Raw genomic sequence first — 107,529 nt, 5'->3', positions numbered from 1 at the left:
AAGCTTCTAAACATTCTTTAAATTAAACTGTTTTAAGGCTATAGCCCACCGGGCGTATACTTAACAAGCCAACTAGTCACAAAATAATTACGTATGCGACCCGTAGCCAAATGTAATAATAACTCATACGACCCGTTGGCAATTTACTTACCTGAAGGCTAGAATAACTAGTTAAGTTGTTTTATTTATTTCTTCAGAAATTTCCATAAATTGGCAAATCTCTCAAAAACATCTCCAGCCCCTCCTCCCCCCCTCTCTTTCTCTCTCTCGTGAACCAAAAACACCCATTTTAATACAATAAAAAAGTTGTGATATCCATTTAAGCTGTTGTTATACTTTAATTGCTTACTTCCCAACACCTTAAAGTTTGTTTGTATTTTTGTATACTTTTTCTGCTCGAATCTCTGGGGATTATACGCATATATTTTTTGGGGTTGAGCTTTAAGGTTTTTGTGGAGAATATTGAAAGATTTAAGCAACCAGAGCCACTTGAGGGTGTGGTTGAGGGTTGGTGGGTGGGTGCATGTGTGTGGTGTGGTGGTGTTTCCATAAAGCTGAGGAACTGCCACAGTTGTAAAAAGAAATTAGTTATTGCTGCAGGCTGTCTAGCGATGGGACTTGGCCGAATGGGGATTATAGCACGCAAGCTATAATGGTATCCTTGTCATCGCTAATACCGCAAGCTGTTCTTGTTGTTTTCTTGTTGTTTTTATAATTGAGAGCAGACAATATGCTACCAGAATATAGCGTATACCGTATATGGAGTAGGGCAGGCAGGGCTTGAGGGCGCGGGCGTGGCACTTGAAAACCGCAGAGCCGACATAACGTAACGTTACCGTTAATGGCCAAGAGAAGTACATCCATATATAGATACATGTATGTATATATGCGTGTGTAAGTATATCATATCGCCATTGGAACGAAGGAAGGAAGCGGACTGACTGCGAAAATGAGTTAATAAAATGCGTATGCGTAATCAAATTATATGTCAAGTGTGTTGACAACGTAGCAGTCAACGTTAATGTTGAAGCTGAGCTAAAGATGGAGACTGAGACGGTAGACCGCGACACAATCATCATCATCATCATCATCATCTTTTTTGAGAAAAACAGAAGCTGAGCTGGAGTCACATCATCGTCAGATGAGTGGGTTCCTTCTTTTCTGCCAAATGCGATTTTAATGACTCGAACAAAGGAGAACATTTAAGCGAAATTTATTACCCATTCCCCCCCTCTATTGTGTGTACTCTAAAGATAGGACAGGATCTAACCATTTTGATATCAAGGACTGCATCAATTTCGCAAACTGATCCATGATTTCACCTTCCGAATGACAAAATTTAATTTAATGTCATTCCATTTGTGCAAATTGAGGTAATTCAGTGACGTCGGCCAAACATTGAAAGGTATTAGTAGTGAAAGCATTAAAAACAAACAATTCCAATGTGTCGATACAGTGAGTTTCACAATTATAAGTATAACTTTGTTTATAAGGTTTGTGCTCTACAAGGTACAACCTCAACTCGTTGCTTCATACACCCTTTCTAGAACCTTTAAATGATTCATATTTACTTTAATGGTACGCACTGTTCGTGCATTTGGGCATTGGCTTGATAAATTTGGAGAACATTCGAGCACATTACACATCATTTGATGGGCTAATGCTTTTCCACTTGACATTTCGTCTATGGATTCAACAAACACTACTTCTGTCTCTTTGCCCAGCCAGGCAGTGGCCAAAGACGGAAGGATATGCGTTGGCAGGATATGGGAATATTTGTCAGAAGTAAATTAAATTGATGTGGCAAAAAGCTGGACACTCGGACACTCGGACACACCCATCTGGCATGCCATTTGAGCTGGATGCTGGACACCTGAGTTCTCAATTCGGTTCGGTTCGGTACGATTCGGTTCGACTCTTGATTAAGTGAAATTCCATTCCAGAGTTGTCATAAAATGCACACACAGATGAGAGAGAGAGATATGGGATATAAAGATATACACACAGAAACGCAAATTGATTGCGAAGCTGTTTGCTATAAATTATTAACACTAATTAAATGATTAAATAATTCAAAAAAACCAAACAGAGTGCAAGTGCGAGTGTGGAGCGAACAAAAACAAAAAAAATGTGGAAAGAGGCTGTGCCATGGTCGGAAGGTAGAGATATTTTTTTTATTGGTCAGATATCGCTCTGTTTTCATTTCGTTTCGCAATTTGTTGTTGTTGTTGTTTTTTATCTTTATCTTTATCAATTAACGCACAAATTGATTTTGTGCAAATTTAATTTAAATTTAAGATATTCGCATTCCACTCACTTTCCTGCCGCTTCAATGAGTGCACTCATTTTTGCCTCATCGATTCTCTTTGATGATTTTCGGAATCTGTTGCGGGGCAAAGGATTTTTTCCATTTTGGAGAACATAATGAACTTTATTTTGAACACTGTCAAGCAAACGACAAATCAAAGGTCAATCGAGGAGTTTTAAGTTCAGGATAAGCAGGATATTGTTTGGTTTATTTTGAAATAGTTTGAAAAAATATCTTAAAACTTCTCAGAGAGCTATCCGCGAAGTACCGGGTATCTAGACCTAAAAGATTGATATCCTTTTAAAGATACTTACCTTTTCTTCAAAAACCATCTTTAAATTACTGAAAAAGTGCTTTCCATCCTTAACCTTTCATACTTACCATTCCCCCCCTAAATATGTTCATTTAATTTGGCCAATTATTCTCAACTCTTTTGACCCTTAACCCTAAATCTTTTATTTTTTTTTTTGCTGCCACAATTTCCATTACGGACTCCGCAAATAGGCAACTTTTTGGACATCAAAGTGCGGCAATGGCAGTGGTAGTAAGTTTACCTTTTTGAGACTCTCGCCATATGGAACATGTTGGAACACCTAGATGTTACAGCCGGGAAAGTGAGAAAAATAAACAAGGTCTTGTTGATTTTTGACTAAATTGTTCATGATGTATTTATTCTCTTTTTTTTTTGGCTTTTTTTTTGTGTTGTATATATACCATTTATATATATAGAGATGTATGTATACATTTATATGATGCAAACTGCGGTATTTCTTACATATTTATTTGCCATTTTTTTTCTGTCCCAATGCTAGATTAGTTTTCGTTTTGTGTACGGCTACATATGTATCTGAATCTGTATCGGTATCTGTCTATATATATGTATGTATGCTGCATCAGTATCTGTATCTAGTGGACTAAGAGTACATGAATTAGAGTAATTTATACCTAAACTCTGCGGTTGTTAGCCTAAAAGTTCAACTTACCGTGCTAGGAATTTGACAAAAAAAAAAAAGATCATTACATTTAAGTTACTCTCATTTACTTGATGGTATTAATTTGTCTGCGGTTATTTCAGTGTCCAGTGTCCTGTGACCTATTCCAGTGTCCTTTTGTCCTGCCTGTGTGTGTGTGTGTGTTTGGTTTTGAATGCGTGTTAAAGTGGACTTAATTTAATTACATTGGCTTAATTTCAATATTTGTTTTATCGCTTTTGTTTCTGCACCGACGACCTGCCAGAATCATGGTAGTTTGCTTTTGTTTTTTTTTAGTTATTAACTACATAGACATATATCTGAATTGGCTTAGACTATGACACAAGTTGTAGCTTTGCAATTAGTTACTGCCTGATCTCATTATTTTTTATTTTTGGTTTTTTTTTTTTTTTCTGGTTTTTTTTTTGGCAGGGCCACAACCCATATATTTAAAGCCATGTCTCCTGCATGTATTTTTTGTATACACATGTACATATATATTCATATATATTTTCGTGTGAGTGTCTTTACGAGTAATGACTATCCTATCTGGTTTAATTTCACTATTTTAATTGAATGCCACAAATTGAATATGGCAAAAATTAACAAATGCCACTAACAAACCATGCCCACTCTGTGGGCGTTCGGTTGTTAAATTGAATTTATACATATATATATCTTATTTTGTTTTTTATATGTTAAATTTTGTTGATAAAACATATGAAGTTTACAGGGACGAAAGGGAAAAATAATGGCAAATACTTGAAATGAGCTCGGCTCGCTTGACAGGCATCCAATTTCGAATGTCGCAAAGCAGGAAAAAAAAACAAAAACAATCAACAAATAACAATCAACAAATAGGATAAAACACAACAAATGCCAAACAACAAACAAAATGACCATTCACGCGCTCAATTACCTACAATCAAAATGCATTTAAAAAGTATTTAAGCCTAATTGCCTAGGGCGGAGAGGGTTTTGGGCCAAAAACCAGCAGGGAGAAGGCTCTAAAACGACGGGTTTTCGGTTTTCTGCTTCTGGATATCTTGCTCTGATTACTCTGGGTAGACTGGCTTATTTGTTTAAAATTTGAATATCAACTGGATCGGTGGAAGCTATGGCTCACAAATTAATAATTACTTACTGTACTGCCTTAGTTTATTAGGTTTTGTGGTAAATATTTTCATTTTTATTTTCAGATTTTTCTGTTTTTGGTTAGTTTGTATTATTATTTTTGTTTGGCTTTTGTTTTGGCACATTCATATACATTTATACACTTAACATTTTGAGCTTGAAACATACACAGAGTTGAGCAATATTTTATAAAAATTGTTTCACATTTATCTTATTTGATTATAAAAAAAAAAAAAAAAATTGTTTAGCAACTGCTATGCATTATTCTATCAAAAACAATTTCAATTTAAAACCCTCAAGCGTAGCTATACAACAACAGAAAAAAAAAAATGAAGAGGGTGTCTATGTAGTATGACATTGGGAAACTAACTAACAAATCGCTTAAATAAACTTTGTCCTTTGCTGTTTATACAATTTGTCATTTTCATTTGCATTTTGTTTGCACTAACCACGCCCCTGCCTTTAATGCCACGCCCCCTATTTATTATTCATAGTTCAGTGTGTGCTTGTAGTATGGATGTATAGATGTTTGTTTGTTTGTTTGTCATTGTATTTATTAATTTTGTGAATTTCTGAATATCTGAATTCATGTTTCACGACCGCCGAAATGCTTTCAATTATTTATGCATTTATCATTACGAATTTTAATTTTAATTCACTCGCTTTTACGCTCTTACTTACTCAACTTTAGTTGTTATTCTTTGTGGTTTTCACATTATTTTTTCTGTCATTCTTATTTACATTCATAATAGTATTAATAACTACATACATATTTGCTTTTTAGTCTCTTACTGACAAAAAAAAAACCCTCCAGCTGAGATTAAGTTATTAGATTTGTGTGCAAGATATTTTTACAGTGTAGGCTTTAGTATCATTTCCATTTAGATTTTATGACTTAGACACGTATCACTTCACCTGGCGCCGGGCCCGTTTTCGGGCAAAGGGCATCATCGATGCTGTCCCGCAATCGCATGGCCGCATTGAGATCGGCGGCCTCGTCCCCGTTGCCGGCTCCCGGTCACATGAAGATATCACCCGACTTCCGCGGCGTGGTCGGCACACCGTGGGGACAGGTGACAGAGACGGGTGTCACCGTGGCGCCCGAGCCACTGGCCGAGTTCTGCTTGGATTCGTCCTCGAAGGTGACCATCTTTTCGCTGCGCGGCTTCAGCGTCATTATCTGGAGCTGTGCGGGCGGCGGTGGTGGTACCTGGGCCTGTGCCTGGCCCGGAGCAGCCGCCGAACAGAGCAGCGTCTGGGGCGGACCCAGCTGGAGGCCGTGCGGCAAGCCCAGGCCCATGTTCATGCCCATATTCATGCCCAGACCGCCGCCGCCCATGTTCATGTTGTAGCCGCCACCAGTGGCTCCGCCACCCATGTTGGGTGAGAATCGTCGTGGCGGCGGCAGGGCCAGATCCCCCACTCCGGAGAGATTAAACTCGCTGATGCTACGCGGCACAAAGTACTCGAGATGGTGCTCCGGTATGCCAGTCGATCGACGAATGGGTGTATTCCGCTGGAAGGCTCCACCTCCGCCATTCAAGCCACCAGCCCCCATGCCCATTCCCATGCCCATGCCCAGGCCGGATCCGGCCAGATGACTGCGCCGGGGCAGGGAACTGTACTGGGTGAGCGTGTGGGCCGGTCCAAAGAACATGGTCTGATGTTGGGCCAAGCTATTGGGCTGCATGCCCAGCGGTCCTGCTCCAGGATCCGCACTGGGTCGCTGTCAGGAGGACTTTGGCGTGACGGTCACGGAAACGAGAGCCACCTCCTCGGCCTTGGGCATCACATGATCCTGGACACTGAAGCGACGCAGCCACACGACAATCTCGGTCTGGATTAGGCTGAAGCACATGGCCACCACGGCCATGCCCACCAGGATGTAGGCGGAGGCGGTGTACAGAGCCAGGGTACCCTTGGGGGCCAGTTCGCCAAAGCCAATGGTGCCCAGCGACGTGAAGCAGAAGTACAAGGACTCCAGGACACTCCAGTTCTGCAGCTTGTGAAACAGGATCGCTCCACTGCTCACATAGCACAGCAGCACACACACGCATATCGAGATGGGTACACTGGGAGAATTCCTTCGTTCGTTCGACTTTTTGTCCTGCGCCTGCTGCTGCTGCGCCGCCGCCGCCTGTTGCTGTTGGTAGATGTACTTCTGGTGGCCGTAGTGTCCCTGCCCATGTCCTTGTCCCTGTTTTGCCTTGTCCTGCTTCCGTCCACTTCCGCCGCCGCCACCGCCGCTGCCGCCATTGATGCCGCTGGATGAGCCGGAGGCGCCTCCGGATCCGCCGACACCGCCGCCACTGCCCCCCGGCCCGCCCTTGACCTTTTGGCGTCGGAACAGGCAGCGCATTCCGGCCGACAGCGCCTCGCCCATGGCGGACAAATAGAGCAGGACAATCGGTATTCCAAACAGGGCGTAGACCAGGGCGGCCACACGACCCCACTGGGTGCGCGGAGAGACGCCGCCAAAGCCTGCAACGAAAAATGTCATTGATTTAGTTTTAAAATGTTTATTAATAAAATAAATACCCAAAAAATATAATATGGACTTTTTTTTTAAATTTAAGGTACTCGCTATTCCTTCGAATTCGTTTCGAATGAGGAAAGTAGCTTTTGAGTTCCCTGATTACTAAATGGTACTTTGTTTCCTGATCGGATACAAATTGGAAGAGAAATGGCCATCGGAAGGAGAAAAAGTGTCAAAATCGCGAAAACCCACAATTTTGCAGGGGTACCCCTAGGAAAAATTCGAAAAATTTAAAAACGACATTAGGGCAATGTTTTTAATGAGGAAAGTGGGTTTTGAGTTCCCTGATTACTAAATGGTACTTTGTTTCCTGATCGGATACAAATTGGAAGAGAAATGGCCATCGGAAGGAGAAAAAGTGTCAAAATCGCGAAAACCCACAATTTTGCAGGGGTACCCCTAGGAAAAAATTCGAAAAATTTAAAAACGATATTTCCGCAATGTTTTGAATGAGGAAAGTGGGTTTTGAGTTCCCTGATTACTAAATGGTACTTTGTTTCCTGATCGGATACAAATTGGAAGAGAAATGGCCATCGGAAGGAGAAAAAGTGTCAAAATCGCGAAAACCCACAATTTTGCAGGGGTACCCCTAGGAAAAATTCGAAAAATTTAAAAACGACATTAGGGCAATGTTTTTAATGAGGAAAGTGGGTTTTGAGTTCCCTGATTACTAAATGGTACTTTGTTTCCTGATCGGATACAAATTGGAAGAGAAATGGCCATCGGAAGGAGAAAAAGTGTCAAAATCGCGAAAACCCACAATTTTGCAGGGGTACCCCTAGGAAAAAATTCGAAAAATTTAAAAACGATATTTCCGCAATGTTTTGAATGAGGAAAGTAGCTTTTGAGTTCCCTGATTACTAAATGGTACTTTGTTTCCTGATCGGATACAAATTGGAAGAGAAATGGCCATCGGAAGGAGAAAAAGTGTCAAAATCGCGAAAACCCACAATTTTGCAGGGGTACCCCTAGGAAAAATTCGAAAAATTTAAAAACGACATTAGGGCAATGTTTTTAATGAGGAAAGTGGGTTTTGAGTTCCCTGATTACTAAATGGTACTTTGTTTCCTGATCGGATACAAATTGGAAGAGAAATGGCCATCGGAAGGAGAAAAAGTGTCAAAATCGCGAAAACCCACAATTTTGCAGGGGTACCCCTAGGAAAAAATTCGAAAAATTTAAAAACGATATTAGGGCAATGTTTTGAATAAGGAAAGTAGCTTTTGAGTTCCCTGAGAAAAAGTGTCAAAATCGCGAAAACCCACAATTTTGCAGGGGTACCCCTAGGAAAAAATTCGAAAATTTTAAAAACGACATTAGGGCAATGTTTTTAATAAGGAAAGTAGCTTTTGAGTTCCCTGATTACTAAATGGTACTTTGTTTCCTGATCGGATACAAATTGGAAGAGAAATGGCCATCGGAAGGAGAAAAAGTGTCAAAATCGCGAAAACCCACAATTTTGCAGGGGTACCCCTAGGAAAAAATTCGAAAAATTTAAAAACGATATTAGGGCAATGTTTTGAATAAGGAAAGTAGCTTTTGAGTTCTCTGATTACTAAATGGTACTTTGTTTCCTGATCGGATACAAATTGGAAGAGAAATGGCCATCGGAAGGAGAAAAAGTGTCAAAATCGCGAAAACCCACAATTTTGCAGGGGTACCCCTAGGAAAAAATTCGAAAAATTTAAAAACGATATTTCCGCAATGTTTTGAATGAGGAAAGTAGCTTTTGAGTTCCCTGATTACTAAATGGTACTTTGTTTCCTGATGGGATACAAATTGGAAGAGAAATGGCCATCGGAAGGAGAAAAAGTGTCAACATCGCGAAAACCCACAATTTTGCAGGGGTACCCCTAGGAAAATTCGAAAAATTTAAAAACGACATTAGGGCAATGTTTTTAATGAGGAAAGTGGGTTTTGAGTTCCCTGATTACTAAATGGTACTTTGTTTCCTGATCGGATACAAATTGGAAGAGAAATGGCCATCGGAAGGAGAAAAAGTGTCAAAATCGCGAAAACCCACAATTTTGCAGGGGTACCCCTAGGAAAAAATTCGAAAAATTTAAAAACGATATTTCCGCAATGTTTTGAATGAGGAAAGTAGTTTTTGAGTTCCCTGATTACTAAATGGTACTTTGTTTCCTGATGGGATACAAATTGGAAGAGAAATGGCCATCGGAAGGAGAAAAAGTGTCAACATCGCGAAAACCCACAATTTTGCAGGGGTACCCCTAGGAAAAATTCGAAAAATTTAAAAACGACATTAGGGCAATGTTTTTAATGAGGAAAGTGGGTTTTGAGTTCCCTGATTACTAAATGGTACTTTGTTTCCTGATCGGATACAAATTGGAAGAGAAATGGCCATCGGAAGGAGAAAAAGTGTCAAAATCGCGAAAACCCACAATTTTGCAGGGGTACCCCAAGGAAAAAATTCGAAAAATTTAAAAACGATATTTCCGCAATGTTTTGAATGAGGAAAGTAGTTTTTGAGTTCCCTGATTACTAAATGGTACTTTGTTTCCTGATCGGATACAAATTGGAAGAGAAATGGCCATCGGAAGGAGAATAAGTGTCAAAATCGCGAAAACCCACAATTTTGCAGGGGTACCCCTAGGAAAAAATTCGAAAAATTTAAAAACGATATTTCCGCAATGTTTTGAATGAGGAAAGTAGCTTTTGAGTGCCCTGATTACTAAATGGTACTTTGTTTCCTGATCGGATACAAATTGGAAGAGAAATGGCCATCGGAAGGAGAAAAAGTGTCAAAATCGCGAAAACCCACAATTTTGCAGGGGTACCCCTAGGAAAAAATTCGAAAAATTTAAAAACGATATTAGGGCAATGTTTTGAATAAGGAAAGTAGCTTTTGAGTTCCCTGAGAAAAAGTGTCAAAATCGCGAAAACCCACAATTTTGCAGGGGTACCCCTAGGAAAAAATTCGAAAAATTTAAAAACGATATTTCCGCAATGTTTTGAATGAGGAAAGTAGCTTTTGAGTTCCCTGATTACTAAATGGTACTTTGTTTCCTGATCGGATACAAATTGGAAGAGAAATGGCCATCGGAAGGAGAAAAAGTGTCAAAATCGCGAAAACCCACAATTTTGCAGGGGTACCCCTAGGAAAAAATTCGAAAAATTTAAAAACGATATTTCCGCAATGTTTTGAATGAGGAAAGTAGCTTTTGAGTTCCCTGATTACTAAATGGTACTTTGTTTCCTGATCGGATACAAATTGGAAGAGAAATGGCCATCGGAAGGAGAAAAAGTGTCAAAATCGCGAAAACCCACAATTTTGCAGGGGTACCCCTAGGAAAAAATTCGAAAATTTTAAAAACGACATTAGGGCAATGTTTTTAATAAGGAAAGTAGCTTTTGAGTTCCCTGATTACTAAATGGTACTTTGTTTCCTGATCGGATACAAATTGGAAGAGAAATGGCCATCGGAAGGAGAAAAAGTGTCAAAATCGCGAAAACCCACAATTTTGCAGGGGTACCCCTAGGAAAAAATTCGAAAAATTTAAAAACGATATTAGGGCAATGTTTTGAATAAGGAAAGTAGCTTTTGAGTTCCCTGATTACTAAATGGTACTTTGTTTCCTGATCGGATACAAATTGGAAGAGCCTTGGCCATCGGAAGGAGAAAAAGTGTCAAAATCGCGAAAACCCACAATTTTGCAGGGGTACCCCTAGGAAAAAATTCGAAAAATTTAAAAACGATATTAGGGCAATGTTTTGAATAAGGAAAGTAGCTTTTGAGTTCTCTGATTACTAAATGGTACTTTGTTTCCTGATCGGATACAAATTGGAAGAGAAATGGCCATCGGAAGGAGAAAAAGTGTCAAAATCGCGAAAACCCACAATTTTGCAGGGGTACCCCTAGGAAAAAATTCGAAAAATTTAAAAACGATATTTCCGCAATGTTTTGAATGAGGAAAGTAGCTTTTGAGTTCCCTGATTACTAAATGGTACTTTGTTTCCTGATGGGATACAAATTGGAAGAGAAATGGCCATCGGAAGGAGAAAAAGTGTCAAAATCGCGAAAACCCACAATTTTGCAGGGGTACCCCTAGGAAAAATTCGAAAAATTTAAAAACGACATTAGGGCAATGTTTTTAATGAGGAAAGTGGGTTTTGAGTTCCCTGATTACTAAATGGTACTTTGTTTCCTGATCGGATACAAATTGGAAGAGAAATGGCCATCGGAAGGAGAAAAAGTGTCAAAATCGCGAAAACCCACAATTTTGCAGGGGTACCCCTAGGAAAAAATTCGAAAAATTTAAAAACGATATTTCCGCAATGTTTTGAATGAGGAAAGTAGTTTTTGAGTTCCCTGATTACTAAATGGTACTTTGTTTCCTGATCGGATACAAATTGGAAGAGAAATGGCCATCGGAAGGAGAAAAAGTGTCAAAATCGCGAAAACCCACAATTTTGCAGGGGTACCCCTAGGAAAAAATTCGAAAAATTTAAAAACGATATTAGGGCAATGTTTTGAATAAGGAAAGTAGCTTTTGAGTGCCCTGATTACTAAATGGTACTTTGTTTCCTGATCGGATACAAATTGGAAGAGAAATGGCCATCGGAAGGAGAAAAAGTGTCAAAATCGCGAAAACCCACAATTTTGCAGGGGTACCCCTAGGAAAAAATTCGAAAAATTTAAAAACGATATTAGGGCAATGTTTTGAATAAGGAAAGTAGCTTTTGAGTTCTCTGATTACTAAATGGTACTTTGTTTCCTGATCGGATACAAATTGGAAGAGAAATGGCCATCGGAAGGAGAAAAAGTGTCAAAATCGCGAAAACCCACAATTTTGCAGGGGTACCCCTAGGAAAAAATTCGAAAAATTTAAAAACGATATTAGGGCAATGTTTTGAATAAGGAAAGTAGCTTTTGAGTTCCCTGATTACTAAATGGTACTTTGTTTCCTGATCGGATACAAATTGGAAGAGCCTTGGCCATCGGAAGGAGAAAAAGTGTCAAAATCGCGAAAACCCACAATTTTGCAGGGGTACCCCTAGGAAAAAATTCGAAAAATTTAAAAACGATATTTCCGCAATGTTTTGAATGAGGAAAGTAGCTTTTGAGTGCCCTGATTACTAAATGGTACTTTGTTTCCTGATCGGATACAAATTGGAAGAGAAATGGCCATCGGAAGGAGAAAAAGTGTCAAAATCGCGAAAACCCACAATTTTGCAGGGGTACCCCTAGGAAAAAATTCGAAAAATTTAAAAACGATATTTCCGCAATGTTTTGAATGAGGAAAGTAGCTTTTGAGTTCCCTGATTACTAAATGGTACTTTGTTTCCTGATCGGATACAAATTGGAAGAGAAATGGCCATCGGAAGGAGAAAAAGTGTCAAAATCGCGAAAACCCACAATTTTGCAGGGGTACCCCTAGGAAAAAATTCGAAAAATTTAAAAACGATATTTCCGCAATGTTTTGAATGAGGAAAGTAGCTTTTGAGTTCCCTGATTACTAAATGGTACTTTGTTTCCTGATCGGATACAAATTGGAAGAGAAATGGCCATCGGAAGGAGAAAAAGTGTCAAAATCGCGAAAACCCACAATTTTGCAGGGGTACCCCTAGGAAAAAATTCGAAAATTTTAAAAACGACATTAGGGCAATGTTTTTAATGAGGAAAGTGGGTTTTGAGTTCCCTGATTACTAAATGGTACTTTGTTTCCTGATGGGATACAAATTGGAAGAGAAATGGCCATCGGAAGGAGAAAAAGTGTCAAAATCGCGAAAACCCACAATTTTGCAGGGGTACCCCTAGGAAAAAATTCGAAAAATTTAAAAACGATATTAGGGCAATGTTTTGAATAAGGAAAGTAGCTTTTGAGTTCTCTGATTACTAAATGGTACTTTGTTTCCTGATCGGATACAAATTGGAAGAGAAATGGCCATCGGAAGGAGAAAAAGTGTCAACATCGCGAAAACCCACAATTTTGCAGGGGTACCCCTAGGAAAAATTCGAAAAATTTAAAAACGACATTAGGGCAATGTTTTTAATGAGGAAAGTGGGTTTTGAGTTCCCTGATTACTAAATGGTACTTTGTTTCCTGATGGGATACAAATTGGAAGAGAAATGGCCATCGGAAGGAGAAAAAGTGTCAAAATCGCGAAAACCCACAATTTTGCAGGGGTACCCCTAGGAAAAAATTCGAAAAATTTAAAAACGATATTAGGGCAATGTTTTGAATGAGGAAAGTAGCTTTTGAGTTCCCTGATTACTAAATGGTACTTTGTTTCCTGATCAGATACAAATTGGAAGAGAAATGGCCATCGGAAGGAGAAAAAGTGTCAAAATCGCGAAAACCCACAATTTTGCAGGGGGACCCCTAGGAAAAAATTCGAAAAATTTAAAAACGATATTAGGGCAATGTTTTGAATAAGGAAAGTAGCTTTTGAGTTCCCTGATTACTAAATGGTACTTTGTTTCCTGATCGGATACAAATTGGAAGAGAAATGGCCATCGGAAGGAGAAAAAGTGTCAAAATCGCGAAAACCCACAATTTTGCAGGGGTACCCCTAGGAAAAAATTCGAAAAATTTAAAAACGATATTTCCGCAATGTTTTGAATGAGGAAAGTAGCTTTTGAGTTCCCTGATTACTAAATGGTACTTTGTTTCCTGATCGGATACAAATTGGAAGAGAAATGGCCATCGGAAGGAGAAAAAGTGTCAAAATCGCGAAAACCCACAATTTTGCAGGGGTACCCCTAGGAAAAAATTCGAAAAATTTAAAAACGATATTAGGGCAATGTTTTGAATAAGGAAAGTAGCTTTTGAGTTCCCTGATTACTAAATGGTACTTTGTTTCCTGATCGGATACAAATTGGAAGAGCCTTGGCCATCGGAAGGAGAAAAAGTGTCAAAATCGCGAAAACCCACAATTTTGCAGGGGTACCCCTAGGAAAAAATTCGAAAAATTTAAAAACGATATTAGGGCAATGTTTTGAATAAGGAAAGTAGCTTTTGAGTTCTCTGATTACTAAATGGTACTTTGTTTCCTGATCGGATACAAATTGGAAGAGAAATGGCCATCGGAAGGAGAAAAAGTGTCAAAATCGCGAAAACCCACAATTTTGCAGGGGTACCCCTAGGAAAAAATTCGAAAAATTTAAAAACGATATTTCCGCAATGTTTTGAATGAGGAAAGTAGCTTTTGAGTTCCCTGATTACTAAATGGTACTTTGTTTCCTGATCGGATACAAATTGGAAGAGAAATGGCCATCGGAAGGAGAAAAAGTGTCAAAATCGCGAAAACCCACAATTTTGCAGGGGTACCCCTAGGAAAAAATTCGAAAAATTTAAAAACGATATTTCCGCAATGTTTTGAATGAGGAAAGTAGCTTTTGAGTTCCCTGATTACTAAATGGTACTTTGTTTCCTGATCGGATACAAATTGGAAGAGAAATGGCCATCGGAAGGAGAAAAAGTGTCAAAATCGCGAAAACCCACAATTTTGCAGGGGTACCCCTAGGAAAAAATTCGAAAAATTTAAAAACGATATTTCCGCAATGTTTTGAATGAGGAAAGTAGCTTTTGAGTTCCCTGATTACTAAATGGTACTTTGTTTCCTGATCGGATACAAATTGGAAGAGAAATGGCCATCGGAAGGAGAAAAAGTGTCAAAATCGCGAAAACCCACAATTTTGCAGGGGTACCCCTAGGAAAAAATTCGAAAAATTTAAAAACGATATTAGGGCAATGTTTTGAATAAGGAAAGTAGCTTTTGAGTTCCCTGATTACTAAATGGTACTTTGTTTCCTGATCGGATACAAATTGGAAGAGAAATGGCCATCGGAAGGAGAAAAAGTGTCAAAATCGCGAAAACCCACAATTTTGCAGGGGTACCCCTAGGAAAAAATTCGAAAAATTTAAAAACCATATTTCCGCAATGTTTTGAATAAGGAAAGTAGCTTTTGAGTTCCCTGATTACTAAATGGTACTTTGTTTCCTGATCGGGTACAAATTGGAAGAGCCTTGGCCATCGGAAGGAGAAAAAGTGTCAAAATCGCGAAAACCCACAATTTTGCAGGGGTACCCCTAGGAAAAATTCGAAAAATTTAAAAACGACATTAGGGCAATGTTTTTAATGAGGAAAGTGGGTTTTGAGTTCCCTGATTACTAAATGGTACTTTGTTTCCTGATCGGATACAAATTGGAAGAGAAATGGCCATCGGAAGGAGAAAAAGTGTCAAAATCGCGAAAACCCACAATTTTGCAGGGGTACCCCTAGGAAAAAATTCGAAAAATTTAAAAACCATATTTCCGCAATGTTTTGAATAAGGAAAGTAGCTTTTGAGTTCCCTGATTACTAAATGGTACTTTGTTTCCTGATCGGGTACAAATTGGAAGAGCCTTGGCCATCGGAAGGAGAAAAAGTGTCAAAATCGCGAAAACCCACAATTTTGCAGGGGTACCCCTAGGAAAAATTCGAAAAATTTAAAAACGACATTAGGGCAATGTTTTTAATGAGGAAAGTGGCTTTTGAGTTCCCTGATTACTAAATGGTACTTTGTTTCCTGATCGGATACAAATTGGAAGAGAAATGGCCATCGGAAGGAGAAAAAGTGTCAAAATCGCGAAAACCCACAATTTTGCAGGGGTACCCCTAGGAAAAAATTCGAAAAATTTAAAAACGACATTAGGGCAATGTTTTGAATAAGGAAAGTAGCTTTTGAGTTCCCTGATTACTAAATGGTACTTTGTTTCCTGATCGGATACAAATTGGAAGAGAAATGGCCATCGGAAGGAGAAAAAGTGTCAAAATCGCGAAAACCCACAATTTTGCAGGGGTACCCCTAGGAAAAAATTCGAAAATTTTAAAAACGATATTTCCGCAATGTTTTGAATGAGGAAAGTAGCTTTTGAGTTCCCTGATTACTAAATGGTACTTTGTTTCCTGATCGGATACAAATTGGAAGAGAAATGGCCATCGGAAGGAGAAAAAGTGTCAAAATCGCGAAAACCCACAATTTTGCAGGGGTACCCCTAGGAAAAAATTCGAAAAATTTAAAAACGACATTAGGGCAATGTTTTGAATAAGGAAAGTAGCTTTTGAGTTCCCTGATTACTAAATGGTACTTTGTTTCCTGATCGGATACAAATTGGAAGAGAAATGGCCATCGGAAGGAGAAAAAGTGTCAAAATCGCGAAAACCCACAATTTTGCAGGGGTACCCCTAGGAAAAAATTCGAAAAATTTAAAAACGATATTAGGGCAATGTTTTGAATAAGGAAAGTAGCTTTTGAGTTCCCTGATTACTAAATGGTACTTTGTTTCCTGATCGGATACAAATTGGAAGAGAAATGGCCATCGGAAGGAGAAAAAGTGTCAAAATCGCGAAAACCCACAATTTTGCAGGGGTACCCCTAGGAAAAAATTCGAAAAATTTAAAAACGATATTAGGGCAATGTTTTGAATAAGGAAAGTAGCTTTTGAGTTCCCTGATTACTAAATGGTACTTTGTTTCCTGATCGGATACAAATTGGAAGAGAAATGGCCATCGGAAGGAGAAAAAGTGTCAAAATCGCGAAAACCCACAATTTTGCAGGGGTACCCCTAGGAAAAAATTCGAAAAATTTAAAAACGATATTAGGGCAATGTTTTGAATAAGGAAAGTAGCTTTTGAGTTCCCTGATTACTAAATGGTACTTTGTTTCCTGATCGGATACAAATTGGAAGAGAAATGGCCATCGGAAGGAGAAAAAGTGTCAAAATCGCGAAAACCCACAATTTTGCAGGGGTACCCCTAGGAAAAAATTCGAAAAATTTAAAAACGATATTTCCGCAATGTTTTGAATGAGGAAAGTAGCTTTTGAGTTCCCTGATTACTAAATGGTACTTTGTTTCCTGATCGGATACAAATTGGAAGAGAAATGGCCATCGGAAGGAGAAAAAGTGTCAAAATCGCGAAAACCCACAATTTTGCAGGGGTACCCCTAGGAAAAATTTCGAAAAATTTAAAAACGATATTAGGGCAATGTTTTTAATGAGGAAAGTAGCTTTTGAGTTCCCTGATTACTAAATGGTACTTTGTTTCCTGATCGGATACAAATTGGAAGAGAAATGGCCATCGGAAGGAGAAAAAGTGTCAAAATCGCGAACACCCACAATTTTGCAGGGGTACCCCTAGGAAAAAATTCGAAAAATTTAAAAACGATATTTCCGCAATGTTTTGAATGAGGAAAGTAGCTTTTGAGTTTCCTGATTACTAAATGGTACTTTGTTTCCTGATCGGATACAAATTGGAAGAGAAATGGCCATCGGAAGGAGAAAAAGTGTCAAAATCGCGAAAACCCACAATTTTGCAGGGGTACCCCTAGGAAAAATTTCGAAAAATTTAAAAACGATATTAGGGCAATGTTTTTAATGAGGAAAGTAGCTTTTGAGTTCCCTGATTACTAAATGGTACTTTGTTTCCTGATCGGATACAAATTGGAAGAGAAATGGCCATCGGAAGGAGAAAAGTGTCAAAATCGCGAACACCCACAATTTTGCAGGGGTACCCCTAGGAAAAAATTCGAAAAATTTAAAAACGATATTTCCGCAATGTTTTGAATGAGGAAAGTAGCTTTTGAGTTCCCTGATTACTAAATGGTACTTTGTTTCCTGATCGGATACAAATTGGAAGAGAAATGGCCATCGGAAGGAGAAAAAGTGTCAAAATCGCGAACACCCACAATTTTGCAGGGGTACCCCTAGGAAAAATTCGAAAAATTTAAAAACGACATTAGGGCAATGTTTTTAATGAGGAAAGTGGGTTTTGAGTTCCCTGATTACTAAATGGTACTTTGTTTCCTGATCGGATACAAATTGGAAGAGAAATGGCCATCGGAAGGAGAAAAAGTGTCAAAATCGCGAACACCCACAATTTTGCAGGGGTACCCCTAGGAAAAAATTCGAAAAATTTAAAAACGATATTTCCGCAATGTTTTGAATGAGGAAAGTAGCTTTTGAGTTCCCTGATTACTAAATGGTACTTTGTTTCCTGATCGGATACAAATTGGAAGAGAAATGGCCATCGGAAGGAGAAAAAGTGTCAAAATCGCGAAAACCCACAATTTTGCAGGGGTACCCCTAGGAAAAATTTCGAAAAATTTAAAAACGATATTAAGGCAATGTTTTTAATGAGGAAAGTAGCTTTTGAGTTCCCTGATTACTAAATGGTACTTTGTTTCCTGATCGGATACAAATTGGAAGAGAAATGGCCATCGGAAGGAGAAAAAGTGTCAAAATCGCGAAAACCCACAATTTTGCAGGGGTACCCCTAGGAAAAAATTCGAAAAATTTAAAAACCATATTTCCGCAATGTTTTGAATAAGGAAAGTAGCTTTTGAGTTCCCTGATTACTAAATGGTACTTTGTTTCCTGATCGGGTACAAATTGGAAGAGCCTTGGCCATCGGAAGGAGAAAAAGTGTCAAAATCGCGAAAACCCACAATTTTGCAGGGGTACCCCTAGGAAAAATTCGAAAAATTTAAAAACGACATTAGGGCAATGTTTTTAATGAGGAAAGTGGCTTTTGAGTTCCCTGATTACTAAATGGTACTTTGTTTCCTGATCGGATACAAATTGGAAGAGAAATGGCCATCGGAAGGAGAAAAAGTGTCAAAATCGCGAAAACCCACAATTTTGCAGGGGTACCCCTAGGAAAAAATTCGAAAAATTTAAAAACGACATTAGGGCAATGTTTTGAATAAGGAAAGTAGCTTTTGAGTTCCCTGATTACTAAATGGTACTTTGTTTCCTGATCGGATACAAATTGGAAGAGAAATGGCCATCGGAAGGAGAAAAAGTGTCAAAATCGCGAAAACCCACAATTTTGCAGGGGTACCCCTAGGAAAAAATTCGAAAATTTTAAAAACGATATTTCCGCAATGTTTTGAATGAGGAAAGTAGCTTTTGAGTTCCCTGATTACTAAATGGTACTTTGTTTCCTGATCGGATACAAATTGGAAGAGAAATGGCCATCGGAAGGAGAAAAAGTGTCAAAATCGCGAAAACCCACAATTTTGCAGGGGTACCCCTAGGAAAAAATTCGAAAAATTTAAAAACGACATTAGGGCAATGTTTTGAATAAGGAAAGTAGCTTTTGAGTTCCCTGATTACTAAATGGTACTTTGTTTCCTGATCGGATACAAATTGGAAGAGAAATGGCCATCGGAAGGAGAAAAAGTGTCAAAATCGCGAAAACCCACAATTTTGCAGGGGTACCCCTAGGAAAAAATTCGAAAAATTTAAAAACGATATTAGGGCAATGTTTTGAATAAGGAAAGTAGCTTTTGAGTTCCCTGATTACTAAATGGTACTTTGTTTCCTGATCGGATACAAATTGGAAGAGAAATGGCCATCGGAAGGAGAAAAAGTGTCAAAATCGCGAAAACCCACAATTTTGCAGGGGTACCCCTAGGAAAAAATTCGAAAAATTTAAAAACGATATTAGGGCAATGTTTTGAATAAGGAAAGTAGCTTTTGAGTTCCCTGATTACTAAATGGTACTTTGTTTCCTGATCGGATACAAATTGGAAGAGAAATGGCCATCGGAAGGAGAAAAAGTGTCAAAATCGCGAAAACCCACAATTTTGCAGGGGTACCCCTAGGAAAAAATTCGAAAAATTTAAAAACGATATTAGGGCAATGTTTTGAATAAGGAAAGTAGCTTTTGAGTTCCCTGATTACTAAATGGTACTTTGTTTCCTGATCGGATACAAATTGGAAGAGAAATGGCCATCGGAAGGAGAAAAAGTGTCAAAATCGCGAAAACCCACAATTTTGCAGGGGTACCCCTAGGAAAAAATTCGAAAAATTTAAAAACGATATTTCCGCAATGTTTTGAATGAGGAAAGTAGCTTTTGAGTTCCCTGATTACTAAATGGTACTTTGTTTCCTGATCGGATACAAATTGGAAGAGAAATGGCCATCGGAAGGAGAAAAAGTGTCAAAATCGCGAAAACCCACAATTTTGCAGGGGTACCCCTAGGAAAAATTTCGAAAAATTTAAAAACGATATTAGGGCAATGTTTTTAATGAGGAAAGTAGCTTTTGAGTTCCCTGATTACTAAATGGTACTTTGTTTCCTGATCGGATACAAATTGGAAGAGAAATGGCCATCGGAAGGAGAAAAAGTGTCAAAATCGCGAACACCCACAATTTTGCAGGGGTACCCCTAGGAAAAAATTCGAAAAATTTAAAAACGATATTTCCGCAATGTTTTGAATGAGGAAAGTAGCTTTTGAGTTCCCTGATTACTAAATGGTACTTTGTTTCCTGATCGGATACAAATTGGAAGAGAAATGGCCATCGGAAGGAGAAAAAGTGTCAAAATCGCGAAAACCCACAATTTTGCAGGGGTACCCCTAGGAAAAATTTCGAAAAATTTAAAAACGATATTAGGGCAATGTTTTTAATGAGGAAAGTAGCTTTTGAGTTCCCTGATTACTAAATGGTACTTTGTTTCCTGATCGGATACAAATTGGAAGAGAAATGGCCATCGGAAGGAGAAAAAGTGTCAAAATCGCGAACACCCACAATTTTGCAGGGGTACCCCTAGGAAAAAATTCGAAAAATTTAAAAACGATATTTCCGCAATGTTTTGAATGAGGAAAGTAGCTTTTGAGTTCCCTGATTACTAAATGGTACTTTGTTTCCTGATCGGATACAAATTGGAAGAGAAATGGCCATCGGAAGGAGAAAAAGTGTCAAAATCGCGAAAACCCACAATTTTGCAGGGGTACCCCTAGGAAAAAATTCGAAAAATTTAAAAACCATATTTCCGCAATGTTTTGAATAAGGAAAGTAGCTTTTGAGTTCCCTGATTACTAAATGGTACTTTGTTTCCTGATCGGGTACAAATTGGAAGAGCCTTGGCCATCGGAAGGAGAAAAAGTGTCAAAATCGCGAAAACCCACAATTTTGCAGGGGTACCCCTAGGAAAAATTCGAAAAATTTAAAAACGACATTAGGGCAATGTTTTGAATAAGGAAAGTAGCTTTTGAGTTCCCTGATTACTAAATGGTACTTTGTTTCCTGATCGGATACAAATTGGAAGAGAAATGGCCATCGGAAGGAGAAAAAGTGTCAAAATCGGGAAACCCACAATTTTGCAGGGGTACCCCTAGGAAAAAATTCAAAAAATTTAAAAACGATATTTCCGCAATGTTTTGAATGAGGAAAGTAGCTTTTGAGTTCCCTGATTACTAAATGGTACTTTGTTTCCTGATCGGATACAAATTGGAAGAGAAATGGCCATCGGAAGGAGAAAAAGTGCCGAAATCGCGAAAACCCTGATTTTATGGGGGTACCCCTTGGATAGAGAATTTCGCTAGGAACTGAATGGGATTAAGAAATCAATGACTCTATTGTTTTGATAGCAAGCCAATCTGACGGGCCATAAAGACGGGCAGTGGTGGCTACACTCCTCCATTTCCTGGACAGTTCGCGTGATTTGAGGCAGAGATATGGTCAGGTGTAAACAGCAACTAGTGTTCCCCTATTTACAGCCCTTGTTAATGGCCAATTATCTGTGGTGGACTAGGGATTTCCTTTTGTTTCGATTTAGAATTTAATGAATTCGCATGTGATTAGATAGACATTTGGCGCACTATCTGCTGAAGGCTCAGATAAGATATTACAGGTGTTAGCCACTTGCAGCGGATCCACTCAAGGTGCCAGCATGGAGCGTCTCTATCGAACGTGGATTTTCAGAGGTCTGAATGACTATAAATAGCCCTGCACTTGTCTGCGACCAGCACAGTCCACTACATCGGAGACACCACTCACGTACTTGAAGCACCGAAACCATGGCCATGATACCCGTGAGCTACAGCGAAAAGGATAACGTCTGGAGCGGAGCCAAGCGGAATCCCATTTACAAATATGACACCTCCGTTGGCAGGATTATATTTAATAACATGCGTAACTGGCCAAAGAACGTCTGCCAGGTAAGCTCCAGGATTTGTAGAGAAATTCGATTATGTCACCCGTCCCCAATCTCCAGATATGCGATGTGGATGGAGTGGCTGTCACTTTCGAGAAAGGACTCACCTGGGCCATTCGCATAGCCCAGTACCTGAAGAAGCGCGGTCTTAACTACAAGGATGTCATTGGAATTGCCGCCAAGAACTCAACCTATGTAATGCCCCTGGGTGTGGCATGTCTGATGAATGCCACACCCTTCCACGCAGTGAATCCTGTACTCGATCAAGGTGAGTCCGGCGGTATGGAGGTCTCTTGATTAAAAAAAATAATGGGTTACTTTTGCGGTCTAGGTACACTGACACATGTCTTCTCGATCACCAAGCCAACTCTGATATTCTGTGATGGCCACGAGTACGAGAAGATCCATGAGGCCACCAAAGGATGGCATCCGGAGATCTTCACCCTAACTGATCATATCGAGGGAGTGTCCAGCATTGAGACTCTTCTGGATCCCACCACCACGGAAAGGATTTATCAGTGAGTGGAATGAGTGTCCAGCCACCTAATGAGTTACAAATTGTGGCTTTTTTTAGGCCGGAACCCCTGAGGGATGGTGACCAGACAGTGGCTATTCTGTGCTCTTCGGGAACCACTGGCCTGCCCAAGGCTGTGTGCATTTCCAATAGCATTTTGATTCAGGATAGCATGTAAGATTAAGAATATAATATTATTATGAATTATTTTTAAATATTTAAAACTTTGTAATTGCAGGCTGATTACCAGCGAATCGGTGATTTATATTGGAAGTTGCCTGGACTGGATCACCGGACTGTGGGCCTTTGTGTTCAGCACCGTTTTCGGATGCACTCGCATCATTAGCAACAAGCCCTTTAGTCCCGAATATTTCGTCAGTCTGGTAAAGAAGTACAAGATCAACTACGCTGTACTGCCACCGCGTCATCTTTCGGCCATGATTAGCTGCCCGGATGCTACTCCCGAGGCCCTATCGCCCATCACGCTCCTCAATTATGGCGGCGGTTCAGTTTCCGCGTCTACCCTGCAGAAATCCCAGCAGATCTGCAAGAGCGCCATGCTCAATTCTGGGTATGGAATGACGGAGGTGGGCGCCATCACCATCAATATCGGAATCAGCAATGTTGCGTCAGCCGGAAGGCCCATACCGGGCATTAAAATCCGTATTGTGGATGAGGATGGCCGGAATCTGGGCTACAATGAGGTGGGCGAGATCTATGTCCATACGGGCCAGGCGTGGAACGGTTACTACGGCAATCCCGTCGAGACACGCCGCATGCAGGACTTTGAGGGATGGTTCCACACCGGCGACCTGGGCTACTTTGATGATCAGAACTTCCTGTATATAGTGGACCGGAAGAAGGAGATCCTCAAGTACCAGGGACTCCATTACTGGCCCACCGAGATCGAAAGCGTCATCACGGAGATGCCGCAGGTGCAGGACGTCTGCGTGGTGGGCATCTACGATGAGCGGGAGGGCGATGCTGCTGGTGCTCTGGTGGTGAAGGCTAAGGGTGCCAATGTCACGGCCCAGGAGATAGCGGATCATGTGGCCAAGAAGCTTCCCGCCACCCAGAAGCAGCTCCGGGCCGGAGTCGTCTTTACGGACAAGCTGCCAGCCAATGTCAATGGCAAGACAATGCGAAAGGTGGCACGCGACGTCTTCGTAGCCCAAAATGCAGCTCGCAAGTGAGATCGGTGGCACTCCAAGTCTGTTTCTAATCTTAAGTGCTGGCAAATAATAGGAATACTTGAAACGCTGTTGGCGAAGCACCTTGGTCGAGGGCCCTCGACGGTAGGGTGACCTTTGGATAGCCATAAGCCATAAATTGTAACTGCAGTGGACACTAATCCCTCAAAAGGGAAACACCAAAGTCCACTGTGGATAGTGGATATATATGTAAGTCATATCGTTAATCATTCAGTCTATATAGTTTAACCCCTTTTTTTTTTTTTTTTTTTTTGTAAAATCTGTTTATTATAATAAAAAAAAATTAATTCAAACTTTTCAGTCTTTTTGTGGGTAGTTATGGGTATTATTATAGTCGGGAGCTTCTGAAGATTTTTAAGATATCAAGGCTCTTTAAGAAGAAAGTATGCATTGAAGAGGTTCACTTTCGAAGCTAAAATCTTTAAAATTCTTCAAAGAACCATCCTCCAAATCTTAATCTGTTTTATTGTAACATACTTTCAGGCACCTTTAATAAATTTTTCAGAGTATCAGGCTATCTGATAACTCTTAGCACTATCTTATAATATTCTTTAAAATTATTGTCATTTACGAAGTGTGTCATTATCTGAATAGTTTCCTACTGATAAGATTATCTGATCCTTATCATTGTATCATCATAACAGTTTCAAGTTTATGCAATGGTGCATCTATGGATTTGCCTCCAAATCCCTATTATTACTTATATGACTTCGACTTTTCACAGATTGTTTTGAAAAGAACTAGTACTTGTTGAAAATCAGGTGTTTCATTGATGCAGGTCATCCAGATAAGGCAGTTTATTGCCATCTGGTTATCACTATAACTAAGGTTTCACTTCCTAGACAGAGGCAGTTATAGTTTAGATAGTGATTTATTAAAGACATCGATCGATCGATCGACTGATGAAATTGAGGCATTTTTACGATGCCCGGGACAGGGTTTGGAGCAGGATTTAGTCTAAAAGGTTCCTCAATGTATAAGGAGGAAGCTTCTTTGGAAAAGATTATCAGCAGTACTATGAGAACCTTTCCAAGAGACGTGGAGAGAATTTTGACTCCTCCTTCAAGGAGTAACCCTTTTTTTCGCGACAAGGATAACCCATTATATTGGAAAACAAATAGTTTTGATTCCAAAACGAGCCTTCCAACTCCATAAGTTAGAGGCAATTGAATTAGTGAGCTGGGAGGGGGGGTAAACCCCATTAAATGGATGAGGAAGCTGCGAATTTCTAGCAATGTCACACTTGACTACCGAGTGTCCTGCTACGTGATCCCATTCGCAGCTTAACAGCCTCCAGGACTTGATCCTTAATCTAATTAGCAGGACGGACTATGCAGATGCTGGAGCAGATTAGCAGGAGCAGATAAAGTCATTTTCCTGGCCGACAACACGAGGACAAAAAAAATGTATACATACATACGTACATACATATAATACCAGGATTCAGTTGGTAAACATGTGCTGCCCCCACCGGAGCCACCAGAGCCACCGGTCCATGTGCATGTGGCACAACAACCTTTTTCGGGGCAGACACATTTCCCACATTTTTCCGCCCAGGCCCCAGTACTCTTCTCAGACTGGCTTGGAAAAAAAAAAACCATTCTACGACACGTAACTTTTTCTGTCGGGGACACTTTGGCTTTGATGTTGTTTGCCTCGCCGTAGAAGGATGAGGTGGTGGCCAGGAAGGACTGCAGGAACTGCAGGACTGGGATTGAAAATCAGAGGAGCAGACCGACCATTCGCAGGTCCTGCGACAAAACAGGACCTAGGCCTTACTACTGGGCACGACCTAACCCAACACGGAAAGCCAGCCCCCCTCTCTCTGGCATTCGGTTCTGGTTCTGGTTCTGCAATGAACTTTTAATGTGGAAACTTTTATAATTGAGTAAAATTGTGCGTGTGAGTATGCCAAGAGTGTGTGTCTGTGTGCGACTGTGTATGTATTAAATTTTATTACTGGCAAAATAAAAAGCCAAACGACAATAGCAAAAAAAAACACATACAAATAGGCGAATAGAAAAAAAGAAAAGTTTAGAAAAGAGTCGAAGTTGAGATACTCTAAGAGGTACGATTAAATATGAAATTGTAGACTTTACTAACATATTTTAATATCTAACTTTAATGTTGATAGATTTCTAAGCAAACACTAAACTCAACACAAATAAAATACCAAAAAATATCTATAATAATAACTATACCCCTCAGAGTATATAGTAAGTAACTATACTATATAGTAGCTATATAGTAGTAACTATACCCCTCAGTGTTAGAGTATTAAAACCCCGAAATAGAAACAGAAAAAAAACCCAAAAACACGAGTAAAATCTGGATGAACAAAACAGAGAAAATGCTTTTCAGTTTAAATGAAAAGAAAAATACTTTAAAAACCCAAGCACGTTTAAGAGCAAAAAAAAAATAAAAATAAAATAGGAATGAGAAGATGGGCTCTCTAGGCCATTCTTGGCCCTGTGGCCTTTGCCCTTTTGCCATCTCAATGAGCTTGTTTCACACGCTCGGCGGAAAAGTTGTTGAAAATTATCATCGTCGTATGCCCATCGTTCATACACGCCCACACTGCCCCACACAGTGCCACGCCCCTCTGGCAACCGTCCACCGACTCGACCATTCTATATTCTAGCGGGCAGCCAGTTGCTAAAAATTGTTAGTGAAAATTATAACATTTACAATATGGCATCCATAAAATTGTATGTAGTTATAACTAACTAACTAACGACGCACACATGTCGACCATGACCACGGGCCACGCCTCTACCGCCCACCAACTAACTGGAAGATTTCTCTAACGGATTAAGGGTATACCCTTCATAGTCCCCCCCTTGGTAAAAACTGGCAATTATGCGTAGCAATTTTCGTAGAAAAGTTAAAGCCAACTCTGCCAGGGCTATATAAATATATAACATGAGGGGTAAAAACGATTTCCATGTTGGTTGGGGGAGGGGATTGAAATTTTTGAATCCGGTCTGGGAATTTGGAATGGGTTTTAAGGGTTCGGGTTTTGGGGTTATGAAATGAAGACCCTCTGAGTCTGAGGGGGTGTGGTAATGGTTTCAAAGTGCCCACGTATGTACAACATTCTGTCCGGACTCTGGACTACTTTGGTCAGTTTTCCGGTGACATAACTGATGTTTTGGGTGGTAATTTTTGGTAATTTGCCACATGGCATGTCAAAGAGTCTTCAAATTAAAGACCAGGCCATAAAAACACCAAAGCCAGAGATTCCAAGGTATGAGAAAAAATTAAATAAATAAAAAATATTAAATAAGAAAATCAGGTACGAGGAATACCAGGACAAAATAGATCCATAGACCAGGTCACAAGAACACAAAATATTCAAAGGTAAGACAAAAAAAATTAAATAAATAAATAAAAATATATTAAATAAGAAAATCAGGATAGAGAGCAAGTAGCATAATGGTGGATTTCCGAAGATTATGGCTCTTCTCACGTTAAAAGTCCACAAGAAAAATTCTGAACTTCTAGATTCCAAGGACGGATAAATAAGATAAAATTAATAAATAAAAAATATTAAATAAGAGCATTGGGAAAATATTAAAAACAAGAATTCTCTGCCTTGGAACGGAGTTCAATTAGAATCCAAGGTATAAGAAAAAAATTAAATGAATAAATGAAAAAATATTAAATAAGAAAATCAGGTACGAGGATCACCCGGACAAAACAGATCCATAGACCAGGTCACAAGAACAAAAAATATTCCAAGGTAAAACAAAAAAATTAAAATGTAAAAATAAAAAATATTTAAGAAGAAAATCAGGCCAGAGACCCTGGCTTTCAAGAACTAAAGACCATTGCACGAAAAGATATATATAAATATATAAAGAAAAATCAGAAAATCAGGTTAGAGTAGCAACAGTAGCATAATGGTAGATTTCCGAAGAATATGGCTCTTCTCATTTTTAAAGTCCGCAAGAAAAGTCCCGAACTTCTAGATTCCAAGGTAAAACAAAAAAAATAAAAAGAAAAAATAAAAAATATTTAAGAAAATCCGGGTAGACCCTGGCATTCAAAAACTTTAGTTCCATTGCACGAAAAGATATATATAAATAAATAAAGAAAAATCAGAAAATCAGGTTAGAGTAGCAACAGTAGCATAATGGTGGACTTCCGAAGAATATGGCTCTGCTGACGTTTAAAGTCCGCAAGAAAAGTCCCGAACTTCTAGATTCCAAGGTAAACAAAATAAATAAAATGTAAAAATAAAAAATATTTAAGAAAACCCAGCTAGACCCTGGCTTTCAAAAACTTTAGTTACATTGCACGAAACGATATATATAAATAAATGAAGAAAAATCAGAAAATCAGGTTAGAGTAGCAACAGTAGCATAATGGTAGATTTCCGAAGAATATGGCTCTTCTCATTTTTAAAGTCCGCAAGAAAAGTCCCGAACTTTTAGATTCCAAGGTAAAACAAAAAAAATAAAATGTAAAAATAAAAAATATTTAAGAAAATCCGGCGAGACCCTGGCTTTCATGAACTAAAGACCATTGCACGAAAAGATATATATAAAAATATAAAGAAAAATCAGAAAATCAGGTTAGAGTAGCAACAGTAGCATAATGGTAGATTTCCGAAGAATATGGCTCTTCTCATTTTTAAAGTCCGCAAGAAAAGTCCCGAACTTCTAGATTCCAAGGTAAAACAAAAAAAATAAAATGTAAAAATAAAAAATATTTAAGAAGAAAATCAGAGGGAGAACAGGGCTAGAGGGATCCATTTAAAAACAGTAGCATAATGGTGGAGTTCCAGATACCATTGCAATATAAAATTAATTATTAAAAAACAAAATAAATATTGATAAGAAAAAAGAATCAGGAGATCCAGAAATAAATCTCTGCTTTAAGGCCCAAGGCAAGAAAAATTAATAAAAATAAATAAAAAATCAGATATATGAGGACTTCAGTAGAAGAAGATGCAGTTCCGCCAGTTCGACTAATAGCCTTGGTTCTTATTTGTTTTAAATCAAAAAAATAAAAATAAATAAGAAAATCAGTTGCAAAATTGCAAAATAAAATAATTATTAAAAAAATAAAAGCAGAAAAATAAGAAAAGATGAGCCGACCCGAGCCAGACGAATGCCAGGCGACGACTGACTGAAATATTTTCATTTTTCTGCCAAGGTGGGGTTTCAAAAAAAATCAAGGCCTACTTCTTAGGAACTAAAAAATACCAAAATAATTTATAGTTTTGGGATTTTTGGTAATTTTCTTTTTTAATACGGTCACCTTAATTAGCACCCACATGGAAAACAGTTCAAGTTTTAAAATATATGACTTACTTTTTCTTTTAAGTAAATATTTTAGCACAAGTACTAACTATATTTTAGTAAATTCAAGTCTGATGGAGTTAGTTTCGGTAGCGTTTAGTTTCGTTGGCCTGGCCAGGCATTTTATTTCATTAGTTTTCGTTGAAACCCAACAGTAGCCACCAGAAGGCAGAGGCCGAGGCTGGCAGTTCACAGCCTTGGCCGGGTCAACGTTTGTCCCCCCGTCTGTGCCCCCCTCCCTTTAGGCGCTCAGCCTCCATTTTCTAGCCAAAAACTGCTTTTGTTCTTGCCCTAAAGCGACTGTAAAATCCAAACCAAAAGCCAGCAAGAAATATTTTACTACGGCAATTTTCGGGCATAAAGTAATTACAAAATACTCTCCATCACACAGGCACATACATACACTGAGGGGAGCTGAGTGGATGGGGGGGTTACAAGCGTGGGGGGAGTCGACAAGAGCCTCTAATAGCTAAGAAATTAATTTTCACAAAAAGCTATTAAGAGAGTCACAAAAATTTCCAAATATAAAACCAAACAATGCGCATTGGGGGTGTATGGCAAGGACAAGGGTATAGGCTGGGTGGACTGGTGGGTGGGTCGTTGGTTATAGGGCGGATGCGGTTGAAGGTTAGATAGCCTCCAAGCATTGGACTGGAGGTCAAGCACCAAAGTAGGCAAGTGGGCTAGGGGGTGTCGTCGACTCTCTTATTCGCTCAACGATTTAATTACAGAATTTACACAGTAATAAAATTTATGACTGAAAATGATATAAAAACCAGCGAATAAGACGTTTTCAATATGAAAATAGGACATTTCTAAGGAAATGCACTAAATTTGACACATTTTAGGCAAGGTAAGGTCACACTAACAGGCCTATATATCTAATAAATCAAAACTTTTTATTAAAAAATGGCACAAAAGACAACAAAATATGATAATTAAGCTTAAAACAAAGCATAGCTTAAGAAATACTTAAATTTTGAGACATTTTAGGCAAGGTAAGCTCACATAATCAACCATATACACTAAGCTGGTCACACTTTTTATTAAAATTTTGCAAAAAGGCAAGTAAATAGTTAAAAATGTTTGTTTTTAAACTTTTCTTTCAGTGCCTGCCAGCGTCAGCATGTTTTGAGTAATGAAATTGCGACAGAAAACATGGCGCGCGCCCCCTCATCGTCATAAATAGACAAATGTTCAATAAACAAAGCAAATTGCGGATTATTTCTGGAGTGAGTTCCAAAGTACCTACTCATAGTCCAACCCTCGACCCTCGGCCCTCGACCCTAAAGCTCACACTACAAAAAAATAAAAAAATAAAGAAATATCGGTATAATAATAATGATATGCAGAACACAGAGAGACAGAGACACGACCAGAGGGCCCCAAATGAAACAAAAACATGTCATTAAATGGCCAGAAAAACATCATGATCATCATCAAGAACGGTCCGGGACAGAAAACAGGACAAACATGACAGCCAAACATTTTTATGACATGGCAACTGGCGCTTGAAGAATTAATTAAAAATTAAATGGCCTATTAAAATTGTTATCGAGACGCAGCGACGCCGGCAGCGACAGCGACAGCGACGGCGACGTCAGCGAATGGTCTGCTGCCCATTTAAGTGTTAAACAAATGCGAAAAAGCTCGAAACGCAAAATTGGTAATGTGAATGGTGTGTGAGTGTGTGTGTGTGTGTGTGTGTGTGTGTGTGTGTGTGTGGGGAAAGGGGGAGAGGATGGGGAATGGAAACAAAAGCAAGCCACAAAAGCAGGCAGACAGACACCGAAAAACGAAAACGGCCTGCAGTTCTATCTGATCTGCAAAAATATATATACATTATACAACACTATACAATATATAATGAAGATTGTATATATATGTACATATATAATATATATTATTCGGATGCTTGTGTATGTATGTGTGAGGGTCATAAAATGTTGCATGCCTGACATCGCGAAGTGACGCCAACGATGCTTGAACATGTCAAAACATGCATAAAAATGCGAAAATTGGCCCAGGGGCAGAGGGAAAGGGATGCCACGAGAAGTGAAGTGTGAGCTTGTAATACACACAAATACATAGCTAGTGGGAGTGAGGGGAAATAGAGCCAGAGGCAGACAAACAGAGACAGAGAAAGAGAAAGAGACATAGAAAGTGCAGAGGAAGTCACAGCCATTCGCATTTTGTCACCATTCATATGGCCAAACAATTTGCCATTGTTGCCAGTCCTTGAGATGTAGCCTCATGCAACTTGTGTCCTTTGAATAAATGCTACATAAATATGTACATATGCATATCAAATATATAGTGAATTTTTATATCAAATATTTATTTGAGAACTTGAGCAAATAATTGAAAAGATTACAAAAAGAAAATGCAATGAGAGTAAAGGTCAGAGGCTTATTAAAGCGCAGCTGATCTTCTTAACCTCAAATATTATCAATGAAAATCTAGAAAAAAGGATAACCCCTCTAGATAACCCAGAGGTATGGCAATTATGCAACCAAATCACCAAATTCAGCATACAAGTATAACAATTTGTCAAACACTCGACGGCCGGTCCACATCCTCTGCATATATAACAGTTTTTTTTTTTTCTGTATGCCGAACACTCGACGAAAAATATGCATAAAATAAAAAAATGCCAACTCGAGTCAATAACGGTCCAACGAAAGATGTGGAATATTCAGAAAAAGAAAAAAAAAATGTAGGGGGGGAAATCCTTGCATATTTTCCAGCAAACGCAGCAAGATTTTTCGTGAAAATTCTCGTTTTTATGCTGCAAGACAGCTTGTCTTGTCTCTCTTTCGGTTGTTGGCATTGCTAATGCTATCTCTGTCGCAAGGTCAAGGAGGAGGGAGTGGCCACTCGAAAGGCGGCACATGATGGCACATGTCCTGGAAAAATGCCCTCCCAGTGTCAGTTATATGCACAAGAGCTCAGGGAAACTCATGGAAAATAAAGGGGGGTATGGTCATAAACTAAGAGAAAATAAGGGTTTTGGAATTAGAAATTAATATATTAAAGATTTAATTTAAATTTTAAAAAATCTATAATGCCTTAAGATGTTTATAATATTATTTTTATATTTTTTTCTCTTAGTGTATTTTGTAAGAAATCGAAATCATTGTTGTGCTGCCCTCTCTTGGCCTGACTTTTTGATTTTATGACATTATTAAGCATTGATAGGCGACATTTACACACAAAAATGAGAGCTACGCTTGATTGGGTCTCCTCCTACATGTGTACCGCCCACCCCACCACACACCCTCTGAGAGTGGGGGGCCTGAGTGTGTGTATTTCCGTATCCGGCATTAAAAGGCAAAATCCCCAAGAGAGCCACAGAGACAAAGGACCTTTGATGGGCTGCGAAATGAAAGAAGAATCTGAGGGGGGGGAGCGCGTGTCACGATCTCTGGCAGATGCGCTATATGGCATATATCTGCTTAAAGCTCTTTAGCCTTGGACACCCTCCTTTTGGTGGAAAATCCTTTCTCCAAAAAGGTCCTTTTTCTCCTCTCCACTCTCCACTCGCCATGGAGGAGATTGATTGCCTGCAGTAAGCGTTGCAGAAGAAGAAAAACTATCCCAGCGGCCAGAAATGATGACGAAAAACCCGGGTGGGTATACCCCCCCCACCGCTCTTTTAAAAAAGAGGGGAGGGGGGTGGCATGTGTTAGCATTTGACACATATCCTGGGCTCTCAAACTGTAGATGTTGCAACGTTGTTGCAACGGCTGTTGAACAGGAAGACATTAAAAAATGTATGCAACATGTCAAGGGCTACACTACAAGAAAAAAAAGAAACCAAGTCATGGTTATGCCAGGAAGAGGGAGGGAGGGGGATAAGAGGTCGATATGTCAGTAGGCCCAGCCATTCATTCATTCATTCACTTATTCATTCATTCATTCATTCAGTCACTTGCTGGCTCATTCATTTATTCGCTTCTCACTTGGAAAGGAAAGGTTCCATCACCCTCTTGAGTTTTCTATGCTTCGGTTACACTCGAAGAAATTTTTAATAATTTAAGGAGAGGTTTTAATAAATTTTCAGATTTTTTATAAAGTTTATTTTAAGGCTTTATACTCTTAACTAAGCTTCTTTTACTCTTTTTATATTATTTCTTATTTTTCTAGTAATATCTTTATTTCTTTAATTTTTTTCAGTGCCTTTTCTCCACTTTTTCTCAATGACCTCGTCAGCGGAATGTTGACTTATCTGTGATTGCCTCGCCAATATATGGTTGTTGCTGCTTCTATGGCTGTGGCTGTTGTCGCGTTTGGCATTATTTGTTTTATATTTGACACTGACACACACCCACACTTACACACACACATATCCTTATACACCCACACATAGGAAATCCATGTCTGAGCCATAAAAATGAGACTGCGAATTGCAATAAAATAAAATAAACTGCCGCGCAATATATATTCTTTTTTTTTGTCGGCTACTAGCCCATGTCTCCAAAATCAAATCAGTGTTGGGCTTTTATTTTATTATTTTTCCCCAAAAAAAGGAACTAGTTCTTAAGATTCTTAAGATTTAGAAAATATTAAAATAAATAAATAAGGAATAAATAAATAAAAATTAAAAGGAGAAAGTATGAAGAAAAGGCTAGAAGAAACCTTTTAAGAATCCTAAGTTAGTTTTATGGCCTTGAATATATTCTTAATTTCAATTTTTTAAATAATAAATAAAATACTTAAAAACTTACATAATTTATTCAACTAAACTTTAATTTAATTTCCAAAAACACAACTCCCAAAATAGTCCTGTGAAAATGTGATTGTGCCAACACTATAACGAAAATTAGGCTCATAGATCCTTTTTTTTGGCGGCACGTGTGGCAAATGATTATAGTAGTTGCCCCACAACCTTTCTCTCCAACGCCCCACTCCCTCCCCTGCCACCAACAAATATCCTGGCATACAAATTATGTAATAATAATAATAATACAACAACAAGGACGTGTCATCTATCAGGACCAGCTGCTGGGTGGTAGGTTTTGAAATTTATTTGCAAATAATTTTAATAAAAATCAACAGTGCGTTTCATGGCCATAGGTAGACGTGCATTCGCTTCCAGCATCTGCAATCTATAATTCCTGCAAAATGGCAACCGGAAATGGTCGAGGCGGCCATAGTTTATGGTCTGGCCCGGACTGAAGGTCAATCCAGTGGAAGGTCAAAGGGTTGCCACCCTCAGCATTCTTGATTTTCGAAAGGAGATTTATGTTCAACAATCGAGTGCCAGTTTGCATTCGTTAATTGATTGCAAACAAGCCAAAAAAAAAAATCAGAAAAAAATAAAATGGAGAATAGTGAAGGTTATAGTGCACAGGACTTGCCAGGATATGTGGTAAACAATAGAAAGAGAGAGAGAGAGAGACAGGGAAGGAGAGGAAACTCCATTGCTCATATCGTCAGCTTCCGACTCAATTAAGTTCCACAAAAACTTGTCCATTCCGCTTGGCCAACAAATCCAATTAACAATAAAGCCCCTCCCCCTATCCCCCAATCCCCCCGCCCCCTAAATGACACATGCCACGCCCTAAATGGAAATCAACAACAACAAATATTTTTTTTTTTGCGGGTTTGGCACTTTTCTGCGCATCACTGTCAGCAGCAAGGGGTCAAGGGTCAACCGCCATATAAATCACAAAATATAATACAATGGAAAATTGAGCCACAGCCGGATATCGGTGCGGTGCCTATTTATTAGTTCAATACTTAATATTTATGGGTGCAAGTGTTAATTTTATTACCGCAACCATGGGCCCATGGGGCGTATGTGTAATATTAATTACGAGCTATCGATTGTGTCAAATAGATTAGGGAGATTTTCGTGAGGCTTTTCCGCCATCCGTTATCCATTATCCTTTATCCGTTTTCCGGATAAAGGTGTGTAAATGCAAATCAAATCGTAAATCGTCCTTGAAATGTGATTGGTATAGGGCGCAATAGCGATATAGAGCTCCCATTAGCGCACAAAAGTAGGCAATGAAATTAGTTTAACGACCTCAAAGGATACAAAACACACACAGCCACACCAGGCCACACTGGCAAAAGGCAATTCACAGGAATTTTAATTGAAAGGTATCCAATGGGGGGGTGTGGCCATCAAAAATAGCTCAAAGCCAAGCCATTCATTCATTCCATTCGAGTGTGTAAGCGCTTAAAGACCCAAATATCTTCATTATTGAATAATGAGCCGAGTGTCCTGACAGCGGCTCACCAGAGATAATCGATGGGAATTTTTGCATAATGGTCCTTGTTACACCATCACTCCTGACGATCGTTATATATATATATATATATATATATATTCTTTTATTTATTTTGTGATTTTGTTATTTTGGCCCAACTCCAAGGTGACTTGGCCTTAGATTTCCTTTCGCTGATTTACATATTTTATTTTTTTTTTTTTTGGTGGGTTTCTGTCGGTTATTTATAGAACCCTCACATTAGCTGGAAAACAATTGAAACTTTCCACTTAGCAATTGGGGGGACAAATCGTTTCATAATTGATTGATGTGCCAGGGGGATAAGTTTGTTTTTTTTTTTTGCGAGTTTCGAGGACTTGACAGATATTCAGGAGGGGAGGGTGTGACTTTTGTATAAGTAATCGAAATCACATCAAGTTCAAGTACTTTATCAGATTTGGTTTTTGGGAATGAGGTTTTAAATATTTAAAAGAAATATATTTAAGAATATTATTTATAGATTGTAACCCCATTATTTCTCACCGTGCTCTTTAGAATAGAATTCACATCCTTTTTGGCAAAGGACAGGACTCCCATCTGTCTGTCTGTTGTTGAATTTCTGCTGCTGTTGTTTGGTTTACCCCGAAACTGACAACCGCAGGTTGCCCTGTTTTCCTGCCACGCCCCCTCAGGCAATAGCCCCTAGCTCTAACCCTACTATATGTCTCTTTAACTACATTTCCCACCCCCCTCTCCAACCAATAGGTCCTCTCTCTATAGTTGTAGTTCCTCCCCTCAACTGATGTCAAAATAATTTCAATGACACCCGCCATCTACACACACTGAGAGGATACAGACAGGACACCCAGGACATGTGTGTGTGCAAGTGAGATGAAGATATTTAGACAGATTTTTGATAGCTTTCCCCGCCTGGCTGTCCAAAATTGAGTTTTGATTTCAAACCCAATTCCCATAATGTGGGCCACTGCTGCCGGGAGTACGGCTGCCAGTGATTGCTACAAATTCGATTGATTTAACGGCGCGTTTATTGTGAACGAACGATTTTCTCCCGAATATATCCTGGATTCTGATTTAGTTCCCGCCCCTCCCCATCCATTATTTTGTTGGTCATTTGCTCAGTGAATTGAATATGTCAAGACAAATCCGACATGGAGTTGGGGGCCCGGTACGTGACCATAATTCTTGACTTTCCAGCGAAGGATGAAGGATATACAACCGCAAGTTTTTCACTTGAAAGGATTTGAAGAAAGCCAAACAATTAAATATATTTTTGAGTAAATAAGCGGGGTTTGGCTTTGAAAAGTCTTAGGAGATGGAAATTGTATTACTTTGCTTAAAAAAAAAAAGAGGAGAAATAAGATGAGTTTAAACATTAAACAGAAGCTTAAAGTTTTAACTTTAAAAAGTCTTGATTTTTATCTTTTTTCGCTTTTTTCATGGTAAAAGGAGTAAAAGCAATATTTTAGAAGGATTATAAATGGAAGAAATATTAGAAGAATTAGAAATAATCAAATGACTTTTATTATTTCTCCTATGAAAACTAAACACTATCTCCTATAAGTAATACTCTCATTAGACTTAAACTTTCTTCTTCTCTCGGATCTATCCACCGAGAGATCTATCTATCTTTCTATCTAAGCTTGTACTCTCAGATCTATCCAACATATTATCTCTACGATTATTTCTTACAGCCGTACCATATGCGGCCTTGGCTTCTTTTGGTTATTAGACCATGAGGTGGGCTGTACTTAAGCAGAAACTGCATGATAATCATCTAATAATATGTTAGACCTTCTTTAAAAACCTTTTATCTACAAATAAGAATAAGGGCAGTAGGGTTATCTCCTCTTCTATTTCCTCTTCTACAATATCTCTTTTCAATTTCCTTCCCAAAATATTTTTAATTATTTCTAAAAATAAACTTTTTTTTAATCCAATAATATTACCTAACAAGGTCTATAACTCCTACATATTCAAACCCACACCCAAAAGTTTCAAGGCCCCCCCCCTAAAAATATCTCCATAACTAATAGATATCCCCCCACTTTCTATTAAAAAAAAAGTTACCATTTTTCATCAAACTATAACTAAAAATGAAACTTTTCCCCTTCCTCCTCCGCCCCCTTTTTTTAGCTCCCAAATTACTAAACACATTTATGTTTTTGTTGCCATTTGGAATTATTTTTTGCAATTAATATTTTGCAGAGCCCCCCCGGCTTCCGTTTGGGCCAAGTTTTTTGAGCCACAATTCAATTTACATGCCGCTTCAAGGACTGTTTGGCATTTTAATCACGCCGGTCGTAGACAAGGGGGGGATGAGGAAGGACGAGGGCCTGGGCCTAGAGTCCTTTTCGGCTGACTGGAAGGACAGTTGACTGCTTAGCCCTCGGGTTACTTATAACTAATTGAAATCAGAGACAGTGCGTTGTTCGAAAAAGGGGTTCAGAAAAAATTATGGAAAAAGGTTTAAGTATTTGTGTGCGACAGAGAGAGAGAGAGAGGGCTAGAAAGAGAGAGCAAGAGAGAGAGAAAGCGAAATCGATGCTGTCAGTTGACAGTTTGTTAATTAAAAACAGCACCAGGTTCAAGGGGAATCCAGAAGAGGAGCCAGAACCCCGGTCCTGACTGGGAAAAGCCAGTGGAGCGGTCACTCAACGTCTCACGCACCCACGCACACACCCACACACACACTTATACACATATGGAACACAGACTTGTATCCTGGTATCCCTGGGTTCATGCACTTGGCAGGCTCGGATGGCAAACGTCAGGCCAGGCTAATAAATTGCCCAGAGAATCGAATCGAACAAAGGAACCGACCAACTGCGAGAACAGGACGACCAGGACGAGCAAATTTCTCACTCAGTCAAGTCCTCAACCCTCTCCACCATAGGCTGCCCTGCCCTCCACCCATTTTTGTCACCTACCCACCCCAGCCACCCCACCAAACACTCACCTATCGTTGTAATTAATGTCAGGGAGTAGAGAAAGGCAGAGGCGTAGGTCCATTTGTGGGTGGGTGCATTCATCTGTATGCCGCCAGGAGGATAAACCTTCGACTGTCTCACAGCCCGCAGTAGAGTGTCCTGCGAAAAATTGAAAAAAAAAAATCAGAAAAGAAAAACAAAAAACCATATAAAAGGGAAACGCTCAATTAGCCATCAAAAAAAGATATCCTGCGATGTGTCCTCACCTGGAAAAGTTGAACTTCCTGGGCGGCCAGTCGCGTCCAGTTCTCCTTATAGAGTATATTCAGGTCCTCCGTTATCGACCACAAACGATCCACAGTTCTGTTTTAAATCGAATTCATTTTCTTGGAAATCTTTTAACTTCGATTAAGGATAATTACCTGGATCGTATCTCGGCATTGGCCAGTTCGGTGCGGGGATAGGGCTTTGAGGCAGCCACTGCCGTTTCCAGAGCACTACCGTCCTCCAGTTCACCCTCCAGGGTCACAAAAACAATAGAACCCATGGCGGTGTAGAGAAGGACTAGCAGGAGAACGCCTATTTTTGGGAGGATTATTATAATCGAAAGTCTTGTATTCGAACCAACAGTGCGTATGAGTAATAATATCACACATACGCCCTGTTGTACCATCCAGGATTATCTTACCTGTGGCTGATATGCAGTGCGACTTGGGTGCCTTGCGGCATCCACACAGGCTGCCACCTTCGCCACCCTCCCGGCCAGCCTGCTGCTTCTCGGAGGATTGCTTGGATGAGCCGCTGGCACCAGAGCTGGAGGACATGCCGCCACGTCCGCTGCGACTGTTGGCACCGTTTTGTGCTGCCGCCGCTGCCGCTACTGATGTTGCAACTCCGCTGCTGCCGCTGGCGGGAGTATTGTTGGTGGCGCCGCTGCCGTCGTTGCTGAGAAAAGCCGCCAGCGGCAGTGGCGACTTCTTGTTCATTGTTTTCTTTACTCTATTGGTCAATCAGTCGATCAATCAATCAATCAATCAGCCAACCAATCAATCAATCAATCAATCAATCTGCTTCGGGGGCAGTGTGCGGTGTGGCAGATTGAATTCCCCAGAAACAGGACGTGAAAGGATGCTGGATGTGGTGGCGATGGCACAGCTCTGGTGCTTGACAATCGAATCAAACGCTTTGACGCTTCATATGCCACGTAATTTGCATCGTCCTTTTGCCAGGATATGTATATATGTATGTAGGTCCTGCGGGTGAGACTGTGTGTGTCTGTGTGTGTGTGTGAAACGTTTACCGTTTACCGTTTACAGTTTTTGGGCGCTATGCTGTTATTATGTGACCGTCATAAAATGTCGCTCCCCTTTACGAGCCTCGGATGTGTTGTTGCTGTCGCTGTTGTTGTTGTTGTTGCTGTTGTTGTTGCTGTTTCTTTATTTTAGTCGCGCCGGATGCTGCAAATGCAAAATATTTTCATGAAAACCTGCCACACACCAACAACAACACAAATAACAACGAAAAAAGAAAAAATGAAACCAAAAGCACAAAATGAAAATGAAAATGAAAATTTCCCACGTATGTGTGGGTGTGAGTAGAGAGAGAGGGGGGGTAGGGAATGAAAAGCGTAAATTGCATGGCAAACGCCGTGTAATTGAGTCAACAGCTTCAGGTTACGGGCTTTGGCCAAAAGTAATATTCCGCCAAAAATTCGATTCAAGATATACACCATAAACACTTCATTAGCAATAAGGCTAACGGGGAACTTAAATATTTAATAAGAAAGGACTCAGGTGGGTGTCTTGAGCGAGTCCTGATGTCCTTGAAGAGGTTTTTTTGGGGTAAAGATTTTTTTTAAAGGAAGAATGTTATCATTTATAAGGTCTAAAGTCCATTCTTAAGATGGCTTTTTAGTCGAATTAAGTTCATTTAGTTACTACATGGTAACTACTGCAATGAGGTTCTAGTTTCTAGCTTCTAGTTACTAGTTACTAGTAACTCGTTGTCAGTTAGTAGTTACTAGTTACTAGTCACTTCTTTCTGGTGTCTGTTTTTACTTCTGTTTATCTCTTTTAGTTACTAAGTTAGTTACTATAGATCGAATAGTAACTATACTACTATAGTTACCTAGTTACTCGTTATTTTCATCTAATTACTAGGATTTTCTTTTTGATTTCTAGCTTCTATGTATTTGCTAGTTTCTAGTTCCTAATCAATACTTACTCGTTATTATTTTTTAGTTACTAGTTAAGATAGCTTTTAAAATAAAATACTTAATTTAGTTACTGGTAACTAACATATTGAGTACATTAGTAACAATTACATTAGTTTTTAGTGCCTTGCTTTAAGTTTAAGCTTAGTTTACAAGTTTCTTATTTTCAACTAATAGTTACTCTTTATTAGTTACTAGTTAATAGTTACTAGTTTCTTCTTTCTGATATGTAGTCTATTTCCAACTCTTTTAACTCTTAACCTTAAGTTACTATTTACTAGTTACTAGTTTGTTAGTATCTAGTTTCTAATTTCCAATGTATAATTACTCGTTATTAGTTTCTGTTTTCCAGTTACTAGTTATTAGTTTCTAAGCCCCACTTTCTAGTTACTAATTTCCCACACTACTTCCTGCTTCAGCTTACTATTTTCAACTTTTAGTTACCGATGTTAAACTACCTAACTAGTTACTTATTACCACCCTTTTCAAATCAGCAAACAAAAGGACACACAAACTCATCCCCTAAAACATAAATACCCAAACTAATTGCTTTTATTTTCATCAAAACACATACCAACAATAAACAAAATAATCTAAAATGCTTATAATTCCAAAAATTCCACAAAAACTATGAAATATTTTATTTGTTATCCAAAATAACAACAAAAAGCTAAAACTTTCAGTAAATATTCCCTCTCCCATCAACAAGAACTATGCTTTATAAATTTAGCCTTCAGTCAAAATTAGTCGAGTTTCATAAAAAATATTGTTTACTAGCTAATATGGAGAATGAAAATTTTACAAGTGCCATAAAATGTATACAGCATGCCACAAAAACTTTAGAACTTTCGGGCCAGAGGTTGGAATGTCCTCATTACCCCGCGCTAATCATACCAGCCCATCCGAGGCACCCACCAATACTTATGCATACATAAATATATATACTTTATATATCAAGTGTATATATAGTATATTCTTGTTCCTGTCCTGTTTTTGTTGAAAATAATCTGATAAACGTGAAGATGGCTGGCATTTAAATTAAAGATTGTGTCGCCCAGGCACAAAAACTTGTCGCCTGGCGAAAGCACGTGCCAGGATTGAGGATTCAGGACTATATTCAGGATGGAGATGGGGGTGTGGAAGGTTAACAAGAATATGGGCCTAATCCTAAATACCATGGCACTTCAATTAAGGACACCCCGCTTCTAGTTGGCAGGCCTCTACTGTTTTTGCTTATTGCTTGCATTTTTGCCTACCCGTCCCCAATGCTAATTAGGTGAAGACATCGCAGCACGTTTCACTCGACTGGAACATGTTCAATTGTTGTCCACACACACCCACAATTACACACACTATATATCCAAACATTTATCTCACTATACATATGTATCTGTTGGAGTATATACGTGCGGTATATAGACAGCCGTTCAATCTTGTTCTGAGTGCTGATACCATATCTTGGTTAAGTGAGACACAAATCTGGGAATGTATTCAAGTACACAGGGAGAAGTAGGAATAGATTTGATATAATTGGGTTTAGAAGTGACTAGGAACTAGTAGCGAGTAACCAGTAGCGAGTAAAAGATAACCAGAAAATAATAACTAGAAACTAGTTAGTAAGAAATATTAGTAACTATAAATAAACAAGAAACTAATTATTAAAAGCCAGCACTTCTTAACTAGTAACCAGAAAGAAGAAACTAAAAACTGGTGACTAGAATCTAATAACTATGAACTAGCAACTAGAAACTAGTAACGAATATATAGAAACTAGTAAAGAATAACCAAAATCTAACCTTAAAACGATTCACGATCAGTAACTAGAGACATATTTCTAGAAACTTGTAACAAGAAACTAGTAACTAGAAGCTTAAACCCAGAAATTATTAACCAGAGACTATTAAATAGTAACTAGTAACTAAAAGCCAATTAAAAAAAACAACTAACCAAAAACTAGTTAATAGAAACAACCAACTACAAACTAATAAGCAAAAACTAGTAACCAGAAACTAGTAACTAGAAACGAGAAACTATTATTAGAAACGAGAACTTATGAACCCAAAAACTAATAACTGGTAACCAGGAAGTATAAACTAATAAAATTACTAACTAATCTCCATAAAATGGTAACTAGATACATATACTCAGACATACCAGATAAAAACTTTACCACAGACGAATAACTAGAAACGTATAGCTTAAAACTATCAACTAGAAAGGAGTAGCCTACAACGAGTGACTGAATACAAGTTTCTACTAACGAGCAACTAGAAACTAGTAACTAGTAATTATGTACATATATTCCATATATTTTTTATGGATTGAAACCCCATTATGTTTCCGTTCAGTGTCCTGGCAAATCATGCAAAGTAATTGGTAATTGCATCAGCATCTGCATCTGCATATCTCTTCTCTTTGGCCGCACAATTGAAATTGATATTTTGCGAGTGTGTGTGTGTGTGTGTTTGTTTGTGTGTGTTTGAGTGTGTGTGTGTGGACAACAAAAACAAAATCAATTCAAATGGAAATACTTTCGGTTTACCTCAAGCCAAATGTGACAGTATTTCTGATATTTGGATATTTGGATTTAGATTGTGATTTGAATTTAAATTCGGACTCTGACTCTGACTCTTATTCTGATTCTGACTCTGATTTGGATTTTGGATTTTGATCTGAAGGATACAGGCCGTCATTACGATTATCCTACCAATTTGCACACGGTCAAACATAAAGTCCAAAAACCAAAAGCAACGAGTTTTGGAGGGGAGGATGGAGGTCATCATCAATCATGTTCTGGGAGGGCTTGGGATGCTGGTGGCTTGGGGGCATTGGTTGGAGCATCAAACAAAGTATCCTGTATCCAGGACCATACATATCCTGTCCTCACAACCAACGAATCAATCTCGGCGAGTGTCCCACAGCCGTTGTCCGTTGGAAAGATTTACTTAAAGTACCCGGGTCCTGCATCCTGGATCCTGTATCCTGAATCCTGTATCCTGGCGATTTATGAGCATGTCAAAAAGTTCGCGCAGTTCCTAAATGTTTACTGGCCATTCAGGTTGCTCTTTTAACCAGCAATATTTTTGGTTTTTTTTTTCATAAAAATGTACCCTTTAAAAACAAAATATCCTTCTACCGAATTTCTGCTACTGTTTCTTCAAAAAAATTTAAATATTTTTCAAATGAAAAGCGAAAAGTCAACGACTCTCTTGTGTGGATTTCTCAAATGTATTTCAATGGAATCTCTGGCCAGGCACTCAATTATTTTATTATTTGGATTTTAGGCGCGCAAGCACCTCACTTTGAAATTTAATTCCAAATTCCTGAGGCTAGATTTCTGTTGTCTTAACATCCACACAGCCACCCAGTCAGCCCCTACAGAATTTCCTCAAGTATTTCAATTCCTAAAATCCACTCCAGAACCGAAAAATATCCTTCATTCAGACATTCAATATTTTGCGCCGATGGATGCCCTGGCATTTAAATATTACACCTGTTTACCGCGCCATTTGCCGCCCACCTGCCAAGTCGGCCAACACGCCCTTAACGCCCAATAATCTGTATATATATATATGTGTATATGTGTATATATTTATCGTCCTGGTGGCAGGCGATACAGTAACATTTATTTTTCGCCTTTTTAATTGCTGACATTTATTGAACGCTCTCCGTCGTGTGTTAAATCTACCGTGTGAGAACCCAAGGTGACGGGTGTAGAAGTGGGTGTGGAAATTAAAAGGTCGCCTAGAGGTGGCAGGAGGGTGGGGGGTGGGGAGGTGTGGTAGACTTGTGTATGCACAACCTCAAGGTGCCAGTAACTGGGGGGTGTGGGTGTGTGTGTGTGTATTGCCTTTGAGTCTGACTTAAGTGCAAACTTATGCCAATTATACCAAGCTTTTTCCCCAGCAGGCATTCAGCATTGAACTTTACATACACTGAGAGAAAGGGGTATAGAATAATAATTATAATAATTTTTTAGAAAATAAAAGCTTGCTTGGAAGTTTATTACAAGGCTTTTTAGAAGTTCTTAGGCTTTTTTAGGATTAATTGTGGTATTTATTTTATTAAAAGTTTAAGTAAGGCTTGAAGTTCGAAGCAGTTCTTATATATTTTAGGTATTTTTTAAATGTATTTCTTTTTCACTAATATTTCTATTCAAAAAATACCCTAAAATTCTATTACAACTATAACAACTCATGTTTAAACATCTTCTAAGCCTTGAAAGCTTAAATCATAAATAGAAACAAGGTTTTCATAAAATAATAAATATTATTTAAATTTAAAAATCTATTAAAATTATAACCACAACCAAAAACAATTTATTCTAATTAATTTAAGAATTTTATCACCAAAAACCTTTAACGAAAAGCTAAACTTTAATCAAAACCTAAAACCAGCTGCTAATTCCGTCACATTTCTCACCGTGTTGGCACGGCTTACATCGACGGACATGCCCCCGAGGAGAAAGTGCGGAGAAAGCAGAGAAAGCGGGGGGGTGGGGAGAAAGCTCAAGCAGATTACACGGATCATTAGCTCAAATGAGAAAGTTCACATGTTCAGCTTCTTCGCACTAAACACGACGTCCAGCACTTAATCAAATGCAAGCAGCAGTAGCAGCAGTAGCGCCCCAGCGAAGCCAAGACAGTGTCCTTGCTACTTGGGGAGAGGTCCTGTCGCAGGAAGGATGGATGGAACCAAGATGGATGCTTTTCAGGGCAAAAGCAGAAAAATAAATAAAAGAAGGGAAATACTCGCATCTCTCGCAAGGAGATATCTACAAGCAATATGCCTGATTGAAAGCAAGTAACTTTCCACAGGACAGGACACCATGCGACAGGACACGCAGGACACGTGCAGTTATTTGCGGAATTTTGATAGATTCCCCTGCAACTGATTTGCGCACGTCCCCGGGTAGTCAGAGGGAAAAAAAAAGGCAAAAGCAAAGCCAAACCCAAAAGGTGAATCAAATGGAGCGGTCAAAGATCCTTCCTTCCTTCCATTTATCTATTTTTTTTTTCTATTTTTTTTGGCCTAGCCAAAGTGCAAAGCCCTGTCCGTCCTGTTTGCGAGCTGGTCCTTTTTTTTTTTTGGGTGGTTTTGGAGGACCTTTAGGAGGGTGGTGATGACCGCTTCTAAGTTTGTTAGGCCGTCCCTGATGAGAGTGAGAGAGATGGACCACTTGGACGAAAATATAGCATACTTTTTAGGGCAAAATATTAGAAAGAAGATTACCAGGTATCATATAGTCAAAGATATAGGCTATTAGGCTAGCTATGTCTTCAATTATAATATAAAAATATAAACAAATTAATAGAAAAAAGTACCGTCTATCATATAGCTTAAATCCTTCAAAGGATTCTCCATTAGTAACTCAATTTTTCTCCAAGTGCTAATGAAAGAGGCAAACAAAGTGTGGGCGAGGTTTCTAAAGAGACAGAACATCACGCATGCCGCCAAAAACGATTCTCGTGTCTAAACTGACTGCCAGGACTTTCACTCCTCTGCAGCCCTCTCTCTCTCTTTCTCTCTCAACAAGGACATAAAAGCCTGGCATACAGAGCTGGAGCAGAACCATTATGGGTGGGAAATTGAAGGAAAAGAGGGTCAGGTCACATATCCAAATATCCATTTCTCACTCATTGCGTTTTTGGCAACTTGCTGCACAATTAAGCGGCAAATCACGCCTAGGATTTGGTAAAAGCATTCCAGCCTCCTAGGACTATCCAGATGGATGCTGGATCCTGCATCCTGCATCCTACATCGACAAAACACCAACAACAATGTTGGAAAAAAGAAAGAAGAAGCCCCGGCACTGAAAGCAATTGGGAAAATGGCATAAAAACTGGAGCATCGCCAAAGGCGAAACGAAACTACGACTATGAGATTGATGACGAGAGTTGTGCTTTAGCTTTTCCTATGGTTGTGTTCTGTTTCTGTTGGCTAAAAAAAACCACCAACCAACCAGCCAACCATCTAGCCAACCAACCAACGTTGGCTAACTTGGCCAAAGGGCGAAAAGTAAATTGTAAATGAAATGTGGAAAATGGAGAGACCGCACCGAACTGATCGGCGGGGCAAGGTTTTGGGCCGTCAAAGAGTCATAAAGAACCGGAAAACAAAAGTTAGGAGAAGAACAAAGGGTCCTGGTAGTGCCAGTGCCCATAAAGCCTCAGGCTTTTTGGCAGAAAAACAGAGAAAGGTAACAACACTACCCAACTCCAAGGAACTAGCTAGGAAAATAAGTTAAGGAAATACTGTAAATAATTAAAAATCAATAAATGATATTAAAATGCTCTCATTTTTTAATCAGACTCTCTAACTTAATCGGGAATATTATTATTTGTCTGAAAAAGCAACCTCTTAGCCAAAAGCAAGTTCAATTTCATCTGGGGAATTGGCAATTGAATGGGCTTGGAAAAGGTATGCCAAAACTATCAAATTGATTATCCCCCTGTCAGGCAGGTGTAGCTCCCTAATTCTATTACCAAACAACCCTTTGCTGACTGACTGACCAAGTCTTTACAAGTCCCCCCCCTCCACACTTGCCACAAATGGATCCAAACAATAACTCACAAAAATCCTCACAATTTGCTGAACTTGAGCCTGTCAGTGGTGGCGTCGGCACTGCCACTGCCACTGCCACTGGCACTGGCGGGTTAAAAGGGGCGAACAAATGCTTAGGCTTAACCCACTTGAGGGGCCCTTGGGTTAGATTGTAACCAACTCGAGTTAACCCATTAGTGCCAGAGGAGGTGGGGGGCGGGTGGAGAAATAAACCAGCCAAGAGGCAATGGAGATGGAAATGAAAAAACAATTTCATTGCAAAGTGAAACGTAGAGTCACGTCTGACACTCAAAGAGGGCGGATCAGAGACAGGAGGGAGCTGTGGAGGACCGAAGGATTCCAGGATTCCTCTGGCTCCTGTCTGTTGTTATTGCTTAGTTGGTGATTTTGTAGAGCAAGCAAATAAATTGAAAAAAAGTTACTGAGGTGGGGCCGTACAAGAAAAATCAGTCAGATAGCTGCCAGTCCTGGCACAGGACTCCGCTCTCCTCTCTGTCGTCAGGTCTCGCAATGATTGAATGCCCAGGATACACAGAAAAAACAACAAGCTAGGAGGTCTGACTTGGGGGAGAGCCTACATATTTATACCCTAACTGTTTGATTTGGAATTGGGAAGTCAAGAGCTCTAAGCACTACACAAATTAGGAAGAAGAATATGTTTGAAAAGTGAACACTTTGGAAAATTAATCAACAAATGAACAAAAGGACGAATGAACCAACCAGAAAATGAATACATTTACAAATTAACAAATAAATAGCCATGCTATAAAAATAAGTATGAAAAATAAACACTCAAGAAAATAAACACAAAAATGAACAATAATGAGAATGAATAAAAGGACACATGAACGACCTGGAAAATGAACACTATGTACAATGAACACTCCGAAAAATGAATTAACAAATGAATATTTAAACAAATAGATGAATAAAAGGAAAAAAGAACTAGAAGACTTCTAGTTGGAGAATGAATCAACTGAAAAATGAAAACCTTTAAAAATAAGCACATAAATGAACCCACAAAAATGAATATGACAAATGAACACCCCTAAAAATGAACACTCAAAAAGATGAACCCCTAAAAAAAACAAAATAAAGTAACTTTTGAGATTTTCTTTTTTTAAAAACATATATAAACTCTAAAATATGGACAAGACACGACGAGACTATCCTAAATACCCTCTCCTAGAGTATAAAACCAAAAGAAACCTCAAAAAGAAGAAAAAAAGATTCAAACATACTCGGAAAAGGACTCGCAATTGAATTGGAACCCTCTCCTCGCAAATGAAGAATGTTCTCTGCATTTTTTCTGGGGCACACGTATCCCCCATGAAAAGGGTGGCGAAGATTGTGGCATTGGGTGGGGGGTTTTTTCGGGTTCTGGGCTTTGGACTTTGGGTTGAATGGATCAAGACGTCCAAGTCCAAGTCCAAGCCAACATCAAATTTGTTGGGAAAAACATAAAAACCAAACAGAGAACGACATGAAAATGTGGCAAGAAATAGAAATAGAAATAGACGCCAGAACTCAAGCAAAACGTAGAAAATGTTGGCCAAGAAATACAAAAAAAAAAAAAAGAAATACTAAAAAAAATAAACTATAAACAAAACAAAGCGGAACGAAGCTCACAGAATCATGAAAAATGTAAACCAACTGAAGGAAAACTCTGAAAAAAAAAGTGAAAAAGAAAACACAAGCTGAGATACAAGTCCATGTCTTATGCTAAGAATTTTGATGCACTTACAAAAATGTACGAGACTGCACATACTGGCCATACTAGGATACAGATACAAGGATACAATGTTGGAGGAGGAGGGGCGGTAGCAGTGCTCTGGAGTGGGTTGGAGTGGGTGGGTATCCTGCCACAAGTGGCACTGACGAAGGCAACGCTGATTGGCACAAGGCCAGAGAAACAGCAAGCACCAAACCAAAGAACATTTCACTCGAGACTCTCTTGCTCTTAGATTTCTATTTTATTTTATTTTTTATTTTTATATTTTTTTATTTTTTTGGCCAAACAAAATCACAAAGTTTAAAGTGCCGGCCAGAGTACGTGAATGGCCCGAAGATAATGACCAAAAGTGCCTTCAATTAGTCCCAGTCAATGGGCCAAAAGTTGAGCACAAAGTTCCTGAAGAACTTTTCCTTTAAGAAAAAGTCTCTCCAAACAATGAATCAAAATAAATCAAAATAAATTGTTATTCCACCTGTACTATATATACAGGCTATATACTTGAATTCCAATATCTTCTAGATGCGTAGACTCATAAATTCTTTATCTAATCGTAGCCGCAGTCAAAACTTTACCATTCCAGTTCGAATATAAGAAATCCAAATCAATTGGGGTGCCTCTCTAATGTGTCGGGCGTTTAATAAATTATAGGTATCCCTTCTCAAAGGCCTCGTTTATCGATGATCCTGACGAGAGCGTGACGCCGCAGTCCCTGGGCCGCAAAAGTGCGATGGAATCGTGCCCGATTTGATGGCCAATGTGAGTTTAAAACCGCAATAAATAAATCTTTTCTTTTTTTTGGGTGCTACATGGATACGAAAAAGGGATATATGTGACTGAGCCTCAAGCTGTCAGCTGCTTGGACTCGCTGATGGTTTCTGGATACCAACAAAGTAACGGACAGGGATACGGACAAGGATACGGACATGGACACGGACATGGATACGGACACGGACACGGATGCGGTTGCGGTTCAGCCTGCATAATGACCCACAAGGATAGAGTTTACTTTATTTTCTTCTTATTTTCCGTTTTTCTGTTACTGTTGTTGGTGTTGGTGTTGCCACATGCCTCATGCCACATGCCACCAACTAGGTAATCTTTTGCATCATCGAGACCCAATGAAGTACGTGGCGAACTGAAGGCAGGAGTGGAGACTGCTCCACGCTGCGACTGTTGCTTCTTTGGGGCAACTGGAAATGCATAAACAAGCAGCGAGTCGCCTCCCTGCCACTGCCACTGTTGCTGCCACTGCCAGTGGCAGACACCAATGCCACTTGAAATTACACGGCTCTCCGTCAGGCGGCCAAAAACCAAAGAAAAGGACAGCAAATGGCGGTGAAAAAGAGACCAAAGACCTGGTACTCAAAAAAGGGCAACACTACAGTGGTTTCAGAAAATTAAATAAATGAGATGGGAAATCTTGTAAATTATAATTTTAAATTTCAGTTTAAATGGCAGTTTATCTGGTTAGGAGGTATTCTTTTTTAAGAAAATGTTTAAATAAGGTTTTAAATTAATTAATAAAATGTATACTTTTTAAAAAATGTTGACTGTTTAAGAGTTTTTAAAGAAAATGATTCAAAAATTTAGAAATTATTGAGAAACTATTGAGAATCTTACAAGTTCTTAGTTAGAAAACATTAAAAAATATCTAGTTCTTGTTTATATATTTGGATTTTGGTATAAAAATTATACTATTTTCTCAAAAGTTTATTAAAAAATAAGTTTGTATAATTTTCTAACCTTTTCTTTAAATATTTGCCTTGAAAAGGAACTAATTTTTAAGTAAAAACTAGGAACTGGAACACAATCTAGATTCAAGATTAAAATATTAAAATAATTCTATAGGGAACTTAAGAAAATTCTTTAGCTTTTTAATATTTTAGATATTAGACCTTTAGACCCACTGTTCAAAGAGTCCTGCGAGTCCTGGCATAAGACTGGCACGGACAGTTTCGGTTGCTACTCGCGTACATCTGGCCGGGAGAACGAATCGCATATGTAGCCAGCACGTCCTTCATTCAATGCCATGAAACGTGTTAAGGATTCCAGGGGCCAGGAGTCGGGCATGAGTTGGGGTTTTTTTTTTATTTTCAATGCAAGTCCTGTTACATCTCATTCCTCGTCCCCAGTATATGTGTGTGTAAGTGCGGGGGAAGGGGGGGGGAGGGCAAAAATTTAATCAGTATAGCTTTGCAAGCATTCCAATAGACAACCTGAATTTAGATAACAAATTATGCATTGCCATTGCCCCCACCTCCTGGCTGTCGGTCTCATCCTGGACCCCACTCCTCGGAACCATTACAATTGTTGCACATGTGTGTGAGGTCCTTTTTTTTGGGGGGCTGGGGGACTGGGAAAAAAGGACGTGATAGCCAGGCTCTTTGTGGGTAACCTTTTAGGCGCCGCTCTCTCTCTGTAGGTTTTCTTTTTTTTTTTGGGGCAGAGGTCAGCAATTTTCATTTGAGGTCTTCGAGCTGAGGCGAATTTAGTAGGTCGCCCAGGAAATGACAGTTATTGCCATTTGCCTTTCAGTAAACTGGTTGGGAAAAGGACTCTCATAGAGTCTTTTCTGAGAAAAGCTCGTTTTTACACCACAATTACGAGCAATGAATGAAAATGCAGCAATGGAAAATGCCTTTTTAAAATGCTATCCAAATGGATGGGGTTTTCTGGGGTGTCTGGGATACCATCACCCCCAAAAAAAAAAATAATTCTGCAGGATTTTTGGCCAAAAACAAAGCAGAGGGAAAACCCGTAGTATGAAAAGCATTTGGAAATTTTGTTTATTTCTGGACCGTCAGTCACGTGTTGACGCAGTTTCTTTCAACTTCGATTCCAGCGATTTTTTTCGGGGGCTATAATTGCACTTTTGGTTCCGTTTCCAGTTCACTACACCAGTTTCTTGTTTAAGCTGAAATTGAGTTATACTACTACAACAGGTTACTACAACGTTAGGTAGCCCGAAAACTGAGAACGTAATTGGACACATTGATTGTGAGCTGAAAAATAAAATACCAGAACGACAAAGCACCAAAGTCTAGGAGTGTGCCGCAAAAAATACAAATTGAAACAAAAGCAAGAAGCAAAATTCCATGGAAGACGAAAGCTGTCAACATTAAAGGTCAAAACAGTAGCAACTGTACTAGAAATGGAAATACCAAGAAATTCGGAAGGAACTTCCAACTTTCCATCTTCAAAAACACGAAGATAAGGTCATTTCCGATAGTTCAGCTACTGGATATAGTCCCGTATAGTCCTTAACACTGATAGCTATATCTTAGCCAATTCTCATCCGATTCTCAAGCGGAGTGTTTTAAACGATTTCTAGATCGATTTGCTACCATTCTGCATCAAAATCCTGAGACAAAATATTTTTCAGATTTTTTGTCTCTTTTTCCTGATGGGATCCCTGCAAAATGGGGTTTTCCCTTATAACGCCCACTGGGATGGCTATATCTTCCCTAATTCTCATCCGATTCTAAAGAGGAGTGTTTTAAAAGATTTCTGGATCGATTTGCCACTATTCTGCATCAAAATCCCGAGACAAAATATTTTTCAGATTTTTTCTCCCTTTTTCCTTTCCCTGCAAAATGGAGTTTTCCCCTATAGGGCCCACTGGAATGGCTATATCTTCCCTAATTCTCATCCGATTCTCAAGCGGAGTGTTTTAAACGATTTCTGGATCGATTTGCCACCATACTGCATCAAAATCCTGAGACAAAATATTTTTCAGATTTTTTGTCTCTTTTTCCTGATGGGATCCCTGCAAAATGGGGTTTTCCCTTATAACGCCCACTGGGATGGCTATATCTTCCCTAATTCTCATCCGATTCTAAAGAGGAGTGTTTTAAAAGATTTCTGGATCGATTTGCCACTATTCTGCATCAAAATCCCGAGACAAAATATTTTTCAGATTTTTTCTCCCTTTTTCCTTTCCCTGCAAAATGGAGTTTTCCCCTATAGGGCCCACTGGAATGGCTATATCTTCCCTAATTCTCATCCGATTCTCAAGCGGAGTGTTTTAAACGATTTCTGGATCGATTTGCCACCATACTGCATCAAAATCCTGAGACAAAATATTTTTCAGATTTTTTGTCTCTTTTTCCTGATGGGATCCCTGCAAAATGGGGTTTTCCCTTATAACGCCCACTGGGATGGCTATATCTTCCCTAATTCTCATCCGATTCTAAAGAGGAGAGTTTTAAAAGATTTCTGGATCGATTTGCTACCATTCTGCATCAAAATCCTGAGACAAAATATTTTTCAGATTTTTTTTCCCTTTTTCCTGATGGGATCCCTGCAAAATGGGGTTTTCCCCTATAGGGCCCACTGGGATGGCTATATCTTCTTCAATTCTCATCCGATTCTCAAGCGGAGTACCTTAAACGATTTCTAGATCGATTTGCCACCATACTGCATCAAAATCCTGAGACAAAATATTTTTCAGATTTTTTGTCTCTTTTTCCTGATGGGATCCCTGCAAAATGGGGTTTTCCCTTATAACGCCCACTGGGATGGCTATATCTTCCCTAATTCTCATCCGATTCTAAAGAGGAGTGTTTTAAAAGATTTCTGGATCGATTTGCCACTATTCTGCATCAAAATCCCGAGACAAAATATTTTTCAGATTTTTTCTCCCTTTTTCCTTTCCCTGCAAAATGGAGTTTTCCCCTATAGGGCCCACTGGGATGGCTATATCTTCTCCAATTCTCATCCGATTCTCAAGCGGAGTGTTTTAAACGATTTCTGGATCGATTCTCCACCATTCTGCATCAAAATCCTGAGACAAAATATTTTTCAGATTTTTTGTCTCTTTTTCCTGATGGGATCCCTGCAAAATGGGGGTTTCCCCTATAGGGTCCACTGGGATGTCTATATCTTCGCCAATTCTCAGTCGATTCTCAAGGGGAGTACCTTAAACGATTTCTATATCGATTTGCTACTATTCTGCATCAAAAAGTAAACCGAAAACCTGTTGGCAATCGTTACTAACCCAACCATAATCTGAACTAAACCATATAGCCCACAATAAGTTAACCCAAAAAAGTGAATAAAGCCGAAAGCTTACAAATTTTGATGACTTTGATGACCAGACGTAACTGTACCCCACAACAGCTACACAAAAAAGGAAAGAAAATGGAGAAATAACTGAAATAACCCACAAAGGCAAATCAACTTCAATCGAAAATCCTAAAAACATTTTTCAGAAGGAAAAAGTCAAAAGTGCAAACACTTCAACCCAGTGGAAAAAAAAGAAGACCCGTAACCATTCCATTTTGTCGCCGGAAATTTTTGTCATAATCCAAAGCCAAAAAACCAATAGACCGCACCAAACCAAACTTGCCACGCCCCTTTGGAAAAGGGGCCCACAAACACACACCCACCACACTTCTGTGTGGAAACACGTGTCCAATTTTCGCATGGATTTCAGCTTTTCTTTTTTTTGGGCAAATAAATGAAATGAAATGAAACATTTTAACAATAAATGCAAATTTAGCTAAGCCGCCTATTGGCAACTAAAACCGACACGAATGACAAAATAGACAAATATATATACCCATGTATATATATACCGTTACGCACACATGCTAACTCAAATCGAAAAGTCTATAAACCCGAAAAATAGAAAAAAAAATCCAAAAATTGTGGATGGGGGAAAAGCCATGGAAATTTTTCGCTTTATTTTCACGCGCATCTGGCACACACACTCTCTGGCTCTGGAAAATCAAAAGCCTTTCTCCCTGTGTATATATGTGTGTGTGAGGGTGTGTGAAAAGTGAATGGGGAAAATGTGTCAGCAGGAGCCTTCTTTCTCCTCCCACACCTCTCGATTTCTAACAATTTTTTTCCCCATTTTTTTTTTCATTTCATGTTACTCGCTTTGGGGCATCTGACCAATTGTATGATTTAATATGACAATGGGCTGGCGGTCGCCTTTTGTGGGCGGCTGGCTTCTGGTTCTGGTTCTGGCTGGGTGTGGGTGTTCGCATATGGGCATCAAAAAAACCACTCGACTAAGCCTTTATTTAATAACAAACTAAGCACAAACAAGCCCAGGGGATCCTTTTTCAAATCGCCGTATAAACTAATACACTAAGAATGGCAAATGGGTAGATATTTTCGATTAGTTTTAGAATTTTTTAAATAATTTGAGAAGTATTGAATTTTTTACATAATTTTTTAGTTAATTATGGTTGGTTTTTTCTAATAAGTTTTAAATTAAACCTTAATATAAAATATATATATTTTTTTTCAACAATCGCTTAGTTCGATGTTTTCGATTCGATTTTTTCGATAAATTTCGATTTAACTTCGAGTAACATTAATCGATTACTTTTTAAAGTAGTCTTTAAGAGAAGATCTTGTTTCAGATTTATTTCGATCAACTAGATAGCTACTATTTAAAGAACTAAAGCCTTGATAGCTTTACATTTTAATCGATTATTTCGATAGCTATTTGAGGTTTTATCTTTTTATAGCTTCCGATAGTTAATCATTCAAAATAGTCTTTTTCTCGATACTATTTCGATAGCTAATATTTAAACAAATAAATCATAAATCGATTACTTCGATAGCTACTTAAATTCCTTTGATCCTTTCAAAAAACTTTGATTCTTTGTATACATAGAATTATCTTCTATTATGAACCTATAATCATTTCACCACTCTACCGATTATTTCGATATCTGTTTGCTGTTTGCAGATCTAAAATCAAGCGAAAAGAATTCGATTACCAACCTGACTGGCTTTGATTTATGCAGATTTTTGCCATAATTGCTCCATCAACCCGACCAAAACCAATCAATTCGATCACGAGGCAGTCATGCCAACCCAAAAAAAACTCAATACATATATATATATATATATAGTTTGAGCTGATTTTGCAACAAAGTTCGATGGCAATCGTTCAATTGGAACATCGATTCCATCGATTTCAACCGCCAGTACTACGGTTGCCGGTTTCTGGTTGCTGGTTGCTGGTTGCCTCTTAAGCAAACGACTTGAAATTTGAAAAGTAAACGAAACGATGATAAAATAATACAAATACAAATACAAATGCAAAACATCAATACAAACACACGTAGCACACGGAATACAAATACCAAAATACACACACACACCCACACTCATACCCATACCCATGCTATCGTACTATCAAAGTTTGGACACGCATGTGTGTGGGTTTCGGTTTTTGGTTATAGATGGTTGCATATAAACTGAAAATCGAAAACCATATTTCAATTTGCGGCATTTAGCACACACACACACACATACACATGTGTGTATTAGAGAGTGGGTGGTTGGGTGGTTTGGGGGGGTATTGGTTGGAAGGACCATCAGAAAGGACACGCATGATCAAACTGATACGCTTGCCGTAACGAGCAGCACAACTCGCTGAGTGAGTTTAGTTCAGGGAGGGGTGGGGGCGGTGGGGGTGGTGGGGGCCTTGGATGGGTTAAGGTAGCCAGCGGGGTGTTAAAATCGAAATGGGGTTTCTAGTGGTGGGGAGTGGGTGTAGTGAGTGGGCCAAGTGGGGCAAGGTGCTAGAGGCAAGCGACATTGGCGCCAACTAATCGACCCGGAGCTATTGCCTTTGGAATCGAATATAAATTGCAACTCTGTGTCGATGAATGTTTCTATAACTGTTAAGTGCACTTGAAAAAACAAAGGGGGTGTTTTTTTTAAAGGAAATTATATTTTTCTATTTTTTATGAAGATCTTTGAAATTTAGGGTTCTTAAAGAATGATTCTTATAATTCTTATAGCTTTTATATGATTTTTTTCTTATAATAACTACAGCTTTTTAGTTTCTTTTCTAAAAAATACATAATATATACTAATAATTTTAAATCATTTAACTTTTTATTAAAATTTTATCATATTTTTTTTATGTAAACTAACTAAAAACTGTAACCTAACTAGAATACCTAACATTTAAAACCAAAAACCAAATAAAGAAATAAAGGTACTTTAGTTCGATCTTTAACCTCTAAAAGTTAGGATCTTCAAGCCTTTATTTCTTATAGACTCTACCTCTCTCGTTTCAGTTTTATACTATACTTTCTTTTATTATATTTCTTAAAGTGTAGCCCCAACATCTATACTTAAGCAAAGCTATCAAATCATTAAGAAATGTGGTTCTAACTTTTGAGAATTCTTTTCTGGACAATCTCTACTGTACTCTTAGCTACCTCTAGTCCTTCAAGCCCCCTAACTAATTCATCTTGAGGCCCCGAAAAAACCTCACGATTCCTCACCAACACGTCCGTTTCTAAGACTGCGGTATTTGCGTGCCTTTCGGCTTCTTGGCCAAAAACTGGCAAAGTGTGAAGCGGAAAGGTGGCCCAAAAACCGAAAGGTTATTCCGGTTATCCCCAAAAAACATGGCCATGTGGCGGCCGGCTCCTCCTTCTTCATACATCATTCAACAATGAGCGAACGAGATGCCCGGGATGAGGACGAGGATGAGGATGAGGTCCTTTATCTTTTTACGTGCATGTATATGTATGCGTGGACCGGATGTCATTTGTATAAGTTGATATGGTGGGATTTTAACAGACTTGTCCCTGTACATCTCCTCCTCCTCCTCCTCCTCTTTTTTGTATCCTTTGGATGTCCTTGCTCCTTATGTGTGAAGTGCAAAAGTGGAAAAGTGAAATAAGCGCAGCTTTTTATATTCCCACTTTACCAATTTTCAGCAATTTTCTCTGCAAAGGCTCCCCCCTTCCGAAAAGTAGGCTATAAGGTCCTTAGCACCCAGCCAGGAGCCAGGATCTGGGAACCAGTAAAAGCAGGAGCAATTAATGCGTATCGTCGAGTTAATTATTCCCTTGATATATGATCGTCGATGGTAAATGACTTCATTTCGAAATAATAAAAGAATAAGGAAGGAACGAGGCAGATGGCCAAAGAGAATCTCTTGAAATGGTGGCTTTAATTAATGGTTTTTTACTTTATTTTTTAATATTTTATCTTTGGGAGCATTATTTATATTTTTGCAGAGTAAGTTGAGCTTTGGAAAGGTCTTATATCTTAGCTGGTAGCTTGTGGTCTTAATAGGTAATAGTTTCCTCAGAGTTACTGGTTTCTAAGATGAAGATTATTCAAAATATATAACAAAATCCAAGATTAAATTATATTTTTAATAAAATCAGGGCTTATTTCTTAGCTTCTACCTTATACTCTTCCTAAGAACTACTTTCCTTGGGAATATAACCACTTTAACCAACTAATATTCCAAAGACATGACAAAAGTCAATAACCGAGCCCCTCATTCAGTCTCTTGATTATAATTTTCATAAAATACAAATATTAAACCTTATTATCCCACTCCTGAGACCTTAAACAGGTCTTAGTTCTTAATCTTTAACTCTTTAAATTCCCATCTCTCTCTTCTTTATGATCTTTGTAATCTAATCTATTTGACTTTTCCATGAGCCTTCCTCTATTCTGTCACCTCTGGTTTATTGAATTTTTTATTATCTTATTTCTATTATATTAAATTCCTTCCTGTTCGCACTTATCGCCTCACTGCACAACGCCTCTCTCTCTCTATTGACCACAATTATGAGGTGCTTTTAATCATATTACCCGGTCCCTTGGATTTTCATTCTCATTCTATTTTTTTTTTTTTTTGGTCCTGTGACTACCGAAGCGTATCTCAGTTGGCTTATTTTTTTATATTTTTTTGCGCTACCATATTTTTTACAGCTCTGGGTTTGCATTATTTTCCACCATCCTTGACCTTCGACCTTCCCCGGCAGGTCTACCCCCGAAATTATTCTCTAGGCTAGGTGACCTTTTTGAATGAGTCTCCGTGGAATAAGCGCGTTCGCATCGCTGGCTATCTGAGCAGGACCAGGAGTTGGGCTATTTGGATGGGTGGGGTGGGTAGGTTCCATTGCTTATCGCTTTTCTATTAGACACGCGCCACAACCACGACCACGCCCACTTCTATATACCTTTCCCCCTACACCCGCCATCCCAACCATTGTTTCTTCAAAAAACTGCAAAAAAAAAAAGAAGAAAACACTTTTTGGTTTGAAAAGTTTTTCGAGGGAAAGGCAGCATTTAAGCCACAAAAGCGACTAACTGACTCATTTCGCTTTTCCGGCTTCTTTGCTTAGGCTTTTGCTTTGCTTTTGTTGTTATTATTATTATTATTATTATTATTATTTGGCTGTGTGCTCAACTTAAGTGATTCATTTGCGCTCGAAAGACACAAACGAACGATTCAAAACGATTCCGTTCAAATTCCGCGCTCAAGCGATTTAAGTAAATAAGTCAGCCGGAGTCCCAGGGCCTCCCAAAACTTGCCTTTCTCCATTTCTCATTTGGGGGGTATGGGGATTCAGTCCCCCCTTTTAAAACCGCAAAATGTAAATGCAAAGTGCGCATAATTTTGAGGGGCAGGAGTTGAGAATACAGGTCTCTTCTGTGCCTAATTGACTGCCGTTTCGAGTGGAGTTTTTGCGTTTGTGTCGGTTTTCTGGAGGCGGCACCAGGACACCAGGACTGCCAGGACTGCCAGAGCTCCTGGGCCGTAAGGCTCAGTACGGGTTATTATGCCAGACTTTTCCAAAAACTTGTTTTCATCGCTTTTCCACCACTACCACTACCCGCTGCCCGTTCGTCTCTCAACATTTTTATGCACAACACACGCCAGGATACGAAAGTAGAGCAAAGACAAGGACACAGGGCCAGAGGGGGGACTAGGGGCTGGGAGAAAGTAAAAGAAAGTCGGGGGGCGGGGAGGCTTTCTGACAGGCAACTGACACCCGGCGGAATATAATTTACAGTGCCAGCGGTTACTGACCAGCGGAAAAGCGCAAGTTTTCCGCCAAATGGAAGGGGATTTTTACACTAAGGGGAGTTTTCTATAAAATTAAGATATTAAATATAAATAAAATATAAATTAAATATTTAAGGCTTTAAACTTATGATAGTTGTAATGATAGCTACTAGCTTGAAATATTTTTTTCTAATTTTTAGGATTTTTAAGAAGAAAAGTAACGTTACTGGAGGTTCTATGTAGCTATAGGATACCCGGTACTTTTCTTTTTTTAATTTTTAGCTTAATTATTATTTAAAGATAGCTTTTTAAAATAATAAAATATTTTAAAACCTGATCTGCTAAGTTTTTCTAAATTTAAGGATTTTTTTTTAAGAGAAAGGAAAGCTAGACAGTCTAAAAGGTCTCTGATATAAGATCTAAGGGGTATAACTTCTCTAAAAATAGTTAACCATACCCCTAACTAACCATCCTATTTCTTAAACTATAATTTCCTTGCTTAAAAATGATAAATATTAAAACTTTTTCAATAGAAAATATTTAAAGAAAATACAAAAGAAATAAATTCCTTAAGGTAAAGCTCCTCAAAGTTTAAGACAAGTCAGGTACAAGAATATATCTAAAAACTTCTAAAAATACATATACCTGGAACTGAAAAAAACTTTACACTAAAAAAAAAGAGAGATAACAAAGAAGAAAACTTTGTCATGAAACATTTCTAGATTGGGGTTGAAATTAAACTGATTATTGCATTTAGTTGAAGACAATTAGAGAGAAAAAAAAGAAAGGAATTGAAGCTTGAAGAAAACTCAACTGAAAACTTCAAATCAAAAAAAAAAGAAAAGAAGGGGCTGAGAAGGTGTCCTGGAAAAGTCCTGGCTATAATTGAGTTGAAAACGGCCAGTCAGAGGGGGAGAGAGGGGGAACCGAAGCGAAGTTGGCAAAAAAGGTGGCCAGCAGAAAGTTGTATGCGAATTATTGAAGCGATAAATACATTAATTAAAGTCAAGTTGCTCATAAATAAATAAAATCTGGTGAAAAGTAAACGAAACAGCCAGACAAGTGGCGGTAAAGGACGCGAAAGGACTTTGAGAGAATCCTGTGGAGAGAAAAAGGAAAGCGGGCCAACAACGATAACAACAAGTGCCAAGGTGGTGAAAAGTCAAAGCCAAACCATTAATGAAAATTCAGGGAGAGGGTTTTTCTTTTCAAGAAAAAGAAAAAGAATTCTTTTCTTCAAGTGAAGTTGAAGTTGAAGTGCGGTCACAGTTGCGGTTTGGTGAAAATGGCCAAGACGGAGGTAATTGCTCCACAAAATTGATGAAGAGAAGAGTTTAATGAAGAAAAAGACGGGGAAAATTAAATAAAATCATAGCTAGAGAATGGATAGAAAAGGGAGCAATTGAATTAACAAAGGGCTATACTAAATAGAGTTAATTATTGTCTGGATAACTTTATATTTCTTTGAATCTTAAGCAATCTCAAACATAAACCTAACAAACCCCCGAATTAAATATTAAATAGCTCAGATATTAATTATGATTTAAGATTAGAAGCAAAGATCATTAAAATAATGCAATTATGAAGCGAAGAAAAGTCTCATTTTCCTGGAAAAGCTTTAAGCCTTAATTGGAGAACTCCCCAGCCAGCCAGGGAGTTGGCCTGTTAAAAAAAAAAAAAGCGGGGAATTAAACCCGAAGCCAAACAGTTATAGCCATCATAATAATAATTATACCTACATATATATATACGCATTTATATAGGAAACTATAAAAAGAAGTGGAACAGCAACTTGACATCAACAACTTGCTGCTTAACATCAATTAAAGATCCACAAAACCTAATCTAAGCACTTAACCCAAAACCCAGGGCAATAGTCCTCCATATATATACCTGGGTTATAATCCTCCCAAAAAGGATGCCCGAAAATCTTGTTAAGCGTGAAAACTTCATCGTCATTGAAGGAGGGGCTGAAGGCAGGTGAAGAAGGCGAAAGTTTTGCCAAGTGTCGACGTGCAGCTCATAAAAAGGAGTTCAGCAAGGACCTCAGACTCACCCCAAGCCCCCATGCCCCGAAGCTCGAAACAAGGATGCAGGATGGTGGATAAGTTTCGTGCAGGATAATTATGAAAGCGCCTATCGCGATGTCTTCTAATGGCAGCGACGACAGCCAAACAAAGGCGCTGAGAGACAGCTCTCCGTCTCCTGGCCCCAGGATCCAGGCTATTCATTCAACCTAAGGGCATGCCAAGGCACTGAAAAAAAAATACCCCCATACAAAAATTTAAAACTTAAATATGGTCTTAATTGAGTTAAAAATTTTATTTAGGAAAAAAATATTCCTTTTTCTTTAATTTTATTTTTTTTTAGATTTTTTTTTCAGTGCCTTGAGACCCACTTGAGAGCCTCCCGGTCTTGGGACTATGGTTCTCTATTGCGCCAGAGCTACGGCCGTATAACAGCCACGTAAATGTAATTAAACCATACATCAACGTGAAATATGTCGACTCTGACTCCGACACCGACTCCGACTCCAACTCTGAAGACTTCAACGTCTTCTTCGTCGAAAAGTCTACGGCCTGTTAACTCGCTAGATATATCCTTATATATATTTTATTTTTTTACATATATATGAACCGGCACGGCCGCAGGAGTGAAAGGATACATGCCCAGTGGGACGGATTCGGGAGTCTGTCTTCTGTCTCGCAGGACAGCCCATTAGAGAGGTCCCCGTACGAAGTTGTGGGTTTCTTGGATCCTTGGGACTAATTCAATCCCCTTTTCGAAGACTGAGTCGGTGTAAAATAAAATAAACTTTCGTATAATTAAGCCAGAGCTTATTAAATTATTACTCAAAAGAAAAGGGGTTACATTTTTTTTATTTCGTTCGTTACTTGCCAGTTTAGAGATGTGGAAATATTTACCTGAAAAATAAAAAAAAAAAAGAATTATTATTTAATTTAATTTAATTTAAAAAGAAGTATGATATTAGTTGTCTTAAGACTAGAAAATTATTATCCTTAGAGCTTAGTGCTGTCGTGTTCACCGACAAGAAAAGGTAATATAAATACACGTAAATATAAAGCAGAATTGTAATTATGTGCTTAACGTGAGCGATGAGAACAGCCCTTTCTCAGACCAAGACCAAGACCAAGGACCCACACCCATACTCATCATCCCCTAACCAAATGGCCATCCTCCACGATGGTAACCCCACCAGGTGCTGTAGGTATATCCATCCAGTATGCATGGGAAATGGCAAATGGGAAATGGAAAATACGGGGGGGAAAATAACCTAGGTGGTGGAAAATGGAGAGTGGAGTGGAGGAAAAATAGAGAGAAAGCCGGAAATTGTGAGGTGGAAAGCCGGGGCATTTGAATGGCATCAAGACAAGTTGGCTCTAATTTAATTCCAGCGCTGACTTTTGGCCGCCTATCGCATCCTGATTACGACAACGACGATGATGATGATGATGATGATGATGATGACGATGTTGTGGTCTTAGTTATGGCTTACGGTGAACACTACAAAATATTGGCCAGTATTACGAGCTTAAAGGGTCTTAGAATACAAGTACTCAAGGTGGGATAGTTGAATTTGTATGGGAATGGAGGTGTTTTACCCAAAAACCCAAAAAAAACTCAAGAAGCTGTATGATAACCGGTACTTGTCTCATTTCTGAGGTTTGTCTTTTATAGTTTTTGAAATTTTTTGGATAAACCCTTTATTTAAGACTAGAGATTGTAGATTATTCTCTGTTATATGTTATACCTTGTACTTCTCTTAAGAAAGATTTAATAAGTATGTTATACCCGGTACTTCTTCTATAAAATTTATCTTTCTAGGCTTAGCTTTATAAATATGTAGCTGTTTAGAATCATTTGAAACTTAATATGTTTTAAGTATTCTAATAAAAGAAGTACTGGTCTCTACTATACTTTCCTATATGTATCAAATATTACTACATGATACCCGGTACTTTTCTTATTTCTTACGTTTGTAAGAACCTTAATTTTGATATCTTTTAATATTGAAATAGAGCCTTTAATTTGTTTGTCTTTTCTATAAAATACCTAGAAAGTTATCTTTATGATACTTATATTACCTTTCTTTTGTTAATACCCAGTACTTTTCTTCAAAAAAGACTAGTATATGATACCCGGTACTATTGTTAGTAATAATCATAAAGATGCTGTCTCTAAGAGTCTCTAAAAACAATCTCCATTAAAAAGTGTTAATTATTTAAATATCTTTTAGGTCCAACTAACTAGTAAGCCACTCAAAAAGTTATAAGCCCCATACTATATATAGCATACTTTTTAATAATATATAGCATACTTTTCTAAAACCAGAAAAGCCAATAACAAGTGAAGCTATTTAGTTAGTATTTAGTTTCAAGCTAAGTATTTTACATTTAAAATAAGAAACTCTTTTAAAAATACCTACATTATAGAGCAGAGAGTTCCAGAATTCATCATCATCATTATCAGCATCCTCGAATGCCTTTTAGTTCAACAAGCAATATGAAACCTTTATGAAAGTGTAACAATTTCCTGGCCCAAAAGTTTCCTGTCCCCAACAAGAAGTAGAAAAAAAAAAAAAGAGGAAACATCTTGTGGTTATGAGTCCTCAAATATATTAAGAAAGTACTTGGGTAAATAGTCTAAAATTACAGGACCAAGGAGCAGGGAGCAAGGATGGAGGACCCGAGTCGAGGAGGCATAACTAATTGCATCATTAGAAGGCTTTGGGTGCCGTGTAGCGTTCAAAATACGTGTGAACTAATTTAATATGCTTTAAGTTTTTGCCAAAGGACCTACCAAAGGCTCCTCCTCGTCACTCTCTAGCCACAATCACCTGTGGTAGCGACACACACATCCCCAGGAGAGATCCTTTTCCTGCTAGCTAGTTGCTACTCCTGTCATCGGCATATTTATTGGCTCTGGAATGGGGATCCCTCCCAGGATGGGGGTTATAAAAAAATCTAAAATAATGAGCTACTTAAAAGAAATATGCAACCGTGCCGGCGAAAAGTGCAGACCAAATGCATCAAGTTGGAACTCTCGGCTAATGCGCATTTGCCTACAAGGAGTGAGGTATAGTATATGCCTCCTCCTCCTCTCAATTTTTCCCAACTACGACTATAAATTTCCGGCAATTTTTGAGAGAGAGAGAGGGTAGGGGATTGGAGAGGGGTTTGGTTTTTTTTTTTTCAACCGGAAGGACGAATTGACGGGATGCCCGAGGAGTCTAATGATGGTTGCTGCTTCCACCGAGAAGAGCTCCCCCAAAAACTAAGACAAACTAAAGGAAGACATGAAAATTTTCGATATCCGTGCCTAACGACTAGATATATATATATCCATCTATATCTATATATATATATGTATATTTACGTGCGAGTGTGTGTGTGCGGCAATGAGATTTTAAGAGCTTCCTTCTTCCTTCTTCTAAGCAAAAATTTGTTATCGCCATTGGCAGAGGCTGAGAGGCGAACCAGTGAAAAATACTATATTACCAAGGTACATATATATATCACAGGATATATATATATATATATATAGAGAGAGTAAGGTAGTGTCTGCTCTAACGAGCTATCCACCGCCGATCCCAGGGGGAAATTGGAATTCGAAAAGGAGGAGCTGCCAGGCTAGGAGGCATGGAGGCTTGGAGGCTTGGAGGCTTGGAAGCTGGGGACTTGGCCCGATTTGCTGCTTGTCTTGCATTTAATGTCACACGCTTCATTATTTCTAATTGGCAAATTTTCAATCAGCAAACGAACAGCCTTGGCCCAGGCAGGAGGATGCCACAGGAAGGGTATTAGTGGGGTGGGGTGGTGATGTTGGAGAGGTTAGTCCCAGCGCGTAAATTTGGCCGGGCTGTGACTTAACAACTTCAGAATTCAATTATGCGACACAGAGTGAAATCAACATTATTGATAAGCCGCAAGGACAACGCGGCCAGAAAATAGACTCTAATGGTGGGTGGGAGGGCAGGAAGGGCAGGGGGGTGTGGCGGGGAGGGGTGGTGCCAACAAAAAACAACCGTGGCGGGCATTAGAGATAGCAGGGCACAGAGCAGGAGGAGCAAAAGGAGGGAGGAGCTCTTGGACAGGTTTAGAGATGGTTGCCTGAAAAAATATCTAATGACTCTTTTAGGTCTTTTTTTTTAGTTTTTAATTAACGTTTTTTTTTAATTAAATAGGTTATTAAGCTAACTAAGAAGTTAATTAAATTAATGGGTAATATTTAAAGATTTTTATGTTTTAATTATTAATGTTTTAACTGTTTTAAAGCTTTTGTTTTCAAAAGAACGAAAGATTGTTTGATGCTCTTTAAGATTCTTAATTATACTATACTTAATCCTTAAAAACCCTTAATTATTTGTATTATAAATATTTTATTTAATCACTTTTCTAGTTCTATTTTAATGTTTATTACCTTTTAGTTAGATTAAACTACTTTTATTAAAAAGTATCTTTAAGTTACTAAGTATCTAGTATCTTCATTCTACTTCCTAGAAAACTTCCTTACCTTCCATACTTCCCTCCTTCCTTTTAAGATATTTTCATTCTACTTCCTAGATACTTGATTTTTTCTAACATTTCTTAAATACATTATTTCAAGAAATAAATCCCTATTAAAATTATCATTCAATTCTATAGTTCCCCTTATTTTATTATAGCTTTTAATATTAAAAAATATATTAAAATAATAATCAATCAATTAGCAAATCTTATCAGACTAAAAACCAACTATAAGTCTGCCATTTTCAATCACAATTATCTTTTAATTTAAAAACCTCTACCAAAAATCTTAAAAAATAATACAAAAAACCTATAACCCCGTAACTCAATTATGCAAATCTTAAAACAAAGCCAATAAAATTTTTGAAACAACAACAACGTCCGTGCGGAATGGCCAGACATTATAATTTATGCAATTTCTATATCCACTGCAGCATATAATTCCGCACCGATATTCATCCCCTGGCTACCCTTAGGGGGTGTCCTTAGGGGGTGAGAGTCCAGTGGTAGGAGTGGTGCGTCAGAGACAGACCAATCAGTCCCTAAGTCCGAAATCCCCCCCCCCCCCCCCCCCCGGGCAACTAACCAACAAAAGTTTGCCACCAACCAGGAGCAGGACGAAGGACCAGAGACCAGAACCAGAACCAGGAGCTGGAGCAGGACCAGAACCAGGCCAACAAAAGAAAACGTAATGCGCAAATTATCGTAATTATAAATTAAGTCGACGTTGGTTTGGTTGGTGGAAATGGCAGGGGGAGGGGTGGATGGCAGTGGATGGCAGAGTAGTGCCACTGCTGGAAAATGTAATGAAAAATACTTTTTGTAATGCGCCAGGGGGTGTGGGTGTAGGGGGTTGGCCTGACTGGCATTCGAAAATAGATTTCCCACTCTTTATATACATACATACATCTACATCTACATATATATATATATATATATATATATAGAAACCATTATATATATAACGAGCTGTAATTCTCGAGACTCCAAGGGGAAGTTTCGAAGCGAAGACCTCCAGCAGTCTTACAAAGTTGCGTCTTCACTGCTGTGTGTAAAGTGGAAAACTTTTTCCAGCGCTATCCATCTATCCGAAAGCGCCCTCTATACCGCCCTCTCAACCCATCACTCCTTACTACACACTCCTGACCGCTTAAAATAGATAAAAAAAAATATAAAAAAATGTATAAAAAGTAGTAAAGGAACAAACAACTAAACTAAAGCTTGTGAAAATTTCACTTCAGGCCTTAAATGAAGCCATTTTCTCAAAAGGAGGGGTAGCTACTTACACACTCGCATTCAAATTAAGAGTCTTGAATAAACAAAATATTAATTACAAACTTTATTCGTCATTATGATGTCTGGGCAGGGTCAAGCGTGAGTCTAATTGTTGGCCAAAAAAGGGGTGGTGTTGTGGGCCATAAACCAAAAGCGTTAATTGAGCGCCTCAGCCAACAGTCTATGGCTCACAACAATAACATTAAATAGATACCAAAATATTGGGCGACAGAAGGGCCACCCCCCCTCCCCCTTGATGAACTTGAATGAAAATCTTCAAAAACAATTGAAATGCCTCAAGGCCCTAAAGAGACGAGGAGGGGAGGGGGGAGCCACTTGGAAAAATTTACAACTTTTCCAAGGAAAAGAAGAGGGCGGTTAGGGGGCGGGCCAAGACCCAGACCCAGTCCCAGGCCCAGGAAAAGTGGCGGCTATTAAAAATGTTGCTGTCGAAAAACTAAAATGAAAATGAATTTCCACCAAAAAAGAAATTGTTTGGCAAGAAAAGCTGATGAAAAAAATGCTAATGAAAAAATTGAAAGCTTTAAAACGAATATTTTATGCACTTTTTTCTTAAAAATTAATACTAAAAGGTAAATAATACTTTAATATCACCCCCTCCACAACCAAACCCTATTTTAAAGCTTAAAACCCAAATACCAACCACAGATATCCTTACTTGACTTTATATATCATCAATATAATGACCTAAAACCTAAACCATTTTTTTTAGAAAAAATTGCCTATTACCGGGGGTGGGGAGGGAAGGGGGAGTTCTATGCTTATAGGAATTGATTCATGAAATTATCTCCGTCGGCCGATCTCTTCGGAAATGCTTCGTATATACACTTTCCCGGGGTTACACTTTTCCGCCCTGGGGTGTCATTGGAACAGGCTACCCCCGCACCCGCCTCTCCCCTTAGCCCCGCCTCTATGGCCAGGACACGACTGATGGATGTCCTGGCCGGAGGCAGTCCCGACAGCAGTTTCCTCTGTGCATAAGTAGCTGGGAAATTAACGCCAAGCTGGGAGCTGGGAATTGGGAGCTGGGAAAAGGGGGAGTGTAGTGCGTAAAAAAAGGGGATGGCCCAGAGGGCGTGGCTAAGACAGCGATTGATGGGTGACAAGACAAGGGGAAGGGAGGAGAGAGGAGGGTGTTGGGGAATGTGGCATGAGAACAGATTCCATTGAATGGTTATAAATTGAAAATGACTAAATGAAATGAGTAAATATTGACAGATTGACTGGAGTTGGCATTGGCATTTCACTTTCGGGTCATTCAGCACTTGGGGGCACGCCACTCCCCCTCCCTCCACCTCTCTTGACAAGGCTAATTTGTTGATTTGCTTCAATTTTGGGTATTTTTTTTTCTCAGCATCTCTCAGCTTTGTTGTAATCTATGGAATATCTCCTTAGGCTCGTTGTTTGTGTCATTAGACCCTCGGCACTCCTTGGTGCCATTTCTCGTGTCTGTTTCGGTCAGTTTGTTGGCCATGGAATGCTGGCTACTTCATCCTTCATGCTCGTCCTTGGTCCTGGCCAAAACTTTTGTGTCCTGCTAACTGCTAATGAGCTTAGACTTTTGGCGTGGGACGTGGTGCGATGGGAAAGCGAACGGAAGTAATTATAATGACTGTGGACATGATTTTTGGCATTCTAATTGAATCGAAAGTCCCCTCAACAGCATCAAGCACTTAGCTACTTCTCTGCACTTGAAATATCTTTTCAGAAAAAAAAATGAAATCAATTTTGGGAAAAAATACCATTAGCAACACGCATCTAATTTTTTTTTCTATTTTTGGAATCAGAGATTACGTTTTCTTTATAATTGAAAAAAAATAGCAAATTATATTCTAGATTTGATTCTCATTTTTTTTGTTCGTTTTAATTGGCAATCTATTCTGTTTCTGGCAACAGGGCGTATGAGTGATATCTAAAGATGATGTCAACAGTGCGTATACTTGATGTCGAAATTAACATTAAGTATACGCACTGTTGACGTTGTTTCTATTAACATATTCCGCTTGAATTTACATTTTAGAGCCGACTACCTTAAAACATATTCATTTTAATTTATTTAATTTCAATTTCAGTATGGCAAGTGGCTTAATGTAATTCATTATTAGATTACAACAGGGCGTATGCGTAATATGGTCATTTACATTGCGTATACGCACTGTTGGCTCTTGAATATGAGGGGCAACTATGAAAACTCACTTTAAATGGTCTATAAAAACTCTTCAGATATCCAACCTAAAGATATCTTATTTTTTTTGTTATTTTGTTCCCATACTCCCATACTTGCAATGAATATATATGCTAAGAAAATAGACACAAATAGACAGTGTGGGCTACGGGGATTTCGGGATGAGACATATGCGTCGCGTCTCTGATCCCCAGAGTTTATATAACTAGACTTTCTATGGCCATGGCCCCTATAATAAATCGAAGTCACGACAAATATAAATAATAAAATGTATTTTATTTTATTTTCATGCCGAGGTCCCCCATACTGATTCCTATTCCCATTCCCATTCCCACATTTTGCATTTCAACGTGCTCTTAGTACATAAATCTCAGGCTTAGCGGCGGTCGGAAACCCGCACCCGAAATAAAAAAAAAAAACACATATATATATATAGAAAGTATCTATATAAAAAAAAAATATATATATATATTCTATATGTAAAATAAATAAAATAAAAGTTGGGGGGGGGGGGAGCCTGAAACAACAGACTCCAGTCCTGTCGTCCTGGGCCGTGGGCATCAAGTACAGGCCCCACCGCCCACACCCCCCCTCTGTATGGCTGTATGAATATTGTTTGTGCATATATAATAAAAAATAAAAAGGAATAAAACAAAAAAAGAAAAAAGGACACTGAGAATGGAAGGGATACAGAGAAAACAAAGAGCAGAGGAAGAAGTAACAATAACAAATCCAATATTAGATGGCTATAACAACAAAAGTGTTCAAGTATGAGACGGAGATAGCTATTTTGAAGGGGGGGTGATGGCCCAAAATAGCAGTGAGTCTAGAGGGGAGGGTGGGTTTGGAGAACTAGAGGGATCCTGGCCATGGCACCAGCTGCCACAACCAGAATCCTGATGTACACGTTTATGGCTATTTGCGATTTTGCCGAGCGATGGGGCTAGGATACTGGGAGCAGGAGCAGGACCAGGAGCAGGAGCAGGACCAGGAGCAGGAGCTGGAGCAGGAGCAAGCTTCTCAATAAAAGAGACGACTCGACCAGAAAGGGACAAGCCGAAAACAATGAGAAACGATACAGACTGCACTGAGAGAAAAAAAAAAAAACTATTATAATCCAAAAGGCCTTAGAGGTTCTAGTAAAACTTTGAGTTTGAAGAACTGGAAATAAATAGTCTTAAATTTAATATAAATATTTTATATTAATAAATAAATGTTTTAAATAAGTCTAACTGATAGTTTTCTTAATTAAAAACCTTTTTTTATGAAAAACTTTAGCAAAACTAGGTCCTAAACCATTTCATAGTTTTATAGCCTCATCTTTCTCTTCAAGATAAAATATTCTCTATAAAAAAACTACTATATAATTTAATCAACTATTTCTTAAAAATAACCCCCCTAGTCTTAAAATTTTCTCTCAGTGCCTGAACAATAGAGGCACTCAGCGCGAACAAGCCGAGAGGGAGTGTTAACCGTCTGCCAGAGTCCTTGCCGCCCAGCCCTCGGTGGGCAGCTTATACGGAGGTGATTTTAAAGGCATTAAGTGAAAGTGGAAAGCAGAGATTCCCAGCTAAGAGCAAGGGGGGGACCTCAAAAATTTATATCTAGTGGATAATCGTCAAATGATGCTACAATTACTTCTTGTACCTTTTTCCAACCACCCACCACCCACCCCTCATATTTAGAAACATGGCCATAATCAAGGGCAATAAAATATAATAGGAAGGACCTTTTCGGGTTGAAACCGAAACCCGGGTCCTGTGTGAAAACTACTTGGGGCCCGGCTTAACAATATTTTCTTAACGAGCCGAGCTCTGACACCCCAAAATCTAATTTATATCACGTTAATGAGCTTTAATGTTACTGTTTTTTTTTGGAGGTCCTTCGAAGGACCTTACTGGTTAGGGTTCGATTCCCTTTTGACGGGCACGACGAGGATGTTGATGATTCCAAGAATGCTTCCCAAAATGGCCCAAAAAAAGTGTCCATTGTATAAAGTTTCGCCCATGGCTTATCAAACTGAAATTTTTGTGGCAATAAAGCCAGGGAAATAATATCAAGCCGAAGGTTTAGATACTCTAGAAAACCTTGTTGGAAAAGTGACTAAGCCCATGACTAAGCCAATAACCGAAAAGGTTATTTAATATTTGGCTGCCAACTGTAGCCAACAAATGTTGGCAGCCTTTTCTCTAAAATATTTCTCCTCTTCGAGCCAATTCGAGCCAAGTTCGCACTTTTTTCACACACACACACACAGGCACAGGATCAAAGCCAAGGACGAGGGCGTGGCAGGACTTTCGCCCATTTCGCCTTGTTGTTTCGCGTTCGACGGCCTGCGGGCAAATATTAAACAAATCTAAGCAACAAACGAAACGAAACGAAACGCATTGCAAAGTTGTCAACTCGCTTCGATAACACGCCTCCACCCACTCATCCCACCCACTCACCCCACCCACTACTTAGATCCTTAGACAGCGAATCCTGTCATTCCACAGATTTTGTGTGTGTTCGGCTGCCTTTTGTTTGGCTGGAGAAACGAGAAAAAGGCAAAACATTCGCAAATTTAAATGCAAATTACCAGACAAAACTGATGAGCAGAATGTGGAGGACTGCCAGTAGCGGAGGGCGGTGGAGGGGCCAACCCGAAAAGTACCGCATACAAAAAAAAAAAAACAGTATTGACAGTATAGGAAATAATGGCCTAAATAAAGTCGAAACAGGTGCCGAGCAAAAGCTGTGTGCGGCATATGCCACACGAAACTAAATCAAAAAGTTTCAAGAGGACCGAGTCCCCAAACGAAACCAAATAATTTGACAATATTGCCAAGGTAATAGCAGGTACATATACATATATTTACATTTGAATATATTAAAGGTCTGTGGTGGCGAGTTAATAATAAAATCGAGAAATCACAGAACCAAAAATATGTTGCAAGTTCAAAAAAAGAAGAGCCCTTCTTCAGGATTCTCTAACTTTGTACTTCAGACAGAAATCTGAATTCAATCAATTAATTTTTATAATATCTACTATTATATATAACCGAACTATATAAGCCTAGATATAGTTTCCTTCTAGTATAACCCTATAATACTAATTCTAGCTTGTAAAACCAATTCTTACCTTAATTCTTCTATAATTTTTAAAGAAAAACAAACAAGCAAACAAAGACCTCAAAAGGAAAACTCTCCTATATCCTATATCCTATATCTCCTACTTTTAAGGACCCCCAGAACTCTAAAAGCAATGAAGAGTAAAATTTTAATGTTTTTTTAGCTTTTTGAAAAATTTAATAATTTGGTAGAAATTAAAAAAAAAAAAAAAAAATAAAATAAATCTTTAAAAATATTAAAATGGAAGAAAAATATTAAAATATTTTTTTTAAAAAATAGCGCCCTCCTCCTCGATTCTCAAAGGTTGCACTTAAGCAGGCCTGAAAAACGTATAAAAATTAAGTTTTAAATTTTTTTAAAAGATTTTTTTTTTCTTTATTTTTTGTTGTTTTTTTAAAATGGTGTTTGTTGTAATGTTGTAATTCACTATTTGTTGTAGTACTGTTACATTTAGTAGAATGTAGTTAATTCTAGTTTGTTGTCATATTTCCTTTTAATATTTTGAGTTTGTTGTTTTTTAATGTTGTATTGTGTATTTGTAGTTGTGTGTTGTTTGTTTGGTGTAGTTATTTGTTGTAGTTGTTTATTGTAGTTGGTTGTTGTTGTAATTGTTTGTTGTTGTAATTTGTTGCTGTTGTAAATGTTTTTTATTGTAATATTGTTGCTGATGTAATAGTTTGTTGTAATAATTGTTTGTTTTTGTAGTTGTTTGTTGCTGTCATTGTTTGTTGTTGTAATTTGTTGTTGTAATTGTTTGTTGTTGTAATTGTTTGTTGTTGTAATTGTTTGTTGTTGCAATTGTTTGTTGTTGTAATTGTTTTTGTTGTAATTGTTTTTTGTTGCAATTGTTTGTTGTTGTTGTTGTAAATGTTACTTATTGTAATTTTGTTGCTGTTGTAATTGTTTGTTGTAATAATTGTTTGTTTTTGTAGTTGTCGCTTGTTGTTGTAATTGTTTGTTGTTGTTGCAATTGGTTGTTGTTGTAATTTTTTGTTGTAATAATTATTTGTTGTTGTAATTTTTTGGTTGTTGTAATACTTTTGTTGTTGTAATTTTTGTTGTTGTTGTAATTGATTTTGTTGTAATTTTTTTTTTTTTTAATTTTATTCACAATTTTTTTTTTTAAATTTAGAATTAATATTAAATAAATATTTATTTTCATTCAAGAAACCCCCTTGTATTTTTTTCTCAAAATACAAAATCAGAGCTCATTTGGAACATTTCGTTGTGTTTAGAATAGCGATACATGATTACTCCCGGCTTGGTAGTTTTTGCCACGCCCATTACCGCCCATATAAGCCCCCACACACACACACACACAAATACACAAAGAGGGGGCACACACAGACACTTGGGAAAAGACTTGCTGGCTCGGCACGCACATACGCAATATTTTGATGCGATTTTGTGGCTCGCCAAATGATTTCGCTGATGTTCATTCCACAGCCCCCCCTTGCCCCCCTTACCCCCATTGGGGTGCTCCAAGGGGGTAGGTAGGGGCAGTGAAGGGTGTTGATGCCACAATAGGGTGGCACGGGGTTAAAGGGAAACAACAACAACAACAACAGACTGGCATACTGGCAATGGCAATGGGATTTGCTGCTATGTGACAACATGACAAAGTTCTCCATCAGGCAAAGAGATTTGCCCCGCAGTCTCGCAGTCTAAGCCCCCCCTTTAGCCTACGCCACTGTTTTGTCAAAACCCCTACCCATGCCACCCTACTGGCGGTAGCCCACCATTGATGGCATCCACGTTGGTCAGATCCCTTCGAGGTTTACCTGGCATTGGCAGATCCATCAGGGACGCATGCGGCTCGAGTGCCCGGGACTCTCAAACGAACGAATGCGGAATGAGCGGCGAATGAGTGTGAAATGAATGCAAAATGAATGCCAAGTGAATGCCGAGTGAATGCAGAATGAATCAAAGATGCATGAATACTAAAAAAATGACAAATGAGTGCAGTAATAAATGCTGAATGAATTCTGAAATGAACACCAAATGAAGGCTTAAAAATGAACGTGGAAATGAATCTAAAAGAATGAATGCCAAATGAATCCTTCATTTAATCCCAAATATATGAAGAAATGAATAATATCAAGGAAACCGGGTTCATAAATGAACACCAAATGAAGGCTTGAAATTTAGAAAAATGAACACGGAAATGAATCTAAAAATGAACTCTGAATGAATACAGAAATAAACCACCAAGGGAATGAATGTCAAATGAATAAAACAAATGAAAGGCGAATGCATTGAGAAATGAATGCCATAAAATTATACCAAAATGAACACAGAAATTAATCAAAAAATGAACAACGAATGAATAAGGAAATGAACAACGAAAGAAATCCTTATTTAATCCCTAATGAATTGAAATGTGAAATGAATAAAACAAATAAAATCCGAATGAATACAGAAATGAACACCAAATGAATGCCTTAAAATTCAAGCAAAATGAACACAGAAATGAATATAAAAATGAACACAAAATAAATACAAACAGAAACCCCCTGTAGATTCCCTAAAAATGTTTAAAAAAATTCAAAAAATCAATAAAACCCTAAAAAAAACAACCACAAACAAGAGAATTCGTCAAAGCATTCTCTTGAATAATTGCTTTCCTCCAAAAAAAATTGTAAAAAATGCAGAAAAAAAGGGGAAAAAAAGAGCTGGTCTAATCATTCAAACGAATGACTTCCAAATGAGCTATTTCAGCGTTACAAACGACCAACCCGAGACACTCTCGTACAACTCCTTTATTTGTTTAGTACTCATAAATACGGGTTTCATTCATTTCGAGAGGGTTTCTTTTTATTTTCTTCTTCGAGGCAGTCACTCGCTGAATAAACAGAACATTCATTCCGCCCACCCCCCAGCCCCTAGAAGACAATTTTGTTTGGGGGGCTTGGGGTCATATACTAGTGGGTCATAATTCAGGAAACTGAATCAGCACTCGACTCCGGGCAGCAAGTTCTACGGACTTTGACACTGACTTTGTCTGTTTATGCGGTGGTCTTGTCCCTACTCAAAATTCACAAAAAAAAAAAAGAATTTATGCACTCCGAAAGCTGGTCCCACTCCACTAAAGGATATATGTATGTATATATCCTTTTGTATATGGCGTATTTTGAGACCCTGACCATATCATATATATATGTATATATGTATCCAACTAACCATGCGACAAACTTCATCACCGAAAAGACCTTTTTTTTTGTGCCACCCAAACCACCCATACCTCCTGTGGGTGGATGCCTTTTCCTATTTATTTATTGTGGCTGAGGGAAAATTTGCTAAAAATCGTGCGAGACACTGCGTTGAAATAAAAACGCTGAGCAAAAATTTATTATTTATTTATTTCGTTTTTCGTTATCACTTTGTATGCGGCACAAAAACCGCAACACACAGGGGGATTCCCCCTCACCAAGGACATTTATGAAGTAAGCCACAATGGGCCACGGGGACAGTGACAGGCCAAAACCAATTGCCGCCCACGAAGGAAATAAAAGTAATAGTTGGCTGCTTGGTTAAAGCCAAAAGCTACAGTCAAAGCCATATATATAAAGCTGAAAAAAAAAAACTGTAACCGACACACACACGCATTTGCGATTAGAAAAAGGATACACGTTTTTACGATCCAGGGACCATAATAAAAGGCCTGGCCCGACAAGGTGACAAGTTAGCGGTTATTATTATGCCAACCCAACCATGACCATGCCTCATGCCCCATGCCCCATGCCTCATGCCTCATGCCCCATGCCACCCACTGAAGGATTGGAAAAATGCCACCGAATCTCTACCGACGACAGGGGCATTTACAATGGATTTGTTTTTGAATTGGAATTGGTTTTTCTTTGGGGCATTTTCGGATGTTACACTGAGAGAAATAATCCTAAAATATAGATCTTAAATAAGGCTAAAGAATAAATATTTGAGTATGAATATCACTATTTTTTTTTGAGTGCCTTCTCATGCGTTGGCTTTGATGGCGTTTTTAATGGCCTTGTCTGTGGAGGGTCATGGGTGTCATGGGTTTTCGGGTTCAAATGTTACGATGAGAGTGGAGCTAAGAAGTACCAGAGCCAGAGCCAGAGCCCCAACCAGACACAATGGGGATAAATCAATGTATGGTTATTATCGATAACGATTATTTGGGTCAAAACGAGGCCAATTACTTGACAAAAGTTGTGCTAGCCCAACGATAGGGTTGGATGAGTTCTCACAAAAGGACTACTCGTAAAGGACTACTAACCTTATCGATAACCTTATCCTACAGGCTCTACAGGATACCATTTTAATTGCCTCAGCTAGTGATGAGTTGTAAATTTTCAGAGAAATTCCAAAAGGATTCTGTATCCTGTAATATGCATATTGAAAAGTTGGTAATCAAGTGCAAATACTTTGACAATCACATTGTTAGTCACTCAGTACGAGGATCCCTGCCCTCCCCAAACCTCCTCCTCCCCAAGCCTCGATGTCCAAAACTATTTGAGCCTCAAAAGTTTGCCTCAAATTACCGTCGCGCTACATAATTCAGGGAAACTTTTGCCCGCCAGCTGGGGATACTGATGCTGATTCTGATTCAGATCCAAAAGGCTATAACTGAAACCAAGAGAGCTTAGGGTTAAAGATTTTAATGAAGAACCCTTTAGAAAACTCTACCTTAAGTACCTGGTTATAGACTTGGTTTATAGACCCTCTCAAAACCCTCTCTCATAACCCTCTATTTCTTATAAATTTTTCTCTCAGTGGCTTACCATTCCTGTGTGACATTCGTTGGCTGATTAGCGCGACAGTAGAGTTCCAGTTTGTCAGCTGTGAACTGTGAACTTTTGCACGAAAAGTGCAGAGACCGCTCCCTCGACCTCGACCCCTCCCTTAACCTCTCCCTTAACCTCCCAAGGCCCCAAAGGCCCATCTCTGGATGGAAAGTTTTCAATAAGCTAAACACTTGGAGGCTTGGCTGACAGCCTGACAGATAGATGGACTGACTGACTGACACTCTGGGCCTCTTTCTCTCTCTCCTCAGACGCTAATGAATTCGAGCGTGGCGCATAAAAATGTTTTCTTTCTTAACTGTTTTGGTTGGGAGGTGGTTGGGAGGTGGTTAGGAGGTGGGTGGTTTGAGGCAGATGCAGTTGCCAGTTGCAAGTCACAAGTCGCATCCTTCCCAGGCAAACTTGAAACTTGAAACTATGCATTTAATTGATTTCGAGTGCCTTAGGCAAATAGAGAAGAGAAAAAGAGGTCCTGCTTAGTCCTTTTAAGAGTCCTCGACTGCCAAGCAAACACATTAGCACATACCAGGGCCAGGATCCAGGAACCAGGATCCAGGAACCAGGATCCAGGCGTCTTATGAAAATGTTTGTCTGCCATTTGAGCTCTAGCTCCCACGCCCCCACTCTGCTCCACTAAACTTTTATGTGTGAGCTTAACTTAATTAGAAAAGGCCATAACAACCTTAAGGGACAAAAGAAGTACTTGGTATTTAGATTTTATTGAATCTAGAAACAGAGCCACCCCTTAAGCTAAAGCTAGAGCCAGATTCCAAGAATATTTAATAAATAAAGTAATTATGAAAACTTTAAAATAAGATTTTCCTCCTAAAAAGATCAAGAGTTAAAGCTTTTATTGGTTATATTCTTTTATATTCATGCATTTAAATTAATCATACGCACTGTATGCACTTGCCAGCATTGTTAAGGGGGGGTAGCTATGGTAGATTGTGTGCAAGTTAAGATTGCAATTTGCAAGATTGCTTCGCGGATGCTTCGCGGATGCAAATGCGGATGTGTGACTGCGAATGATATCCATTGAATACCTCTACCAACTGCCAACTGCCATCAAAAGGCAACTTTCTACAGCTAGTGTGCTGCTGTTTCTTTGCAAAAATAAGGTTAAGAAAGCCCTCACCCGAGTGGCGCCCTTACCTTAATTTATGTGCACACTTTCTGCGAAAATGTGTGTCCTATATGTGCCACATCAGTGTGGCGTGGCAAGTGTATGCGCCGCCATTTCAGTTCCTTGTTTGTGTTTGTGCCCTTGTGTGTGTGTGTGTGTTTGTGTATATAAATCAGACCGGCAATAGGAAGTGCTTAGGTTAGCTTAGCTAAGCAAACTAGTTCCACTCGAAATCAAACTCAGCCAGAAGCAGAAACAGAAACAGAAACAGAAACAGCCATAGCCACATGAAACGGCAGCACAGAAGGCCAAGTTGTCTGGCCCGCAGCGTTGGAATATTGTAAGAAATAACCGGAAAACAATGACCCCATTACACTGGAAAAAACTAAAAGACTTTTCCAATAATATATAAAAAAATATTCATTTTAATAGGGACTTTACTAAAGAAAAACTTGGCTTAGATACAGCTATGGTTCTAGACCACGTCTGAAAATCGGGGATTTTGCAGGGACGCCCCCCACAAAAAATATTTTGCATCCAGATTTTGATGCAGAATTATGGAGAATCGATCCACAAATCGTTTGAGGTACTCCGCTTGAGAATCGGATGAGAATTGGCTGAGATATAGCCTTGGCCCTGGACCAAGTCTGAAAATCAAGGATTTTGCAGGGAGATGCCCACAAAATTTCGAAAAAAATTCAAAAAATATTTTACATCCAGATTTTGATGCAGAATGGCGCAGAATCGATCCACAAATCGTTTAAGATATGCCGCTTGAGAATCGGGTGAGAATTGGCTGAGATATAGCCTTGGCCCTGGACCAAGTCTGAAAATCGGGGATTTTGCAGGGGTAGGCCCACAAAATTTCGAAAAATATTAAACAAAAATATAGCCCAAGGATCTCTCGAACAACACCAGAGAGGTATGGCATTCTGGAGCATATTTTATCTTAAAATATAATCCGAATTCCGATAAACAAAGCATTTGGGGTGGTAGTCGGTGGTGTGGGGGGGTGGTGGCCTGCCGGGTCGTCCATCACATTCTGTTTGGCAGCCATAATGACCGCAATTTGTCTCCATTTTCTTGCATAAATCCACGCTTATCTCGCTTTATAATTGTTAAGTGGATTTTCATTAAAAGCGAACCATTTCCCCATTTTCCCCATTTCCCATTTTCCACATTTCCCATTTCAATAAACCGCCTACTACCTATTTATGGCGATAATTAAAAACAAATCCCCGAGCCGGAAACCGGAAACCAGAATCTGAAATTCACAATTCAAGAGTTTTTTTTATTTTTTCTCTCTTTTTGTTGTTGTTGTGGCCAAGGGGTTAATCGCGGAATTTATTTTATTTTTTTGTTGTTTTTGTTGGTTTGGTTGTTGTCTTCTTTGAAAAGCCAGAAGATAAGCCGAGAAGAAGACCCTATCCGTGGGCCAAGCACTTGGACCTCCTTCAGGAGCCCTGTTATAGGACCTAGAGGTCCTTTAGAGGATTTGCCATGGCTGGCAAGGATTCGCCTTAACAAGCAGCTGGTCCTGACAACTTGTTGTGTCTTCTGTGTGTCTCTCTTCCCCCCTTCTGGCTCTTTTTTTTGGCCAAAAGTAGAAGAAGAAACAGTTTTAGCCGGTTGTCGTGTGCAGGGCTATTACCGTTAGTTGTTATCGTCCTGCCACCGTTATTGTTGTTGTTATTGTTGTTGTTGCTTCTGGCTCCTGGCACTTGACACTAAACGAAAATGAAACTGAAAATTGTTGGCCGAGCCGCAGGCGGCGACAGCCGTAAAACAGAAACAAGCCTCCCTTCCTCCCTCCCTCCCTGCCTGTCTGCCTGCTTGGCAGAAGACACTCTACCACACCGAAGCCTAGATGTCCTTCAAGGATTCTTCCTACAGCTCAAATGGGATTTAGTGGGTTAATAATAGGGCATAAGCTCAAGATGATGTTGGGTTTTATTTGGGAGTAGGGCTAGGGAGTAGAAAGTGAGGCAATTATCACTTTTTAAAGGACTTCATTTTGAGTCAAAAAATGTAGGAAAATATTAGTATTTTAAAAGGGTTTCTATTATATTTTGAAATTAGTATGAAAAGTATTGTTAAAAATATAGAAAAATGTTATAAGTTATAACATTATAGAGTTCATATGTAGGAATATTATATTTTAGAAAAAGCAAACTAAAACTTATGCTTTTGAAGGAGAAAAATAAATAAGAAGGCCATTTTAAAGCCAATATTTAGAGATCTCTTGAGTATTTTATGTTTTTAAATATTATCTATACTATCTTTTATCTATTAACTATCTATTATGTATTTTAATAGTATCTTATATTGAAATACATATAAAAAATGGCCTTAATGATATATATAACTTAATAATTAACTAAGCTTTTAATTAAAATTTACAAAAATAAAACCTTAAAAGTAAAAGTTTCTCTAAAAAAAGCTTCAAAATTATTTCAGATAGAAAATACCAAAAAACTAACCCAACAATTTTTTCGAAAAAAATCCTTATTTTCAGACCAAAAACATAAATTTTTAAAATAAAGATCTTTTCAAAAATGTTAAAAATTATTTTAAGATTTCATTTTTAATATTTTTCCCTTAAAATAATCACCCAAAAATCCAAACACCTTCCATTCCACAAACCCAGACATAAAAATAATTCCTAAAAAAAACTGAAAGTAATTTTTGAAAAATATTTTAGTATTTCTTGTTGTTTGTATGTTTTTTTTGTGGTTAGAAGCACACTTGCATGTGTTGTACCTGGTGGACAGGTGTTGTAGATTATTTTTATTATTTCCCCCGAGAGGAATGCCACAGTGCATATGCTTCGATGGGTGGTTTTTGTTTTTTGTTGTTTTGTTGCTTTCGGTTGTGGAATGCTTGTGGAAAGGCAGTTGCAAAATGTTTACAGTTTCACAGACACTTGAAAAAGTTGCTCGTGCCGTGCCACACACTCCACCTCCCCCTCTGGCCGTTGACTTACTTGGCCAGGTTATTTATAGCTGTCGCTCGTTTGTTGTACGTATTTTTTAATAAGTTGTTTTTGCCTGTCGCTTGGTTTATATTTTGCATAAATTATGTCACCACCACCCTCTCCCCCCTCCACAGATCTCCCAGACTCGCAGACTCCTTGGCTCATTTGTCTAGTTTCTGGGGAGGGGGGGTGGTAGGTGCGGAAGGACAACACAACACTTGCAACACAACTTTTAATAGCAGTGTACGCCGTGTATATGCGTACGTCTGTTTGCCGTATTTTATTAATGAGCTGCGCCAAATTAAGTTTAATGTGTGTGAGTTATCTGTTTGGTGTGTGCCGAGCTGAGATCCTTCCTTAAATGTTCCCTCAATGTGTTGCCCCCCTTAGCAAGGGGTGCACTTGGAAAAAATATAGAGGTTTTTTTGGGTATTTTAGGGCCTTTTCCTTCTTAGGTTAGTCTCTAAATAGATACTATTAAAAGTTAGAACCATCTATGCTTGTTTTTATAATTAATACCAAAAATACTAAAAATAGACTGTCTGATAGCCGGTACTTGTGGGGATATTTATCAAATATAATACTTATACCCGGTACTTGTGGACATAATTATCCAAAAAATAATACTGATATCCGGTACTTGTAAGGATAATTATCCAAAATAAATACTAATACCTGGTACTTTTGGGGATATTTATCAAAAAAGAATACTGATACCCAGTACTTGCAGAGATAGTTATCAAAAAATAATACTTCTACCCGGTACTTGAGCTTTTTTTGTGGGTAAGATGCATTTTAAAGCAAAAATACTGGGGTTTCAGACTTTGTATTGCTATCATCTATTACAGGTCCTTAGAATAGAGAACCAAGAAGCTATATAACAAACTATATGATACCAGGTACTGATACAATTACTAACCTTAGATTATATAAACTTTCTCCAACAATTTTAGATCAAGTTTTAAGACTCTTACTCTTTAGTTTTAAACAAATCCCTATTTAATAGCTAATTTAGATAAAAATACATAATAAATGATACCCAGTACTGATATAATTACTAACTTAATAGAATGATAACTTTCTCCAACAATCTGAGACTCTTACTCTGAGACTCTTGATCTGAGACTTTCTCCGAGACTCTTACTCTTTATCTTTAGTTTTCAGATTGGTCTGAATTAAAAAGCTAATTGAAATAAAAATAAATATTATTATGATACCCGGTACTTATACAAATATCTATAATATTATTCCCAAAATAATAAAGCATAGTTTATTTTAAAAACTAGTAAGAAACACTAAACAATTAACCCTAAAGAACATCTGGCAGTAACTTAGTTGAAATCTACAAACCCTCATATAGTTATATATTTTTTTTAATCAACCCCCCCACACAATTTCTCTCTGTGTAGGCAATTTCCCTACTTTACCACCGTCCATCTCTGTTTGACATTTATCATTTATAATTGTTTTGACTGGGAACTGGGAACTGGGACTGTTACTCTGACAAAGCTGACAGAGTGACTAACTTTGGTGGCCTTTATTTTTTTTGTTTTTTTTTGTGGGGCGACAGAGTTGAAAATCTGTGACCAGAAAATGGTGGGCGGTGGGTCGGTCGGTCGGTCAGTGGGCGGGGGGCAAAGGCAAAAAGGGGCTTCTTTGTGCATGCATATATTTTGACATTTTGACATGCATTAAATCAGTCAAGCGTAAGCCACTTTGAGCTCCTCCTTTGACTCTGTGGTGCAAGCTCAGCTGGTCTACCGCCCTACCGCCCACCCAGCCACCCAGCCACCCAACCACCCTGCCACAATGTGGGCGCCAAATTCGTTGCAAAGACGAAAACCGCAGTCATGTATTTAAATGTTGGATGCACTTCAATTTTGGATGCATCTTAAGAGAGAGTTGTGACTGAATGACACACTTTCCCCTCATCACATATGCTACTATATATACTATATACATAAGTATTATACAATATTTGACTTCATACACTATTAACAAGGTGACGAAAGTGCAGACCAAGTAATGGCAACTAGCTTGAAAGCCAGAAAAAGGATTAAAGTCCTTTTAGTTTTGATCTCTATGGGCTGTGATCTGGCTCTTATGCTCCTAATCCTCAAGCCATAGCCATAGCTCCTAACTGGTCAGCCCTCTGTGGCTCCTTTATTTTCTCCAAAGTCCCGACTGCCGATTTTGGGGAGAATAGAATTTATGGGTCCCCACCACCGACAGACGCAGATTTGGCCACTGGCCCCTCTGGCCGGGAACAGTTTACGGAAATTTATGTGGCCAGAAATTTGCACATGTTAATTGCTACAAGACAGGAGGAGGGGGGAGGGACTAGTGGGGTTATAGCCAAGGCTAGCCAGCTTCTAAAATTTATGGATAAATTATCGAATTTATTTATTTTCCTTTTTTCTGGATTTTGGCGTGTGTTTACTTTCTCAGATTTCTTTTTTTTTTTTTTTTTTTTTTTGCGAATTTTTAGCTGCAACAATTTTTCATAATTTTGCCGCTGGCATAAATCAACGAGAAAAGGGGGAGGGAAGGGGAGGGGAGTGGTATGTACCTCATCCTAGTCATTTGTTTTGGGGCAACAGTTTTGCAGTCATAGCACGCAGACGAAAGCGACACAGTTTTTTTTTTTTTTTTCATTCTCCTTTCTCCTCCTTTCTCATCCTTCTGTGCTTTTTTTTTTTCTCCCTCGCCCTCCCTCCCGCTTCTTCCTTTTATTATTTTGTCCTGGCAAGAAGGAAAATGTGGTCAGGGGTGGTCTGTGGCAGGGATATGGATGTGTATGTGTGTGGGTGCAAGGAGCACAGCAACAAAAAAAAAAGTGCCAAGGATAACGAAATGCATGTTCATTCATGTTTTATAATAAAAATGCATGTTCATTCATGTTTTGTAATCAAATAAAGTTGCATTTCTTTCTGATTTCAGCTCCTTGAAATAAATAATTCAATATGTGATGCTAAAAAGTATGCTATATTATTTTTTAAAATTAAATCCTATTTTTATAGTTTTTTTTGCAGTGTGGGAACTTGAATAAAAGAGACCGACGATGTCTGGCACAATTACGACAGGCTACAACAACAACAACAACAACAACAACACCAAATAACGAACGAAATACCCCCTTCGGTCGACGTTCCCGTTGTCGGTTATTACCGTTACTCTTTGGCGTCTTTAATTAAGCCAGTGTGGGTTGGGCAGCGGTGGTGGGGATGGGGGGGGAGAAACAAAAAAATTTTAATTTGTTTGTAATTAATATGCTGAGGTTTGCTTTTCGTCGAGAAGAATGCATCACGAAGGGCATTGGTCACACTGGCCGGTCAGTCTCAGTGGAAATTAATAGAAGCTCTTGACTCTCGAAGGGAAACTTTTGACTTTTTAAGATCAAAAGTTTATTTAGTAAGAGATTAATTAATAATACTAACTATCTTAATAGATAGACAATTAATTCCCCTTATTATTTATTTTAATTTTTATATCCTTTTTGGCTTTTGAATAACACTCACCTGATGCTTCCAATAATTTTGGACACTACCAACTTGTTGGCAAAGTTCAAGGCCTATAGACCACCACTATAGGCTCTATATATAGATTATTGTTTTATTTTTGATTTTTAGAAGAATATATATTATTCAAGTCACTGCACGATTAACGGTACACGATCCAAGCCCACAATTTCAGAACTATGCGAATGCGATATTACGATAATGGCACTTTGGAGACCGCTAATGTTGCTGCGGGGACTCCTGATTCAGGATATCGTACAGAAGCCGCGCGCACGTGGCTCCGGCCTCCTTTGGGGCACTGGCCATGGCTGGTGAATTGGTTGTTGAGAGCGTTCTGGGAAGGAGCGTTCTGCCATCAACTGGACGACCGGAATATTTCGAAACTGTTATGACACCAATTAAACCGTCACTCACAAAAAAAAAATAAGTAAATAAATAAATTCGTTGCCTTTAGGTTGGCCGAAATGCACTTGAAAAACCGCGAGTTGGCTGGATTTATTGGGGTGTTTTCGTTCGCGAGTCTCGGGATTTAGTTTTTTTGGAGCTATCATCCGCGCAGCATCCGTGGGGCTTGGCAATTGAAATTGAATTGAATTGAAATGGTACGAACCGGCGGGATGTTGGAGTGTGGGGAATGGGACACACAAGGATATCGATAGCTGTGGCCCCAATTTGAGGGAGTGTATCCACACCCGATCGTGCTATCGATATATGGGGCGCCAAAAACGGAACCAGTTCAAGTTCACTGCTTGAATTTAAAGTTTTCAACGTTTTAAATGATTATTTTTGAATATCCCACTTATTACCGTTCTTGGTAACGGTTTTCCGCCAAACTATAAACGTGTAATTGTTAATAATAAGGGAGTTCTTTCGAAAATAAGGGAATAACCATAATATTAACCATGATTTTTAACCTTGATTCACTTACAAAGAACCAAAATAGGAAGCAGCAGAAAACTATAGTATTTTTTAACAGAAGCTTAAATAAAAGAGTAAAGAAAAATATTAAATTTTTTTTACCAACTATCGATAGCTAAAAAAATAGCTAGATTTTGATAGCCAATAAATTTTGACACAGTGGCAGCACTTTGCACTATCGATAGACGGCGAGCGCTCTCATCTCTAGCTCCCGACAGGCAAACAACTCGACAGCTACGTGGCTGCCAAAATTAAGTAAATTTTTTACGATTTTACTGGCCGTTTACCCTAAACCACGATGCAACCGATGCTCGCCAAGTTGCTGCTTCTGCTGGGCAGCCTGCTGATCCTTGCCAGAAACGGCAGCGCGTTCATTGTCAGCGTGGATGCCCACAACGAAGAGTGTTTCTTCGAGAATGTGGAAGGCGGCACCAAGTTTGGTAAGATTGCTGCGCCACTACGCGAAGGTTGTTTGGGGATTAATGGATTTTGCTTTTTTCTTGACAGGCGTCACCTTTGAGGTGATTGACGGCGGTTTCCTGGACGTGGACATCAAAATCAGCGGCCCCGACAATCATGTTATGCACGAGAGCGAAAAGGAGTCTTCCGGCAAGTACACGTTCGTGGCGCCCTCAAAGGGCACCTACACCGTCTGCTTCAACAACGAGCGCAGCAGCATGACCCCCAAGCTGGTCATGTTCTCGATCGATGTGGGTGATGCCCCACAGCGTGCTCCTGGCGCACCCGGCGAGGAGGAAGTGGGCCACACCAAGCTGGAGGACATGATCCGTGAACTGTCCGGCACTCTGACCAGTGTCAAGCACGAACAGGAGTACATGCATGTGAGTTGGGGGATTTTTGAAGTTGGGGACTGTCCGCCACATAAACTAAACGTGCCACATCTAAAGATTTGACCTCCGACATGGCAGCGTAGTATACCAGTACTCATATTTTTCCCTTCACTTGCAGGTTCGTGACAAGATCCATCGTTCGGTCAACGAGAGCACCAACTCCCGGGTCGTTCTGTGGTCGACGTTCGAGGCCCTCGTCCTGGTCCTGATGACTGTCGGCCAGGTCTACTACCTGAAACGCTTCTTCGAGGTGAAGCGCGTTGTGTAATCCTGGCCAAAATCTAGGATAATCCTGCGGAGAATAAATGAAAAGTTGCGATGATGTGTGCTTGAGGATGAGGTGTTTCTGTCTCAGATTAATTTAAACAAATTATTCCTTTTGTAATTAAAATAAAAACTAAAAAACAAAACAAAAATGGGAAACAAAATATTGTACAATTTTTTTAAATTATAAGAGAATAAGAAAACTGTTAAGTTCTCTAGAAGATTTCTATATAAATTATATATATATGTTTATTAATTATAAACTAAAATTAAGAAAATTGTTAGAAGGTTCGCCCTTCCCAAGTCTTTGTCACGATTTCTTGCGATTACCATTCGATATATCGATAAAATAATCGTTTTCCCTTCGAGAAAAAGGGAAGCTTTTGGGTTTCTTAATTTTGTGTTTCAATTCAGTTGGAATTTACTCCACATGCATAGACGAACCCTTCTCAGATCCTTACTTCTGATCATGGCTGATACCTGCGTTTCCTCCTCATATGGCTCTGCCGCCAGTTTGAGCTCCGTGAACCCGGAATTTAGCCAAAAAATATGGCAGGAACTGCGCCATCTGAGAAGACCAGACACCCCGGTGAATTTCAAAAAATTTAAAGCCGTGTCTGAGAATTTTCCTCATAAGGTTTGTAATTAAAACTGGGTTTTCAATTATCTTTTATTTCGGAAGTAATTCCCGCCTAGTTTCCTATTGATACGTGCCGGGTTAAGTCCCAACCGGCGGCCAGGGAGGATGCCATCAAGCAGCAAATCGCATCTTCATATCCGGTGATCCACGAAAAGACGCTCCAATTGTACATCAAGTTCCTGGAACACAAGCTCAAGTTTGGTATATATTTTTCCAATTTTGAATTAGTAATGGTTTTTAAACTGGAACCTTTGTGACTCCTTTCTGAATAATCCGGATGCTGATTAGCTCTAATTATTCATGAAATACTAACCCGATTATAAAGAATATATCTCTTCCAGGCACCAAAAAGGAACTCAAGTTCTACAAGGGCATGACCCTCATGGACTTCGTCCAACGGCTGATGGCCCGGAGATGCATCTGGTTCTACGGAAGCGAGGACGACTACTGCACAATGAAACGCCAGGTGGGAATTGGTGGATTTGAAGGAGTGGCAACAGAGAATGAGGAGAAAGGACTAACCATGCACGAGGTGCTCAGCTATGACGAGATGAAGCTGGCTGCCCTGATGTACTTCTCCACCCACACGGAGTTCATCAACGACGGATCGAAGAACAATGCCGGCGGGGTGCCCCTGGACAGGAGCACCATCGAGCCGGAGGGCGTGATCATCGGCCTGATCGGAGCCCGCTTTGAACGAGCCTATGTAATGGAGTACCAGGACATAAAGATAACCGCAACACAGAACATCCTAAGCCGAGGATATGGTGACCAGAACTCAACCACCGGACCGACGGATCTTCGTCGGATTTGGCGAGAGTTCTATGAGGAGCCAAAGGACTTCCTTTATGATCACTTCAAGGGGAAAGAGGTTGACTCTCAGCGCTTTGAGAAGGTCAACGGGGGCTACTTCGATCACCAGGTGATGCGGAAACGGTACAGGAACACCTTTGAGACCCTGCTGCTGGAGGCGCAGGCCAGAGCCACCAGGGTGGGAAAACTGGCCTACGTCCATGTGATTCCCGTCGGTCTGGGTGTCTGGAAAGCAGCCAACGGCCAGGAACGCACCTTCTTCGAGGCCTTCGAAGAGGCCCTACGGGGGCTGGGCGAGCGCTTGGACCACATCGGAGTGGTGCACTTCGCCTGGTTCCACATCGACCGTGTGGGCGGCCTCTACGATGGTGCTTTCCTGCCCCTCGATAAGCATCCCAAGAGCGGCATCAAGTTCAAAAACTCGCGTCGGAATGGCCACGACAAGCTGCCAGAGGACATGCTTCTGGTGGTCACCTATGCTTGGGATGGAAACGCCTTGCCGGGCAATGAGTTTTGGGCTGTGAGTTTTGGGTCTGGAGGGGATTACTAGTATCTTAGTCACTCTTACTCTCTCTTTTTGCAGGGCGTGCTGGCCGGCACTTCAGATCCTGCCGCTGCCTGTTCCACCTTGATTACGGAGCTCCAGAATCCTCACATCAACAAAGATTACATGAATGCTTCCAATCTGCATATTGCCTCCTTGGAGCACGGCTTGGTCCATGTTGGGGACTATGCTAGACTGTTGAGTGCAGGCCAGAAGTGAGATTTGCAATTTTTTCCAAAATTGTTAAATATATGTATTTTATAAATTTTGTAAAGTTTTATACCTTACATCGACTTTTTGGGTGATATGTCTTTTAAAAAATTTCAAAAAGGAAAAATAAAATATTTAAGCAAATAAAATAAATAGTTTTTTTTTAAATAATGTTTTAGAAGAACTTAGTTTTATGAAAAGCATAACTTGTTTTTTTGTTTTTGTTATTCAACACTGTCGGGAAATGAAGAAGATGAAGATCGTAAAAAAAAAGAATTTTCTTGGAAATATTGTAGCTATTTTATTAAAAATTTTAATTCAAATTCAAATAATACAATTAATATTAATACAAAGCAACTAAAATAAAAATATATAAAATATATTTTTCAATTCCAAATTAAGATGAGGTTAGGTTCGCCATTGTCAAGTTTTCGTCACGATTTGTTGCCGTTACCATACGATATATCGATAACACTATCGAATTCCATTCGAAACTTGAAAGCGCGTGGAGTTTGCAGAATTTCGTTTCATTCCAGTTGTCAGTTTTTTTCACAGAAAAATCATCATCCATAGACCAAATCCATTTTCTGATCATGGGTGATTCTTGTGTTTCGGCCTCAAAAGGCTCTGCCATCAATTTAAGCCCCGTAAATCCGGATTTTATTAAAAATATATGGAAGGAACTGCGCGATCTAAAGAAACCGAAGATTCCCGTGAATTTAGATGCATTTTATGAACATTCTCAAGCATTTCCTTGCGAGGTATGTAAATATAGCTGGTTTTTCAATAATTTATTATTTTAAGAAATATTTTCCACCAAGACACCCGTTGACACGTGCCGGGTTAAGTCCCAACCGGCGGACCGAATGGACGCCATCAAGAGGCAAATCGCATCTGCCTATCCGGTGATGCACGAGAAGACGCTTCAGTTGTACATCAAGTTCCTGGAACACAAGCTCAAGTTTGGTATGTAATATAGTATATATTGTATATAATTGTATATAGTTGTATATTGCAAGATTTATGTTTTTAAAATTGGAACCTTTGTAACTCCTTTCTAAATAATCCGAATGCTGATCCGAACCTCTCATTTTTCATAAAGTACTATCCCCATTATAGATCCTCATAAAAAAATGTATCTCTTCCAGGCACCGAAAAGGAGCTCAAGATCTACAAGGGCATGACCCTCATCGACTTCGTCCAACGTCTAATGACCAAGAGATGCATCTGGTTTCTTGGAGACGAAGACGAGTACTGCACAATGGAACTCGAGGACGGATCTGCCGGATTTGAGGCAGTGGGAACAGAGAATGAGGAGAAAGGACTAACCATGAACGAGGTGCTCAGCTATGACGAGATTAAGCTGTCTGCCCTGATGTACTTCTCCACCCGCACGGAGTTCATCAACGACGGATCGAAGGACAATGCCGGCGAGAAGCTCTTGGACAAGAGTACTATCGAGCTGGAGGGCGTGATCATTGGGTTGATCGGAGCCCGTTTCGAAAGACCCTTCGTAATGGATTATCAGGACATAAAGATAACCGAAGAACAAAACATCCTAAGCCGAGGATATGGTGACCATAAGATAACAACCGGACCGATAAATCTTCGTCGCATTTGGCGAGAATTCTATGAGGAGCCAAAGGACTTCCTCTATGATGAGTTCAGAGGTAACGAGATTGACTTTCAGCGCTTTGAGAAGGTCAACGGGGGCTACTTCGATCACCAGGTGATGCGGAAACGGTACAGGAACACCTTTGAGACCCTGCTGCTGGAGGCGCAGGCCAGAGCCACCCGGGCACGGAAACTGGCCTATGTCCATGTGCTTCCCATCGGCCTAGGTATCTGGAAGGCGGCCAGACACCAGGAACGCACCTTCTTCGAGGCCTTCGAGGAGACCCTGCGCGGGCTGGGCGACCGCTTGAACCACATCGGAGTGGTGCACTTCGCCTGGTTCCACTGCGCCCGTGTGGGCGGCCTCTACGATGGTGCTTTCCTGCCCTTCGATAAGCATCCCAAGGGCGGCATCAAGTTCAAAAACTCGCGTCGCAATGGCCACGACAAGCTGCTAGAGGACATGCTTCTGGTGGTCACGTATGGCGGGGATGGAAACGCCTTGCCGGGCAATGAGTTTTGGGCTGTGAGTTTTGCTTCTGGAGGGGATTTCAAGTTTCTCATACCATCTTTTTCCGCAGGGCTCGCTGCAGGGCGATTCAGATTCGGCCGCTGCCTGTTCCACCTTGATGGCGGAGCTCCAGAATCCTCACATCAACAAAGACTACATGAACGCCGCCAATCTGCATATTGCCTCCTTGGAGCACGGCTTGCTCCATGTTGGGGACTATGCCAGGCTTTTGGGTGAAGATATCAAAGAACCTAAGAAGGAAATTGATGAAGAAACTGAGAAGAAACTTGAAAAGAAACCTAAGGAAGAATTCAAGAAGGAAACTGAGGAAGAATTTAAGAAGGAAACTGAGAAATAAGGATTAAAATAACTAATGATCTTATATAACTAAATAACTAAAATCTCTAATTAAGATTTTAATAAAATGCTTGTCAATAAATAAAATCTTTAATTAAGGCAACACATAAAAACAAATAATTAATAAGGGAAATGAATAATGTTAATGGAAATTAAAGCATTAAAATTAATAGGCCTAAGAAACTAAAGCTTTTAGGCCAGTTTCCTAAAAAAAAACAAAATATATAATTAAACTCAAAAGATCTTAATTCTATAAACAAATATATTAAAATACTTACAATAAGGAATATTTAAATATTTAATTAAAAGAAGCCTATCAGAAGTTTTCTTTAAAAAAGTTATAATTTATAGCATATAGTGATAAAAAATGTTTCTTATGATAAAGAAATATAATTATATATAGAAAATTAAATTAAAGAAAATCTAATTCTAAGAATTGGAAGAACTAAGAACTAAAAAGCAAAGAATCTTTAAAAAAATAACAACAAACTATAAACAAAATCAAAGTCCCATCGTAGATCCCCTTCCCAGCGCCAATAAAGCTGAAATAAAAGTCAAATAAATAAATAATTCGAAGCCTTTGTTCATAGGAAGTATTCCCCCATCCAAAATCTGCCCATTCAGCCCTCCACAATATGATATTCTCGGCTTATTGGAGCCTCAAGTTGCGTCGATAAGCAAAAAATTTCCAGATCCAGATTCGGATTCAGATTCCTGTCTAGCCGGCTGGGAATGTGGACTGGTGGACTGGGGGACTGGTGGACTGGTGGACTGGAGGACTAGTGGACTTGGCACTGAAATTCAAAGACCGACCCGCCCGCATATCGTAAATGGGAAATCAATTGTTTGAATGTTTCGTGTTAACCATTATTGAGTTCGTTTATTGAAATTGAATAGAATTATTAGCTGTCAAATGACAGAAATGTGATATTATTGTATGTATTGTATATAGATAGCAACAAGAAACACAAAACTCCCATATATAATATAGTGTAATCGGTTTTCTTTGGATCTATATATGGGTATATATATATATATATATATATATATGGATCGAAACAATGCAACTCCCTCACGCCCTCACATTCTTTGATAATAATTATTTTCTCTTATTTTTGTAACAATTTTTATGGCTGATGCTTCGTTTTTTTTTTTTTTTTTGGCATTTGTTTTAAGTTTAAATTTAAGTAAAAATTACCATATATCGTATTTTTTAACTATTTAGTATATAAAACGTTATTCATTTGGATCTGGTGTGTACCATATCGTGTCTGAAACAGCGTATATCGAAAACAATGATATAACATTCACAATTCACAACAATTTCGGCTAAATATTAATCATTGCCTTTTCTCTATTTTTGATCCGATTTGAACACACATCGGATAACTATATATATATACTATATATGGCATATATCAACAATCTGTGCCGCACAACTTCATCGCTTTTCATCTCTTTCTATTTCGTTTCAGGTTATAAATTGCATTACATATGTACATATGCGGGGCTATATATATATATAATATATATATATATTAGATTTAACTAGATATCGTTACAATTTTTTTTAGTTGAAGGTAATTAGTGCGAGAAACAGTATAAATCGAAAATCGACAAAAATCGGATATCCGCATATATATATGCTCCAAATATGAGTTAATTTTTTGAGGGGGATTTTATATATATATATATATTTTATATATAATTAGGTAGGTATCGTTAACGGTTTAGTAAAGGTATTTAAGTCTAGGTAAGTAGGTAGATATATATATATATATATCCGTACATATATACTATATAATGATGGAAAAAAAACCGGCATGAGGCATGAGGATGAGCCTTACATAAAAAATATTAAGAAACTACTCCGTATAATGATTAAATTCAAAAAGAACAGCCTAAAATCGCATAACAAGATTAACAAATCTAAACAATATAATTAATTTTTTATCAAACATTTTGCAAATGATTTAACTGGTTTTTTAATGCTAATTATAAATGAATCCTTACATCTCTAACATGCTCTTGATTTTCTTAAAATAAATTCATTCGTGAATAAAAATGGCCAAAACCTATGATAATTTAATGGCTAAAAAAAAAAAAGTAAATGATTTTGTTTGGGTGCGATATCGGATGCTACAAGCAGCTGCATTTTTTTTTTAAGCCATCTAATTAAATTCAATTAAGAACAGCTTTCAACGCAACTCGGCTTGAGTCACCCAAGTTCGACCCCATGTACGGAGCGTACATGTTTTTTTTTCGGTTCTTTTGGTTTTCTTCTTTTTTTTTTTGTAACTATAATATGTATATAACATCGGCGATAACAAGAAATCACTCGTCATGTCCGTTTATTGTACTGCATGTGTTGCGTTGCGTGTACGTTGCACGTCATTCTTTGGTGGATGGGCGTATTATTCTCTAGATTTCGAGGCGCCAGCGCTTCTCGCTCCGATCCGCCCGCCGCCTTGCCTGCTCCGATCCGCCTTCAACCACTGATGCTCCTTATACTCTTACTCATCATAGTCGCCGATGAGCAGGCCACGTTTGCCGAATCCCAGCGAGGAAACAGCAGCCAGATTGGGCGTCGTATCGATGCCATCGAACAGATCACTGGTGGCGGAGGTGTTTAACGAATTGAGGGTCACGTTGAAGGTCGATCGTCCGGTGGCAGCCGTGTGGAAGCGATCCTGCAGCTGCTGCTGACGTTTCAGACGGTCCAGCTCCTCTTTCAAGGCCTGGTTGCTAGCCCTCAGGCTGTCCGCCTCCCGCAGACAGTCGCGCAATCTATGGGAACAGAGAAAACGAGTCATGTAGTCCGATAAGCGGGATGTACATTGTAAGGCGTTACTGAGTCATCTGGTAATACCCTCCAGATAAATCATAAGCCCAGTACTTCTACTTACGTATCAATCTCGCCCTGCATGCTCTTGATGTAGTCACAGGCCTTGATCAGGATCTGGGACTTGGAGTCGTTGGGCGGCGTCCGTCCACTGGGACTGGGATTGCTTTTGCTGCTGCTGCTGGGACTTGTGCTGGCCTCGCTGGAGCTGGAGCTCAGGCTGGGCAGCATCTCCTTGAGCTTGAAGATCCAACAGTTGATCTTGTCGCGACGGCGACGCTCCACTTCGTTGTGCGTCGCACGGCGCTTATCGTCTCGCTTCTTATACGCCTCCAGCTTGCTGGTGGGCGTGCCAGTAGAGCTACTAGAGCAGGCAGGAACGGCTGCAGCAACCGCATCTACTGGAGATCGCTGATATAGCACCACTGCAGGGGCTGGAGGTGCTGCTGCTGCTGTATGGGGTGCAGACGCCACCGCAGGCACTGCAGGAACGGAAGATTTACAGGAAGGAATTGTGGTGGTGGTGCTGGTGGCTGTCGTGGTGGCGACATGGAGCTTCTCACTCAGCACCTCCGGTTCAATTTTAATGGTAGACTTGGTCTGGGTACACCCGAGGCTGGTGTCCTTTACCAGATATATCTCACAGCCGGTTGGCAGCTGCAGGTTGGTGGGCAGCAGAGCCTGGACATCCAGTTCAGAGCCCGGCTCCTGTTTAATGGCATAATACTCCTGGGACTCGTCGTCATCCAAGGAGTTCTCCTCACCGCAAATAGTGAGGAATATTTGGGCACCACCACCACTGCTACTGCTGATCAGCGGATTTCCCGACGTACTGGTCAGGATCAGGCTTTGGCCGTTGGCAAATGGTCCGGCCATCAGATCGGATGGATTGTGGCTGGTGATCAGTGCTCCGGGAGCTACCGCCGATGTGGCTAGCTCCAGCTCCAGACGTGGCCGCTTGCGTACGTTCATCCTTGCATCGCCACGCACAATCCGGATCCCAAAATCAGCCGTACTGTTCACGTAACTGAGTACCGTGTGTCCGAGCCGAGTCGAGCCTAGAACCCACTGAGATCTGCTATCCGACGGGTATTAACTGCCGCGGTGGCTGGCTGCCAGATGAGCGAGGATTACGGAGCTGCGAGGCGACGAAGCGTAGTCGTCTGTTTGCTCTGCCATTTAACAACACAATTTGTTGTTGGCAAAAACAAATTTATTTTCGTTTAGGGTGACCGTTGGCGGGGTAACCACCCAATCCCAATAAGAATAGGTGGAGACACATTGATTTCTGATGAGAACTATCGATAGCTTTTTTTGGGCTGGCCATACTGACCTATCGAAATTTAAGTTTATGGCGGGAAACGAGATTCAAATACTGTAAATGTTCAGTGTTGTTAAGTCGAAGAACAATAAATCGAAGTATCGATATTAAAATCGATTAAAAAAGCTCAATTCTCAACAGTTTTGGCTATTTTAATTTTTTAAATGTCAAAATTAATAAAATGCTGATATATTATAAAATGACATTTATTAAAATCTGATTATAATAAAACTTTTACTAACAGCAAACAAATTTTAAGCTAAAAACATAAAAGTTTTATTTATTTTCATTCAATTTTCAAACAAGTAAAGTTTGGAATGCGAAAAAACAATATATATTAAAATTATATATCAATACACTGTACGAATATATGCAGTAGTCCCCACATAATCACTCTAAAGAAGTGGTCACACTGGCCGCCAAAATGTCGTTGCCTTCGCAGTTTTTGAAGAATTTGAAACGTTTCCGGCTGGTAACCTTCGATGTAACGGATACACTGCTACGCCTGGAGAACCCGCTGCGACAATACCATGAAACGGCAACGGAATGTGGCATCACCGACCTGGACCGCAACCAGCTGGAGCGATGTTTCCGCCAAAGCTTTTCGGCCATGAGCCGGGAATATCCGAACTTTGGCCGACTCTCGCCGGGATTGGGCTGGCAGAACTGGTGGCTGGAGCTGGTGGCCCGCACATTCACCTGCGCCAGTCCGGGAGTGTCCACCGAGCAGCTGGAGACGATTGGCCGTCGCTTGATCACCATTTTCCGCACCAGCAAGTGCTGGGGTCACATTGAGGGCGCCCAGGAGCTGGTGCAGTGCGTCCGACAAGCCGGCAAGCATGTGGGTGTGATCTCCAACTTTGATCCGTCCCTGTCCCAGGTTCTGGCCGCCATGGGCTTTGCGGACAAGTTCGATTTCGTACTGACGTCCTACGAGGCGGGCGTTATGAAGCCGGACACCGGCATCTTCAAAATCCCCCTCCAGAGACTCAACATCCGGCCGGAACAGGCCCTGCACATCGGCAACAAGATGGACATGGACTACACGGGTGCCAGGAACAGCGGCTGGAGTGGATTGCTGATAGCCGGCGAACGAACAGATCTTGCCAAGCATTCGTTTAGCAGTCTATCCGATCTGCTGAAAGCTCTGGAGACGAAGGAGATTGCTTGGTGACCTCCAGAGTAGGATCTGGGATTCCGAAAGGACAACCAAACGGTGCTTGACCCACATACTTGATTTTTGATGGCTGTAGTTATCTTTAGTTTTTGTTGAAATTATAAGAAATGTGATTTAATTTTTGTATTATTTTTTAGTTAATTTTTAGAGATGTATTAATAAAAACAAAGCCATATTTAATACTTACTAGGAAGTTATATAATTTTAATAGATTTCTATCGTTATTAGTATGATATTTATTAAGGTTTATGGTTTTTATAGCCATAACTTTTAACTTTAAAGCTAGTAAGGTCTCTTAAAAAAAACAAAAATTAGGGTCTGTTTTATAAACTAAACACTAAGATCCTTGGAACAACATAAAATATGTGAAACATCCTTTCTTATGACGACTAGTTGGATTAATCTATACCTGAAGACTTATCCAGTATTGCGGTTCCATATACTTATCGCTTATATACACACCCACACACACACACTCTCAACATACACTGACAAAAAAAAAACACTAAACATATTAAAAGTAAAAGCTAATTAGTTGGTAACCCGATTTGGTTTGGGAATGTGCCTGTCCAGCCGGAGATATATGTATATTGCAGACTAGATTCGGTGATTCGGTGACCCACTACGTCGCCTTGGTAGCCTTGGCCGGCATCTGGGCCTTGGCGGCCTTCAGTTGCTCCAGATTGAATTGCTTACGAATCTCGGTGGACACCTGGCGGATGACTGCGTCCGTATTGGCCTTCAGATCCCGCTCCAGTACATCGATGTCGACGTCCTTGCTCTCCAGCCGCATCTGCATGTCCGAGTAGAAGTCACAGAAGAGCACCGGCTCGTCCGAACCGTTGGGCGTCCGAGTGCTGCAGTACTGACCCCGCCGGTGGAGGTCATCGTTGCCCGACTGCGGATCCAATCCCAGCAAGCGGCGCGCCCCTAATGGCAGCTGTTGCTGGATTAGGCGCTCGTGTGATTGGGAGATGTGCTGCTTCAGCTTCTTGAACTCCTTCACCTCGTTCTTCATGTACTTCACGTAGCTGTACATCTTGGAGGTCTTCTTGGTGAGGTTCTCCAGGCAGGTGATGAAGTTCCGCACCTGCTGGGTGCGCGGCAAGGTGCTGGGATCCAGGCGCTCCGCCTCGTCGAAGTGCTGCAGTGAGCGATTGAAGTCGTGCTTCATGGCCAACGCGGAGGCCAGCACCACATGGTTCTCGGCCACCTGGGGGGCGTGCTCCACGGCGGCGGTCAGTATGGTGTCCGCATCGGCCAGGCGGCCCATCCGGAAGAGTATGGTGCCTAGGCTGAGCAGCGGAATGTCCTTGAAGATGGGCGGTGCCAGCTGGACGGCCAGTCGTGCACAGGGCAGGGCTTCCTTGGCGTTTCCCTTCATCCGCCAGTAGTAGGAGCTCAGGGTGTGGAATTTCCAGGACGAGGGATGATGCCTCAAGCCGTCCACCGCAAATCGGCGCGTCAGTTCCACTGTTGCCGTTCCCACATTCGGGTCATGCTCCTGCTCCACATACGCCGTGGCCAGGATCTCCGGTCGGAAGCTGTCTAGGTGATCGTAGGTGGCGGGACCCACCGACAGCTTGTGGTAGTCGCTGCACACCGGCTCCATGCCGCCCGAGCCGCCTTGTTGGTGGTGCAGCTCCCTCTGCTCTGGCAGGTTGATCCTCTTCAGCTGCTCGGGAGTGATCTTCAGGTAGGACATCCTCTTCTCCAGCATGTAGTAGTCCATGGCGCACTTGGCCTGCTCGGCCAGGTCCTCGCCGAAGCGCATGGAGAAGCGCAAGTGCTCGACAATCTGCTCCCGCTTGCGCAGCAGGTCCAGGTAGGAGCGCTCCACGTACTCGCTGTACCGGATCTGTTCCATAAATGCCGCCAGATTCTGCGGCTCTCGCATGTGAAACGGTGAGTCCAGCTTGGGGACGATCTGCTCCTCGCGCAGCACCCAATGGTTGCAGGCCAGGAGCACCTGGAGGCAGCCCAGCAGGACGACCACAGGGCAGAGGCGCATCTTGACAAGATTGAGCGGATAGTGGGTTTATGGGAGTCTCTGGTAAATACAAACGATTTTCCGGCAATGGTCCCACTCGGGTCCCAGCTGTTTACCCGGCAAAAGTGTGACCGGATGAAATATCGATATTTTCTGAAGTATTGCCGCCTATCGATAAATAAATTTAAAAAATATTGAGGCATATATTAAAAAATTTTATTTAAACTTTCTATCATTAGAAGCAAATTAGAAGTAAGAGCCATCGTATTTTTGAAAATAAGGGCTGTTTAATGTATATATTTTCTGAATTTAAATTTTAAAACTACAACAACACCTCCAGCTTTCCTTTCAATACTTTACAGATCGAATTTGGAGTGGAATGCCTCTTCTAATGGGCGTCCAAGCTCTTGGCCAGAGCCTTCTTCTCCGCCTCTCTTTTGGCGGCAGCTGCCTCCCTTTCCTGTCGGATCAGCGCCAATCGGGCCAGATCCGCCTTCGCCTCGGTCGTCTTTCCCTGGGCATGAAGCTTCTCGTATCTTCGTCGAGCCTTCTGCTTCTCGATTTCCTCACGTTCGCGGCGGGAAAGCTCGGGCTTGGGGACAGCGCCTCCATTTCCTTGAGCGGATGTATTCTTGGACAAACGATTGGGATTCTCGATCTCAATTAGAGCTGCTACTCCTTTTTTTTCCACTCGGACTGTTGCCTCTGGCAAGTCGGAGGAGAGTTCTTCAGGATCCGAATCCGTGTCTTTATCCTTTCTTGGCTCTTTTGTAGAATCATCTATTTCGTTTTCTTCAGAATCTTCAGAGCTGCGACGCAGCTCTTCGGGCGATGTGAAATGTCGATTGCGGCCCTTGTGATTGACGAACTTACCACGGGGCATGATGAATGTCTTCCAGATACTTTAGATTCTGGTCTTAAGTCTAATTTTTTTCGGGGAAAACCCTTAAAAATGGAAAGCGCCAAAAAAATGGAAAATTTATCGATGATTTGGCGCTAGCGCCCTCTGGCGTTGCTGGTTACTTATGTTAAACACTTAACAGTGGCCATAACAGTGCCTCAGAGCGCGAAATTCAAATTTGAAAAAAGAAGAATTTTAAATTTCTAACAAATTGAATTTGTAGTCTGTGCTATTAAATAAAATTTTGACAAAAAAAGGATTTTTTTAAATGGAAAAATTATGGCAGTTTGTATATTAGATTTTCAGAAACATATTAATACAATTTGTTGATTGAATTAGTTTGTAAGACTTTTGGAATCCCAAAATAAAAATGCACTTTCCGCCATTTTGTGCCCAGCTGCCACAGTTGCAGTTGCAGCATCCCATTGGTTGGATTTTTCTGTGATTTCTTCCGTCTTGGAAAACCAGTTTTTTGAGATTTTCTTTCAAGAAATGTCTTTCGTTTAGGGCCATAAAAAAATAACTAACTTGAAATTTGTTTGGCATATTTGTGTCAGCACATTCCTGAATGGCGAAATACAAAAAATTAATAAAAGAAAATTAAAAATGCGAAATATCATGCATCTCATTAACAGAAACTCTCACATATAACTTATTGATTTTTGTGCGGAAAAAAAAAAGACACAAAAAAAATGTAACCAAAAATTTAATGCACGAATTAATTATAAATTCCGTTGGTGCCCGCTACGAAAGTGGCCAAAAACCAAAAACCAAAAAAAAAAAGAAGTCAATTCATGGTAAATACTTGGTGTTATCTCCTCTTTATTATTTCGTTTGAATAAATCCAAGAAATGCAAATGAAACTTCTTTATTTATGGCCTCTATTTAACCCATCAGTGTGATGCTGTCTTGCTTTTTTCATTCAACCTTATGCACTTGCTTGGCTTTGTTAGAAAGTGTATGTCAGCACACCCCCCCCTTAAGTGCCACGCCCCCTCAAAAGGGGTAGGGGGGGACCATGTAAATGAGAAGAAATTAGTGGGCCGGCAACTGGAATGCGTAATGGAATTCTAATTGCGTGTACGCACTTTCCAGCTGCGTGCGTCAATTTTTATACCGATCAGCCAGATCGAGGTGGAAAAGATATATATCTGTATCTGTATGTATAGATATATGTTTGAATATATATATTTATTTCTTTGAGATTGCAGGTGAGCCAATCCAATCCTATGTTTTGCGTAGGTCGCATTGGGTGTGTTATGGTGTGGGGGTTTGGGTTTGGGGCCTTAAGGTTTTGGGGTATTGGGTTTGTCGAGTGCCAAGACAGTGGGAACTACAAGATATCATCCTGTCTTTTTAAAATATTGATGAAAAGTAAGACTTGAAGAAACCAGATCCTACCAGAAACCTACCTAACCTCCTCTACTAACCTCTACTACCTAATACTTCTATTAAAAACCTTAAGCTATATAACCCTTTTAACTTATTCTAAAAACTACCTCAAAAATACCTAAATATATATCCACCTTATATATAATATAAAGTCCCTATTGAGACCCCTTCTAATGGCACTCACTGTCCACAAGCTCATTTCGAACCGATTTGGACAATGGTCTCTTCAAGAAGTCTCTTCAGCCAACGATACGATCGCCTCCGGCTGGCGTGGAAAAAAAGCTCTTGGCGCGTACACTCGTGTGTGTACGCACTGTATCTGTACTATATAATATTGTATGCACTGCGGCAGATGTCTCGACATCGAATTGGGTCGATGACAGATTGTGGCCCGAACACCGAAGACTCGAGGCCCGAGTAGGACTGAGAACTGAGAACAGAGGCTGATTCTGATAAAAATATAAGAAATACTTACCAATCGTTTGGTGAACTCAGCTGCTGATTTTCTTCAGGTAAGAATTGTCTATTTTTTTGTTAACAATTTGTTTTTGTTGTTTTTGTTAGGTTGTAATCGCAATCAGCACTTGATATCGAAATATCAGTTAACAAGTTGGGGCGCTTGTCGAAATTCTTGTTTCAGCTACTGGTGGCACTATTTTAGTTGCTACTGTTTAATAGATTACATTTTTAGTTTTTTTTTAATTTTTTCAGCTCTTTATTTTGTTTTTGTTAATTTTTTTTTATCTGAAAATTGTGGCTTTTTTGGGGCAACCTGGATCACACCCAAAACAAGCCAACTATTTGGCCAGAGGCTCCTCTTGGCCGTGGAAATTTATGATTCTTCATTGGCATGCAAAATGAGTGAACCATAAATGCGAACAGCCTGAACTGCCCTTTTACATTTTTTTACATTTTATTTTAAGCTAAAACTTAAAAAAAAAATGATACACAGTTCAAGCTGTGATTTGGAATGTTTATTGGCTTTTGTTGGCCATCTTTCTTTGGGGCCTTTTTTTCTTAAAATTCAATAAATTAATCGTAGAAACCTAAATCCCGCTAAGAAATCTGTTGCTTTTTTGCTAAATTTCTGTCAAAGGTCAATTTCGCTTTCTATACCCTGTAGTTTTAGAAGAGTATATTGATTTTTTTAAATGGTTTAAGCCTTTAAATAAATTCATTTTAGTAAAGATTTATTTTAACTTCTTAGATAGTCATCTTTGGCTTTTTATTTTTCTTTATTATTATAATTCTTAGGGTATTTATCTTGTTGGCTTATTTTTGTGTTTTTATGAATATTATTCACTGTCGCTGAACTTTCACACCACGTGTGAGCTAACCTTTTGTGGCGAAAAATGTCTGAAAATGCCAATCGTCTTTGTTCCTCCTTTGTCTGAGATTTTTTTTTGTGGCTTTAAAGTAGAAAATATATAAATCATTTGTTGTCTGGAAAATAAATCTTAGTTCAATTGTGACCGGGTTTAAATTTAGTCAATAAAAGCGTATGAGTTCTATTTTTAAAAAAATATTCAACCAACTTATGCAAACGGTCAGCTCGTGTTCGACTTTCCACTGAAAAAAAGGGCTCACAGACACAGAGAGAAAAGGGGAGGCTTTCTAAAGAAATCTATTAATATTCATATACATAGTTTGAGGACCTTATCTATGCTGTAAAATACTGAATGTCTTAAATACTATAAAATATAATATCTTATAGTTTCAATAACTTATAATACCAGAACTAAAGAGCTTAAAAGTAGCCCTGCCATTTCCCTACTTTTAATTCTCCTTATACTTATCATAATTCCTTCTAATTCCTTCTTATAATAATTTTTAATAACCCCTACTTCCCTCTTATTTTTGGCAGTGCATTTCTAGTTATGAATTCATACCTTGCTGACCCACTCGAGGCCCTTTTTGGCCAAAAACTTTCATCCCGCTTCGATCAGATTTTTCTCGATCACCGCGATGAGTTCGCTGGGGTTATTAATGACCCGTCGATCCATTGACCCCGCCGACAGAAAGCTACCTAGCGGGGCTAACTAAAAAAACAAAAAAGAAAAAAACATAGAAATATGAAAACAAGTTCTGCGAAGAAAGCCGGGGTGCTGATGAATAATTCAGTGCCCCCTTCGGGTTCATAGGAAACTGTTTTTGGTTTTTGGATTTTTTTGATTCGAATTCGCATTGGGATTTTTAGAGATTTACCATTTTTGGTAATTAAGTGTGGGTCAATAGGTCTCCGTAGGTCCGAAAGGGGGAAGCGAGCTAATATAAGACGCTGCCGCATCTTGGCCAGCTTTAGTTAAAGCGAAATGTGGCGGAGCGGCGGTTGTGTTTGGGCCTTCCTTCTGGCCAGTCTGTGGCTGATGGCCACGGTCTCCTCGGAGACCCTCATCGAGGTGGACGAGAACGGGGACGAGTACGAGCTGAAGCGGTTCTATATCCAAGGACGTCAACTGCGCGGTGATGGCAGCCAGTCCCAGTGCGTCGTTACGCGCCGGAAGAGGAACTCTCGCGCCCTCACCACCTTCGGCACCGCGAATCGCAACATCTCGGTCACCTCCCAGCCCCTCAAGGTGGAGGCCGTGCCGGGCAAGGAGCATCGCGAGGGCGACCAGGATCTGGAGGTGAAGCACCGTTATGTGGCTCTGACTGGAGTACACTTTGAGCCCAATGTGGAGGATGATGACGAGGACGATGATGAGGACTTTGAGGATGAGGAGGAAAATGTGCCAGTGAACTCTCCCAAGGGGGAGTCGAACTTCGTGCCGGCCGCTTTGGCCCTGCCCCTGGCCTCCACAGCGGGTGCCTCTCCCGCCGTCCAGACCTCCCAGAGCCATCTCGCCCAGGGAGTCAGTGTGGTGGCCAGTTCCGCCTCTCACGCCAACGTGGCCGGAGATGCCGGCATCGTGGTGGTGCAGTCGCATCAGCCCCCCAAGGTCAACCCCGACACCCATGCCGTCTTCGAGCTGAAGCCCGTCCAGGCTGACACGCCCGGCTATCCGTTCGTCCATCCCTGGGACTACGAGCCCGAGGACGAGGACGAGGATGACTACGACGAGGAGGACTACGACGACTTCTACTACGGCAGCGACTACTATCGCGATCATACCGGCTACTATCCGTTGGGCGAGTACGACGAGCATGTGATCGAGGAGATCAACCCGGTCACCACGAGTGCCTACTGGAGCACCGGCGAGGACGACAGTGACATCCATCCCGTTATCAACCAGGCCAACAAGCGTCCCAACCAGGGCCAGAAGAACAAGAACAAGAAGAACAAGAACCAGAAGAACAAGAACCAGAAGAATCGCAATCAATTGCAGAAGAAGCGCAAGCAGCAGCAGGCTGCTGAGAACCAGCAGAAGCAGAAGAAGAAGCCCGAGAAGAACCAGCAGGACAAGAAGAAGGACCCCAAGGACCAAAAGGACAAGGAGGAGGAGGAGCAACTTCAGGCCGTGAAGCCAGTAGATGTGATCAAGAAACCCGAGTCTTCCAGCATGACAGAGTCTTCTGCCTCGGCTTCTAGTTCTTCTAACACTTCCAGCCAGTCTTCGATGAGCAATTCTTCTGATAAGAATAAGAAGAAACCCAAGAAGAAGAAGCAGAAGAAGCCATCCAGCAGCAGCATCAGCAGCAGCACTTCAGTCCGTAGAAAGAAGAAGAAGCCGAGCAGCAGCAGCAGCAGCAGCAGCCTCAGCAGCAGCAGCAACAAGCGTCGTCGTCCCAGCAGCAGCAGCAGCAGCAGCAGCAACATTGGCGGCTACCGTCGCCGTCGTCCGCAGCAGCAGCAACAGCAACAGCAGCAGAGGTTGCAAGACCAGCGCCGTCGCCGTCGCCGCCAGCAGCAGCAGAAGCGTCGCCGCCAGCAGCAACAGCAGCAGAAGCGCCGCCGCCAGCAGCAGCAACGCCGCCGTCGATTGGGCAACAAGAACCGCCAATTCTACGGCGACGAGCCCATCATTAACTGCATTTACATCAACAAGGATCCGCCGACGACCACCACCACCACGCCCCGTCCCTTCTGGAACATCCTGGGCCGTCAGTCGCAGGACTCGGCGCCAGCTGCCCCCAAGGATAATGGTGCCGTTGCCGCCGTTGCTCCCGCTTCCGAATCCGACGCCAGCGATGTAGATCCTGCCGCCCAGGAGGCTGTCCTCCAGGCGGTTCGTCGCAACTTTGGAGAATTCGGTGGCCGTAAGCGCGTCAACCTGCGTTTCGTGTCCTAGAATCCTTTAAGGACCCCCCCTTTTCCATCCTAATTTTTTTTGCTATTTATTTATTTATTGTAATACCAGCTAGAGTTTTTTTTTTTTTTTGATTATTATTACATATTATTTATTTGTTTAAAAAGTTCAAAAAGAAAGTTTTATTTTCGAGACACGTTGGCTCTTTGTTTGGATTGTCTGGTGGGCGGGCTTTTTAGTTTTTTGCATTTTGGATGCATTCGGGCTTTATTGATTTCTGGACAGGACAGGTCAGAAGAGAACGGAACAGGTGTGCAACCTGAATCTGTCGCCCTTCCGGCCACTGAGAGAAAGGGTATCCAGATCTAAAGACCTAAATTTTGATTTTAAGAAATTATAAGCTTTCTTATCCTAATATTAAATTATTTTATACTCTAGCTTAAATACTTAAAAAAAACCCTTTGATTTCTCTCAGTGCCATGTCCTGTAAAGGCTTGAAATCACCCCCTAGAGGAGTGGGCGGAACGGGGCCCAGTGGGGGAGAGCGGGTCTGGAGTGAGATAAGGAGCGGAGTGCTCCGGATATATGCCTCACTGCACAGGCACTGAGAATCGAGAATTTCTGGGAAATTGGGCGGCGAAAAGGGTTGCCCCGTGGGCTTGTTTTATGTCTTCCGCCACTAGATGGCTCTCTCGAAGGATTCCAAGCCGCACCTACATACCAGGTAGAGAAAGAAAAAGAAGCTATATTTTAGAGATTAAGTAAGGTTATAAGAGTTTTAGAGATAATAAGGTTTTGCAGAAGATAACGTTAGAAGGAACTTCAATTAATATATCTTAAAAAAAATATAGAAAATCTAATCCCTTGTTAAAAACTTAATTATAATTTATTAATTTATTATCATTAATTTTTAAACTACCCACCAAAGATAATCTTAGCACTTTTTTTTAGTAGTGCCTGGATGACTCACAAGGATATATAGTGGTGTACTATATACATATATTATTCGATCGATATTTTCGTGTCCAGCAGCAGCAGCCTGGCAGCTGTATTACGTGCAACTGGCGGCCGTAGAAATGTATCTACAAGATACAAACACACTCACACAGATACAGGAGATTACTCGCGATGGTCTGGCTTCCGCCCACTGGGAAACTTTCATATTGTTTGTCAGCTTGTTTGTTTTTGTTGGACAAATAAAAAGCGTGGGTGCCCAGGACACACACAAAGGCAACACAAAAAGGACAAAAAAAGCTATAGTTTTTCACTAAACTGACTATAAAATACACTATTTTATAGAAATCTATATAATAAAGCATTTTTATCCCCATTTTGATAAAGATATATAATCACTATGATAAAAACATAGTTTTTTTAAAATTCTTAGACATCCTTAAATAATCATAATACCCTTTCATAGAGTATAGATAAAAAAATAAAATAAAAGGAACCTGGGACGAGGGCCTGTCGTGTCATTGCAGGGCAAAGTGGGTGTGGCCGGTGGGCTTTCTCGGGTGTCAACTTCACCCCCTCGGAGTCAGTCAGTTGAAGTTCCAAAAGACCAGGCAGGACGAATCAACTTTTGGCCAGTCATTATGCGGGCTTTCTGGAGGCTTGGGGATTTGGGGGATACAACAGATACAAAGGATCATAAAAAGGGGGTCGTAGTCTACTTCCAAAAATAAATTACCTTAATCAGCTGTAAGTTTAATGACAGTCTTTAACATTTATCCACCTAAAAGGTATTATTTTATTTAAACTTTACAATCCTTAATTAATCCTACAGCTATTTTTTATTTTATTTGTTTTGATTTTTTTCCCACGTCTCTTAGTTTTCGTTGCTGGGTGGTAGTTGTTCCTTTTTTTTGATGGGTTTTGGGTTTCTATTGATATTTTGCCACGTTTGCCACTTTTTTGGATATTTTTTTATTTGCTAAACATATATTTGTTTAATGGAAATAATATTTAGATGTTTCGATGATGAGAAACTAAAAAAAGTTGTGAGAAAAGGAACTAAAAATAGGAGAGCAGATGTTAAGGGTTTCAACTGATTTATGTAGAGGTTAAAATTAAGGCTTATATCT

The 107,529-nt window shown here is 39.7% G+C and overlaps 10 protein-coding genes across 10 annotated transcripts; 6 read left to right on the top strand and 4 right to left on the bottom strand.

Annotated features, from left to right (window-relative positions):
• Positions 1–4,015: 4,015 nt before the first annotated feature.
• Positions 4,016–85,538, bottom strand: LOC108134100 (uncharacterized). Its single transcript, XM_043209871.2, is given in 6 exon segments — positions 4,016–6,894; positions 38,122–38,251; positions 38,359–38,455; positions 38,515–38,671; positions 38,781–39,549; positions 84,914–85,538. Coding segments are annotated over 5 exon segments (2,268 nt in total). The 5' UTR covers positions 39,079–39,549; positions 84,914–85,538; the 3' UTR covers positions 4,016–5,308.
• On the top strand, positions 21,718–23,916 carry LOC108134107 (luciferin 4-monooxygenase-like). The gene is made up of 5 exons (XM_017254292.3): positions 21,718–21,902; positions 21,959–22,166; positions 22,230–22,416; positions 22,473–22,586; positions 22,651–23,916. Exons 1-5 carry the CDS (start codon positions 21,762–21,764, stop codon positions 23,603–23,605), a joined length of 1,605 nt encoding a protein of 534 aa, XP_017109781.2. The 5' UTR covers positions 21,718–21,761; the 3' UTR covers positions 23,606–23,916.
• A 486-nt stretch (positions 85,539–86,024) lies between the features above and the next one.
• Positions 86,025–87,110, top strand: CHOp24 (transmembrane p24 trafficking protein CHOp24). The gene is made up of 3 exons (XM_017254333.3): positions 86,025–86,271; positions 86,339–86,673; positions 86,801–87,110. The coding sequence occupies exons 1-3, from the start codon at positions 86,130–86,132 to the stop codon at positions 86,948–86,950; spliced, it is 627 nt and encodes a 208-aa protein (XP_017109822.1). The 5' UTR covers positions 86,025–86,129; the 3' UTR covers positions 86,951–87,110.
• A 182-nt stretch (positions 87,111–87,292) lies between these two features.
• LOC108134104 (uncharacterized) lies at positions 87,293–89,213 on the top strand. The gene is made up of 4 exons (XM_070282150.1): positions 87,293–87,583; positions 87,643–87,787; positions 87,928–88,919; positions 88,983–89,213. Exons 1-4 carry the CDS (start codon positions 87,377–87,379, stop codon positions 89,160–89,162), a joined length of 1,524 nt encoding a protein of 507 aa, XP_070138251.1. The 5' UTR covers positions 87,293–87,376; the 3' UTR covers positions 89,163–89,213.
• Positions 89,214–89,633: 420 nt separating this feature from the next.
• Positions 89,634–91,740, top strand: LOC108134103 (uncharacterized). The gene is made up of 4 exons (XM_017254289.3): positions 89,634–89,914; positions 89,975–90,119; positions 90,302–91,293; positions 91,349–91,740. The coding sequence occupies exons 1-4, from the start codon at positions 89,747–89,749 to the stop codon at positions 91,634–91,636; spliced, it is 1,593 nt and encodes a 530-aa protein (XP_017109778.3). The 5' UTR covers positions 89,634–89,746; the 3' UTR covers positions 91,637–91,740.
• Positions 91,741–92,558: 818 nt separating this feature from the next.
• On the bottom strand, positions 92,559–95,724 carry Usf (upstream transcription factor usf). The gene is made up of 2 exons (XM_017254334.3): positions 94,542–95,724; positions 92,559–94,422 (listed from the first exon to the last, which is right to left on the bottom strand). The coding sequence occupies exons 1-2, from the start codon at positions 95,447–95,449 to the stop codon at positions 94,149–94,151; spliced, it is 1,182 nt and encodes a 393-aa protein (XP_017109823.1). The 5' UTR covers positions 95,450–95,724; the 3' UTR covers positions 92,559–94,148.
• Positions 95,725–95,979: 255 nt separating this feature from the next.
• On the top strand, positions 95,980–97,161 carry LOC108134133 (rhythmically expressed gene 2 protein). The gene has a single exon (XM_017254344.3). The coding sequence runs from the start codon at positions 96,223–96,225 to the stop codon at positions 96,970–96,972; it is 750 nt and encodes a 249-aa protein (XP_017109833.2). The 5' UTR covers positions 95,980–96,222; the 3' UTR covers positions 96,973–97,161.
• An 82-nt stretch (positions 97,162–97,243) lies between these two features.
• On the bottom strand, positions 97,244–99,085 carry LOC108134132 (tetratricopeptide repeat protein 17). Its single transcript, XM_017254343.3, has one exon. It carries the CDS (start codon positions 98,984–98,986, stop codon positions 97,598–97,600), a length of 1,389 nt encoding a protein of 462 aa, XP_017109832.1. The 5' UTR covers positions 98,987–99,085; the 3' UTR covers positions 97,244–97,597.
• A 72-nt stretch (positions 99,086–99,157) lies between these two features.
• LOC108134109 (28 kDa heat- and acid-stable phosphoprotein) lies at positions 99,158–100,125 on the bottom strand. Its single transcript, XM_070282161.1, has 2 exons — positions 99,839–100,125; positions 99,158–99,787 (listed from the first exon to the last, which is right to left on the bottom strand). Exons 1-2 carry the CDS (start codon positions 99,846–99,848, stop codon positions 99,354–99,356), a joined length of 444 nt encoding a protein of 147 aa, XP_070138262.1. The 5' UTR covers positions 99,849–100,125; the 3' UTR covers positions 99,158–99,353.
• A 3,445-nt stretch (positions 100,126–103,570) lies between these two features.
• Positions 103,571–105,487, top strand: LOC108134101 (uncharacterized). The gene has a single exon (XM_017254286.2). It carries the CDS (start codon positions 103,571–103,573, stop codon positions 105,485–105,487), a length of 1,917 nt encoding a protein of 638 aa, XP_017109775.2.
• The last annotated feature ends 2,042 nt before the right edge of the window (positions 105,488–107,529 follow it).

Source organism: Drosophila bipectinata, chromosome XL (assembly GCF_030179905.1).
Source record: "Drosophila bipectinata strain 14024-0381.07 chromosome XL, DbipHiC1v2, whole genome shotgun sequence".
NCBI classification, from domain to species: domain Eukaryota; kingdom Metazoa; phylum Arthropoda; class Insecta; order Diptera; family Drosophilidae; genus Drosophila; species Drosophila bipectinata.
Note: the sequence above shows the minus strand (reverse complement) of the source record. Positions and strands in the feature narration are given on the sequence as shown.

Excerpts from the sequence above, each read along its gene's own strand:
- LOC108134107 (XM_017254292.3), top strand. The coding sequence starts at position 21,762 with ATGGCCATGATACCCGTGAGCTACAGCGAAAAGGATAACGTCTGGAGC. Across the intron at positions 22,417-22,472 it reads ACCACGGAAAGGATTTATCA|GCCGGAACCCCTGAGGGATG; the intron begins GTGAGTGGAATG and ends GGCTTTTTTTAG. Across the intron at positions 22,587-22,650 it reads ATTTTGATTCAGGATAGCAT|GCTGATTACCAGCGAATCGG; the intron begins GTAAGATTAAGA and ends TTGTAATTGCAG.
- CHOp24 (XM_017254333.3), top strand. The coding sequence starts at position 86,130 with ATGCAACCGATGCTCGCCAAGTTGCTGCTTCTGCTGGGCAGCCTGCTG. Across the intron at positions 86,272-86,338 it reads GGAAGGCGGCACCAAGTTTG|GCGTCACCTTTGAGGTGATT; the intron begins GTAAGATTGCTG and ends TTTTCTTGACAG. Across the intron at positions 86,674-86,800 it reads ACGAACAGGAGTACATGCAT|GTTCGTGACAAGATCCATCG; the intron begins GTGAGTTGGGGG and ends CTTCACTTGCAG.
- LOC108134104 (XM_070282150.1), top strand. The coding sequence starts at position 87,377 with ATGCATAGACGAACCCTTCTCAGATCCTTACTTCTGATCATGGCTGAT. Across the intron at positions 87,584-87,642 it reads CTGAGAATTTTCCTCATAAG|TTTCCTATTGATACGTGCCG; the intron begins GTTTGTAATTAA and ends ATTCCCGCCTAG. Across the intron at positions 87,788-87,927 it reads GGAACACAAGCTCAAGTTTG|GCACCAAAAAGGAACTCAAG; the intron begins GTATATATTTTT and ends TATCTCTTCCAG.
- LOC108134103 (XM_017254289.3), top strand. The coding sequence starts at position 89,747 with ATGGGTGATTCTTGTGTTTCGGCCTCAAAAGGCTCTGCCATCAATTTA. Across the intron at positions 89,915-89,974 it reads CTCAAGCATTTCCTTGCGAG|ACACCCGTTGACACGTGCCG; the intron begins GTATGTAAATAT and ends TTTTCCACCAAG. Across the intron at positions 91,294-91,348 it reads CGGGCAATGAGTTTTGGGCT|GGCTCGCTGCAGGGCGATTC; the intron begins GTGAGTTTTGCT and ends CTTTTTCCGCAG.
- Usf (XM_017254334.3), bottom strand. The coding sequence starts at position 95,449 with ATGAACGTACGCAAGCGGCCACGTCTGGAGCTGGAGCTAGCCACATCG. Across the intron at positions 94,423-94,541 it reads ATGCAGGGCGAGATTGATAC|ATTGCGCGACTGTCTGCGGG; the intron begins GTAAGTAGAAGT and ends CTGTTCCCATAG.
- LOC108134133 (XM_017254344.3), top strand. The coding sequence starts at position 96,223 with ATGTCGTTGCCTTCGCAGTTTTTGAAGAATTTGAAACGTTTCCGGCTG.
- LOC108134132 (XM_017254343.3), bottom strand. The coding sequence starts at position 98,986 with ATGCGCCTCTGCCCTGTGGTCGTCCTGCTGGGCTGCCTCCAGGTGCTC.
- LOC108134101 (XM_017254286.2), top strand. The coding sequence starts at position 103,571 with ATGTGGCGGAGCGGCGGTTGTGTTTGGGCCTTCCTTCTGGCCAGTCTG.